General features: G+C 47.9%; 4 protein-coding genes across 8 annotated transcripts in view; 3 read left to right on the top strand and 1 right to left on the bottom strand.

Moving 5' to 3' along the window:
- The window catches only part of ABCC5 (ATP binding cassette subfamily C member 5), an 82,723-nt gene extending 62,763 nt beyond the window's left edge, over nucleotides 1–19,960 (top strand). For all 5 annotated transcript variants that reach the window (XM_081329405.1, XM_081329407.1, XM_081329404.1 and 2 more), the window contains 10 exons: nucleotides 924–1,077; nucleotides 1,417–1,545; nucleotides 2,583–2,769; nucleotides 3,740–3,829; nucleotides 6,329–6,518; nucleotides 8,317–8,476; nucleotides 11,297–11,375; nucleotides 12,499–12,612; nucleotides 14,338–14,502; nucleotides 18,309–19,960. In XM_081329405.1, the coding sequence (XP_081185531.1) occupies nucleotides 924–1,077; nucleotides 1,417–1,545; nucleotides 2,583–2,769; nucleotides 3,740–3,829; nucleotides 6,329–6,518; nucleotides 8,317–8,476; nucleotides 11,297–11,375; nucleotides 12,499–12,612; nucleotides 14,338–14,502; nucleotides 18,309–18,410 (1,370 nt within the window). In that variant the 3' untranslated portion in view covers nucleotides 18,411–19,960. The remainder of the gene's footprint in view (nucleotides 1–923; nucleotides 1,078–1,416; nucleotides 1,546–2,582; nucleotides 2,770–3,739; nucleotides 3,830–6,328; nucleotides 6,519–8,316; nucleotides 8,477–11,296; nucleotides 11,376–12,498; nucleotides 12,613–14,337; nucleotides 14,503–18,308) is intronic.
- Nucleotides 19,961–23,894: 3,934 nt separating this feature from the next.
- RNPEPL1 (arginyl aminopeptidase like 1) lies at nucleotides 23,895–70,573 on the top strand. Its single transcript, XM_081329440.1, has 11 exons — nucleotides 23,895–24,950; nucleotides 34,235–34,375; nucleotides 37,965–38,116; nucleotides 40,835–40,951; nucleotides 48,709–48,944; nucleotides 51,427–51,540; nucleotides 53,105–53,217; nucleotides 55,980–56,088; nucleotides 56,923–57,150; nucleotides 61,654–61,796; nucleotides 68,620–70,573. The coding sequence occupies exons 1-11, from the start codon at nucleotides 24,219–24,221 to the stop codon at nucleotides 68,887–68,889; spliced, it is 2,355 nt and encodes a 784-aa protein (XP_081185566.1). The 5' UTR covers nucleotides 23,895–24,218; the 3' UTR covers nucleotides 68,890–70,573.
- Nucleotides 70,574–74,273: 3,700 nt separating this feature from the next.
- On the top strand, nucleotides 74,274–113,232 carry CAPN10 (calpain 10). The gene is made up of 14 exons (XM_081329453.1): nucleotides 74,274–74,462; nucleotides 76,013–76,109; nucleotides 78,463–78,666; nucleotides 80,844–80,975; nucleotides 81,428–81,624; nucleotides 83,955–84,172; nucleotides 86,138–86,279; nucleotides 94,354–94,520; nucleotides 96,857–97,140; nucleotides 102,055–102,257; nucleotides 103,182–103,437; nucleotides 105,652–105,857; nucleotides 107,296–107,341; nucleotides 110,541–113,232. The coding sequence occupies exons 3-14, from the start codon at nucleotides 78,523–78,525 to the stop codon at nucleotides 110,568–110,570; spliced, it is 2,025 nt and encodes a 674-aa protein (XP_081185579.1). The 5' UTR covers nucleotides 74,274–74,462; nucleotides 76,013–76,109; nucleotides 78,463–78,522; the 3' UTR covers nucleotides 110,571–113,232.
- Nucleotides 113,233–117,842: 4,610 nt separating this feature from the next.
- LOC308669272 (cytochrome P450 2J2-like) lies at nucleotides 117,843–138,193 on the bottom strand. Its single transcript, XM_081329901.1, has 9 exons — nucleotides 137,957–138,193; nucleotides 135,140–135,302; nucleotides 132,644–132,793; nucleotides 130,245–130,405; nucleotides 129,453–129,632; nucleotides 127,039–127,180; nucleotides 125,468–125,655; nucleotides 120,177–120,318; nucleotides 117,843–118,639 (listed from the first exon to the last, which is right to left on the bottom strand). Exons 1-9 carry the CDS (start codon nucleotides 138,119–138,121, stop codon nucleotides 118,461–118,463), a joined length of 1,470 nt encoding a protein of 489 aa, XP_081186027.1. The 5' UTR covers nucleotides 138,122–138,193; the 3' UTR covers nucleotides 117,843–118,460.
- Nucleotides 138,194–141,289: the final 3,096 nt, after the last annotated feature.

Genomic DNA, 141,289 nt, shown 5'->3' with positions numbered 1-141,289 from the left:
CCTTAAGATAGCATGATGAATGAGGTAGACCTGTTTAGTCAACTCACTGTTGACTTTTCATTGAAGGAAGGCTAATGTTCAGTTGCCTATGGCGCTTAGTGAAACCCCTCGAAGGTGTTCACCATTTTGGGCAAGACTTCCTAAAATAATGAAATCCAGTAGCTATTGGCACTTTGGCAAGGGAATCTGGCTCTTGAACACTTCTGAATAGACAAATTGATGAGAGCAGAGTAGGAGGGCCCTGTGTGAATCTTACCTGAGCTGGCCTTACCTGAATCTCTCCTGGGCTGGGCAGGAGAGGCTATAACAAGGTGTTGTCCTCCCCCACCAGCCGTGTTGTGTATATGTATAGGATATTACGGTTATGTTTTTAATCCCACTTTTATATAAATAAATAAAGATGGGAAACATACCTAATGCTCCTTTTTCCCCACAATAACAACCCTGTGATGTGGATTGATCTGAGAGAGAGTGACTGGCCCAAACTAAAACCAGCTGGCTATCATGGCTAAGGCGGGACTAGAACTCACGGTCTCCTGGTGATTATTGGCCCAGAGTCAACCAGCCAGCTTTCATGGCTAAGACGGGACTAGAGCTCAAGGTCTCCTGGTGATTGGCCCAAAGTCAACCAGCCGGCTTTCATGACTAAGACGGGACTAGAACTCAATGTCTCCTGGTGATTGGCCCAAAGTCATCCAGCCGGCTTTCATGCCTAAGGGCGGGGGACTAGAACTCAAGCCATCCCGTTGATTGCCCTAAAGTCACCCAGTTGACTTTCATGCCTAGGGGAGGCCTAGAATTCAGACTCCCCTGGTTTCTAGGCCAGCTCCGTCACCATTACGCCTAACTTGGTTGTCGATATTGTTCACCTTGGTGGGAATTTAAGTCTATGCTAATCGGCTGTGTCTGTCCATCTCTTCCAGTTGATGTCCGCCTGCCTTTTCAAGCTGAAATGTTCATACAGAATGTCATCCTGGTGTTCTTCTGTGTGGGAGTGATCTCTGGTGTCTTTCCATGGTTCCTAATGGCGGTGGGTCCCCTCGTGGTTCTTTTCACCATTCTTCATGTTGTGTCTAGGTAAGAGCAGCAATTCTTATGGGTCATTTAAGACATTGTTAGCCTTGAGGGTCTTCCATAACTTGGTGCTATAACAACTTCATTGATTGCCAGCTGCTTTCAAACCCAATTCAGGCTAAAGCAGGTATCTTCAAACTTGGGCCTTTTATGAGTTGTGGACTCCAACTCCCAGAATTCCTCAGCCAGAGTGCCTGGCTGGGGAATTCTGAGAGTTGAAGTCCACAAGTCATAATAGGGCCAAGTTTGAAGACCCCTGCGCTAAAGCATCAAATGACTGGTTATTCTCATATTTTTGTTAGACCTTTACTTCCAGCTGGTTTGTGGTTTTTTTGTACGCAGAGTGTTCATTCGGGAGTTGAAACGACTGGACAACATTACGCAGTCTCCATTTCTTTCTCACATCACTTCAAGCATTCAAGGTCTCTCCACCATCCATGCCTACAATAAAGGAGAGGAATTCCTATACAAGTTAGTCTGTTTCTTTTCTGACATTCAGTCTTGGCTGCTACCAAACAGACAAGCCAGGATTTTTTAAAAAGTTGGGTTTATTGCACAAGCCAGAGTGGCTTAATTCACTCAGAATGCCAGTTCATCTAGAAATAGTAATAATATTTCAGACGAATTGGTTCGCAAGCTGCTGTCTTAATTTGCTAGCAGTCACGTGCATCGTGTTTTGTGAAACTTCTCCTCCAACTCAGGTTAAAAATGAAATACGGGTCGTCCTTGATTTACGACCACAATTGAGTCCAAAACTTCCTTTCCTAAGCGAGACGGTTCTTAAGTGAGTTTGGTCCCATTTTACAACCTTTCGTGCCACAATTGTTAAGTAAATCACTGCAGTTGTTAAGTTAGTGACGGTTGTTAAGTGACTCTGGCTTCCCCCATTGACTTTGTCAGAAAGTCGCAAAAGGGGAATCGTGACCCCGGGACACTGCAACCATCCTAAATACATGCTAATTGCCAAGCGTCTGAATTTTGATCACCTGATCTTGGGGAAGGCTGCAACAATCATTAAGTGTGAAAAATGGTCATAGGTCACTATTTTGGGTATCGTTGTAGCTTTAGGCAGTCACTAAACGAATGTGTCATGGTTCCGATAAATGAGATCAGAAGAAATAAAAATTCTGAGGCAATTGCTTTCCTTAAAGAACAATTTTTAATGGCTACATAATGTCAGCACAAACATAGGTGAAACCAAGACTGGAATTTCCCCCCCCCCAAAAAAAAAGATTACAAAATAAAAGTTAAACTCCCCACCCGCTAAATATGTAATAAATCACATTCTCCAATTAACACCTTTGGCGGGCTCTCTAACAGTAATTCTAGCCCGCCAAACACTTGAGCGATTTGACCTTGGATCCCACAAGAAAGTTATTGTTTTGTCGGAAACAGAAGAATGCGTTTTCCCTCCTCCCAAAGCTGTGGCAAGCCGATAAAAAGCAGTTTTGTAGGTTTGACAGAACGCTTGTACCTGCATTTTAATTGTAAATATTTTCTGCTTTTAGATATCAGCAACTGCTGGATGACAATCAGGCGCCCTTCTACTTGTTCAGCTGTGCGATGCGCTGGCTGGCTGTGAGACTGGATATTGTCAGCATTGCCCTCATTATAACCACTGGCTTAATGATCATCTTAATGCACGGCCAAATCCCGCCCGCGTACGCTGGGCTCGCCATCTCATATGCGGTTCAGGTGAATGCTTCCTTTGCATGTCAAAACAAAGTTGCCTTTTGGAACTCCACAGTGCAGCTGGGCCCAGTCACAAGTGCATTGTTGAATTGATTTTATATCACAGTAGGCCTTGACTTATGACTGTTTGCTGAGCAACCGGTCAAAGTTAGGATGGACTTACCTAGAGGGGTACTTATGGCCTGGATTCCACGTTCTGCACATCGGAGCCCACACACACACACCCAAACACACACCGGCATGCATAGGACTGCAATGGGCACTTGGCAAGCAGGCTGCATTTACAACCGTTTGCCGTATCTTGTGATTGCGTGAGCCACGTTTTACAGCAGTTTGGCTAAAGACTGGCATCTGCCTCCGGTTTTCAGAAAGAACACACCATAGCAAATTATGGGTTCCCTTAAGGACCGCCAGAAAGAAAAAATTGTAAAATCTGTACAACTCTCATGACTTACGACCATAATGGGCAGGCTTCATTACGGTCATAACGTGAGGACTAGCTAAAGAGACTTAACAAGTAGCAGCTGTCCGCTTGCTCCTATGTCCCATCAAAAATCCTACGACACTGAAAATATGTAGTGTTGGACACTGTGGAATATTTATGAACATCCCCTATTAAAATGGCTCGTTTGGAAGAAAAAGTGCCTGTGGATTAAAAAAATTAAAAACCTTGGAGCTGAGAAGTGCAGGGATGGGGTGTGGCTGAAGAGGCGGCAAGGTGAATGAAATTAACCATCGTTTTTGTTCTCCGCGGAGGCAGCTTAATGGAACTTGACCACTAACAAGGAACGGAAAGCCTTGAATGTTGTGACACTCCTTTCCTTCCTTTTGTGGCCTGGTTCATGATAAAGCCTAACCCTTAACCGCACTCATCCGTTGGGATTAAGCTGTTCCACAGAGAATCACCCTGAGGTTTTCACCGCTAATAAGTTAGTTACTGTATCCTAGTAATAGCGATTTGTTTCCTTCTCAGTTAACGGGACTGTTCCAGTTTACGGTCAGGTTGGCTTCGGAGACGGAGGCCCGCTTTACATCGGTGGAGAGAATTGACCACTACATCAAGGTATGTAAGATTCTGTCCACTGCCCAATATTTTCCCCGGTGCCCCGCATCCTCTAGAACAGGGAGCCTCAACCTTGGCAACTTTTAAGACTTGCGGACTTCAACTCCCAGAATTCCTCAGCCAGCTTTGCTGGCTGGGAGTTGAAGTCCACAAGTCTTAAAAGTTGCCAAGGTTGAGGACCCCTGCTCTAGAACGGTGCTCCAGCTGCTAAGCTCAACCTGATTTCTCCAGTATATTCTCAAACCATCCAATCACAGGCAGTCTCAAAGGCGCTTTTCCAAAAGGCAACTGGACTTGCTTAATTCTCCCCTTGGAAACATTTTGCTTCTCATCCAAGAAGCTTCTTCAGTTCTGACCTCTCCAGACAGTGAACAAATTGAAAGATAAAATCGAAAGGACAGCAGTCAGTACCGTCAGCAATGAGAATGGTGTAAAAATCCAAAACATTCCTGAAAGGCCTAAAAGAATCACTCGTCTGGAACCAGAAGAAACATAATCTTAAAACACAAGGCCAACATCTCACAGATGAGACAGTGACCCCCCACAAGACAGATGGAAGTTGATACCTCTTGTAAGAGAAAAATACTTTGGGCTGTTAGGTGTGAGGTTCACTCTGCTGAAAAAAGCTTGAAAAATTATCCATGGTTGGCTCCTGATACATGCTGTGGTTCCTCCAGCGAGGCAATAATTTGGCTGTTGCGCTATCGCAACTGCTCTCCACATCTCCCCTTAAGCATTTCATAAATAGCTGCCTAGCATGTAAATCATGCTTTCTAATAGAGTATTAACCTTGTGAACTCTCAAGCTTCCTCTTTCCGCTATGTATTCAAGACGGACAGTGAGAAAACCAAGATCATGGCATCTGGCCCTCTCAATTCCTGGCAAATAGATGGAGAAGAAATGGAGGTAGGGACAGATTTTATCTTCCTGGGCTGCAAGATCACTGCAGATGGGGACTGCAGCCAAGAAATTAAAAGACGCTTGCTCCTCGGAAGGAAAGCCATGGCAAATCTAGACAGCACACTAAAAAAGCAGAGACGTCAACCTGCCAAAAAAAGTGCATACAGTCAAGGCTATGGTCTTCCCAGTTGCAATGTATGGCTGTGAAAGTTGGACCATAAGAAAGGCTGAGCGCCAAAGAATTGAGGCCTTTGAACTATGGTGCTGGAGAAGACTCCTGCAAGTCCCTTGGACTGTGAGGCGATCAAACCGGTCAGTCCTAGAGGAGATCAACCCTGACTGCTCTTTAGAAGGCCAGATCCTGAAGTGGAAACTCAAATCCTTTGGCCACCTAATGAGAAGGAAGGACTCACTGGAGAAGAGCCTAATGCTGGGAAAGATTGAGGGCAAGAGAAGAAGGGGACGACAGAGAATGAGGTGGCTGGATGGAGTCACTGAAGCAGGAGGCGTGAGCTTAAATGGACTCCAGAAGATGGTAGAGGACAGGAAGGCCTGGAGGAACTTTGTCCATGGGGTCACGATGGGTCGGACATGACTTCGCAACTAACAACAACATGTACATAAGGGTGTTGGTATATATATATATGTTCTATATAGCATGTTTATGTGTGTTCCATATGTGTACACTTTTGAGAGCGGGCAACAGAGTTTTGTTTTTAATGTGTGCCAGTGTGCCCACAGTAAAAAAATGACAATAAAGGTAATTTATCTAATGTTGATTGTATAAGACTCCTAGCTTTAGTCTGTTAAGAAGGTAGTACCTGACTCAATAGTAGTAGGTGTGAGAGGAATCTCGGTGTCCTAGTGGACAATCACTTAAATAAGAGCCAGCCGTGTGCTGAAGCTGCCAAAAAAGCCAACACAGTGCTAGGCTGCATTAACAGAGGGATAGAATCAAGATCACATGAAATGTTAATACCACCTTACAAGGCCTTGGTAAGTGCACACTTGGAATATGGCATCCAGTTTTGGTCACCACGATGTAAAAAAGATGTTGAGACTTTAGAAACAGTACAGAGAAGAGCAACAAAGATGATCAGGGGACTGGAGGCTAAAACATGAACAACGGTTGCAGGCATTGGGTACATCTATTTTAATGAAAAGAAGGACTAGAGGTGACATGATTGCAGTCTTCCAATATCTGAGGGGCTGCCCCAGAGAAGACGGGGGTCAAGCTATTCTCCAAAGCACCAGAAGGCAGGACAAGAATCAACGGATGGAAACTAACCAAGGGGAGAAGCAACCTAGAACTAAGGAGGAATTTCCTGACAGGGAGGACAATTAACCAGTGGAACGGCTTGCCACCGGAAGTTGTGACTGCTCCACCACTGAAGATTTTTAAGAAGAGATTGGACAACCAAATGGTATAGGGTTTCCCACTGAGCAGGGGGTTGGACTTGGAGACCTCCAGGATCCCTTCCAACTCTGTTATTCTGTTAATCGTTCCTAGAATGCTGTCCGTAATTGACATCTTTTCTCTTCTCTCTCTCTCTCTCTCTCTCTCTCTCTCTCTCTGTCTCTCTCTCTCGTGATTCCCAGACTCTTTCCCTGGAAGCCCCAGCTCGCATCAAGAATAAGGCTCCCCTTCCAGACTGGCCCCACGAAGGAGAAATTCGCTTTGAAAATGCAGAAATGCGCTATCGTGAGAACCTGCCGCTTGTCCTCAAAAAAGTCTGCTTCACCATTAAACCCAAGGAGAAGATTGGAATTGTGGGGAGGACCGGCTCAGGTAAGGCTGGGGTGCTGCTCTAGCTGCTCCTGTTTAGATTTTTTGTTTTTCAAAGCTCGCTGGAGCCACCTTTTCTCTGAAGAGAAAAAAAAATCACACCTATATTTTCTGTGCCAAAATAGATTTTATGAAGATAAAAGGTAAAGGTAAAGGTTCCCCCGCACATGCATGCTAGTCGTTTCCAACTCTAGGGGCCGGTGCTCATCTCCGTTTCAAAGCCGAAGAGCCAGCGCTTGTCCGAGGACGTCTCCGTGGTCATGTGGCCGGCATGACTAGACGCCAAAGGCGCACGAAACGCTGTTCCCTTCCCACCGGAGTGGTCCCTATTTTTCTACTTGCATTTTTACGTGCTTTCGAACTGCTAGGTTGGCAGAAACTGGGACAAGTAACAGGCGCTCACTCTGTTACGCGGCACTTGGGATTCGACCCGCCAAACTGCCGACCTTCTGATCAACAAGCTCAGCGTCCTAACCCACTGAGCCACCGCATCCCTTTTATGACGATGGGGATGCCTAATTCACAGTAGCTAGGGTACATGTCCTTTCAGCCAATGCACAAGTGTTGCTTAAGATTTCTCATTGAAGTATCTCCTAAAAACATCAACGGTTTGATAGCCTTGATGTCACAGGGCATTATAATGCTGTGAGCAAATGGGCCTTCAGTGTGAACACAGGTAGTCCTGGACTTACGACTGACGTTACGACAGACTTCCCCAAGGGTACTTCCAACCTGGTTCCGAAATCAACAACGACAGACTCGGTGGACCACTGGGTCTTTTTTCTGCCCTCAGCTTTCTATCGTTCTGTTAACATTGCTGTCATGGTTCCGACAGATGAAACTCTTCAAAAGAACTTCGAGGCATTGTTTACCTTAAAGAATCTTTATTTTGAGCAGCATAATATCGGCACTTTATAATCGAAGCCAAAAACTTGAGTTCCCCTCCCCTGAGCACATAGTATTAAAGCACAATTCCCTCCTCCAATTAACAGTCATAAATCACGTTCCCCAATTAGCTTGAAGCACTCTCCAGCCTGCCAATTCCTTATCAGCTCTGGTTACAATAACCTTGTTTCTCACACTAGGTTTGGTATTGTTATGTCTAGCTGGATCCCATTCACATTCCCCCTCCCAGCATCATCTAACTCTTAAAAGCAAAAGGTAGAAGATGGCTACAATTCCTTCTCTTGTCAATGCAAAAACATCCGACGTTAGTTGACAATTGGGTCAGTCATGTGGGTGACCCGGTTTACGACCATCACAACTTTCAATCCTTATGGTTGCAAGTTGAGAGCTACCTGCACCTGCTTCTCTGTTCTGAGTGTGCACTTGGTGACTGTTTTAATAGAAGTGGCGTTGTAGGATAAGGAAGGAGGGTCTGGCCTTCTGTGGCCACATGGTGAGATTACTTCTTAAACTATGCCAGTATGTGTAGAATGGTGCAACACCGGAAGTTTTTAAGAAGAGACTGGAAAGCCATTTGTCTGAAGTGGTATAGGGTTTCCTGCCTGGGCAGAGGGTTGGACTAGATGACCTCCAAGGTCCCTTCCAACATCATCATTATTGTTGTTGTTGTTGTTGTCCCTTCCAACATCATCATTGTTGTTGTTGTTGTTGTTGTTGTTATTATTATTATTATTTCTTCTCCTTACTTCCAGACTGAATCTCTCTTTAACAAGCTTCCACCTTCTTTAAACAAAAAAAACAGCCCCTAAAGAGCTCCCGCGAGAGTACATAGGCCAGACTTGCACGTTCCTCAATATGGCAGCTAACTACGATTTCCCTTGTTTTCTTTCCCCAGGAAAATCCTCTTTAGGAATGGTTCTCTTTCGCCTGGTGGAGCTCTCAGGGGGCTGCATTAAAATTGACGGGGTGAAAATCAGTGACATTGGCTTGGCAGATCTTCGGAGCAAGCTTTCCATAATCCCCCAGGAGCCAGTCCTCTTCAGTGGCACTGTGAGGTTGGTATAACAGCAAAGCAAGTGAGAGAGAGAGAGAGAGAGACAGAGAGAGAGAGAGAGACAGACAGAGGGGGGGAGGGAGAGGAAGAGAGAGAGAGAGGGAGAGAAAGAGGGAGGGAGAGGGGGAGGGAAAAGGAGAGAAAAAGGGAGAGAGGGAGAGGGAAAAGGAAAGACAGGAAGGGAGAGGGAGAAGGAGAGAGGAAGGGAGAGGGCGGAGAGGGAGAAGAAGGGAAGAGAGGAAGGGAGGAGGAGAGAGAAAAAGGGAGAGGGAGAAGGAGAGAGGAAGGGAGAGAAAGGGAGAAGGAGAGAGGAAGGGAGAGGGGGGAGAGAGTAAGGGAGAGGGGGAAGGAGAAGGAGAGAGAAAAAGGGAGGGAGAAGGAGAGGAAGGGAGAGAGGGAAAAGGAGAGACAGGAAGGGAGAGGGGGAAAGAGGGAGAAGGAGAGAGGAAGGGAGAGGGGAGAGGGAGACGAAGGGAAGAGAGGAAGGGAGAAGGAGAGAAGGGAGAGGGAGAAGGAGAGAGAGAGGGAGAGGGAGAAGGAGAGAGAGGAAGGGGGAGAGAGAGAGGGAGAGAGAAGAAGGGAGAGGGAGAAGGAGAGAGAAAAAGGGAGAGGGAGAAGGAGAGAGGAAGGGAGAGGGGGGAGAGGGAGAAGAAGGGAAGAGAGGAAGGGAGAAGGAGAGAAAAGGAGAGGGAGAAGGAGAGGAAGGGAGAGAGGGAGAAAGAGAGAGGAAGGGAGAGGGGGAAAGGGAGAAGGAGAGAGGAAGGGAGAGGGGGGAGAGTAAGGGAGAGGGGGAGGGAGAAGGAGAGACAGGAAGGGAGAGGGGGAAAGGGAGAAGGAGAGAGGAAGGGAGAGGGAGAAGGGAAGAGAGGAAGGGAGGAGAGAAAAAGGGAGAGGGAGAAGGAGAGAGGAAGGGAGAGGGAGAGAGGGAGAAAGAGAGGAAGGGAGAGGGGGGAGAGAGAAAGGGAGAGGGGTAGGGAGAAGGAGAGAGAAAAAGGGAGAGAGGGAGGGAGAGGGGGGAGAGAGAAAGGGAGAGAGGGGGAGGGAAAAGGAAAGAAAAAGGGAGAGGGAGAAGGAGAAGGAGAGAGAAAGGGAGAGGGAGAAGGGAAGAGGGAGAAGGAGAGAAAAAGGGAGAGGGAGAAGGAGAGAGGAAGGTAGAGGGAGAGAGGGAGAAAGAGAGGAAGGGAGAGGGGGGAGAGAGAAAGGGAGAGAGGGGTAGGGAGAAGGAGAGAGAAAAAGGGAGAGGGAGAAGGAGAGAGGAAGGGAGAGGGAGAGAGGGAGAAAGAGAGGAAGGGAGAGGGGGGAGAGAGAAAGGGAGAGAGGGGTAGGGAGAAGGAGAGAGAAAAAGGGAGAGGGAGAAGGAGAGAGGAAGGGAGAGGGAGAGAGGGAGAAGGAGAGACAGAGGAAGGGAGAGGGGGAAAGAGGGAGAAGGGACTGCGTCTGGTTAGTCATAATGCAAACGAGCTTACTGGGAAATATAATTCTGAAACTGGCTTCACAGATTGTGTGCTAAGCCACAATTTTGCTAGACCAGAACGGACAAACTTTATTGCCTGGCCCTTACAGATAGTCCTCAACTTAGAAGGGTTCATTTTGTGACCGTTCAGAATTACAACGGCCCTGAAAAAGAAGTGACTTACCACCTTTTTTTCACACGACCCTTGCAGACTTCCCCAAGGTCACATGATCCAAATCCAGACACTTGGCAACCGGTTCACGTTCACGACGGTTGCGGTGTCCCGGGGTCACGTGATCCCCTTTTGCAACCTTTGCCAGATTCGCTTAACCAACCTGTGACTAATTTTAACAACCGCAACGTTTCACTTAAAACGACTGCGGCAAGAACGGCCGTAAGATGGGGCAAAACTCAACTAACAGAATGTCTCACTCAAACCACGTAAATTCAGAACAAATATGGGACTAAAAAGTTTCAAATAGCATATGAATAATTCTTAACAATTATAGAAGTGTTATTATAATTACTTTAGTTTTGTTATAAGGGAGATAAAGGGTGGAAGGTTTGTTAACGTTGTAATAGATATTTAGCATATGTTTGCATAAGATTGCTATATGTAATACCCTGTATTCTGCTTTGGGAAGTCCGGGGGGGGGAGGGAAGGGGGGAGGGTTGATGGGGAGGGGGGGGTTATTAAAATTTTGTAAAACTTTTCAATAAAAAAACCACGTAAATTTTGGGCTCAATTGTGGTCGTAACTCGAGGACTAGCTGGAGTTCTTGTTTACAAACTGGGGTGGCAGGGTTCATACAACAGGTATTTCTCAGCCTTTAAGGTGTGTGTGTGTGTGTACTTCAATTCCCAGAATTCCCTAGTCCGTGTGTGTGCTCAGTGTGTGCCATTCCAGTCGAAGTGCCTTAATAGTTCAGCTAACCATTCTGCTCCTTCTTCTCCTACTCCTACTTCCCTTTTGCTGACTCCTTACAACAGGGGTCTTCAAACTTGGCCACTTTAAAGACTTGTGGACTTCAACTCCCAGAATTCCTCAGCCAGCTTTGCTGAGAGTTGAAGTCCACAAGTCTTTAAAGTGGCCAAGTTTGAAGACCACTGCCTTACAAGACAGAATTGTCCTTGAAAGAGGGCTTAGTTTCCCGTGGATTATATCTATTTTTCAGTGCTTTTTTTGTAAAAGAAAAAGGTGCCGGAACTCACAGAATGTCATACAACCCACCTTGCCTACCCTATGAGGTTCTATCCAAAAAAAAAGGTACCGGAACTCCGTTCTGAGCGTTCTATGAGAAAAAAAAAGCCCTGTCTATTTTGATGGAAACGAGCAGTGATTTGCTGTTATACTTTTGTCTTCTTCAGATCCAACTTGGATCCTTTCACACAGTACAGCGAGGAGCAGATCTGGGAGGCTTTGGAAAGGACGCACATGAAAGACTGCGTAAGTATAAGAACCGAGAGTTAAATTCCTTTCTGTTCCGCTGCTCCGTTGTGGCTATCACTGCAACTTTTCCACAGAAAACTGCTGGGCTGTTCAGGTAGCCACTTAGCAACTACTTGAAGTTACAACGGAGCTAAAAAAAGAATGGCTCCAAGGTCCCTTTCCAACTTTTTATTGTTGTTGTTGTTGTTTGCTAAGTTTTGGAGACCTTGGTTTAGAGCAGGGGTGGGGAACAATGGCCCCTTCATGACTTGTGGACTTCAGCTCCCAGAATTCCTGAGCCAGCCCCACCTCCGGTTCAGAATCAAGCCTTTGAACCTTCTGGAAGATCATATAGTGGCCGTGACTAGGGGGGCTTTCGCCCAGGTTCGCCTGGTGCGCCAGTTGCGGCCCTATCTGGACCGGGATGCCCTGTGTACGGTCACTCATGCGCTCGTGACCTCTCGCCTGGACTACTGCAATGCTCTCTACATGGGGCTTCCCTTGAAGACCACTCGGAGGCTCCAACTGGTACAGAATGCGGCCGCGAGAGTTGTCTTGGGAGTTTCCCGGTACTCCCATGTTACACCTTTGCTCCGCGAGCTACATTGGTTACCAGTTGTCTTCCGGGTGAGGTTCAAGGTTTTGGTTATGATCTTCAAGTCCTTACATGGCATGGGTCCGGGTTACCTCGAGGACCACCTGCTGCCGGCGTCAACTCCCCTCCACCCTGTGCGTGCCCACAGAGAGGGCCTCCTCAGGGTGCCTCCGGTCAGGGAATGTCGACTGGTGGCCCCCAGGGGGAGGGCCTTCTCTGTGGGTGCTCCGGCATTATGGAACCAACTGCCGGTTGAGCTCCGGATGGCATCGGACCTTTGCTCCTTCCGCCGCGGGCTGAAGACCCACTTATTTGAACTAGCTGGTCTGGCCTGATGGGGAATATTAGGGTTTTTTTTAATGGGTTTTTTACTATTTTATTGTCATTGTATTTTAATTGGGCATTGGTTTAATTTCTTTTTAATTTTTGTACTGTTATTTATATATGCCCTGTTAACCGCCCTGAGTCCTTCGGGAGAAGGGCGGTATAGAAATTGAATAAACCTGAAACCTGAAACCTTCTTCCATTGCTTTGTTTCTCATTTAGATTTCTCAGCTGCCCATGAAACTTGAATCCGAAGTGATGGAAAATGGGGAAAATTTCTCCGTTGGGGAGAGGCAGTTGCTTTGCATCGCCAGAGCCTTGTTGCGCCGTTGCAAGGTGAGTTTGGTGTGTAGGAGGTTTCTGCTATTCGAGAAACCTATTCTGAAATCAAAAGCCGGAAAAATTTAATTTTCCGGAGTTTGTTTCGACTTTGTTCCGAGGACTCAGGTTGATTTCTTCTCCCGATCCGGGAGGAAAAACTGTTTAGCTTTTTGTGAAAGTTGCCTAGCAGAGCTTCAAAGCTTTGTGGGATGTGTGTCCGCATCAGGGGTGGGGAGAAATGTTCTTTAATATAGCTCACTTGCATATTTTTTTTCCTGGCTTTACTCTTTTTAAAATTTCTCTGGGTCCTTGAGGGGCAGAGAGCAATTCTGGAGAAAGAAGATTGCAGCAGAGAGTTGTCTTAAAATGTTTCCCGTTGTCCTGAGTTTTGTTTTCTTAATTTAAATCAGAAGGATTGTATGTATTCAGGGAAAGGGGTAAGGCGCTACAGGATTCATTCCTGGCCTACGATTAATGTTGGTTTGATACAACCATAAATACGGGGAGCCAGTCCAACAGGAGAATGGGAAGAATGTTCCGGGCACTTTTGTAAAAGAAACAAAAGACAGTGAACATTTGCACGAAGCTTTTGCAAAAAGCTCACACGTACATGTGGCACCGACTATTTGACACAGCAGTATAAGCAGCAAAATGTTTTGTGGCACTTTTAAAGCAAATGCATTTGTACAACAGTCCACAGTCCACCGTGCAAGTTTACATTACAGTGAATTTATTCTGCAGAGGCAGTCCTCGAATTACAACAGTACATTTAGTGACTGTTTCAAGTTACAACAGGATTGAAAAAAAGTGGCCCGTGACCAATTTTCGCACTTAACGACTGTTGCAGCACCCCCAGGGTCACATAATCAAAATTCAGAGGCTTGGGAACTGACTCATATTTATGACGGTCGCAGCGTCCCGGGGACACGTGGTCCCCTTTTGCGACCTTCTGACCAGCAAAGTCAATGGGGAAAAACAGATTCACTTCACACCCGTGTTACTAACTTAACAACTGCAGTGATTCACTTAAGGACTGTGGTAAGAAAGGTTGCAAAATGGGGCAAAATTCACTTTTAACAACTGTTTCACTTAGCAGCAGAAATTTTGGGCTCAGTTGGGATCGTAAGTCGAAGACTACCGCTATACAGTCGAGTTATGCTGGCAACGCCATGAACTAAGTCATCACACTTGAAGTCAAATGGAGAAATTAAGACATGCTCTTCTTTCTTGTTTGCAATTAATTGGAAATACACGGAGGGCTCCGCCACCTGGTCCAAATTCTCCAGCACAGCCCCAGTGACGGTTTGAGAAATTGGTTTAATTATTGCAGCCAGGTTTGAAACAAAGATTCCAGGTCTTATTATTATTCCAGGATGACCAAGGTTGAGGCAGGACAACTGAGCTTTCATTAAACCAGGGGTAGGCAACCTCGGCTCTTTTATGACTCATGGACTTCAACTCCCAGAATTCCTGAGACAGCTATGTTGTCTCAGGAATTCTGGGAGTTGAAGTCCATGAGTCATAAAAGAGCCGAGGTTGCCTACCCCTGCATTAGACAAATGAGAGGAGCTGTATTCTATGACACCGCCCCACACACACACACACCCTCAGCTCCTTTGCTTACTTTTAACATTGTAGGTGTTCCATTTTGTGTCATGCTATCTTTTAGTCATAATGGAAGCCCAGGGAAAGGGTTGATTGCTGCGTGTTTAATGAAGCTCATGCGGTGGTGTTCCACAGATCTTAATCCTGGATGAAGCGACGGCTGCTATGGACACCGAGACCGATATACTGATCCAAGAGACGATCAGAGAAGCCTTTGCAGATTGCACCAGGCTGACGATCGCTCATCGCCTGCATACAGTTCTGGGCTCTGACCGGATTATGGTACTGATGCAAGGACAGGTGAGCGAGCTGCCAACTTCTTTTGCTTCTAAAAATTACCATAGAGCCGGGAGCCACTCCAGGAATGGGTGGCAAAACGAGGCAGCCCTCATAAAATTCCAATCCAGAGTCAGCCAAGCAATGAAGCAGTCTTCCTTGTTTGTAATGTAAACAAGGTCTTAGCCAAGAGGTTCCTAAAATGATAACTTTCCTGAGAATTATTTGGTCGCCGTGATAAAAAAAAGACGTTGAGACTCTAGAAAGAGTGCAGAGAAGAGCAACAAAGATGATCAGGGGACTGGAGGCTAAAACATATAAGGAACAGTTGCTGAATTGGGTATGTCTAGTTTAATGAAGAGAAGGACGAAGGGTGATATGACAGCAGTCTTCCAATATCTCAGGGGCTGCCCCAAAGAAGAGGGAGTCAAGCTATTCTCCAAAGCGCCTGAAGGAAGGACAAGAAGCAACGGATGGAAACTAACCAAAGCGAAGCGACCTAGAACTAAGGAGGAATTTCCTGGGAGTGAGGACAATTAATCAGTGGAACAACTTGCCTCCAGAAGTTGTGGGTGCTCCAACAGTGGAAGTATTTAAAAAGAGACTTGACAGCCATTTGACTGAAGGCCTCCAAGGTCCCCTCCAACTCTGTTATAGTGTTATTCAGACAAATCGTATTGTCTTCCTGGGTACGTCCTCACACTTCTCATGGCAACGTTATGGAATTTCCAGGAGGAAATTCCCGAGGAGCTAGAGACAAGATGGACCTGATAGCTTTTTATGTGAGAGAAAGAGGATGAAGACGGCTCCTCCTGAACAGTTCCACAGTGCATGTCTTAGGTGGCTGGTAGTTTGGTTTAGTTTGTCAAGATTCTGTCTCTGTTAAAGTGAGGAATCATAAGGAAATATGCTTGGAAGAATCACTTATCTTTCTTGGCTTTTGAAGCCTGGAAAGGATTAGCCCTTGCTTTCTTTCCAAGATAACAGAATAATTTAATTTAATTTAATTTAATATTTGCATTTGTATACCGCCCTTTCCCTGAGGACTCAGGGCGGTTTACAGGGAATTAAAAATCAAAACATACAAAAGTTAAAACCAATTAAAAAGCATTAAATTCACCCTGTACATTAAAACCCCAGTTAAAATTTTCTCCTCAGCCTGGGCCCGAGAGCTCAAAGAGCCAGGTCTTCAGGCCCCGGCGGAATGATCGGAGGTCGGGAGCAGTCCTCAACTCTACCGGCAGCTGGTTCCAGAGGGCAGGCGCTCCCACTGAGAAGGCCCTATCCCTGGGTGTCACCCGCCGGCAATCTCTCACCGGCGGAACCCTGAGCAGACCCTCCCTGTGAGAGCGCACTGGGCGAAGGGCGTTTGATGCCGGCAGCAGGTGTTCCCTCAAATAACCCGGACCCAGGCCATGTAGGGCTTTATAGGTGATAACCAGCAGAGAATAAATAAGAGAATAAAGGAGTTGGAAGGGACCTTGGAGGTCTTCTAGTCCAACTCCCTGCTCAGGCAGGAAACCCCATACCAGTGGTCCCCAATCTTTGCAGCTTGGCAGCCTGGCAGGGGAGAGGAGAACTGGGCCTTGCAAGTGGTGTGTTGGCGCATGCACAGACGCAGAGCTCGACTTCTGCGTGTCAGAATCCATTTATATCACATTTCATAAATGTATAGGTAGAACAATGTGCTTATTCTGGGGATCCTGCCATCTCTCCGAAAAGGGGGGGGGGGAGAGGATAGACTTTAGGCATCTTCAAACAACAGGGAACATTTGAACTGGGGGAGGGAGGGGGAGTGACAGATCTGGATTGCATCTTCATTTACAACAAAAGGAAGCAATAACCATAAAACCAAGGAGAGTTCCCTTTCCCATGGAAGGGCCTGACATCTGACCAAATGGATGAGGGGAGGGGCTGAAATGGGAATTTATTTTTATTTATTTTATTTTTATTCCCATTTATATCCTGCCCTTCTCCGAAGACTCAGGGCGGCTTACAAGCTTAGCAGTAGCCTTCATTCTATGTATATGCCTGCTTGTTAGGGCTTTCACACACCCCCCAAGCGGCATTATTACAAAGTCAGCTTAATTGCCCCCAACAATCTGGGTCCTCGTTTTACCTACCTGGGAAGGATGGAAGGCTGAGTCAACCTTGAGCCTGGTGGGATGCGAACCTGCACTAATTGCAGGCAGCTGGTGTTACTTAAGGAGGCATCAGCCCACTGCTCCACCAAGGCTCTTTGTCTGAAATTGTAGAGTTTCCTGCCTGATCAGGGGGTCGGACTAGATCAGGGGTAGGCAACCTTGGCTGTTTTATGACTCGTGGACTTCCAACTTCCCAGAATTCCTGAGTGAAGTCCACGAGTCATCAAAGTTGCCAACTTTGTTAGATTCCGTCTTGTATTGCCACAATCGATTCCATCCTAGTAAACATTTTCCTTTCGGACTAAACTTGCATCCAAGAGTTCTTATTTCCTAAGATGTGGATTGAGGTGGGTCCTGACACTGCGAGTGACAGGCTAGCGCCTGAGTGCATTCGTGCACGGCCTGAGTTGGGGACCCCTGCCTTATACATTTCAGACAAAGGGCTGTCCAGTCTCTTCTTAAAAACTTCCAGCGTTGGAGCACTCAGAGCTTCTGGAGGCAGGTTGTTCCACTGATTAATTTTTCTCACTGTCAGGAAGTTTCTCCTTAGTTCTAGGTTGCTTCTCTCCTTGATGAGTGTCCATCCGTTGCTTCCTTGTCCTGCCTTCAGGGGCTTTGGAGAATAGCTTGACTCCCTCTTCTTTGGGGCAGCCCCTGAGATATTGGAAGATGCCTATTGCGTCACCCCTAAAGGAACTCTGATAACTTTATGTAAAACAAAGGAATAGGTTATCTTTGGGTCGGTCCCCTTTTCAACAGTGATGCTACAGGTCGTCCTTGACTTAACAACAGTGGCACCGGAAAATGCCAGTTTTCACACTTAACGACCGTCGCAGCCTCCCCAGGGTCACGTGATCAAAATTCAGACGCTTGGCAACTGACTCGTATTTATGACAGGTCGCAGTGTCCCGGGGCTCACGCCATCCCCTTTGGCGACCTTCCGACAAGCCAAGTCAGCGGGGGAAGCCAGATTCACAGCTGTGGCAAGGAAGGTCGCAAAATGGGGGCACAAGCTCACTTAACCAACGTCTCGCTGATCCACACAAATGTTTGGGCTCCGTCGCGGCCGTACGTCGAGGACTGCCTGCATTTATTTATTTATTTTATTACATTTATATACCGCCCTTTCCCGAGGGATTCAGGGCGGTTTACAGGGTAATTAAAAACCAAAAATGCAAAAGTTAAAAGCCAAATTTAAAAAAGATTAAATTTATCCCTGTATAAATAAAACCCCAATTAAAATAAATTAGTCCTCAGCTTGGGCCAGAGAGCTCGAAGAGCCAGGTCTTCAGGTCCCGGCGGAACGAACGGAGGTCGGGGGCAGTCCTTAGCTCCACTGGCAGCTGGTTCCAGAGGGCAGGCGCCCCCACAGAGAAGGCCCTACCCCTGGGTGTCACCCGCCGGCAATCTCTTACCGGCGGCACCCTGAGAAGACCCTCCCTGTGGGAGCGCACTGGACGAAGGGAGCTTGATGCCGGCAGCAGGTGTTCCCTCAGATATCCCGGACCCAAGCCATGTAGGGCTTTATAGGTCATCACCAGCACCTTGAATTTCACCCGGAGGGCAACCGGAAGCCAATGCAGCTCGCGGAGTAGAGGTGTTACGTGGGAGTATCGGGAGACCCCTGCATTTACCCCTGCAGTGCATTGTACGTCATGCGCTTTTCTCTCTTCCGTTTCGTTTCAGGTGATGGAATTTGACACTCCGTCGGCTCTTCTGTCCAACGAAAATTCCCGCTTCTATGCCATGTTTGCTGCTGTGGAAAACAAGGTTGCAGTCAAGGGCTAAAAATTTCAGGGCAAAAGTCACTTTAATACGGAGCGTAATCTCTTCTCTGCCTGTGGCAGGGATGTTCCTCCATTTTCATGTCTTTTCGAGCAGGTTGTCTTTTCACTTTTTAATATTTTATTATTATTTTTTTTTTTTAGGATCGTGGGTCAGGATCGAGGTTTTTTTGGTTTTTGTTTTAAATAGTACTGTAAGGAGGATTCTTCATGATTTTTATTATGGTATTTATTTCGTATTCTTCTTACTAATTTTTTTTTTTTTTGCTATTAAATGCACTCTACAAAGATGGCTCAGGGAGCCAAATTATTATAAATGTATCCAGAGGCCTATATTGAAGCTTTATACATGTAGCTATATCTATACAGAATTTCTGTACATAGCCTATATTTACAGTGGAAATGTAAGCTGTTTATTTTATATTAAAATGAGCGCTGTGGTTAATACCAGTGCATATTCTTTTCTATCCTTTTATTTTAAATTTTTCTTTTCTTCTTCTTTTTTTGTACCTTTTTAGTGGGGTTGGGAATCTGGCTTGGGCCAGGCTGCACTGGAGTCTCCCGGGTGCAGTGAAAGTTTTGTGTACCTCCCTCTCCCCTTTTGGCACGTGGGCCCTGACAAGGGCAATCAAGGTCCTTGACAATTGTCCGATACAAGCCATGGGTTTCGCATGGTACTGTGCCCTGGAGGGGTTTACTGTACCCCTCCCCCACTCCCCACGGTGATTTCGCCACCACAAAGCTCAGGTACCTTTGAACCCAGTGCATTCACCTGGGTGCACACAGTGACAAGTCGGTTGTTTGGCTGATGCTTCATCCAACGCAGTCAAGCCGCTTCCATTTTGCTGTGCAAAAACACCTCTCTGCATCGTACGCCAGGCGGGTCTCCAAACTTTAAAACTTGTGGACTTCCAACTCCCAGCATTGGGAATTGAACTCCATAAATTTTTTGCAGATTTCCCTCCTCCCCCCCCCCTTCCCCTGGTATATAGCATTATTCCCAAGCTGGAGCAAGCAAATCTTTTTTTTTTAGACTGGACCCTTCTACTTCCGACAGCGTTTCTCTGCACGAGTTGCAGACTTTTGAGATAATTGGCGTTTGTTTTGGAAAGTTCTCCAGATGCTTTTGATATTTTTAAAATGGTTATTCATTCACCTGACTCTGTATGTGGACAAAATTTTGCTCTTGCCTCCACGTTAATGGAATTATTTACATCCTCAACATCTTGCAGCTTTCAGCAAGCACCTGACCGGGTTTGGACACTGGTGTAGGGAATTTTATTTTCTAATTGTAAAGAGACCTACCTCAGGTTGCTGGTCCTGTGTTGTACGTTACCATGGTTACTGTACACCATCTGTATTGTATGGGACCAGTAGCCCAGTCGGGCATGGTCAGTCTCGTAATAGCTGTTTCGATCGGTCGGCACTGCATGTTTGTTGATTTGTTTGTTTTTGTCCAGGCGGACCTTTTATAGCCTTAGCATGTTTGCAAATTGTCTTTGTCGAGACGGACATCTGCAAAAGTGAATAAAAATTATTTTGGTTTTTTGTAAAGATGTGTGTGCGCTTTCATTATGGAGCAGTGTTGAGTTTTCTTCCATGAAGCAGCTGGGATGAGCTGTGTGCCGTTGCTTTTTAATCAGCCCTAATTTAGGAATCAGGACTGACTCCAGTCCAGCTTATATAGTAGCTTGTGTTTTGTTTTATTTAGCATGCTGTCTTGCAGTTTTCTAAAGGAAGTTTCATGTTTATTTGCTTTGCGTGAAAATTGAACCTGGCCTTCACGATACATTCAATAATCCACAGGGTTGGTTTTTTAAAAAAAATTATTCTTTGATTGTTTTTTTAAAAAGAGTGATTTTTTAAAAAAAGAACATTATAGTTCTTACATGTTTACATTATTAAAAAGAAAAAAAAACAGATTTAGTAAATCTGTGGTTAAATGACCCATGGTTTAACATGGATGTCTACCAACTCTTAGTTTTTTCCATTGTTCAAGTAGAATCTTGCTTACACATAAATTAAACCCATCCTTCTGTATCCTGCAGTTTGGGAAGTTATTCTTTCCTGCAATACCCATCTAGACATTTGAAGAACGTCATTGTATGCCCGTTTGATCCTCTCTCAGGTTGCCTCTCTCCCTCTCCCTCCTTCTTTCTTCCTTCTTCTTATTTTTTAACCTTTCTCCAAACCTGTGCTAGTTTTGTTCTAAAAATCAGGAGGAGCACCTTTGCTGACTAGCAGTCATGCAACTGTGAGAGGGACCTTGGAGTTCCGGTGGACGATCGCCTGACTATGAGCCAGTCCTGTGCAGCAGCAACCAAAGAAGCTAACACAATCCTGGGTTGCATAGACAGAGGCGTAGAATCAAGATCACGCGAAGTGTTAGCACCGCTTTACAAAGCCCTAGCAAGACCACACCTCGAACACTGCCGCCAATTCTGGACACCGTATCACAAAAAAGATGTTGAGAAGACTGGGAAAAATTCAGAGAACAGCAACTAAGATGATCCAAGACCTGGAGACCAAAACGTACGAAGAAGAGCTGCGGAACTTGGGTTTGACTAGTCTAAAGAAAAGAAGAAATAGGGGAGACATGATAGCAGTGTTCCAGCATCTGAGGGGCTGCCCCAAAGAAGAGGGAGTACCAGAGGGAAGGACGAGAAACAATGGTTGGAAACTGACTAAAGAGCGAAGCAATCTGGAATTGAGGAGAAACTTCCTGACAGTGAGGATAATCAACAAGTGGAACAGCTTGCCACCAGAAACCGTGGGTGCTCCATCACTGGAGGTTTTTAAGAAGAGACTGGACAATCATTTGACTGAGATGAAGTATGACCTCCTGCTTAAGCAGGGGGCTGGACTAGAAGACCTCCAAGGTCCCTTACAGCTTCTATTCTGTTCTGTTCTGTTCTAATTCCAAAACCCACAAAAGTTCATGCTTTTGAACCAAATTGGTTACAGGTGTAGTCCTCAGCTCCTGACCGTTAACTGAGCCCAAAATTTCTGTTGCTAAGCAAGACAGCGGTTAAATGAGTTTTGCCCCATCTTGTGAACTTTCTTGGTAGTTGGTAAAGTGAATCAATGCAAGGCTGTCAAGTCAATCTGGCTTTCCCCCATTCACTTTGCTTGTCAAAAGGACGCAAAAAAACGATCACATAACCACATGACCATCGTAAATGAATCAGACGCCAAGGGTCTGAATGCTGATCACGTGACCACAGGGATGCTGCAACAATTGTACGTGTGAAAAGCGATTGCGAGTCACTCTTCAGTGCCGTTGTCACTTTGAGTGCTCATGAAATAAATGGTTCTATATTGTGGACTGCATGTATTCTACCACAGGGGTCCCCAACCTTGGCAACTTTTAAGACTTGTTGACTTCAAAGATAACTGCAAGTCCTGACGAAGAATTAAAAGAATAGTAACATTTTAAAAAAATTACGTATGTTGAATTCAGTACTCAATGGATTATAGTTGCCGAGTTTGAAGACCCCTGGAGTATAGGAATCACATATAGGAATCACAGGATTTCTAACGAATTTATTTGCAAATTATGGTGGAAAATAAATATTTGGTCCATAACAAAAGTTCACCTCAATACTTTGTTATATACCCTTTGTTGGCAATGACAGAGGTCAAACATTTTCTGTAAGTCTTCACAAGGTTTGCACACACTGTTGCTGGTATTTTGGCCCATTCCTCCATGCAGATCTCCTCTAGAGCAGTGATGATCCTTCCGAGGTAGGTAAAATGAGGACCCAGATTGTTGGGGGCAATTAAGCTGACTTTGTAATAATGCCACTTGGGGGGGGGCGAAAGCCCTAATAAGCAGGCATATTCATAGAATGAAGGCTACTGCTAAGCTTGTAAGCCGCCCTGAGTCTTCGGAGAAGGGCGGGATATAAATGGAATTAAATAAAAAAAAATGTTTTGGGGCTGTCGCTGGGCAACATGGACTTTCAACTCCCTCCAAAGGTTATCTATGGGGTTGAGATCTGGAGATTGGCTAGGCCACTCCAGGACCTTGAAATGCTTCTTACGAAGCCACTCCTTCGTTGCCCTGGCAGTGTGTTTGGGATCATTGTCATGCTGAAAGACCCAGCCACGTTTCATCTTCAATGCCCTTGCTGATGGAAGGAGGTTTTCACTCAAAATCTCACAAAATGGCTCAGCTTGGAAACCTCTCCCTTTCCCCTCAGCATGGCTGGCTCAGGAATTCTGGGAGTTGAAGTCTGCGAGTCATAAAAGAGCCAAGGTTGCCTACCCCTGCACTAGCTAAATAAACATCTCATCCTCTGCCATCCCCTTCTCCTTTTGCCTTCAGGCTGCCCCAACATCAGGGTCTTTTCCAATATTTCAGCTTCAGCTTCCAGATCTGTCCTTCCAAGGAACAGTCAGATCACATGACCCTGGGACACTGCAACGGTCACAAACGTGAGTCAGTTGCCAAACGTCTGAATTTTGATGACCTGACCATGGGGATGCTGCAAGGGGTCGTATGCGGGGAAAAAGTCGTAAGTCCCTTTTTTTCAGTGCTGTTGTAAGTTCCAAGGTCAGTAAACGAACTATTGAAATTTGAGGACTAGCGACTTCAATGCTCGGGGAATTCTGAGAGTTGAAGCGCTCGCATTTTAAAACAGTTTGAGAAACACAGCTGTGGGAGCCACCCCTTCACGGTCCTTCTTAACAACACTGCAAGTTTTTTTAAGGAGTGACTGTACAATCATTTGCCTGAGACAGTACAGGCAAGTCCTCCACTTACGACCCCATCTGAGCCCCAAATTTATGTTGCCAAGTGAGAAATTCGTTAAGTGACTTTTGCCCCATTTTACGATTTTTCCTGCCACATTTTGTTAAATGAGTCACTGCCTTTGTCGCGTAACACGGTTGATAAGTGAATCTGGCTTCCCCATTGATTTTGTTTGTCAGAAGGTCGCAAAAGGGGATCTCGTGACCCTGCAACCATCATAAAAGCGAGTCACTTGTCAAGCATCCGCACGTAAATCACTGTCCGTGGGGATGCTGCAACGGTCATAAGTGTGGAAAAACGGCTATGTCACTTTCTTTCAGTGCCCTTGTAACTTCACATGGTCACTAAGCTAACTGTTGTAAGTTGAGAAATACCTGCACCGGGTCTCCTGCCTCAGCAATCTCGGCTCTTTTATGACTTGTGGACTTCAACTCCCAGAATTCCTCAGCCAGCATGCCTGGCTAAAGAATTCTGGGAGTTGAAGTCCAGGAGTCATAAAAGAGCCGCGGACTAGAAGATCTCCAAGGTCCTTTCCCGCTCCTTCTGGCAAAGCAGGAGATAGATCCCTGCTCAAAGAAACTCCCCTTCCCTCCCTGCTCACCTTCTGCGGACCACGCGATCCCTCTCCCCCCTCCCCCCCCTCGAGATCCCTTGGCCAGATCGAAGGAGGGGATCGCGCCTGCCGCCCGGCGTCATGCCCTCCCGAACGCCGGGCCTCCTTCCCCGCGTCTCTCCCGTCCCAAGGCTGAACTCCTCCGGCCACGGGGTCGATAAATCCCCAGGCCCGGCCCAGCCAGAGGTCCCCGTCCAACGGCCGGCCAGGCAGGGCGCGCGTCCAAAGGCCGCTCCGGCCGCCTCGCGCCGCTCTCGGGCGCCGCCCAGCGCTACCGCCGCCTCCGCCGCCGCCGCCAGCCGCACGCAGCGCGCCCCGCTCGGGGCAGGCCGGCTGGGCCTCGCCTCTTCCTGGCGCCGCCGAGCGGCTTCACCGGCGGCCTGGGTGAGTCGTCGGCCGCCGCCGGGCCTCCCTCGCCCGCCGCCCATGGATTTCACCTAGGCCCCATGGCGGCCCCCGAGACGCCCCCGGACGTGGCCTCGGCCTCCAGCGCCTCGCTCTTCCGCCTCCGCCACCTCCGCCTCGGGCTGGACCTGCGGCCCGAGGCCCGCGCCCTGGCCGGCTGCCTGGTGCTGGAGCTGTGCGCCCGGCCGGCGCCCGACGCCGGGCCCGAGCAGGAGGCGGCCGAAGGGGGCGACCGCCGGGCCCGCCGCCCCTCTCGCGTCCTGGTGTTGGACGCGCACCCGGCCCTGCGGGTGGCCTCGGTGGCTTTCCGGGCCTGCCCGGCCGGCGAGACGCCCTGCCGCTTCGTCTTCTCCAGCGCCGGGGGAGAGGGCGAGCCGGCCCGGGGCAACCCTCCGCCGGCCCGCCCGTCCTCGGCCCCCGCCGGCCACCCGCACCCGCACTGCCCGCTCAGCAGCTCCAGCGCGCTCTCGGCCCTCGGCGGGCAAGCGCCGCCGGAGGGGGACCGGCCGGGCCCCGGCGCCTCCCCGGACGCCTCGGCCGAGCTGCCCCCGGTTTGGGGCGAGCCTCCCTGGGCCTGCACCCCGCTGGAGAGCGCCGAGGCTGCCTCGCCACCGCCGCTGCCCGCCTTCCCCCGCGCCCCCTGCCCGCTCTTCTTCCGCCTGGATCCCTTCAGCGACTACGGCTCGGCGCTCAGCATCTCCCTGCCGGCCTCGCTGGAGCCGCAGCAGCCCTTCCAGGTCATCGTCCGCTACACGGCCGTAGATGCCCCCGCGGTAAGTGGGGGAGCCCCCCGGGGGTCTCTTTTCAGCCGCTTAAAGCAGGGGTCTTCAAACTTGGCCCTTTTATGACTTGTGGACTTCAACTCCCAGAATTCCTCAGCCAGCAAAGCTGGCTGAGGAATTCTGGGAGTTGAAGTCCACAAGTCATAAAAGGGCCAAGTTTGAAGACCCCTGGCTTAAAGGGAGGGCCGAGCGGGGCCGGTTCGGGGGGGGGGTGTCGCCAAGACCCTTTGAAAGCAGGGGGTCTTCAAACTCGGCCCTTTTATGACTCATGGACTTCAACTCCCAGAATTCTTCAGCCAGCATGCCTAGCTGAGGAATTCTGGGAGTTGAAGTCCATGAGTCATAAACGGGCCGAGTTTGAAGACCCCTAAGGGACGCGGTGGCTCAGTGGGTTAGGACGCTGAGCTTGTCGATCAGATGGTCGGCAGTTTGGCGGGTCGAATCCCGAGTGCCGCGTAACAGACTGAGCGCCTGTTACTCGTCCCAGCTTCTGCCAACCTAGCAGTTCGAAAGCACGTAAAAAATGCAAGTAGAAAAATAGGGGCCACTACGGTGGGAAGGTAACGGCGTTCCGTGCGCCTCTGGCGTCTAGTCATGCCGGCCACGTGACCACGGAGACGTCCTCGGACAAACGCTGGCTCTTCGGCTTTGAAACGGAGATGAGCACCGGCCCCTAGAGTTGGAAACGACTAGCACGCATGTGCGGGGGAACCTTTACCTTTACCTTTTTGAAGACCCCTGCTTTGAAGGGGTCTGCAAGGATGGAAGGGAACATGATAGCGTCTTCCAATATCTGAGGGGAGATCAGGGAGGTCATCCAGTCCAACCCAATGAGGACCCAGATTGTTGGGGGCAATTAAGCTGACTTTGTGATAATGCCGCTTGGGTGGTGGTGGTGAAAGCCCTAATAAGCAGGCATATACATAGAATGAAGGCTATTGCTAAGCACATTGGATTTGTGCTTTAAATTGTACAGTAAGCCGCCCTGAGTCTTCGGAGAAGGGCGGGATATAAATGGGATTTTTAAAAAAACAACAACCCTTGCTTAGGGTGGGCCCGACTTCTCTTTGAAAAAGGAAGGAACTCCTTGCTTCATGTGGCAGGCTGTTCCACAGGCTCCTTCTGTCGATTCCCTCTATTTCTTCTCCCGCGTTTCCTCTTCTCGCCTCCTTTCCCTCCTGTGGCCTTATAATGCCACGCTTGGAATAATTGCATCCAGTTTTTTTTTAAAATCCCATTTATATCCCGCCCTTCTCCAAAGACTCAAGGCGGCTTACAATTTAAAGCACAAATCAATGTGCTTAGCAATAGCCTTGCTTCTATGTATATGCCTGCTTATTAGGGCTTTCACGCCCCCCCCCCCCCAGCGGCATTATTACAAAGTCAGCTTATTGCCCCCAACAATCTGTTTTGGGTCACCACAGTAAAAATAATAATAAGAAAAAGATGTTGAGATTCTAGAAACAGTGCAACAAAGATGATTAATGCAGCTAGAGGCTAAAACGTGAAGGACCGTTACAAGAATTGGGAACGTCTAATCTAACGAAGAGAAGGATTAGGGGTGACATAATAGCAGGATTTGAGGGGCTGCCACAAAAAAAGGGGGGGGTTGTCAAGCTATTCTCGAAAGCACCTGAAGGCAGGACAAGAAGCAATGGATGGCAACTAATCAAGGAGAGAACTAACCTAGAACCAAGGATAAATTTCATGACAGTTAGAACAATTAATCAATGGAACATTTTTCCCTTAAGACACAGGTCGGCAACCTGCGGCTCCGGAGCCGCAAGCGGCTCTTTGAGCCGTCTCTTGCGGCTCCCAGCCGCCCGGTGCGCGCGCACCTCTCCGAACGACCGGAGTTGCGCGCGCACCTCCCCAAACCTTTGGGGAGGTGCGCGCGTACCTCCGCGCGAAGGGGCAGCAGTGCCGCTCTTTCAGGAAGCTGCCGCGGCCCGTCTCTGAAGCTGCCGAAAGCGGCAGCTTAGCAGACGGGCCGCGGCAGCTTCCTGAAAGAGCGGCGCCCCTGCCCATTCCGAGAGGTGCGCGCGCACCTCTCCGAACGACCGGAGTTGCGCGCGCACCTCCCCAAACCTTTGGGGAGGTGCGCGCGTACCTCCGCGCGAAGGGGCAGCGGTGCCGCTCTTTGAGGAAGCTGCCGCTTTCGGCAGCTTCCTCAAAGAGCGGCGCCGCTGCCCCTTCGCACGGAGGTACGCGCGCACCTCCCCAAAGGTTTGGGGAGGTGCGCGCGCAACTCCGGTCGTTCGGAGAGGTGCGCGCGCACCTCTCAGAATGGGCAGGGGCGCCGCTCTTTGAGGAAGCTGCCACGGCCCGTCTGCAAAGCTGCCGAAAGCGGCAGCTTTGCAGACGGGCCGTCGCCGTCGGGCAACCGGGAACCGGTTCCATCTCATTTTTTAAAAAATGGCAGCCGCGTGCGTCCGCGCATGCGCAAAAAACCTTTTTGCGCATGCGCGTGCATGGAAACACGCACGCGGCTCCCTCTTTTTTTAATTTGTGATGGAACCGGTTCCCAGTGGCTCTTTTTCTTTTTTAGGTTGCCGACCCCTGCCTTAAGAAGTTGTGGGTGCTCCATCACTGGCGGGCTTTAAGAAGAGATTAGAGAGCCATTTGTATGGAATGGTACAGGGTCTCCAGTTTGAGCAAGGGGTTGGACTAGAAGGCCTCCGGGGTCCCTTCCAACTCTGTTATTCTATTATAAATCTCTCCGTTTTCATATCTATTGCAGTAAACACGAATAGACGCAAGCCACGCCAACCAATGCTTTTAGGGGGTCCTCCATCATTTTTAAAAAGTTAAAACAGCTCCAATGACCAAAAGGTTTGCAGTTCTCACTCATCTTGCGCAACTACTTCTATGGAGGAATACTCGATCCTAGACCTTCCCTGCAAGCCCTCTTTGGTGTTCTCCAGAAAAGGATCCCCATGATTTAGGAGCACAAGCTCTACCCATTGCGAAAAGCCACCTAAGCCCCAAGGATAGAATCTGGGCCAGTCTACTGGTTAGCCAACATTAACAGATGTCCCTTTAAGAGGCTACCAGCTTGGTTAATGAGCAGCCTAAGGAAGATTCCTGCAGGAAATAATTACATGATTAATTAACTCCTTTTTTTAGGACCCTGTAATCCAGGCATGTCAAATTGCCGGCCCGTGGACTGGATGCAACATACTGAAACCGCGCCCACCCCATTGCAGGCAATGGGGAAAAAGTCGCTAGACGTCGCGCGACATCACGTGACGTCACACATTTGACGTGCCTGCTGTAATCCCTTAGTTTGGGGTAGAGTCGGGGCAACTGGATGGAGCTGAGCATTTATTGGCCAGACGCCCGTCCTGACACCTATGCAGAGTTCCCAGCAGATATTTTCTCTTTGCGCCCAGAGAGAAAAATATCTGCCTCTACCTGGGATTAATCTCTCAACCTTCCGAGTGTGTGTCAAGTGTCTTACATCACTAAGCCACATGCCACTCTAATTAAATGATTAAAAAGTTTTTAAAAAAATTAAATTAAAGTTAAACAAAACCCTCAAAGGGCAGATTCAATGGAACACTCTTTTTTCTGCCGTCAGTTTTCGGTGTTTCTCTGGTTTCTAAATAAAAATGATCTCTCTCTCTCTCTCTCACACACACACACATACACGAAAGGTCTGGGAACGCTAATACAAGCTGGGAGACCCCCCCCCAAAGTTGTGAACGAAAAATCTTTTCTTCCCTGCAAGTAAATCACACCGTCTTTAAAAATAGCGGGAGACAGAAAGATAAAAAGCAGGACAGTAAGATAGTAGTGAGGCCTAGCAAATTCTTTACAATAGTTAAAAATCTGGGGCAAATATTTTATTTTATTTATGTATTTGTTTGTTTAACTTGAAAGGGCTTTGGGGGCAGGTGGTTAGAAAGATGCAGAGAGGACTATGGGGATTGGGGATCAGGTTTTTAGGATTTATTTGGAATAATCAGCCAGTTGAGAGGTTACGTCCTTGATTAATCATTTTTGATGGCACATACACTTTCCCAAGCAGTGAAGCTTTTGATCTGCTACAAAAATACATTGTCTCCCTAAAATTGGTCTCTCTCTCTGTCTAAAGATCGGAAGGTAGCCAATATAATGTCTTAACGTGGGTTTCAATAGGAACAGTAAAATTACAGACTTAACGGTTACAGGTCTAAATTGGGTAGAAGCATTTATAAATATAACGAGAGAAATTCAGCCAAAGAAGGTTTAATATATATTCTGCAAATCCACAAGCCTCCCTGGGCTAATTAATCTCTCTCTCTCTCTCTCTCTCTCTCTCTCTCTCTCTCTCTTTTAACTTCTCAGAGGATGACAGCAAAATTTACTTGGATTTTCCAAAAAATGTTCTTTATGAATTCTCTCACCCGCAGCAAACTTGTTTACTAAGGGAGAAAAGGGCAAACTTCCTTTGTGTAAAGGTCAGAAAACAAGACAATAGGAGAAAAAATAATAATTTGGCCCACACCCAGGATGTCAAAACGAAATTGCAATTTAAATCGGGCAGAATGGAAGATTGGGCCTAGAGAGGAATAAGATATACGGTTGGACCTCGGTTTATGATCACAGTTGAGCCCAAAATTTCTGTAGCTAATAAATGAGACATTTATTAAATGAGTTTTGGCCCATTTTGGACCATATTTGTTACCTGAATCAGTGCAGTTAATTTAGTAACACAGTTGTTAGAAGGTCGCAAAAGGGGATCCCCTGACCCCGAGGCATGGCAACCGTCATAAATACGAGCCGGTTGCCAAATGTCTGAATTTTGATCACGTGACCCTGGAGAGGCTGCAATAGTCGTAAGGGTGAAAAACGGTCGTAAGCCTCTCTCTTCCAGTGCCATTATAACTTCGAATGGTCACTAATGAATAGTAAGTTGAGAAGTTCTCCCTGCATTTCAGCAGGGAGAAATGTATTTAGGGAAGAACAAAAAATTCTTCTCTACATTCTGCTATCCTTTTTTTCCCCCCAGAGAATTTCGTTATAGTTTAATTCTGATTTAGTCAGCAATGTCTGGACTGGCCTTCACCTCAATTTCCCATTTTTCCAGATGGTTTTATGGACAAACATATTTATGTTTCTTCAGAGAAATTCTTTTGGTGTTGGCTGAGCCTCTGATTCTTGGAACAACAGATGGAACAATTGACGAATGTTATTGGGAGAAAGCTTTTCCATTATTACATTTTTTCCATCCTTCAGGGAGTGAATACAGGTAGTACTGAGTCCAAAATTCCTGTTACTATGCCGGAGAGTTGTTAAGTGGGTTCTGCCCCATTTTGCAACCTTCCTTGCCATGGTCATTAAGTGAATCACTTCAGTTGTCCAGTTAGCTTCCACTGAGCCCTGACAGCCCCAAAGAAGCGCTGATCCTGGCGCTTCTGCTGAGCCCTGACAGCCCTGCATCTCCAGCCGTCTCTCACTCAGGCTTGTGTGGTGCTGCCACTGGTTCAGCTCATTCCCCTGCCCTGCTACCACTTTTCCTGAATGGTCGCGTACCACCTGCCAGGTGCCAATGTACCACAGGTGGTACCCGTACCACTGGTTTGAAAAGCCCTGCCCTAGTCCAACCCCCTGCTCAGGCAGGAAACTCTATACCATTTCAGACAAATGCCTGTCCATTCTCTTCTTAAAAACCTGCAGTGTTGGAGCATTCACAACTTCTAGTGGCAAGTTGTTCCACTGGTTAATTGTTCTCACTGTCAGCAAGTTTCTCCTTAGTTCCAGGTTGCTTCTCTTCTTGATTAGTTTCCATTCGTTGCTTCTTGTCTTGCCTTCAGGGGCTTCAGGTGTTGATATATAATACAACTGGGGGAAAAAGAATATCCGTTATTTCAGTGAAGTATAGGTGTTCCTGAAGATCAGGGCAGTATATAATTTGAATTAATAACACTAATAATAATTTAATAAATAAGCGTGCTCAAATTCAGATGCTTTTACACAGAGGAATGGCTGGCTGTGAGATGGTCATTTTCCATTTGAGATGAACTGTTATTTGTCTTTCACCGTTAAGTCCTTCTCTATTAGGTGATGGCATTTTATCCATCGTGCCTGAAGTAGTTTATGTAGATGCATTAAAAATAGAATTTCATGGAACAACTTGCCACCATTTTAAAATATGCCAGCCTTGGCCGGCTTTTCTATTCTCTCTGCCTAGGAGATCAAAAGGGCTGCCCCGGGATGGCATATTTTAAGGTGGCGCCATATTGTTACATGAAATTCTATTTTTAATGCATCTATATCAGTGTTTCTCTACCTTATCCGCTTTCAGATGGGTGGGCTTCAATTCCCAGAATTCCTCAGCCAGCCACTGCCCTATATTATCTACCTCAGGCAGGACTGACACTTTATCAATACATAGGATACGTTTGGAGGTTAGTTTTAGAGAGGGTCTTTAAAACGAAGCAAGGGGGTGAACTTGCATCCTATTGCTGTTTGATCTAGTTGATCTAATAAAGTCCCTTATCTGTTAAAGAAGAAAGCGCTTGTTAGGAAAAGCAAGAGTGACTTTAGCACAGGGCTCTTCAAACTTGGCCCTTTTATGACTTGTGGACTTCAACTCCCAGAGTTGAAGAAATTGAGAATTGAAGTCCACAAGTCATAAAAGGGCCAAGTTTGAAGAGCCCTGCTTTAGGAGGTAGTTACATTGTAAATGTAAAAAAATAAAATAAAAATCTTATACGAAAAATACCCTATACAGGTAGTCATCGATTTACAGTCATTCATTTAGTGACTCTTCGAAGCTACAACAGCACTGAAAAAAGTGAACTTAACGACCATTGCAGCATCCCCTTGGTCACGTGATCAAAATTCAGAGGCTTGGCAACTGGCACGCACTTACGACAGTTGCAATGTCTCGGGGTGCACGTGATCCCCCCTTTGCAACCTTCTGGCAAGCAAAGTCAACGGGGAAGCCAGATTCACTTAACAAGTGTGTTGCTAACTTAACATGTGCAGTGATAAGAAAGGTCATAAGATGGAGAAAAACTCACTTCATAACTATCTTGTTTAGCCACAGAAATGTTGGGCTCAATTGTGGTAATAATAACAATAACAACAACAACAATAATAATGTAAAGTTGGAAGGGACCTTGGAGGTCATCTAGTCCAACCCCTCGCTCAGGCAGGAAACCCTATACCATTTCAGACAAATGGCTGTCCAGTCTCTTCTTAAAAACTTCCAGTGTTGGATCACCCACGATTTCTGGTGGCAAGTTATTCCATTGGTTAATTATTCTAACAGTCAGGAAATTTCTCTTTAGTTCCAGGTTGCTTCCCTCCTTGATTAGCTTCTCTCCGTTGCTTCTTGTCCTGCCTTCTGGCGCTTTGGAGAATAGCTTGACTCCCTCTTCTTTGGGGCAGCCCCTGAGATATTGGAACGCTGCTATCATGTCAGCCCCCTGGTCCTTCTCTTCATTAAACTAGACAGACCCAATTCCAGCAACCGTTCCCTATCTGTTTTAGCCTCCAGTCCCCCAATCATCTTTGTTGCTCTTCTCTGTACCCTTTCTAGAGTCTCAGTATCTTTTTTACATCGTGGTGACCAAAACTGGATGCAGTATTCCAGGTGTGGCCTTACCAAAGCATTGTAAAGTGGTATTAGTACTTCACTTGATCTTGATTCTATCCCTCTGTTAATGCAGCCTAGCACTGTGTTGGCTTTTTTGGCAGCTGCAGCGCACTGCTGGCTCATATTGATGTGATTGTCTACTAGGACTCCGAGATCCCTCTCACAGTTGCTACTATTGGGCAAGGTACCACCTATACCAGGGGTGTCAAACTGCCGGATGCGTCATGGCGAAACTGCGCCCACCCCATTGCCGGCAATGGAAAAAAAAAAGTAGTGATACATCACGACACGTCACGTGACGTTGCCAGTTTGACACCCCTGACCTATACTGTGCATTTGGTTTTTCTTGCCTAAAAGTAGAGCTTTACTTTTTTCACTACTGAATTTCATTTTCATTTTTCCTAAGTCGAGGATTGCCTACACCAGAGATTTTTATACTGTGGGTTGTTGTGTTGTGCCCACTCTCCAAAATGACAGAGGAAGCCCTCTTAAAAAAAAAAGTCTTAAAGAAACACACGCTGTCGGCCTGTGGTTTTAACTCTTTTGACTTGTTTTCCTGGCTTCGCCTCTCCAGCCAAAAAGTGCATCAGAATAGAAAATTCATGGGTTTTTTTTTTTAGGTTACCAGTTCCTGGAAAGACACAGTGAGGGATGCTGACGTAAGAGAAGTATCGTGAACGCTGTACATTTGGGCTGTAAACTAGAGACCGTTTGATTTCCTTCTCTTGTTTTCTTCTATCCTGCCTCTCATTCGTCCTTCTGAACTTTGCATGCTACAGGTCGTCCGCGACGTAACGACCAACCCCAAATTTCTGTTGCTAAGTGAGACATTTGTTAAGGCAGACATGTCAAACCCAAGGCCCGGGAGCCAGATCCGGCCCGTGAAGTGGTTTCATGTGGCCCGCGAAGCCATCCTGGAAACAGTGAGGGAACGGCCCCCACTGCCTTGGCCCTGGCCCAGAGACCCTCCTCCTGCCAGAGACCCTTAGATCTGTCCCACTCCTGCCCAGGTCCCCATAGGCACCCTTGATGCCAATGATGTAGAGCTGGCCACGCCCACCCAGTAGGCCATACGCACTCTAGCCACGCCCACCCAGTAGGCCATGCCCACCCAGACCACACCCACCCACCCCCCTGAGGGCAACCGCCATGCTGATGCGGCCCTCAATGAAATTGAGTTTGACACCCCTGTGTTAAGGGAATGTTGCCCCATTTTACGACCTTTTTTGGGGGGGGCACGTTTGTTAAGTGACTGGCTGCAGTTGTTAAATTAGTCACGCGGTGGCTAAGCAAATCCAGCTTTCCCCCTTGACTTGGCTTGTCAAAAGGTCGCAAAAAGAGGATCGCGTGACTCCGGGACAGGGCAACCGTCACACGTGCGAGTCAACTGTCAAGCATCCAAGTGTAATTCGTGTGACTAAGGGGGAACCTGCAGTGCTCATAAGTGTGAGAAGTGGCCATAAGTCCCCTTTTTTTCGCTGCCGTTGAACGGTCACTAAACAAAGCATCTTGCTAACCGTGTCAGTACCGTCATTCACTTAATCCCTGTGGTAAGAAAGATGGTATAATGGGGCAAAAGTTAAATCTCTCGCTTAGCAACAGAAATTTTGGCTTTAATTGTGACCATAAGTCGAAGAGTATCTAAAATTTGTTGTTGTTTTTTTTCCTTATCTATTCCTTCTGTCAGATCTGGTGGCTGGATCCCGAGCTCACCTACGGCAACGCCAAGCCATTTGTTTTCACCCAAGGCCATTCGGTGTGCAACCGCTCCTTCTTCCCTTGTTTTGACACGCCGGCTGTGAAATGCACCTACTCTGCGGTTGTCAAGGTAAGGCACACTGTCATAGCCCCAGAACGTAAGAATTAGACTTGATCAGACCTGAACCTCATGCTCAGAGTGAACTGCCAGAATTCAGCCTGTGAATTCTGCTTGTGATCCAGAAGCCCTGATGGCCAGTGTCAGGGTTTGTTGGTTTTTTTGTTTTTTTTTCTCCACGAATATCCTTAATCCCCTTTCTGAATCATCTCCCTTGGTGGTGGTCGCTTCCTTCGGAGAAAAGCAAACTCCAGAGTGTCACATTGTTCATCAGAGCACCAGAGGGAAGGAGGAGAAACAATGGTTGGAAACTGACCAAGGAGAGAAGCAACCTGGATTTAAGGAGAAACTTCCTGACAGTGAGGACAATTAACCAGTGGAACAGCTTGCCACCCGATATCGTGGGAGCTCCATCACTGGAGATTTTTTAAGAAGAGACTAGACAGTCACCTGTCTGAGACGGTATAGGTTCTCCTGCTTGAGCAGGGGGCTGGACTAGAAGACCCCCGGGGTCCCTTCCAGATTCTATTCTATTCTATTCTATTCTATTCTATTCTATTCTATTCTATTCTATTCTATTCCATATTTTCTATTCTATTCCATATTTTCTATTCTATTCTATTCTATTCTATTCTATTCTATTCTATTCTATTCTATTCTATTCTATTCTATTCTATTCTATTCTATTCTATTCTATTCTATTCTATTCTATTCCATATATTCTATTCTATTCTATTCTATTCTATTCTATTCTATTCTATTCTATTCTATTCTATTCTATTCTATTCTATTCTATTCTATTCTATTCTATTCTATTCTATTCCATATTTTCTATTCTATTCTATTCTATTCTATTCTATTCTATTCTATTCTATTCTATTCTATTCTATTCTATTCTATTCTATTCTATTCTATTCTATTCTATTCTATTCTATTCTATTCTATTCTATTCTATTCTATTCTATTCCATATTTTCTATTCTATTCTATTCTATTCTATTCTATTCTATTCTATTCTATTCTATTCTATTCTATTCTATTCTATTCTATTCTATTCTATTCTATTCTATTCTATTCTATTCTACTCTACTCTACTCTACTCTACTCTACTCTACTCTACTCTACTCTACTCTACTCTATTCTATTCTATTCTATTCTATTCTATTCTATTCTATTCTATTGACAATCCTGGGTTCTAATAGCGCTAGCATTTCAGTTCTAGCATCAGTTCATAGTTTTTTGGTAAATAGCATTCATTGCTCTTAGTGGTTTTGAATTCATGAACATTGTCTAGAGGTGTTAATGAGTCTGTTGCAAGCTATGAGAAAAGGCGACCTGCAAAATGCTAATTAAATGGAGTAGGGGGAAGACATCTCCACGTCTTCTTAGCATAGGGCCTTCATCCTGATGTGTATGGTCACCACCCTGCCCTCAGAATCTCTCTCAAAATATCTTGGGTGGGGTGGGGTGTCTACTGGATTCGCAACTCCTGCTCAAGGAGTAGCTGAGTGTTGTAGCCAGAAGAACCTTCATACAGGTCAGTCTGATGCCCGAGTTACATCCTTTGTTACAGTGGGTCTCCCGCTTCAGACAGTTGATCATACACCCTGTCTGCGCTCCGATTCAGGTGAGGGAATAGATCAGGGGTCCTCAAACATGGCCACTTTAAGACTTAAAAGTTGCCAAGTTTGGAGACCCCCAGTTATCCAACATAACTGGGAAGGGGGTGGATGTGAAAGCAGCTTAAGTCAGTTGCTCCCTTCCATTAACTACACACAACACACGTGAAACCACACTAGCTGAGGTTGATTTAACCGTGCTTCGCGTGACAAGGCTTTTACGTGGGACTTGGCAAAACAGGCACTGAAAAACCAGCTGCTGAGTACACAGTGGGGGATACCAAAGGCCATGGGAGCATCCAGCAGATGTGTCAATGCTGCTAACATCGGATGTAAGCCACCTTTGCGAAAAGGAGGAGGTCAGTCCAGTTGGTTTGTTGGTAGGAAACATAGCACCTGAGATATTGCTCCACCACTCTGTTAGCGGTTTCCGCGGCTCCATTAGTAGACGGATGAAAAGCAGATGACAGACCTTGAGTTGCCCACCCTGTGGTAGCCACTCTGTGAATGGGCCAGCCTGCTCGTTCCAGTGAGCTGCCTCAGAATGTCACATGCGGCTGTTGGAAGTCTCTGATCCCAGGGAGGTGGTGGGTTATATTTTAGGATTGCGCATGGGGTTTGAGCATCATGAACGTTGCTCAACTGCACAACTGATGCAGAAGCCAGCTTTCTTCAGGACAGAAATTAGGTTGCTAGGACATGTGGTCCAATTCCTGCTTTTAGAGTAGAGATGATGGCTGTTCCTCACACTTCAGTTCAGGGGTGGGGAATCGTGGCCCTTTTATGACTTGTGGACTTCGACTTCGACATAGGTGGCTCGGGAATTCTGGGAGTTGAAGTCCACAAGTCGTAAAGGGGCCATAGTTCCCCACCTCTGTTTTAGTTGGTCCTTAGAAGATCGGGACTAGGGGTGATACGATAGTGGTGTCCCAACATTTGGGGGCCTGCCACAAAAGAAAGGGGGATCCACCTATTCTCCAGAGCACCTGAAGGCAGGACAAGAAGCAATGGATGGAAACTAGTCAAAGAAAGAACCAGCCTAGAACTATAAGGATAAATTTCCTGACAATTAATCAGTGGAACAACTGGTCTCCAGAAGTTGGGGGGGCTCCAACTCTGGAGGTTTTTAAGAAGAGATTGGACAGCCATTTGTATGGAATGGTATAGGGCAGGGGTCGGCAACCTCGGCTCTTTTATGACTCGTGGACTTCAACTCCCAGAATTCCTGAGCCAGCTATGCTGGCTCAGGAATTCTGGGAGTTGAAGTCCACGAGTCATAAAAGAGCCGAGGTTGCCGACCCCTGGTATAGGGTGTCCTTTCTGAGGAGTGGGGTGAACTAGAAGACCTCCAAAATCCTAGGTTGTATAAACAGAGGCATTAGAATGAAGATCACGCAAAGTATTAGTACCACTTTATAAAACCCTAGTAAGACCACACCTGGAACACTGCAGCCAATTTTGGTCACCACATTACAAAAAAGATGTTGAGACTGGGAAAAGTTCAGAGAAGAACAACTAAGATGATCAAAGACCTGGAGACTAAAACATATGAAGATCGGCTGCGGGACTCGGGTTTGGCTAGTCTAAAGAAAAGGAAGAAATAGGGGTGACATGATAGCAGCGTTCCAGTATTTGAGGGGCTGCCACAAAGAAGAAGAGGGGGTCAAACTATCCTCCAAAGCACCAGAAGGCAGGACAAGAAACAACGGATGGAAACTGATCAAGGAGAGAAGCAACCTAGAACTAAGGAGAAACTTCCTAACAGCAAGGACAATTAACCAGTGGAACAGCTTGCCATCAGGTGTTGTATGTGCTCCGTTACTGGAGGTTTTAAAGAAGGGACAGGACAACCATCTATCTAAAATTGTGCATGGTCTCCTGCTTGAACAGGGCGCTGGACTATGAGACCTCCAAGGACCCTTCCAGGTCTATTCTATTTCTGTCAGCTCTAATTATTCTGTTATTCTTATGTTTTTTTTACAGGCCCCTGCAGGCATGCAGGTGTTAATGAGCGCCACCCAAAGCACCTATGAGGAAGAAGAGGGCGTCTACCAGTTCTACATGGAGTACCCCATTCCTGCTTACCTGGTGGCTTTGGTGGCTGGGGATCTTGTCGCTGCAGACGTTGGTCCCAGGTAAGACACCATGGTCTGATTTAGCAGGGTTGATGGAACACAGGGGTATTGCTAGGCTGTTATCTTAACCACCGTACTTGCTGGCGATGCTAGGAATTGTATCTCAGCAACCTTGGTAAGAGCCTTGGTGGAGCAGTGGGCTAATGCCTCCTTAAGTAACACCAGCTGCCTGCAATTAGTGCAGGTTCGCATCCCACCAGGCTCAAGGTTGACTCAGCCTTCCATCCTTCCAAGGTAGGTAAAATGAGGACCCAGATTGTTGGGGGCAATAAGCTGACTTTGTAATAATGCCGCTTGGGGGGGGGGCAAAAGCCCTAATAAGCAGGCATATACATAGAATGAAGGCTATTGCTAAGCACATTGATTTGTGCTTTAAATTGTGAGCCGCCCTGAGTCTTCGGAGAAGGGCGGGATATAAATGGGATTTAAAAAAACAACACCTGTAGTCCTCGAGTTAGGAGTGCAGTGGAGGCCAGAATCGCCATTGCTAAGCAACGCAGTTGTAGAGTCTTAATGTTGTGACCGCATTGCTGACCTACCCCAGTCTAGTACAGAGAAGAGGAACAAAGATGATCAGGGATGTCTAGTTTAATGACGAGAAGGGACATGATAGCAGTGTTCCAGTATCTCAGGGGCTGCCCCAAAGAAGAGGGAGTCACCCTATTCTCCAAAGCGCCTGAAGGGCAGGACAAGAAGCAACGGATGGAAACTCATCAAGGAGAGAAGCAACCTAGAACTAAGGAGAAATTTCGTGACAGTGAGGACAATTAACCAGTGGAACAACCTGCCTCCAGAAGTTGTAAATGCTCCAACACTGGAAGTTTTTAAGAAGAGACTGGACAGCCATGTCTGAAATAGTATAAGGTTTCCTGCCTGAGCAGGGGGTTGGACTAGATGATCTCCAAGGTACCTTCCAACTATTATTATTATTAGTAGTAGTAGTAGTTGTCGTCGTCATCAAGGGACATTATGGAAAAGTGGAAGGAGTCCCAGTTGAAGAGTGTAGGGGGTGCCACAGAGGGGTAGGTGAGGCCCATGCAGACTGCACAGGAGTTGGGGTAGGAGGTTACTGCAGTGCATTGCAAGCTGAGGAGGACCTGGAAAAAAGGTGTGGAGCACAGGCCGTCCTCGATTTACAACAGTTGATTTAGTGCAGTGTTTTTCAACCTTTTTTGGGCAAAGGCACACTTGTTTCATGAAAAAAATCACGAGGCACTCCACCATTAGAAAATGTTAAAAAATTTAACTGTGCCTATATTGACTATATATAAAGTAATTCTCTTGAATAGGAATCAAATAAACACAAAGAAAGTATTTTATAATTACTTTTCAATTTTTCCCACGGCACACCAGGCAACATCTCGCGGCACACTAGTGTGCCGCGGAACAGTGGTTGAAAAACACTGATTTAGTGAGCGTTCCAAGTTACAGCGGCAGTGGGAAAAGTTGACTTAGGACCGTTTTGCACACTTAATGACCGTTGCAGCGGTTTCCCCCCCCCCCCATGGTCACGTGATCCAAATTCAGACGCTTGGCCACTGGTTCGTATTTATGACGGTCGCGGTGTCCCGGGGTCACGTGATTCCCCCTTTTGCGGCCTTCTGACAAGCCCAGTCAACAGGGAATCCCGATTCACCTCACAATTGCGTGACTTAACTGAACAAATGCAGTGATTCACTTAATAACTGTGGCAAGAAAACCTGTAAAAGGGGGCAAACTCACCAATGTTTCACTTAGCAGCCTAAATTTTGGGCTCTGTTGTGGTCGTAACTGGAGGACCACCTGAACATGCGAGCAAAGGAAGGAACGAGGGTATGGATCACGCAAGCCAAGCTAAGCTAGGCGTGGGACAGACTTGCCCAAGCAACTTGCAGCCTTCCCTGCTGGTATCCTTATGACTTTGCTTGTGTGAATCTGACTTATATTTATGGTTGCAGTTTCCCCGGGGGTCAGGTGATTACCTTTTGTGACCTTCTGACAAGCAAACTCAGTTGGGGGGGGGAGCTAGATTGGCTTAACAACCGTGTTACTAACTTTGTCATGGTTCCGACAGATGATCGAGCCATTGTTTACCTTAAAGAATCTTTATTCGAGTAGCATGGCATCCGCACGTACAGGGTGGAAGCCAAAATCTGAGTTCCCCTCCCCTGAGCGCATAGTATGAAAGCACAATTCCCTCCTCCAATTTACAGTCATAAATCACATTCTCCAATTAGTTTGAAATGCAGACCTTCCCTCCAGTTCTCCAACCCGCCATTCCTTATCATCTCTTATTTCAAACAACCCTGAAAAACACTCTACTACGAGGATGTTATCTCTAACTAATTCCCATACAAATTCTTCCTCCTCCCCCACAGCATCATCTAATGCTAACTCTAAAAGTAACCACACAAGTTAAAGGGGAAATTGGCCGTGTCTTCACTTACTGTCAAACCAAAAACATCCAATGTTAGCAGCGTTGACAGGCTTAACCACTGCAGCGATTCGCACGGAAAGATGGTAAAATGGGTGCAAAACTCACTTAACCGCTGTCTCGCTTAGCAACAGAGATTTGGGGCTCCATTGTGGTCGTAAATTGAGGGATTACCTTGTGTTGGAATCGGGAGCTTTCTTTAAAGTGTGCAGTTGGGTGTTAAGTTTGCACCTCCGCAGCAGGAATGCCAAATCCATGCTAGGCGCCTTGTGAATTCTGGTGTTTTTCTGCCTTCTTGGCCACAGGAGCAAAGTCTGGGCCGAGCCGTGCCTGTTGTCAACAGCCATCGGCAAACTCTCAGGTCGGGTGGAGCACTGGCTGAGCGCTGCAGAGAGCCTCTACGGTCCCTACATATGGGGCAGGTAAGCTCCTTATAGCATGCATAGGTCTCTGCCCGGGGGAAAAGGCACAAAATGAACGTTGTGGTGCCAATTCTGTCCCTCCCAACCTCGTCAACCCAGGCTTGAAAAGGCAGAGTGTGCGTCGTGATGAAAACACACAAAATGATACACCTTTCGTTTCCTTGGTATTTTCGTGGTTAGAAACAGAGGCTGGTGTTTTGATCTATGCGTGCAGAGTCAGAAGCATTCGCGCCTTCGTTTCGTCTGAGGTGTGCGTCGGTGATCGTGAGCCCTATTCACACACGCCTAGCAATATAGGCAATAACAGGGTTTTTCGCAGCAGTTCCTGGCATTGGATCGGCATACTGTTTCTACTACAAGGTTCCAAAGATGCAGAGAATGTGTAGGACGATGCCCAAGGATCTATTCTCGTCGAAAAGAGATTGTACGCAAAACTCTGATTCAGTCTTAATGTTTCTCAATCTTGGCGCCTTTCAGATTTGTGGACTGGCACTCCCAGCACCTTAGAAGTTGCTATGGTTGAGAAACACTGCGTCAGACGATCTGCTGTACCATCCCGTTCAAAAGCTGTGTCTGAACCTGGTTAGGCTTCAGTCAGAGGAGATGATGTAAATACTGAGTAAGCCATCATGAGGGAGCCCAACGCCAGACCAAATACAGTCGCGGAAACACATTTGGAAATCAGAAGCTAAGACACAGTCTCTCTTTGGGCTTTGTGTTCAAACAGTTACAGTCAGCTCAAGGTTTAAAAAAAATGTCTATTTCCTCTTAATGCGGTAATCTCAATAGAAGGAACAAGGAAGGGAAACATCTACCACTGGTGGCAAAATTCAGACAGGAAGGCAGCTCAGAGAGTGGTGAGGATGGCCGAAAAGATCATTGGCAGTTCCCTCCCTCCCATCCAGGACATAGCACAGAAGTGTTGCTTGAGCAGGATCTGCAAGATTGTCTGGGACACTACACATTTTCTTCACAACCTGTTTTCCTTCTGGGAGGAGGGGGCTCCGTGGTATCTGAAGCAGAACAGAACAGCTTTGTTCCATACAGTATTAACCTTCTGAACTCTCAAGCTTCCTCCTTCCGTTATGTATTCAAGATGGATAGTGAATAATATTTATATGTTACTTATTTGTAAGGGTGTAGGCCTACACATATGTTGTATATCCGTGGTGGCGAACCTATGGCCATAGGTGGCACGCAGAGCCCTCTCTATGGGCACCCGCGCCTTCGCCCCAGTCCCAGGCCTTCAGCTGGGTTTTATAAAACCTTTTTGCTTTAGGCCTCTGCCGCCGTGTGCAAAAAAAAAAAAGGTTCAATCAATCGATTTCAACTTCTCGCGGGGAAAAAAAAGTTCTCGCAAAGTTGGAATTGATTAATTGAACTTTTTAGTCCCACCCAGTCTGCTGTTTTCACTGTAGCCACGCCCACCCAATTGGCCACGCCCACCCAAAGGGCCATGCCCACCAGGCACCCGATGATACATAAGTGGGTTTTGGGTTTCAGTTTGGGCACTCTTTTCTATAAGGTTCGCCATCACTGTTGTATATAGTATGTTTTAAATGTGTGTTGTGTATGTGTACACTTTGAGAGGAAGCAACTAAATTTCATTTTTAATGTGTGCCATTGTGCCCACAGGAAAAAAAATGACAATAAAGGTTATCTATCTATCTATCATCTATCTATCTATCTATCTATCTATCTATCTATCTATCTATCTATCTATCTATCTATCTATCTATCTATCTATCTATCTATCTATCTATCTATCTATCTATATCATTATCTATCTATCTAATCTATCTAAAATTGAGGCAAAAAACAGATTCCTCCTTTCATCTTAAGTTACATAAAGGTAAAGGTTCCCCCGCACATGCGTGCTAGTCGTTTCCCCCTCTAGGGGCCGGTGCTCATCTTCGTTTCAAAGCCGAAGAGCCAGCGTTTGTCCGAGGACGTCTCCGTGGTCATGTGGCCGGCATGACTAGATGCCAAAGGCGCACGGAACGCTGTTACCTTCCCACCGTAGTGGTCCCTATTTTTCTACTTGCATTTTTACGTGCTTTCGAACTGCTAGGTTGGCAGAAGCTGGGACGAGTAACAGGCGCTCACTCTGCTATGCGGCACTCGGGATTCGACCCGCCAAACTGCCGACCTTCTGATCGACAAGCTCAGCGTCCTTACCCACTGAGCCACCGCGTCCCTTTAAGTTACTTGGTTAGGGTTAATAACAGGATGTGGAGGAGAGTCAGGAAACGTTGGATTATGAGAGATTCTTGACATACAGGAGTTGTTCTCCACTTACACTAACCCCCAACTCTGATCTTTTTAACCCTTCCTTTTTTCTTTTATTACAGTTAGTCCTCAACTTGCAACCATTCACTTAGTGGCCGCTTGAAGTTACAATGGCACTGGAAAAAAGTCACGGCTGTTTTTTTTCCACACTGACAACTGTTGCAGCGTCCCTGTGGTCAAAATTCAGCGATCAGAATTCAGACCCTTGGCAACTGGTTCCTATTTTATGAGGGTTGCCGCCGTGTCCCCCGGGGTCATGTGATCCCCACAAGCAAAGTCCACGGGGGAGCCAGATTCGCTTACTCAATTTTAACAACTGCACTGGTTCATTTAACAAGAGAGGCAAGAAAGGTAGTAAAATGGGACAAAATTCACTTAACAAATGTCTCAGCAACAGAAATTTTGGGCTCAGCTGTGGTTGTAAGAGGAGGGCTACCTGTAAATTATGGGGAATTTTATTGATGTATATCTACATTTTTACATCTGTCTTTCTGCCGGCCTGCCTATGTCTGTCTGTCTGTCTACCTACCTACCTATCTATCATCTCTCTCTCTCTCTCTCTCTGTATATATATACAGAGGTAATATATATATATATATATATACAGAGGTTATATATATATATATATATATATATATATATATATATATATATATATATATATATATATATATATATATATATATATATATATATATATATATATATATATATTACCTTGCTAGGCCCCAAACATGGGGCAAATCTTTATTTCCTGTTTTCAGCCTATCTTGAAGGCCATCGAACAGGCTGTAGTCACACCGGACAGTTCATATATTTGTGTAAATTACTAACAAAGAATTGAAGGAGACTGAGATGCATTTCTGACTCTTTAGTCTTCATCAGTCAGCCATACCCTTCTGAGATTTGAACCTGGGCTGATTGCATATTAGGCAGTGTTATTTACCTCTTGAGCCACAGGATCTCTCTCGCTCTGTTAGCTTTCTGCAAGGGGAGATATGTTTCAAATGTTAACTATTTAGATTACCTTGCTAGGCCCCAAACATGGGGCAAATCTTTATTTCCTGTTTTCAGCCTATCTTGAAGGCCATCGAACAGGCTGTAGTCACACCGGACAGTTCATATATTTGTGTAAATTACTAACAAAGAATTGAAGGAGACTGAGATGCATTTCTGACTCTTTAGTCTTCATCAGTCAGCCATACCCTTCTGAGATTCGAACCTGGGCTGACTGCATATTAGGCAGTGTTATTTACCTCTTGAGCCACAGGATCTCTCTCGCTCTGTTAGCTTTCTGCAAGGGGAGATATGTTTCAAATGTTAACTATTTAGATTACCTTGCTAGGCCCCAAACATGGGGCAAATCTTTATTTCCTGTTTTCAGCCTAACTTGAAGGCCATCGAACAGGCTGTAGTCACACCGGACAGTTCATATATTTGTGTAAATTACTAACAAAGAATTGAAGGAGACTGAGATGCATTTCTGACTCTTTAGTCTTCATCAGTCAGCAGTACATTATAATATAAATATTGGTGGTGCCAGCACCCCCCACCCCCCCACCAATATTTATAGAGAGACGGCAGCTCCGATCACGATTTGCTCGCACAAGCACGAAGCCGAAGACACCAGCCTGAAGATGACGAGTGGGACCTCGTCATATATGTATATATATAATATACTGCTCAAAAAAATATAGGGAACACAAGATAAGACATCCTACTATTAAATACAGTACATTGTGTTGTTTAAGTGTTCCCTTTATTTTTTTGAGCAGTATATATATATAAAATCTATTTGATATCTCTCTATTTGATCTCTATTTATCTATCCAGCTTTGATCTGTCTGTTTCTGATCTCTATCTCTTATCTATTGGATCTCTATCATCTATCTATCTATATCTATCTCTCTTTCTCTCTTTCTATATCTTATCTATCTGATCTCTATATCTGATCTCTATCTAGATCTCTAGAACTCTATCTGTATATCTCTATCTCTTTATCTATTTGATCGCTCTATCTCGTCTATTTGATCTCTAGCTTTGATCTGTATATCTGATCTCTATCTCTATTTGATTTCTCTATATCTATTTCTCTATCTCTATTTGATCTCTATCTCTGTATCTACCGTATATACTTGAGTATAAGCCGAATTTTTCAGCCCACTTTTTGGGCTGAAAAATTCCACTTCGGCTTATACTCCAGTCAACAAAAAAACTTACCGAGGACTTGTGCGCGGCCGAGGCTTTGGTGCTTCCGGGATCGCCCGCACCTCTCCCAAGCCACCGCCGTCCGAGACCTGCCGAAGTTTGGGGAGGTTTGGGGAGGTGCGCGCGCACCTCCCCAAACTCCGCGCCTTGCCTGCCTGCTTCTTTCCGCAGCGGAAAGAAGCAGGCAGGCAGGGCGCGGAGGAACGAAGCTTGCCAACGTTTGGGGAGGTTTGGGCGCCTCCCCAAACCTCGGCAGGTCTCCGTTCCTCCGCGCAGACCTGCCGACGTTTGGGGAGGTTTGGGCTCCTCCCCAAACCTCGGCAGGTCTCCGTTCCTCCTGCCGACCTTTGGGGAGGTTTGGGCGCCTCCCCAAACCTCCCCAAACCTCGGCAGGTCTCCGTTCCTCCTGCCGACCTTTGGGGAGGTTTGGGCGCCTCCCCAAACCTCCCCAAACCTCGGCAGGTCTCCGTTCCTCCTGCCGACCTTTGGGGAGGTTTGGGCGCCTCCCCAAACCTCCCCAAACCTCGGCAGGTCTCCGTTCCTCCTGCCGACCTTTGGGGAGGTTTGGGCGCCTCCCCAAACCTCCCCAAACCTCGGCAGGTCTCCGTTCCTGTTTGGGGAGGTTTGGGCGCCTCCCCAAACCTCCCCAAACCTCGGCAGGTCTCCGTTCCTCCGCGCAGACCTGCCGACCTTTGGGGAGGTTTGGGCGCCTCCCCAAACGTCCCCAAACCTCGGCAGGTCTCCGTTCCTGTTTGGGGAGGTTTGGGCGCCTCCCCAAACCTCGGCAGGTCTCCGTTCCTCCGCGCAGACCTGCCGACGTTTGGGGAGGTTTGGGCGCCTCCCCAAACCTCCCCAAACCTCGGCAGGTCTCCGTTCTTCCTGCCGACCTTTGGGGAGGTTTGGGCGCCTCCCCAAACCTCCCCAAACCTCGGCAGCTCTCCGTTCCTCCGCGCAGACCTGCCGACCTTTGGGGAGGTTTGGGCGCCTCCCCAAACGTCCCCAAACCTCGGCAGGTCTCCGTTCCTGTTTGGGGAGGTTTGGGCGCCTCCCCAAACCTCCCCAAACCTCGGCAGGTCTCCGTTCCTCCGCGCAGACCTGCCGACCTTTGGGGAGGTTTGGGCGCCTCCCCAAACGTCCCCAAACCTCGGCAGGTCTCCGTTCCTCCGCGCAGACCTGCCGACCTTTGGGGAGGTTTGGGCGCCTCCCCAAACGTCCCCAAACCTCGGCAGGTCTCCGTTCCTGTTTGGGGAGGTTTGGGCGCCTCCCCAAACCTCCCCAAACCTCGGCAGGTCTCCGTTCCTCCGCGCAGACCTGCCGACCTTTGGGGAGGTTTGGGCGCCTCCCCAAACGTCCCCAAACCTCGGCAGGTCTCCGTTCCTGTTTGGGGAGGTTTGGGCGCCTCCCCAAACCTCCCCAAACCTCGGCAGGTCTCCGTTCCTCCGCGCAGACCTGCCGACGTTTGGGGAGGTTTGGGCGCCTCCCCAAACCTCCCCAAACCTCGGCAGGTCTCCGTTCCTGTTTGGGGAGGTTTGGGCGCCTCCCCAAACCTCCCCAAACCTCGGCAGGTCTCCGTTCCTCCGCGCAGACCTGCCGACCTTTGGGGAGGTTTGGGCGCCTCCCCAAACCTCCCCAAACCTCGGCAGGTCTCCGTTCTTCCTGCCGACCTTTGGGGAGGTTTGGGCGCCTCCCCAAACCTCCCCAAACGTCGGCAGGTCTGCGCGGAGGAACGGAGACCTGCCGAGGTTTGGGGAGGTTTGGGGAGGCGCCCAAACCTCCCCAAACAGGAACGGAGACCTGCCGAGGTTTGGGGAGGTTTGGGGAGGCGCCCAAACCTCCCCAAAGGTCGGCAGGTCTGCGCGGAGGAACGGAGACCTGCCGAGGTTTGGGGAGGCGCCCAAACCTCCCCAAAGGTCGGCAGGAGGAACGGAGACCTGCCGAGGTTTGGGGAGGCGCCCAAACCTCCCCAAAGGTCGGCAGGAGGAACGGAGACCTGCCGAGGTTTGGGGAGGTTTGGGGAGGCGCCCAAACCTCCCCAAAGGTCGGCAGGAGGAACGGAGACCTGCCGAGGTTTGGGGAGGTTTGGGGAGGCGCCCAAACCTCCCCAAACAGGAACGGAGACCTGGGGAGGTTTGGGGAGGCGCCCAAACCTCCCCAAAGGTCGGCAGGTCTGCGCGGAGGAACGGAGACCTGCCGAGGTTTGGGGAGGTTTGGGGAGGCGCCCAAACCTCCCCAAACAGGAACGGAGACCTGCCGAGGTTTGGGGAGGTTTGGGGAGGCGCCCAAACCTCCCCAAACGTCGGCAGGTCTGCGCGGAGGAACGGAGACCTGCCGAGGTTTGGGGAGGTTTGGGGAGGCGCCCAAACCTCCCCAAACAGGAACGGAGACCTGCCGAGGTTTGGGGACGTTTGGGGAGGCGCCCAAACCTCCCCAAAGGTCGGCAGGTCTGCGCGGAGGAACGGAGACCTGCCGAGGTTTGGGGAGGTTTGGGGAGGCGCCCAAACCTCCCCAAACAGGAACGGAGACCTGCCGAGGTTTGGGGACGTTTGGGGAGGCGCCCAAACCTCCCCAAAGGTCGGCAGGTCTGCGCGGAGGAACGGAGACCTGCCGAGGTTTGGGGAGGTTTGGGGAGGCGCCCAAACCTCCCCAAACAGGAACGGAGACCTGCCGAGGTTTGGGGAGGTTTGGGGAGGCGCCCAAACCTCCCCAAAGGTCGGCAGGTCTGCGCGGAGGAACGGAGACCTGCCGAGGTTTGGGGAGGTTTGGGGAGGCGCCCAAACCTCCCCAAACAGGAACGGAGACCTGCCGAGGTTTGGGGAGGTTTGGGGAGGCGCCCAAACCTCCCCAAAGGTCGGCAGGAGGAACGGAGACCTGCCGACGAGCCTTGGCCACACAGGGTATTCCTGTGTATTCAGGCTTGCAAAATGGCGGATCGAGCCTCTGCTGGCGGCAGAGGCTTGCAGAACGGCGGATCGGCTTATACTCGAGTCAATAACTTTTTCCAGTTTTTGGGGGTGAAATTGGGGGTCTCGGCTTATACTCGAGTCGGCTTATACTCAAGTATATACGGTATCTAATTTCTGTTTATCTTTATCTGATCTCTATTTGATCTCTATCTCTGTCTGTCTCTATCTTATTTATATTTATTTGATCTCTATCTATTTGATCTCTGTCTGTCTGTCTGTCTATCTATCTATTTTGAGAATTATGACTTGATGATTCGGAAATTGATCTGGGTTCTCCCTCCCTCCCTTCACTTCCAGGTACGACATCGTTTTCCTCCCTCCCTCGTTCCCTATCGTCGCCATGGAGAACCCGTGCTTGACCTTCGTGATCTCGTCCATCTTGGAGAGCGATGAGTTTCTCATCATTGATATCATCCACGAAGTAGCCCACAGCTGGTTTGGCAACGCCGTCACCAACGCCACCTGGGAAGAGATGTGGCTGAGCGAGGGGCTGGCCACTTACGCTCAGCGCCGCATCACTACACAGACCTATGGTAAGTCCTGCCTGAAGCTGTGTATTGCGCCTCCAAATTGTGACGGTTGCCAAAGGCCAGCTTTGCCCAGCTTGGATCTTTCTAGTCTCAAACCTCTTTTTTTTTTACATCGCGGTGACCAAAACTGGATGCAGGATTCCAAGTGTGGCCTTACCAAGGCCTTGTAAAGTGGTGTTAACACTTCATGTGATCTTGATTCTATCCCTCTGTTAATGCAGTCTAGCACTGTGTTGGCTTTTTTGAGAGCTGCAGCACACGGCTGGCTCATATCTAAGTGATTGTCCACTAGGACTCCGAGATCCCTCTCACAGTTGCTACTGTTGAGTATTACTACTGTTGCTACTGCTGCTATTTTTATTTTGTTCTGTTTTAATTAAGTGGTACACTAGTGTTGGAACTAACGATATACAGTGGTGCTCAGTAGCAACAAGCAAGAATTCAATTCCATCTGAATTGCTTCACCTTCTTCACCTCTATCCAAACCCTCTGGCTATCCATCTTTCCATCCCATCCATCTTCAACCCCAACAAGTCCTTGGGCAGAGTAAATCATGGAAAAGAGCCAGTTTGCTTTAGTGGTTAAAGCTCCCAGGCTGGAACCAGGAGACTGTGAGTTCTAGTTCTGCTTGAGCCATAAAAGCTGACTCAGTGACTTTGGGCCAATCACTAGGAGACTGTGAGTTCTAGTCCTTCCTTAAGCGTGAAAGCCTCTTGATTGAGTTTGGGCCAATCACCAGGAGAGTGTGAGTTCTAGTCCCACCTTAGGCGTGAAAGCTGGGTGGGTGACTTTGGCCAATCACCAGGAGACGGTGAGTTTTAGTCCCGCCTTAGGCATGAAAGCCAACTGGGTGACTTTGACTTTGGGCCAATCACCAGGAGACGGTGAGTTCTAAGACCCCTGCTCTAATTAAGACCCCTGAGCTTAATTTGATCTATCAAGAACAACCTGTGAAGTTACATGCAGAAACTCTGGCAGAGGGTATGATGTAGTTCAGGGGTCTTCAAACTTGGCCCTTTTATGACTTGTGGACTTCCAACTCCCAGAGATTAATACGGATACTGACTTGAAACAAATTAAAGTTGAAACTTGTGTCGGCGAACGGATTCCTTTTAATTTACCTTTCAGTTCAACCCAATTTAACAAATGGATCTGATTAAACCTCATACTGTAGGTCTACCTTTACATCTGACCAATACGTATGTAATATATATTATTATTAATAATAAAACTTCCAAATCACAAGACACTGGCTTTATTCTTCCCCTCTGCAGTTTGAATATAAAGTATAAAAGACTAAAAAGAGATTTTTCTGGACATCCCAGCCTTTGAACTACCCAAGGAACCGAAATGGCAAACTTTCGCTGTCGGGCAGGCTTCCACGCCAGCCGCCTTTCTTTCCTCTTGCTTTGTCTCTTTTTAACCTCACCCCCCCACATACACACACCTTCTGTAAGGGAAGGCGAAAGGCTTACTCACCCTCTCGTGAAAGATGGCCTCCATGTTTATTTATTTTATTTATTTATTTATTACATTTTTATACCGCCCTTCTCCCGAAGGACTCAGGGTGGTGTACAGGGCAATAAATACAAAAACAGGATACAAAAGTTAAAAGTGAATTAAATAAGTGCCCAAGGTTAAAACAATAATTAAGATGTATTAAAACCCCAACCCTAACCAATCAGACCGGGTCAGACTGCTCAAATAGATACGTTTTTAGATCGCGCCGGAAGGAGCGAAGGTCGGGGGCCGTCCGGAGCTCAACTGGCAAGCGGTTCCATAGATCTGGCGCGCCCACAGAGAACGCTCTCCCCCTGGGGGCCACCAGTCGGCATTCTTTGACCGGTGGCACCCTGAGGAGGCCCTCTCTGTGGGAGCGCACTGGACGGAGGGAAGTTGACGCCGGCCGCAGGTGTTGCCGTAGGTAATCCGGACCCATGCCATGTAGGGCTTTGTAAGTCATTACTAACACCTTGAATCTCACCCGGAGGACAACCGGCAGCCAATGCAGCTCGCGGAGCAAAGGTGTAACATGGGAGTATCGGGAAACTCCCAGCACAACTCGCGCGGCTGCATTCTGCACCAGTTGGAGCCTCCGAGTGGACTTCAAGGGCAGTTTATGTGTCTCCCACCACCACCATCGGCTTCCACACCACATGGTCCGACCCAGCCAGTCAAGCCACGCTCTGGTTGTGGTGCTCCGGCGCCTCATGGCTCCCCCTAGAGGAGGCAGACAGTGCCGGAGGCGACCCCGCTTGCACCGTACCACCAGCGGGGCAGTTTCAAAAACAAATGAGGCTAGGAAGGGCAAGAATAGGAAAAGAACGCAAGTCTGGAAAATCAGTCGGGGGAAAAAAGGTGCCGGAACTCTGTTCCAGTGCGTTCTGTGTTGGAAGACAGAGTCATTTGAATTTCTGCATAATCTGGAAATATTATAGCTCTCAGATTAAAATCCATGCATTGGTGTGTGTGTGTGTGTGTACAGGTGCTGCTTTTACGTGCCTGGAGACAGCCTTCCGCCTTGATGCCCTTCACCGACAAATGAAGCTCCTTGGGGAGGACAATCCTGTCAGCAAACTTCAGGTGAAACTTGAACCAGGTAAGAAGGGGGCTGGGTCTCTCTCGTCATTTCTGAAATTAAGCCTTCTCTGGGTCGGTTCTTCAAGGAAATTACCCAAATGAAAGTTGCAGTTTGTCTCCAGCAGAAGGTGCAAAAAAGCAAGCCATGTCTCGGTTCACCACAGCTGGTGAGATGAACATGGAATTGGCTGGGTTCACAGAACCTACTAAAAAAGGGGTCCCCAACTTCCGGGCTGTGGCCCGGTACCGGTCCGCTTGGAGCTGGCCCACGCAAGCAGGGTGCACACCTGAATAGCACGGGTGGCGGGAGCTCGCACGCAAAGTTCAATTGGAGTGAGTGGCCCCTGCTACCAGCGCCGGTCCACCAAGATGGAAAGGCTGGGGACAGCTGCTCTAAAAGCAAGGGTCCTCAACCTTGGCAACTTTTAAGGCTTGTGGACTTCAACTCCCAGAATTCCTCAGCCAGCTTTGCTTTCAAAAATGATTCAGAGAGACTAGAAGAGAACCAGACAGTGTTAGATGATGGTAGCAAAAAATAAAAAAAATCAGAAGCCTGGTAGAACAGGGGTCTCCAACCTTGCTAACTTTTAAGACTAGTGGACTTCCAACTCCTAGAATTCCTCAGCCAGCTTGGCTGGCTGAGGAATTCTGGGAATTGAAGTCCACAAGTCTTAAAAGTTGCCACGGTTGAGGACCCCTGCTCTAAAGCAAAACCCAGATTCTGATTTTTGAAGCTGATTTGTCAGCTCTCTGATCCTCAGCTTTGCGTTTGTCGAATAACACACACAGCGATGGATCTAAAAAGTCCGTTCTGAAGAAAGTTATAATCCTTAAGAGGAAGAATATAATGCCCCCTCCCAACGTTCCAAGGTAGTCCTCCACTTACAGCCGTTGGTTTAGTGGCTGCCTAAAGTTAACAACCGCACTGAAAAAAGTGGCTTAAGACCTTTTTTTTCAGGCTTACAACCGTTGCAGCATCCCCATGGCGAGGTGATCAAAATTTGGACGCTTGGCAACTGACTCGTATTTATGACGGTTGCAGTGTCCTTGGGGGGGGGGGTCACGTGATTCCCCTTTTGCGAAATTATGACAAGCAAAATCAATAATGATGATGATAATAACAATAACGATAATAATAAAGTTGGAAGGGACCTTTGAGGTCATCTAGTCCAACCCTCTGCTCAGGCAGGAAACCCTGTACCATTTCAGAGTCCTTCGGGAGAAGGGCGGTATAGAAATTCAATAAATAAATAAATAAATGGCTGTTGCAGTCTCTCCTTAAAAAACTTCCAGTGTTGGAGCATTCACAACATCTGGAGGCAGGTAGTTCCGCTGGTTAATGGGGAAGCCAGACTCCCTTTATAACCGTGCTGCTAACTTACAACTGCAGTGATTCGCTTAACAACTGTGGCGAGAAAGGTCATAAGATGGGGCAGAACTCACTTCACAACGGTCTTCCTTAGCAATGGATATTTTCGGGGTCGACTGTGGTCATAAGTTGAGGGCCACCTGTATTGCTATTTTTCCCCCCTATAACTCCTCTCTAAAGTTCTTTCTCTCTTCCCTTTTCCCCACCCCCCCAGGTGTGAATCCCAGCAACCTGATGAATCTCTTCACCTACGAGAAAGGGTTCTGCTTTGTTCACTATCTGTCTCAGCTGTGCGGAGACCCAACACATTTCGATGCCTTTCTCCGAGTTAGTAACCTGGGTTGGGTACGGAGGGGTGTGGGTGTGTGTTATACAAACCTTCAACTTTGCCAGAAAATCTCAGTTGACTCCAGTCCTTTTCCAGCTGAATCCTTCGGAAAAATCTTGACTCCATCCAAAAACCCAAGGTTGGATGGAGATCCCAGACGCACGTTTGAAAGTTGGATCCTCACAGGTGGCTCTCGACTTACGGCCACAGTTGTAGGCCAAAATGCCTGCTGCTAAGCGAGACGGTTGCTCAGCCAATTCTCCCCCGTTTTACAATCTTTCTCGCCACGGTGCTTAAGGGAACCGCTGCAGCCGTTCAGTTAGTAAGGCGGTTGTTAAGTGAATCTGGCTTTCCCCCACTGGCTTTGCTTGTCAGATGGTCGCAAAAGGGAACTGCGTGACCGCCGGGATGCTGCAGCCGTCATAAATATGAAGCAGTTGTTGAGCGCTCGAATTTGGATCGCCTGACCGTGGGGGTGCTGCAGCGGTCGTAAGTGTGAAAAAATGGCCATAGGTCACTGTCTTCCGTGCCGTTGTAACTTTGAACAGTCACTGAATGAACGGTTGTAAGTCGAGGACTGCCTGTAGCTGGAACATACCAGCAAAGTGTTGTGGTGTGTATTACTCTGGCATAAGCCAGGTAAAACTTTTCTGAGGGTAACAAGCAAACGGAAGTCTAGTAACATGAGAACCCAGGAAGCAAAAATCAAGAATTCATTAACTCAGGGGCTCTTCCAACTTGTCCCTTTTATGACTTGTGGACTTCAGCTCCCAGAATTCCTCAGCCAGGCACGCCTGGCTGAGGAATTCTGGAAGTTGAAGTCCACAAGTCATAAAAGGACCCCATTTAAAGACCCCTGCATTAACTCATGCTTGGCTGATAGTTGAGTGATCAGGTGGCCTAGAGGTGAAGACTCCCACCTCCCACTCAGAAGGTTGAGAGTTCAATCCTCTGCAGCGACAGATGTTTATCAGGGGACAAAGAGAAAATATCTGCTGCAAACTCCACATAGGCATCAGGAAGGGCATCCGGCCAGTAAATGTTGAGCTACGTTCAGTTGCCCCATCCCGAAGCAAGGAATTACAGGGTGGTGAAAAGAAAAGAAAAAAAGCTTTGATGATGATGATGATGATAGAAAAAAAGCTTTGATGATGATGATGATATAATAATAGCAGCCTAATGCTGGGAAAGATGGAGGGCAAGAGAAGAAGGGGACAACAGAGAATAAGGTGGCTGGATGGAGTCACTGAAGCAGTAGGCCTGAGCTTAAATGGACTCCAGAAGATGGTAGAGGACAGGAAGGCCTGGAGGAACGTTGTCCACGGGGTCGCGATGGGTCGGACACGACTTCGCAACTAACAACAAAAATAGTCACCTCCATGTAAACCTTTGGGCAGCAATAGGAAAGTGTTTTGTCATTGTCTCCTTTTCCCCAGCTTAAATCTAGAGTTGGGATTTGAGACTTAGTGGTCTCCCATCCGAGAATAAATTAAGTTCAGCCCTTCTAAGCTTTTTTTTTTTAAAAGACCAAGACAGGTTGAGAAGGATGGTGGGTGCATGTGTTCCTGTAGATGTGTTTATAATCCTTTTAGTGTAGGTACAACTCCGATGACTACAGAGATACGGTTATGTAGCTTTTATAGCACAAACCGTTTTTTCGGTGGTTTTTCCTGAAAATGCCTCTCCTTTTCCAGCAGCGGTTCCTAGCTCTATTAGGCTGGAGAAAATATCCGAGGGTCTCTAATGCAGGGGTCCCCAATCCCCGGTCCGTGGACCGGTGCATGCCAGCAACTGGGCCGCACAAACAAGCAAAGACCCATCCAAGGGATGCAGGCAGCACACGAAACCATGGCCCCTCCAGTCTGTGGAAAAAAACTCTCCACAGAACCGGTCTCTGGTGTCACAAAAGGTTGGGGGCTGATGCTCTAATGCAGGGCTAGGCAACCTGGGCTCTTTTATGACTGGTGGACTTCAACTCCCAGAATTCCTGAGCCAGCCACGCTGAGGGAAAAGGGACAGGTTTCCAAGCTGAGCCATGCTGGCTCAGGAATTCTGGGAGTTGAAGTCCACCAGTCATAAAAGAGCCCAGGTTGCCTACCCATGGCCTATACACTAAAGCAGGGGTCTTCAAACTTGGCTCTTTTATGACTCGTGGACTTCAACTCCCAGAATTCCTAAGCCAGCCATGCTGAGGGAAAAGGGAGAGGTTTCCAAGCTGAGCCATGCTGCCTCAGGAATTCTGGGAGTTGAAGTCCATGAGACATAAAAGAGCCAAGGTTGCCCTATCCCTGCTCTATAGTGCACGTGACTATATCCTTACACATGCTTGCTTGGAACCTTATTGATTTCATTTCAGAATATAGTCACAGTCTCCTGAATTACTGTGCTATCATAAAGGACCGGAGCCCGCTGTAATTTAAACAGAAAGATTGTGATGGATGAACGGCCTCTGGAAATTTTCCATCTGTGGGGATTTATATGTGTCGAGAGCGTTAGAAATCCAGCAGGGCTGTTCTTGATTTATTTTAAACCTTGGATCATTTTTCCGCTCTTCCCTTAAGAGAAGCTCCGTCAATTGTGATATTTTACTTTGTTCCGTAGTGCGTTTGTCCTCATTTCTGTTGCTTTTCTGAGCATTTCCACTGGTGTGTGTGTGTGTGTGTGTGTGTGTGTGTGTGTGTCCCTGCAGTTTCTATGACCTCGCTCGACCTTGCTGTTTACATTAATTTTGTAACCTGTGTTTCTGCCGGCTCTCTTTCAGACTTATATCGAGAAGTACAAGTTCACAAGCGTCGTAGCCCAAGATCTGTTGGATTCTTTCTTGGCATTTTTTCCAGACCTGAAAGAACAATGCATCGATTGCAAAACAGGTGGGGAAGAGGACCTTGACAGAATGTAACACACACACACACTCTCTCTCTCTCTCTCTCTCTCTCACACACACACACACACACACACACAGAGGGGAGGGTAGTCCTCGGCTTTACAACCACAATTGAGCCCCGAAATCTCTTTTGTTAGGCGAGACCTTTGTTAAATGAGCTTTGCCCCACTTTACAACCTTTCTTGCCACACTGGCGAAGTCAATCCTTGGCAGTGGATAAGTTGGGAACCTGGTTGTTAAATGAACTTGGCGTCCCAAACTGAGTTTGCTCGCAAGGAGATCGCAAAAGGGGATCATGTGACCTTGGGATGCTGCGACCGTCGTAAATATGAACCCGTTGCCAAGCCCTTGCACTCTGATCACGTGACCCTGGGGAGGCCGCAAGGGTCGTGTCGTAAGTCACTTTTTTCCCCAATGCCCTTGTTCACTAAGTGAACTGTGGTAAGTCGAGGACTGTACACAGGCTTGACATATACCCAACTAGCCAAGCTGCAAAACCTAAGCCCACATCAGGCCTGTTTGACTGTGCTCTACAAATGTTAACTAGATCAGAGGTCCCCGACCTTTTGGGCACCAGGGACCGATTGAGTGGAGAGAGATTTTTCCGTGGGCCAGAGGGTGCGTGGTTTTGTGTGGCGACTGCATCCCGTGGATGGGACTTTGCGGCCCGGTACCGGTCCACAAACTGGGGGTTGGAGACCCCTGAACTAGATGATCTGTTGGAGAAAGCTTTCTGCATGAGCCCGATTGAGAGATCGCAGTCAGTCTGCACACCTCTGGCACGTTTCCAAGTTGATCCTTGTCGGCGAATCTGTTGCAGGGCTAGAGTTCGACCGCTGGCTCAATGCCACAGGGCCTCCTTTAGTCGAACCAGAGTTATCTCAGGGATCCAGCTTGACCCAGCCGGTGGAGACGCTGTTCCATCTCTGGACCACGGAGCCTCTGGACGCGGGAGCCGCTGCGAACAGCGTCGATATCGCCGAGTGGCAAACATTCCAAACGGTGCTTTTCCTGGATAGGCTACTGGATAGGTCGCCCTTGCCACACGGTGAGTTTAATTACCTCGTTGGGTAATGAAACATCTGCAGGAAAACAACCAAGCTCGGAGAGCCCCGAGGACCCCACCATTTCAACTCTGCGTTACATACAGTCTCTTTTTATGAGTCTGATGGGTGTGTTCCACTATGCTCACTGCTTTGTCCCCACTGCTTTGATTATTGGTTATTTCCGGCGGTCCAGTGAAGTCAGGTAGGGTGGGCACACTTGTGAGTCCTGTCGATTGAGCACTGTCATCTTGCAGGACCGAGACAGCGTTCCCTCTCTGAGCTGGTGCTTATCCTCCGGAATGAGATTTATTTATTTATTTATTTATTTAGTTATATTTATATACCGCCCTATTCCCTGAGGACTCAGGGCGGTTTACAGGGAATTAAAAATCCAAAATACAAAAATTAAGAACCAAATTAAAAAATATTAAATTAACCCTGTAGTCAGTTAAAAAGAACCCCAAATTAAAAATTCCTCCTCAGTCTGGGCCCGAGAGCTCAAAGAGCCAGGTCTTCAGGCCCCGGCGGAATGATCGAAGGTCGGGGGCAGTTCTCAGCTCCACCGGCAGCTGGTTCCAGAGGGCAGGCGCTCCCACCGAGAAGGCCCTATCCCTGGGTGTCACCCGCCGGCAGTCTCTTACCGGCGGGACCCTGAGCAGACCCTCCCTGTGGGAGCGCACTGGGCGAAGGGCATTTGATGCCGGCAGCAGGTGTTCCCTCAGATATCCCGGACCCAGGCCATGTAGGGCTTTATAGGTGATAACCAGCACCTTGAATTTCACCCGGAGGGCAACCGGAAGCCAATGCAGCTCACGGAGTAGAGGTGTTACATGGGAGTATCGGGAAACCCCCATTACAACTCGCGCGGCCGCATTCTGCACCAGTTGAAGCCTCCGAGTGGTCTTCAAGGGCAGCCCCATGTAGAGAGCGTTACAGTAGTCCAAACGGGAGGTCACAAGCGCATGAGTAACTGTGCGTAGGGCGTCTCGGTCCAGATAGGGACGCAACTGGCGCACCAGGCGAACCTGGGCAAAAGCCCCCCTGGTCACGGCTCCTATATGGTCTTCGAAATTGAGCCGTGAATCCAGGAGGACGCCCAAGTTGCGAGCCCTATCGACGGGGGGTAACACCTCACCCCCCATCATTAAGGATGGAATAACTTGGTTAACCCGAGATGCCGATATGCACAGCCACTCAGTCTAGGCGGGATTGAGACGAAGCCTGTTTCTCCCCATCCAGACCTGAACCGCCTCCAGGCACCGGGACATCACGGAGAGGGCATCACTGGGTTGGTTCGGGGTGGAAAGAAAAAGTTGGGTATCATCAGCGTACTGATGATACCCCACCCCAAAACCACGAATGATCTCGCCCAGCGGCTTCATATAGATGTTGAACAGGAGAGGCGAGAGAACCGACCCCTGAGGGACTCCACAAATGAGAGACCTCGGGGCGGATCTCTGCCCTCCTGTCAACACCGACTGCGAGCGGCCCTGGAGGTAGGAGGAGAACCACCGTAAAACGGTGCCTCCCACTCCCAGCCCCCTGAGACGCCGCAGTAGGATACCATGGTCGATGGTATCGAACGCCGCTGAGAGATCTAATAGGACCAGGACAGAGGAGCAACCCCTGTCCCTAGCCCTCCAGAGATCATTCACCAGCACGACCAATGCCGTCTCCGTGCTGTGTCCGGGCCTGAAGCCCGATTGGTACGGGTCCAGATAATCAGTTTCCTCCAGGAACAGAGGGAGCTGATGCGCCACCACACTCTCAACAACCTTCGCCAGAAAGCGAAGGTTGGAGACTGGACGGTAGTTGTTTAAAACAGCCGGGTCCAAAGCAGGCTTCTTGAGAAGGGGTCTCACCACCGCCTCCTTCAAGGCGGCAGGAAAGACACCCTCCTTCAAGGAAGCAGTTATTACTGCATGGAACCAGCCTCGTGTTCCTTCCCGAGCCGCATAAGCTAGCCAGGAGGGGCACGGATCCAACAAACAGGTGGTGGTGCTCAGTCTCCCCATGATCCTGTCCACATCATCAGGGGAAACAGGGTCGAACTCATTCCAGATAACGTGCTCAAGACCGCCTGATTCCTCCACATTAGACTCTGCCCAGTCAGAGTCCAAGTCGGTCCGGATCCGAGCGATTTTGTCCGCCAGATGATGACTAAACTCCTCGGCTCGTCCCTGCAAGGGATCCTCTCTCACCTCCTGATTAAGGAGGGAGCGAGTCACCCTAAACAGGGCGGCCGGGCGATTATCTGCGGACGCGATAAGGGCGGCAAAGTAGTTAGACTTCGCCGTCCTTATCGCCGCAAGATAAGACCTTATAAAGGTTCTTAACTGCAATCGGTCGGATTCGGACCGGCTGGATCTCCAACCGCTCTCTAGACCTCGTCTCCGCCGCTTCATCTCCCGGAGCTCCACAGAGAACCATGGGGCCCAACGGGATCTGCGTCGGGTCAGAGGTCGCATGGGTACAACGCAGTCGAGTGCCCTGGTGGCTGCCGTTTCCCAGGCCTCCACCAGGGCATCGACTGGGCTGTGGGTAAGGGTGATAGGTATAGGCCCAAGCGCCCTCTGGAACCGATCTGGGTCCATTAGGCGCCTGGGGCGGAACCACCTGGTCGGCTCCGCCGCCCAGCGGCGGGGGATGGCATGACGGAAAACTAGCCTCAGGAGGTAATGGTCTGACCATGACAGAGGGGTGATGGACGGAGAACCCCCTCCCAGATCATCCAACCACTGTCCAGACAGAAACACCAGGTCAAGAGTGTGACCCCCCTCATGAGTCGGGCCCTCAATAACCTGGGTCAGGCCCATGGCTGTCATGGAAGCCATGAACTCCCGAGCTAACTCCGACGACCCTCCCAGTGATGGCAGGTTGAAGTCACCCAGGACTACGAGCCTGGGGAACTCCACCGCCAACCCTGAGAGGGTGTCGAGCAGCTCGGGCAGGGCTGTTGCCACACAGCTGGGCGCCAGGTATGTAAGCAACAAGCCCAACTGAACCCGAGGACCACACCTCAAGAGGAGGGTCTCACTCCCGGCCATCTGGACAATGGTGGCCTCCCGGGGACACAATGTCTCCCGAATAACCACTGCCACCCCACCACCCCTGCCCTGAGCCCGTGGCTGGTGCAGCACCCGGAAACCCGGCGGGCATAACTCGGTGAGAGGCACCCCTCCCTCCGAGCCCAGCCAGGTTTCCGTGATGCACGCTAGATCCGCACATTCCTCCTCAATCCGATCACGGATGAGGGGAGCTTTATTAACTACGGATCTAGCGTTAAAATAGACCAGCCTGAGCTCAGGGGCCTGATCACCCTCATCCCCGGGTAAGAGGGTGCTAACCGGAGGGTCGGAGCGCGCCACCGCTCGAAGATAGCGGGGGCGCGATCCCAGATGTTGATATGACCCTCCTCGCAAACACCTGCTGCCATACCCTATCGCCGTGGGGATTCGATACCCCACCCCCACATTCCCAGCGCCAGCAGCCACCTCCCCCAACCCCGTCCCACCAGGACCTCTAACAGGACCAGACTGAGTGCCGGTTACAAGTTCCCTCCCCATCCCCCCCTCCCTCCCCCTCCCTAACCTCCTAAAATAACCGGCTAAAAATCTGATCAGGGGCCTCTTAGCGCGTCTTAACTCGAGGCCCCTATCCAAGCCCAACCACCTCTCGGAGTCCCAGAGCTTGGGCCCGTCATTAAGGGGAGTATGAAAACAGGCGACAGGTCGCGCCCATGAGGCAGGAACCGCCCTAAGGGCATACAAGTCCGCTTCGGAATAACGATGGATCATATAGCACTCAATCCATATTGTTTTAGAATAACGGAATAACAGACTTGGAAGGGACCTTGGAGGTCTTCTAGTCCAACCCCCTGCTCAAGCAGGAGACCCTATACCAGGGGGTAGGCAACCTTGGCTCTTTTATGACTTGTGGACTTCAACTCCCAGAATTCCTGAGCCAGCCACGCTGAGGGGAAAGGGGGAGGTTTCCAAGCTGAGCCATGCTGGCTCAGGAATTCTGGGAAGTCCATAAGTCATAAAAGAGCCAAGGTTGCCTACCTCTGCCCTATACCATTTCAGACAGGTGGCTAGCCAGTCTGGTTTTTTAAAAAAAAACTCCAGTGATGGAGCACCCACCACTTCTGGAGGCAAGTCGTTCCACTAACTAATTGTTCCCACTGTCAGGAAATTACTCCTTAGTTCTAGGTTGCTTCTCTCCTTGATTAGTTTCCATCCGTTTTTTTCTTTTTCCTGCCTTCAGGCGCTTCGGAGAATAGCTTGACCCCCCCCTCTTCTTTGGGGGAGCCCCTGAGATCTTGGAGCACTGCTATCCTGTCACCCCTCGTCCTTCTCTTCATTAAACTGGACATACCCAATTCCATTCGAAGGAAGGACTTTCCCGAAATTAGTAACATAAACACGCGTGCACCCTGCAGGATGGTTGAATTGGCCTCTAAATTGAATCAAAAGCGAATTAAGATACAATGTTCTCCTTCACAGAGGTGATGACAAAGTTGTCTGAATGCTACTCAACCCAGCTGGAAAACATGAATGCGGAGATTCGTATCCGCTGGCTGCAGATCATTGTCCGCAATGATTACTATCCTGACCTTCATAAAGTCCGTCGCTTCTTGGAAAATCAGGTACCAGTTGCTGGGCTGAAAAGCTTTGTGCTCCTCAGGGTGTGAGATTTTGGGCAGGAAACCAGTTGATATACAAAGACCTGGGAAGCTCTGATGCTTGGACCTGGGAATAGACGTTTGTCGGGGAATTCTGTAACCGGCGTCCAAGTGGAGGCAGAGGCACTGACAGGAACCAGTTTTATATAAATGTCTATGGAGATACTCAGTCACCCTGGTCATAGCTACTGCTATGAAGGCTTACTGCTAAGCTTGTAAGCCGCCCTGAGTCTTCGGAGAAGGGCGGGATATAAATGGAATTAAAAAAATAAAATAAAAAAATAGCTATCCGAAAGGTGCTTTTTCACAAGGCAACTGGACTTGCTTGTTTTTCTTTGAAGACTTTTCGCTTCTCATCCCAGAAGCTTCTTCAGCTTTGACTGGATGGCGGGGAATGGAAGGATTTATACTCCTTGCAGACAGCTGGTCATTTGCCTTCTTTTAGAGGGTCGTTGAGGCCACTTGGAGGCTTATCTGTGTCCTCGGGGTCACCTGAGTGGTGCAAATGTGTGTGGGGGGCCTTCTTGGAACTGCTGAAAGGACTCTGTTGTAGATTGGAGATAGATGATGTCGTATCCCTCCCCACTGCTGAGAGAGGGCTGTTCAATTTTGACATAGGTCTCCAGGTGGCTTCAACGACCCTCTGAAAGGATGCAAATGATCAGCCGTCTGCAAGGAATATAAAGAAGCAGGAAGCTTCTTCAGCTGTGACTGGGTGGTGGGGAATGGGAGGATTTATACTCCTTGCAGACAGCTGGTCGTTTGCCTTCTTTAAGAGGGTCGTTGAGGCCACCTGGAGGCTTATTTGTGTCCTCGGGGTCACCTGAGTGGTGCAAACGGGTGTGGAGCCTTCTTGGAACCGCTGAAAGGACTGTGTGTTGTAGACTGAACAACACATCTATCTCCAGTCTACAACACAGTCCTTTTTGCAGTTTTGGGAGTCTTTCTTTGCTATTGACCAAGTTGGGACAGCTGACAATAACCTTTCTGGCCACCGTTGTTAAGCGAATCACTACAGTTGTTAAGTGGGTTAACACGGGTAGTTAAGTGAATCTGGCTTAAAGAAAGTCGCAAAAAGGGATCACATGATCCTGGGACACTGCAGCCGTCATTAATGCGAGTCAGTGGCCAAGCATTTGAATTTTGATATCATAGGAACATGGAGATGCTCCAACAGTCAGTCATAAGTGCTGTTTCGGTGCCATTATAACTTGGAATAGTTACTAAATGAACTGTTGTAAATCAAGGTCTAACTTGTATGCTTCTCAGCTTTTCCTTGGGGAGTTGTCCACTAGGTGGCAGCAAAGAGGTTTCAGGGGCCTAGCAGACATTATTGGACCACAGCCCAGCTAGGAAAGCCAGCTTCACCTCCCTATGGATGATAAGGAAATTTGGTTGGGAGTTTTAGGGGGGGGGGATCAGCCTTTGACGACTTAATCCAAGGGTCTTTCTTCAAACTTGGCCCTTTTAAGACTTGTGGAGTTCAACTCCCAGAATTCCCCAGCCAGCCTCCAAACCCAGCAACTTTTAAGACTTGTGGACTTCAAACTCCCAGAATTCCCCAGCCAGCCTCCAAACCCAGCAACCTTTAAGACTTGTGGACTTCAACTCCCAGAATTCCTCAGTCAGCCTCCAAACCCGGCAACTTTAAAGACTGAGTCCTTCGGGAGAAGGGCGGTATTTATGTTGTTGTTAGTTGCGAAGTCGTGTCCGACCCATCGCGACCCTATGGACAACGTTCCTCCAGGCCTTCCTGTCCTCTACCATCTTCTGGAGTCCATTTAAGCTCATGCCTACTGCTTCAGTGACTCCATCCAGCCACCTCATTCTCTGTCGTCCCCTTCTTCTATTGCCCTCAATCTTTCCCAGCATTAGGCTCTTCTCCAGTGAGTCCTTCCTTCTCATTAGGTGGCCAAAGTATTTGAGTTTTAGCTTCAGGATCTGGCCTTCTAAAGAGCAGTTAGGGTTGATCTCCTCTAGGACTGACCGGTTTGATCGCCTTGCAGTCCAAGGGACTCGCAGGAGTCTTCTCCAGCACCAGAGTTCAAAGGCTTCAATTCTTTGGCGCTCAGCCTTTCTTATGGTCCAGCTTTCACTGCCATACATTGCAACTGGGAAGACCATAGCCTTGACTATACGCACTTTTGTTGACAGGGTGATGTCTCTGCTTTTTAGTGTGCTGTCTAGATTTGCCATGGCTTTCCTCCCCAGGAGCAAGCGTCTTTTAATTTCTTGGCTACAGTCCCCATCTGCAGTGATCTTGGAGCCCAGGAAAATAAAATCTGTCACTACCTCCATTTCTTCCCCATCTATTTGCCAGGAATTGAGAGGGCCAGATGCCATGATCTTGGTTTTCTTAATGTTTAGTTTCAACCCAAGTTTTGCACTCTCCTTCTTCACTCGCAACAAGAGGCTCTTTAGTTCCTCTTCACTTTCTGCCATTAGAGTGGTATCATCTGCATATCTTAGGTTGTTGATGTTTCTTCCGGCAATCTTAATTCCAACTTTTGATTCATCTAGCCCTGCCTTTCTCATGATGTGCTCTGCATATAAGTTAAATAGGCAGGGCGACAGTATACAGCCTTGCCGGACTCCTTTCCCAATTTTGAACCAATCAGTGGTTCCGTGTCCAGTTCTCACTGTTGCTTCTTGGCCTGCATATAGGTTTCTCAAGAGACAAATAAGATGGTCTGGTATGCCCATCTCTTTAAGGACTTGCCACAGTTTGTTATGATCCACACAATCAAAGGCTTTAGCATAGTCAATGAAGCAGAAGTAGATGTTTTTCTGGAACTCTCTAGCTTTCTCCATGATCTAGCGTATGTTAGCAATTTGATCTCTAGTTCCTCTGCCTCTTCGAAATCCTGCCTGTACTTCTGGTAGTTCTCGATCCACATACTGCTGGAGTCTAGCTTGTAGAATTTTAAGCATAACTTTACTAGCATGTGAAATGAGTGCTATGGTGCGATAGTTTGAACATTCTTTGGCACTGCCTTTCTTTGGAATTGGAATGTAAACTGATCTTTTCCAATCCTGTGGCCACTGTTGAGTTTTCCAAATTTGCTGGCAAATTGAGTGTAGCACTTTTACTGCATCGTCTTTTAAGATTTTGAATAGCTCAGCTGGAATACTGTCACCTCCACTAGCTTTGTTGTTGCTCAGCTTTTCTAAGGCCCACTTCACTTCACATTCTAGGATGTCTGGCTCGAGGTCAGTGACCATCTCATTGCGATTGTCAGGGACGTTAAGCTCATTCTTGTATAGTTCTTCTGTGTAATTTTGCCATCTCTTCTTAATCTCTTCTGCCTCTGTTAGGTCCCTGCCATTTTGGTCCTTTATCATGCCCATTTTTGCATGAAACGTTCCTTTCATCTCTCCAATTTTCTTGAAAAGATCTCTGATCCTCCCTATTCTATTGTTTTCTTCTATTTCTTTGCACTGTTCATTTAAGAAGGCATTCTTATCTCTTCTAGCTATTCTCTGGAATTCTGCATTTAATTGGGCATATCTTTCTTTTTCTCCCTTGCCTTTCGCTTCCCTCCTTTCCTCAGCTATTTGCAAAGCTTCCTCAGACAGCCATTTTGCTTTCTTGCATTTCTTTTTCTTTGGGATGGTTTTGGTTGCTACCTGTTGTACAATGTTGCGAACCTCTGTCCATAGTTCTTCAGGCACTCTGTCTATCAGATCTAATTCCTTAAATCTATTTGTCACCTCTACTGTATATTGAGCAGGGATATGATTTAATTCATACCTGACTGGCCTAGCGCTTTTCCCTACTTTCTTTAATTTAAGCCTAAACTTTGCAACAAGAAGCTCATGGTCTGAGCCACAGTCAGCTCCTGGTCTTGTTTTTACTGACTGTATAGAGCTTCTCCATCTTTGGCTGCAGAGCATATAGTCAATCTGATTTCTGTGTTGTCCGTCTGGTGATGTCCATGTGTAAAGCCGTCTCTTGGGTTGTTGGAAAAGAGTGTTTGCTATGACCATCGTATTCTCATGACAAAATTCTATCAGCCTGTGCCCTGCTTCATTTTGTACTCCAAGGCCAAACCTGCCTGTTATTCCAGTTATCTTTTGGCTTCCTACTTTAGCATTCCAATCCCCCATGACGATAAGGACATCATTTTTGGGTGTTAGTTCTATAAGGTGCTGTAGGGCTTCATAGAACCGGTCAATTTCATCCTCTTCAGCACCGGTGGTTGGGGCATAGACTTGGACTACTGTGATATTGAATGGTTTGCCTTGGATTCGAACTGAGATCATTCTGTCATTTTGAGGATTGTATCCCAGTATTGCTTTTCCTACTTTTTTATTGATTATGAAGGCTACTCCATTTCTTCTGAGGGATTCTTGCCCGCAGTAGTATACCTGATGGTCATCTGAATTAAATTCACCCATTCCTGTCCATTTTAGTTCGCTGATACCTGAGATGTCGATGTTTAGTCTTGTCATCTCTTGTTTGACCACGTCCAGCTTTCCTTGATTCATGGATCTTACATTCCAGGTTCCTATGGAGAAAAAATCTTTACAGCATTGGACTTTCCTTTCACCACCAGACACATCCACAGCTGAGCGTCCTTTCGGCTTTGGCCCAGTCGCTTCATTCTTTCTGGCGCTACTAGTACTAGCCCTCTGCTCTTCCCCAGTAGCATATTGGACGCCTTCCGACCTGAGGGGCTCATCTTTCAGCGTCATATCATTTTGCCTTTTGGTACTGTCCATAGGGTTTTCATGGCAAAGATACTGGAGTGGTTTGCCATTTCCTTCTCCAGTGGATCACGTTTTGTCAGAACTCTCTGCTATGACCTTTCCGTCTTGGGTGGCCCTGCACGGCATAGCTCATAGCTTCATTGAATTACGCAAGCCCCTTCGCCACGACAAGGCAGTAATCCATGAAGGGGCGGTATTTATATATATATATAAATATAATAAATGATAAATGATAATGACTTGTGGACATGATGGCTGAGGAATTCTGGGAGTTGAAGTCCACAAGTCTTAGAAGCGGCCAGGTTTGGGGACCTCTGCTCTGCCACATTGCTATGTTCTTCTCTGCTACTCACCAAAGAGGTCATCTTCGGCCAACGCGTACAGGATCCGGGAGGCGCCAATGAGGTTGCTCATGGCGGCTGAGAGTCGAAAGGTAGACCCTGATGATGACCAAGGGGGCCCAGATGTTGACGTCCTTCAAAAAGCTGTAGTCCCGCTGGAGAAGAAACCTAGAGAAAGAAGAACATTGGTAGAAGAACATTGCGTGATGAAGTCACGTAGGCAACACCTGACTATCATAATGTCCCTTAGTCTTGAAGTGATTACAGCTGGGGGTCTTGAAACGTGGCCCTTTTATGACTTGTGGACTTCAACTCCCAGAATTCCTCAGCCATCATGTCCACAAGCCTTTAAAGTTGCCGGGTTTGGAGGCTGACTGAGGAATTCTGGGAGTTGAAGTCCACAAGTCTTAAAAGTTGCTGGGTTTGGAGGCTGGCTGGGGAATTCTGGGAGTTTGAATTCTACAAGTCTTAAAAGTTGCTGGGTTTGGAGGCTGGCTGGGGAATTCTGGGAGTTGAACTCCACAAGTCTTAAAAGGGCCAAGTTTGAAGAAAGACCCTTGGATTAAGTCGTCAAAGGCTGATCCCCCCCCCCCCTAAAACTCCCAACCAAAGTTCCTTATCATCCATAGGGAGGTGAAGCTGGCTTTCCTAGCTGGGCTGTGGTCCAATAATGTCTGCTAGGCCCCTGAAACCACTTTGCTGCCACCTAGTGGACAACTCCCCAAGGAAAAGCTGAGAAGCATACAAGTTAGACCTTGATTTACAACAGTTCATTTAGTGACTATTCCAAGTTACAATGGCACCGAAACGGCACTTATGACTGACTGTTGGAGCATCTCCATGCTCCTATGATATCAACATTCAGATGCTTGGCCACTGACTCGCATTAATGACGGCTGCAGTGTCCCAGGATCATGTGATCCCTTTTTGCGACTTTCTTTAAGCCAGATTCACTTAACTACCCGTGTTAACCCACTTAACAACTGTAGTGATTCGCTTAACAACGGTGGCCAGAAAGGTTATTGTCAGCCATCCCAACTTGGTCAATAGCAAAGAAAGACTCCCAAAACTGCAAAAAGGACTGTGTTGTAGACTGGAGATAGATGTGTTGTTCAGTCTACAACACACAGTCCTTTCAGCGGTTCCAAGAAGGCTCCACACCCGTTTGCACCACTCAAGTGACCCCGAGGACACAAATAAGCCTCCAGTTGGCCTCAATGACCCTCTTAAAGAAGGCAAACGACCAGCTGTCTGCAAGGAGTATAAATCCTCCCATTCCCCACCACCCAGTCACAGCTGAAGAAGCTTCTGGGATGAGAAGCGAAACGTCTTCAAAGAAAAACAAGCAAGTCCAGTTGCCTTGTGAAAAAGCACCTTTCGGATAGCTATGACCAGGGTGACTGAGTATCTCCATAGACATTTATATAAAACTGGTTCCTGTCAGTGCCTCTGCCTCCACTATCATAATGTCCCTTAGTCTTGAAGTGATTACAGCTGGGGGTCTTGAAACGTGGCCCTTTTATGACTTGTGGACTTCAACTCCCAGAATTCCTCAGCCAGGCACGCGTGCCTGGCTGAGGAATTCTGGGAGTTGTAGTCCACAAGTCATAAAAGGGCTACGTTTCAAGACCCCTGACTTAATCTGTCACTGGTGGCAGATTTCTGATACTATGATGATATCAAATCCAATCCAAGTCTCTTGGGATGACCCCGGGCTCCTTCTGCTTGTATTACAGATGTCCCGCATGTACACAATCCCACTCTACGAGGACCTCTGCACTGGCACCCTCAAGTCCTTCGCCCTGGAGGTTTTTTTCCAGACCCAGAGCCAGCTCCACCCGAACCTGAGGAAAACCATCCATCAGATCCTGACCCAGGGCTTGAACCCGCCGCTTCTTGCCACGGACACGGCCGCCATGGTGTTGGACCCTCCACCCACCGAGCTTGAGGACCGGGGAGCCACACACAGTGCCGTTTCTCTCAGGGACGTCAACGTGTCTGCTTAGCTCTCCAGCTCATGCGGGATCTCGGAAACTGGAAGGGCCAGCCAGAATGGCGAGCTAGGACTGCCCTCTGGCCCTTGGTGCCACTGCTGTGGGGGGGGCGGTGGGGGGGGCTGGATTATTACTATTTTTTTAAAAAAATCCTCCCCACATGTACATCTACGTGCCTTCAGGTGCCTGACCTCCCCCCCCACTTAGGCACAGCGAGATTATCAGGTATATATCTTTTTTCTAACTCCAAGCAGCGACCGGGAGCAAGCGACCGTTTGGCCTCGTTGCATCATGAATGTGAACATCAAATTGATATTATTATTATTTTGTCGTCTCTGCCAACACAGCGCATTTCCAGCACTCAATGAGTTTTTTCCCCCCTTTGTTGCTCTCCCAAGCCTTGAAGGAGGCAGAACTTTCCCAGGCTGTCCACGCATGAAGGAAAGAAAAAAAAAGATCAGGATCATGGTAAAATGTCGAAGGGCGGGATTGGTCCCGTTGTGCGCTGCTGCGCTGGTGAGCCAGAATCCTCAAGAGTGGAACGTTTTCTTCCAAGCTGCGTCCAGATTTCAGGGAACTGGTGTAAATGGGTTACGGGTCAGGTATTAAAAAGAGGTTTGGGTGGGGTTGGCAGGTTGAGGGGTGAGTTTTTATAGAGATGGGGAGGGGGAGAAGCCAACCCTTGAGGGGCGGGGGCGGGTATGGTAGGAACATGGGTGTTAACACTGCTTTGCTTTCCTTGGAGACCAGCAAGCGCAGTGGTTACGGTGTAGTAGGCCCACTCTGCCCAACAGGGATGGGAAAAGGCCTGGCAAGATTGCGCCACTTGGTGTCTGTGGCCAATCACCAAATGCAGCACTGCGACGTCCTTTTCTTTCCACCAAGGTAAAATAGGAGTGGTTAATTTTTGCAAAAACAACAACACAAAAGCCTCTCCTGAGACTGCTGTAAACCTAACTGACTTGTCTTCACATCCCTGCACGTCCTTCACATCTTTGGATGGTGCCACTGGTGGTTTCCAGCCCCTTTGTCCGTTTTCCCCGCGCACATCGAGCTCACATGACCCTTTTCGCATGTTTTTTTTTTTACTAAAGCAACTCTGGCATCTCTTTCTGGGTGTACCTCCCCTTGTTCAAGAGTAATATTTATTCTCCGTCCCAGAAAAGATGTTCAGAAAACCCCCTTGATCCCACTCTTTGTGTCCAGCTCTGGCAGAGACGATGCCTGTCCCACTGCCTCCTGTTTGGGGAAAACTGGTTCCAGAACCACCAAGGTGCTTAAAATTCTCTGCCTCCACCTCCTTTGCTCCGTTTCCCCCCTGAAATATTACTTTTCCCCCCGGGGCGACTTTGGGCTTCAGACGAAAGGAGGAGAGAAGCAATAATGAAGTCAAGGCTCCCAAGTTGCTGGTGTTGGGTTGTGATCATTGGGCATAGCGGCTCTGGGGTTCCTCCGTTACTTGGCAACGGGCAGAAACACCTTCCACTTTTAAGGTGTTTGATTGGCAGCACTTTTGACACCACCTCCAGTCTGGCTGAGACCGCAACCACTACACACTCTTTGTTATCCTGCATTCCCCCCCCCCCATTTCCAGGAGAATGTATGCAACCAGGGTGGAAATTCCTTGGGAGATGTACCTGGATGCCTTACAATAACATCACTTATAAATGTTGAATTAAACTAAAGTTTGTGACTTGGGGAGGTTTCCTGGTTTTCTTCCCCCCCTCCCCCCCAGCCATTGACGGTATCACCAGGTACGACCACAATTGAGCCCAAACTTTCTTGCTGCTAAGCAAGGCAGAGGTTAAGCGACTTTTGCCCCGTTTTTTTACGACCTTTCTTGCCACCGTTGTTAAGTGAGTCGCTGCGGTCGTGTAGTTAGTAACCCGGTTGTTAAGTGGATCTGGCTCCCCCCCCCCTTGACTTTGCTTGTCAGAAGGTCGCAAAAGGGGAATCGCACGGCGGTCATAAGTTGCTGACGCTGAGCTGCTGCAACCGAGCGCATAGAAAGGGTGGGGCTTTGTGTGGCAGCCATCTTGGCTTTTGTGACCTCCCACGGGCAGACCTGAGACCATATTTGAAAAACGCCTCATTGCGTGACATCTGCTTTTTTTTTTTTTTTACAACCACTGTTTCAAAGCAAGTTTTTTACAAGATTTTTGTTTCACGTGACAATGCAATTCGTGGTGGCCATCAGTTGGGGTGCAAATTGGGTGTATCCCCCACCCTTGTGGCCCGGAAATTTGGATCACCTTCATGTGAAGGACCCCAACCACCGTTTGAGGTGAAGCTCTGCCTTCCTTCCTGTCACACTTTCGTTGTGAGCTACACAGGGACAATAAAGATATTCTGTTCTGTTCTATTGGCGCCAGTGTTGAGTGACACCAAGTGAGACGATAAATCGCTGAGGTGGAAAGGCAGTGCCTGTCCATGACACATTCCCTGTAAACGTGATTTTTGTGACAGTCTTAGGACCGTGGTGGCGAACCTATGGCATGCATGCCACAGGTGGCACGCAGAGCCCTCTCTGTGGCCACGCGCGCCCTCACCCCAGTCCTAGGCCTTCAGCTGAGTTTTATAAAGCCTTTTCGCTTTAAGCCTCCACCGCCATGTGCAAAAAAAAAAAGTTCAAGCAATCAATTTCAACTTCTCACAGGGAAAAAAAAGAGCTCGCAAAGTTGGAATTGATTGATTGAACTTTTTAGTCCCACCCAGTCTGCTGTTACCACCGCAGCCACACCCACCCGGCACACGGCAATACATAAGTGGATTTTGGGTTGCAGTTTGGGCACTCGGTCTCTAAAAGGTTTGCCATCCCTGCCTTAGGAGCTTGAAGCTCTGGAAAGTGGGATGCGCATGTAATGCGTGCACCTGAAAAGGTAAGGGGGAGCAGAAGGAAGCGCATCTATCCAGACTATGTGCCTGGTTGCATGCCTGCGTCTTCCCAAATACTACGGGGAGTCCTCAATTTACGAGCACAACTGAGGCCAAAATTTATCCTTGCTAAGTGAAAAATGCGTGAATTGATTTTTGCCCCGTCTTACGACTTTCCTTGCCGCATCTGTGAAGCTGGATCACTGCAGTTGTTAAATTAGCAACACCGTTGTTAAGTGAATCTGGGCTTTGACTTTGCTCATCAGGAGGTCGCCAAAGGGGAATCACGCGACCCCGGGACTCTGCAACCATCGTAAATACAAACCGGTTGTCAAGCATCCAAATGTAAATCGTGTGCGGCAGAGGTCGTAAGTGCGGGAAAACGGTCAAGTCACTTTTTCAAGTGCTGTAACTTTGGTCACTAAACAGACCATTGTAAGTTGACGACTACCTGTACTAACAGACCTTTTAGAAGATCCTCTGTTCTTCACAAAGCTCCCGTCAGAACAGTGTTTCTCATACTCGGCAACTTTTGAGATGTGTAGATTTCGCCTACTAAGCGTGGAGATTCTCAATTACCCAAGTGATGGTTGTCCCAAAGATGCTTCTTCAGGAGACAACTGGACTTTCATTTTTTTTTCTTTGAAGACGTTTCGCTTCTCATGCAAGAAGCTTCTTCAGCTCTGACTGGATGGCGGGGAATGGAAGAAAGAGCTGTCCTTGCAGACAGCTGGTCATTTGCATTCTCTTAAGAGTCGTTGAGACCACCTGGAGGTTTTACCTGCGTCCTCAGGGTCACCTGGGTATTGCAGGCAGGTGTGGAGTCTTCTTGGCACTGTTGAAAGGACTCTGTTGTAGACTGGAGATAGATGGTGTCGTATCCCTCCCAACATAGATGACTGCCAAGTGGCCTCAACGACTCTCTAAAGCAGGGGTGTCAAACTGCCGGCCCGTGGGCCGGACGTGTCACGACAAAACCACGCCCACCCGATTGCCGGCAATGGGGAAAAAGCTCTGATACATTGCGCGACTGTCACGAGTTTGACACCCCTGCTCTAAAGAGGATGCAAATGACCAGCTGTCTGCAAGGAGTATAAACCCTTCCATTCCCCACCATCCAGTCAGAGCTGAAGAAGCTTCTTGGATGAGAAGCGAAACGTCTTCCAAGAAAAAAACTAGAAGGTCCAGTTGCCTCCTGAAAAAAGCAGCTTTGGGACTTAGACCGCTAGAATTCCCAGCTAGCACAGAGTTGAAGTCCACACATCTTAAAAGTTGCCGAGTTTGAGAAAGGCTGCTTTAGAAGTATTATTGCAGAAATAATGAAACTTTGCCAGGAAACAACTTTTCGAGAAATCTACAGTACGGGTAGGCCCCGTGTTATGGCCACAATTGGGATCAGAATTTCCACGGCTAAGCAGGGCAGTTAATTGAACCCTTATCTACTTTTAAAAAAGCCTTTCGCCAAAGTTGTTAAGCAGATCAGTGCAATTATTAAGTGAATCTGGCTGGGAAGATTACAAATGGTGAGCAGTTGATCCAGGGACAATGCAAAACCATCATAAAGACAATACTGCTTGCCAGGCACCCAAATTTTGATCCTGTGACCTTGGGGATGCTGCAACAGTGGCAAAACCTGTCATGTGATTGTTCTTTTCCCCCAGTGTCGCCGTAACTGCTTCATTTCTGAAAGAATAGCCTGCAGTCCCAAGTGCAATTTCCTTTTGAGTGCACTGACCATATTTTCTTGATATATATTTCAACTCAGGATTTTGTGTGTGTGTGTGTGTGTGTGTCTATATCCATATCCATATCCAGATAGATAGATAGATAGATAGATAGATAGATAGATAGATAGATAGATAGATAGATAGAGCGAGCCTTGGTGGAGCAGTGGGCTAGTGCCTCCTTAAGTAACACCAGCTGCCTGCAATTAGTGCAGGTTCGAGTCCCACCAGGCTCAAGGTTGACTCAGCCTTCCATCCTTCCGAGGTAGGTAAAATGAGGACCTAGATTGTTAGGGGCAATTAAGCTGACTTTGTAATAATGCCGCTTGGGGGTGTGTGTGAAAGCCCTAATAAGCAGGCATATACATAGGATGAAGGCTACTGCTAAGCTTGTAAGCCACCCTGAGTCTTCGGAGAAGGGCGGGATATAAATGGAATTAAAATAAAATAAAATAAATATATAGATATATAGATATGGATATAGACACACACACACACACACACACAAAATCCTGAGTTGAAAACTGGCCAAATCTGGAAAAAAAAGGTTCATAAGGATGAAATAATATTGGCTTATCTTTTATCACTTGGCTTCAAGGAAAATTCAGGAGCCACTGGTGGCAATCGCCACGTGCGAGCTAGAAAAAGCAGGAGCGGTCGTTGAGACGGGTACCGCTTGCGCCTGCGCACTACGCCCGCATTAAGCCCCGGCAAAGCAAGCGGCAGGCGGGCTCCTAAGGGCTGCTGGGAGACGTAGTTCTTTCCCTTCGGCAAAGGCCGCTGGGGGGGCCTGGGCGGCTCCTTGCTCCCGCTGCATGCTGGGAACGGTAGTTTCCTAGTCCCCCAAGGTGGTGCCTTGGACAGATGCGCGTCCGGCGGCAGCGGCGGCGGCGGCATCCTAGGCTCGGCCGCGGGGCTGGTGCGGGTCGGGCCGTCTTTGGAGCCGGCTGGAGAGAAGGGACCACTCTGCCGCCATCTGGGGGAAAGGTGGGCGTGGAGATGCGGAAGGGGCCGCGAGCATTGTCTGCCCGTGAAGCTGGAGAGTAGGGAGAAGGGTTACGGGGAAGGGAGGGGTCGGGCAGGGCCGGGCAGATGCACCCAGGGGCTTCAGAAGCCGGGGAAGATGCGGGTCCCTAAGAGAGCCTCCTTGCCTAGGAGCTGTCTATCCCAATGGGATGGTGGGATCCAACCCTGCCGGGCTCATGCAGAGGCGGGATGCGGACCGGAGGGGCTTCGGCCGCGATCAGCAGCAGGGGCGCTTGTGGCCAAACAGCCGAAGGAAATAACAGAACAACAGAGTTGGAAGGGACCTTGGAGGTCCTCTAGTCCAACCCCCTGCTCAGGCAGGAAACCCTATACCATTTCAGACAAATGGCTGTCCAGTCTCTTCTTAAAAACTTCCACTGTTGGAGCATTCACAGCTTCTGGAAGCAGGTTGTTCCGCTGGTTAATTGTTCTAACTGTCAGAAAATAGGTTGCTTCTCTTCTTGGTTAGTTTCCATCCGTTGCTTCTTGTCCGGCCTTCGGGGGCTTTGGAGAATAGCTTGACTCCCTCTTCTTTGGGGCAGCCCCTGAGATACTGGAAGGCTGCTATCGTGTCCCCCCTCGCCCTTCTCTTCATTGGGTGTGTGTGTGAAAGCCCTAATAAGCAGGCATATACATAGAATGAAGGCTACTGCTAAGCTTGTAAGCCGCCCTGAGTCTTCAGAGAAGGGCGTATTCTGAGATTTCTCCACCCAGCCACGTGGTGGCAGCACAGGGCGGGATATAAATGGAATTAAAATAAAATAAATAAACAAAATTAAACTAGACATGCCCAATTCCAACAACCAAATCTGGCTTCTGATTCTGCAGTACAGGGCAGGTTTAATGCCAGACCCCGGGCGGGAACGAGCAGGGCACCTGTGGCCCTAACAGAATGGGTCTTGGTTCATAAATGGCCCAGGTGGCTGCAAGACAGCCTCAGATTTTGAGCTGAGTTGACCCAGTGGAACGGCTTGCCTTCAAGAGTTGTGGGTGCTCCAACACTGGAGGTTCTTAAGAAGAGATCGGACAACCCCTTGTCTGAAGTGGTACAGGGTCTCCTGCCTGAGCAGGGGGTTGGACTAGAACAGAGGCCCCCAACCTTTTGGGCACCAGGGACCGGTTCTGCTGAGAGAGGTTTTTCCACGGACCAGAGGGTGTGTGGTTTTGTGTGCTGCCTGCATCCCCACTGGCTTTGATTATTTGTGCAGACCGGTTGCTGGCATGCTGTGGCCCGGTACCGGTCCACGGACCGAGTGTTGGGGACCCCTGGACTAGAAGACCTCCAAGGTCCCTTCCAACTCTGCTATTGTGTTATTCAGTTGGCTGTTCTGTCCCCGAAGTTGTGAGTCACTGGTTGTGGCTGCGTTCCCACCATCATGGGTTTAGCTAGGTTGCTTAAAGATCTAGCAGCCACATTGGCAGAACATGCACAGTTTGATGATGATAACAAGCTCAGGTATTCCTCTCTACAACCAGACTTTGATTGGTTATGAATTGCGTTTTATCTGCAGCCTTTTCTATCTGCTCAATTTGTCGATTAATCAGGATGTAGTTGGGGCGTCCGGAGATTTTAGCAACTGCAGCTGATGAAAAGAGAGGAGCGACATGGTAAGCAAATTATCTGACCTGTATGTATTAGAGCAGGGGTCTTCAAACTTGGCCCTTTTATGACTTGTGGACTTCAACTCCCAGAATTCCTCAGCCAGCGTGCCTGGCTGAGGAATTCTGGGAGTTGAAGTCCACAAGTCATAAAAGGGCCAAGTTTGAAGACCCCTGTATTAGAGGATGCAATTAAATCAGTGTAATCTTTAGTGTAGAAGTAAAAAAGCACATGGTACAGCTTGGATTAAAACATAAAATAAATCTGCAGTTTTAAGAGCCTTGGTGGAGCAGTGGGCTAATGCCTCCTTAAGTAACACCAGCTGCCTGCAATTAGTGCATGTTCGAGTCCCACCAGGCTCAAGGTTGACTCAGCCTTCCATCCTTCCGAGGTAGGTAAAATGAGGACCCAGATTGTTGGGGGCAATTAAGCTGACTTTGTAATAATGCCACTTGGGGTTTGTGTGAAAGCCCTAATAAGCAGGCATATACATAGAATGAAGGCTACTGCTAAGCTTGTAAGCCGCCCTGAGTCTTCGGAGAAGGGCGGGATATAAATGGAATTAAAATAAATAAAATAAATAAATAAATGTCAAGATCATGGTTTACCACCCCTTTTAAATACAAGTAGTTCTTGATTTACAACCACAATTGAGCCCCAAATTTCCATTGCTAAGTGAGACAGTTGTGAAGTGGGTTTTGCCCCAAGTTACGACCTTTCTCGCCACTGTTGTTAAGTGAATGTGCGGTTGTTAAGTTAGTAACACGGTGGTTAAGTGAATCTGGCTCCCCCATTGACTTTCCTTGTCTGAAGGTCGCAAAAGGGGATCACGTGACCCCGGGACACACTGCGACTGTCGTAAGTATGAACCAGCTGCCACGCGACTGAATTTTGATCACGTGACCACAGGGATGCTGCAATGGCTGTAAATGTGAAAAAAGATTGTAAATTACTTTTTTCAGTGCCCTTGTTAAGTTTGGTCGCTAAATGGACTGTTGCAAGTTGAGAATTACCTTTTTTTAACAAACCAACCAGGTGTATTTTTTGACGCCACTTTGAAATGAGATGAGCCACAAATAAGTTTAATAAATAAGTTCACATGGAGTTTGTTTCTACTTTAGGTGGGAACAAGGGGCCTTGAACCTGGAAAGTCAGTTTAGTGCAGGGGTCTTCCAACTTGGCCCTTTTATGACTTGTGGACTTCCAGAATTCCTCAGCCAGCGTGTCTGGCTGAGGAATTCTGGGAGTTGAAGTCCACAAGTCATAAAAGGGCCAAGTTGGAAGACCCCTAGTTTAGTGCAATGTTTCTTAAACTTGGCCATTTTAAGATGGGAGGACTTCAATTCCCAGAAGCCCCCATTGTTGGCTGACACAGACTTGCTTAGTTTGAGAAACATTGATTTTTAGACAAGGCCCACGATCACCGATAGGCCTCTTTTCTGAAACACCTCTCGTCTTGTGGTGTGGAATTGTGCAGGTTAATTCTTTTGAATGATATTTTTCCTTAAATATCACTGCTGCTAAGTATGGATATTTCAAGGTTGGCCTTCTCTTTGAAATTGCATCTGTACGCTTTCCTCCTTTTTCCTCTGTCCTTTATGATTTTATCCTATGCTTTGTTCGGTTAGAAAAAGAAGAAGCACATTTTAAATATGTGGAGAAGAAGAAAAACGAAATATAACTGCAAGTTCTCATCAAGCCTTTTTTCCCCCTATTCCAGGGATAGTCAACCTTGGCTCTTTTATGATTGATGGACTTCAACTCCCAGAATTCCTCAGGCAGCATGGCTAAGCATGGAAACCTCTCCCTTTCCCCTCAGCATTGCTGGCTCAGGAATTCTGGGAGTTGAAGTCCATGAGTCGTAAAGCGGCCTAGGCCTAGGCCACGGTTAGGCAACCTTGGCTCTTTTATGACTCGTGGACTTCAACTCTCAGAATTCCTCAGGCAGCATGGCTAAGCATGGAAACCTCTCCCTTTCCCCTCAGCATGGCTGGCTCAGGAATTCTGGGAGTTGAAGTCCACGAGTCGTAAAGCGGCCTAGGCCTAGGCCAAGGTTAGGCAACCTTGGCTCTTTTATGACTCATGGACTTCAACTCCCAGAATTCCTCAGGCAGCATGGCTAAGCATGGAAACCTCTCCCTTTCCCCTCAGCATGGCTGGCTCAGGAATTCTGGGAGTTGAAGTCCACGAGTCATAAAAGAGCCAAGGTTGCCTACCCCTGCCCTATTCTATGTTGGCTTGTTCAAAAACTTTCTTCTTCTCCTTTTGCTGCTACCTTTGGCTTTTTCCAGCTGTGCCTCCTTTCTTCAAATGCCATTTTAAAGCAGTTTCTCTCTCCTGGCCTCCTAACATGTTTTGCAGATTTAAATCAGATCCCCATTGCCTCTGAAGGGGCTGCAGGTCCTTGCAGATTTGTAAAAGATGCTGGGAGTCGGGGTCTCGGCAGATCGGAAGGGAGACCTTTACAAGGACCTGGCGTTTCCAGCTAGCGACGAGTCTCTGTTTTTCAACTGTTCTACTCCCTTGGCTCAGTTCAAGGGAGAAATTTATTGGCTGAGACCCCAGGTTTGTTTTTAAACATCGTGGTGGGTAAAAGTAGCGCTTTCCTATCTAGACAGCCGTCCAAAAGCTGTTTTCCATATTTTAGAAAGCAGAAATAAAGATGCCTGCCTGCAAAGACAGCCATTTGTCTGAAATGGTATAGGGCGGGGGTAGGCAACCTCGGCTCTTTTATGACTCATGGACTTCAACTCCCAGAATTCCTGAGTCAGCTGACTTAGGAATTCTGGGAGTTGAAGTCCATGAGTCATAAAAGAGCCGAGGTTGCCTACCCCTGGTATAGGGTTTCCTGCCCGAGCAGGGGGTTGGACTAGATGACCTCCAAGGTCCCTTCCAACTTCATCATCATCATCACCATCACCATTACCATCATCATCACCATCATCATCACCATCATCATCATCATCATCATCATCATTATTATTATTATTATTATTATTATTATTATTATTATTATTATTATTATTATTATTATAGACCTTCCCATATATAGGTAGTCCTTGACCTAGGACTGGGGGTCCTAGGACCACAATGGAGCCCATGATTTCTGTTGCTAAGCGAGACCGTTCCTAAGTGAATTTTGCCCCGTTTTACGACCTTTCTTCCCACAGTTGTTAAGGGAATCGCTTGCTCCGTTAGTCACACGATTGTTAAGCGAATCTGCTTTCCCCGTTGACTTTGTTGGTAAGAAGGTTGCAAAAAGGGATGGTATGACCTCAGGACGTTGCAACCGTCATAAGTACGAGTCAGTTGCCAAACGTCTGAATTTGGATCGTGCGACCATGGGGAGGCTGCAGCGGTCGTCAGTGTGAAAAACGGTCCTGCGTCACTTTTTTCAGCGCCGTTGTGTCTTTGAAGCATCACTAAATGAACTGTTGTAAAGCAAGGATATCCTGCAAAGCAGAAAATCTTCAGGGGAATTCTAAGTGCGTTTGATCGAACGTGGCGATAACCTTACTATTTACCAGAATTCAATCTTCCTAGAATTTCCAGCTCAGGAAATTCCCCAACTCCACTGGACACATTTATAAACAACTTCCTCTCCAGCTGAAATGCTAGATCCATCTTGGTTCCCACTGTCATGCTTTTACTGGGCTAATTTCTTGTTAAATAGTTGTGACAGTTCAACTGCGTACACATCTTCACCTCTCGGTCAGTTGTTGTTTTTTTAAATGCACATTGGAGGACGAAAACACTCTGAGAACGCAGTCATGGGAAATGAGTGTAATTGTTTTTACATCTCTTTATTTATAAAACGTATGGATGGCCCCATTCTAAAGAGACACTGAGTGGTATATAAAAGCCATAGTGTAGAAGTCAGGGCAGTGTAATAATACAATAAAAACCCATCTTTCTTTGCACCAATAATAACTGTCCAGATTTAGAGTCACTGGGAGTCAGGCGGCATATAAATTTAGGAAGGAAGAAAGGGAGGAAGGAAGGAGAAGGACGGAGGGAGGGAGGGAGAGATGGAGGGAAGAAAGGAAGGGAGGGAGGAAGGAAGGAGAAGGACGGAGGGAGGAAGGGAGAGGAGGGAGAGATGGAAGGAAGGGAGGGAGGAGAGGGACGGAGGGAGGAAGGGAGGGGAGGGAGAGATGGAGGGAAGGAAGGAAGGAATGGGAGGGACGGTGGGAGGAGAGGGACGGAGGGAAGGAAGGAAAGAATGGGAGGGAGGGAGGGAGGGAGGGAGGGAGGGGAGGGGAGGGAGAAATGGAGGGAAGGAAGGAATGGGAGGGAAAGAGGAAGGAATGAAGGAAGGAGAGGGAGGCAGGGAGGGAGGGGAGGGAGAGATGGAGGGAAGGAAGGGGAGGGAGGAAGGAGAGGGAGGGAGGGAGGGAGGGAGGGGAGGGAGAGATGGAGGGAAGGAAGGAATGGGAGGGAAAGAGGAAAGGAAGGGAGGAAGGAAGGAAGAGGGACGGAGGGGAGGAGGGGAGGGAGAGATGGAGGGAAGGAAGGGGAGGGAGGCAGGGAGGGAGGGGAGGGAGAGATGGAGGGAAGGAAGGAATAGGGAGGAAGGAAGGAAGGAGAGGGAGGGAGGGACAGAGGGAGGGAGGGGAGGGAGAGATGGAGGGAAGGAAGGAAGGAATGGGAGGGAGAGCAGGCAAGAGGGAGGAAGGAAGGGAGGAAGAAGATTGCAAACATAGCACGTTTCCTTTCTAAATTCCCTTTTTCTTCCCCGTCAGGAAATCTGCTCTTCACCTCGATTATTTTCAGACAATCAACAGGAATGGCAGGTCAAGCAAGGCATGCTGGGAGATTGCTGGTTTCTCTGTGCCTGTGCCGCTTTGCAGAAAAATAAATACCTGCTAACCAAGGTAAAGACCCTCCTGCCACTTGGGGTGCAAGTCCCTCAGAATGCGAGATTTCTAAGCGAAGCCTCCATTCAACTTTATTTAGCTATAATGAAACCTGCATCCGCTGCCCCCAAGGCCTCGTCCAAGTTCACGAAGCCGCAGTTACGCAGCCAAAGGAAATGATTCAAATTAAGCCAAAAGTGTACACTCAGCGGAAGGAGGGGAACCTTAATTTCTGGGGAGGCAGGAGGAGATGGAGCGGGATGCGAACATTTTGGGGGGAAAGCATCGTTCTCCCTGGATCCCGCTCTGCGTGCGTTGTCAAAGAGCCTTTGCCCACCCTAAGGACTAGAACCTTGGGATATCCAGAAAGGATGGACGGGAGGGCTTAAGAAGCCCTCCAGCGTAGGAAACTGACGGCTGTTTCGACCAATAGCCTTCGTACCGACCAGCGATTTCTTCTCTTATCCCAGGTGATACCTCCAGGTCAGCCCAGGTGGAAGGATGAGAAATACCGAGGCTGTTTCACCTGTCGCATCTGGCAGTTTGGCCACTGGGTGGAGGTGACCATCGATGATCGGCTGCCTTGTCTTGGAGGCAAGCTCTGTTTCTCCCAGTGCCAGACGGAAGGTGTCTTTTGGCTCCCCCTGCTGGAGAAAGCTTACGCCAAGTACGTCATCTTCATTCCCAGCACAGGTAGTCCTCGCTTTACGACCGCGAGAAGAGCCCGAAATTTCCTTTTGCTAAGTGAGACAGCTGTTAAGCCTGCACGAGCAGGGGGTCGGACTAGAACAGGGCTTTTCAACCAGTCGTACGGGTACCACCTGTGGTACATTGGCACCTAGTAGGTGGTATGCGACCATCCTAGAAAAGTGGTAGCGGGGGAGGGGAATGAGCTGAACCGGTGGCAGCACCGCATAAGCCTGAGCGACAGACGACTGGAGCTGCAGGGCTGTCGGGGCTCAGCGGAAGCGCCAGGATCAGCGCCAGGATCCAGCTGGAGCTCAGCGCTGATCCTGGCACTTCCATTGAGCCCAGAAGAAGCGCCGATCAGCTGGAATGTTGCAGCATCTCCAGGGTCTTGTGATTTACAGTCAGATGCTTGGCAACTGATTCATATTTATGACGGTCACAGTGTCCCAGGGTCATGTGAAGTGACCAAAACCTGCTGCAACCACCCAGCAGACGGGCGGAGAATAAAAACCAAACACCCCCCACCCACCCCCACTGCCAATCCTCAACAGAAATGCTCACAACCATGAAAACCTTGGACAGGAGGAAGAGTGCTGCCGAGCGGGCAGGCAGGTGTCTTGCTCGGCTGTGGCTTGGGGAAGGGCCTTTTTTCAGTGCCATTGTGACTTCGAACAGTCACTAAGCGAACTGTTGTAAGTCGAGGACTACCTGTACTTCATCGCTTTTTTCCTTCTGTTTTTTTTTTTTGGTCATCAAGTTTTGGATACCTTGCTAGGCGACTGGTGGTACTCGGATGTTGCCATATCCTAAAAGTGGTACAATGGGTGAAAAGGTTGAAAAGCCCTGGACTAGAAGACCTCCTCGGATGGACGGATGGATTTTTTTCTCTGACTTTTCTCGCCACCGTTGTTCAGTGAATCGCTGCAGTGGTTAGGTTAGTAACACGGTCGTTTAAGTGAATCTCCCCCCCCCGCCCCCCTTTGACTTGGCTTGCCAGAAGCTGATCACCGTTGCCGTAACTGGCTTTAGGACCGTTGCAGCGTCCCGGGGGTGTGTCTCGTGCGATCACCGTTTGTGACCTTAGGACGAGCAAAGTCAACGGGGAAGCCAGGTTCACTTAACAACCGGGTTACTCGCTTAACGACTGCAGGGATTCACTTAACCGCTGTGCCAAGAAAGGTCGTAAAATGGGGCAAAGCTCACTTCACAAATGTCTCACGTTAGCAGCAGAAACCTTGGGCTCAATTGTGGTCGTAAGTCGAGGACTATCTGTACAGCCCGAGAAAGTAAGGAAAGTCCCTTTGGAGCTTCTTCATTCCTGCTCTGGGCTAAACTGAGAGCAGGACTGGTGCAGTGGTTAGAATGCAGCGTTGCAGGCTAATTCACTGCCCACTGCCAGGAGTTCGATCCTGACCGGCTCAAGGTTGACTCAGCCTTCCATCCTTCTGAGGTCGGTAAAATGAGGACCCAGATTGTTGTGGGGGGGGGGTGGGTATATGCAAGTAATGCAAGTAATGCTGACATTGTAAACTGCTCAGAGAGTGCTGTAAAGCACTGTGGAGCGGTATATAAGTCTTAGTGCTATTGGTATTGCCCTTCCTCCCTCCCTCCCTCCCTCCTTTCTTCCTCCTTCCCTCCCTTCATCCCTCCCTCCCCCTTCCCTGCCTCTTTCCTCCCTCTCCCTCCCTCCCTCCCTCTCTCCTCCCTCCCTCCCTCCCTCCCTCCCTCCCTCCCTCCCTCCCTCCCTTCCTTCCTTCCTTCCTTCCTTCCTTCCTTCCTTCCTTCCTTCCTTCCTTCCCTGTGGTTAGAATGCAGTATTGCAGGCTAACTTACTGCCCACTGCCAGCAGTTTGATCCTGACCTGCTCCAGGTTGACTCAGCCTTCCATCCTTCCGAGGTCGGTAAAATGAGGGCCCAGATTGTTGGCGGCAAGAGGTTGACTTTGCAAACTGCTTAGAGCAGGGGTCCCCAACCCCCGGTCCGTGGACCGGTACTGGGCCACGGCATGCCAGCAACCGGTCCACACAAACAAGCAAAGCCCCATCCGCGAGATGCAGGCAGCACACAAAACCACACACCCTCCAGTCTGTGGAAAAACCTCTCTCCACGGAACCGGTCCCTGGTGCCCAAAAGGTTGGGGACCTCTGGCTTAGAGAGTACCGTTAAAGCACCGTGAAATGGTGCTATTGCCGTGATTATTTTTCCCTTTGGCTGCATCTCTTCGTCCCCCGTCTCCCAAGGATGTCATCCCCACATACCACGACAACTGTGTAATCCTACAGGGTGTTCGGATCTTTCTGCTTTCAGGGTTCACGGATCTTACGAGCAGCTCTGGGCAGGCCAGGTTGCCGATGCTTTAGTCGACCTGACTGGAGGCCTTGCTGAACGCTGGTCACTCAAAGACCTGAGCCACAACCCAGAACGCGAACGAGCTGGCAAAGTCCTGGAGAAAAGTGTGTTCAGACGGTTGATGGAGCTGAAGGAGAAAAGCGTAATGAGCTGTTCCGTCTTCAGCTCACGGCAAGGTAGTGTTGTGATTCAGGGTCAGCCTGTGGGTTCGGCAGTTGGGTCGGACGATTCAGAGGAGGAGGGGGGGTGTTGAAGAGCTTGCTGTGGGGGTTGTAGAGCTTGCTGATGAGAGCCCTCAGCCAGGCCCCTCCCACCTGGTCACGACGCAGACCCAGCTGTGTGAGCCTGACAACGTAGATGAAGATGACCCACAGCTGGCTCTGTTCAAGGACGCCCGACGCAGGAGGCAGTCAATCAGGAGTAAACAGAGGAAGGCAATGGGGCACCTTGGAAGGAGGCAGAGAGAAGCCACGCCCTGAACTGTTTAAAAGGGGAATGCGTGGGAGGGCTGGTTTGCTGAAGGCAACCGCTTGAATAGCTCCTGTTTCATGGTTCGTGTCTTGTTTTGCTGTTTGCTTTTGTGTCCATAAATTTGGCAGGCTTAGTTCCAGCCTCTTGCCTTCTTGTAAAGGGGTTGTCCCTGCCTTATCTGCAGGGCCGGTAGTAGGCTGGTACAGAACAGGTAGAGGAAGAGCAGAATTTTACACAGCCGCTTCTGTCTCGTTGTTCTCCTGCGGAAAGTTTCATATCAAAATACATTTCGTTCTGTAAACTGTCTCTGACTTCCCTTAACCATTAACAGAATCCAGCCCTGACTGAGACTAGAAACAAAGCACAGGGGGTCCTCAATGTTCAACCATTCGTTTAGTGACCGTTCAAAATTACAGCCGCCCTGAAAAAAAGCAACTTACGATCGTTTTCACACTGATGACCTTTGCAGCCTCCCCGCGGTCACAGGATCAGAATTTGGACGCTTGACAACTGAACTCACATTTATGACAGTTGCAACGTCCCGGGGTCGTCTGATCCCCTTTTGTGACCTTCTGACAAGCAAGGTCAAATGGGGAAGCCAGATTCACTGAACAATTGTGTTACTAACTTAACAACGGCAGCGATTCACTTAACCGCTGTGGCAAGAAAGGTCGTAAAATGGGACAGAATTCACTTAGCAACCGTTTTGCTTAGCAACAGAAATTTTGGGCTCCACTGTGGTCGTCGGTTAAGGACTATCTGTAATAAGCTAAGTAAAAAGAGCAGATGGGGAAAATCTTTTACTCAGACGTCCTCAAAACCTCCAAATAGGTTAAAAGTAAAGGTAAAGGTTCCCCTGCTTTCTGACTCTAGGGGCCGGTGCTCATCTCCGTTTCAAAGCCGAGAGCCAGCGCTTGTCCGAGGACATCTCCGTGGTCATGTGGCTGGCATGACTAGACGCCAAAGGCGCACGGAACGCTGTTACCTTCCCACCGGAGTGGTCCCTATTTTTCTACTTGCATTTTTACGTGCTTTCGAACTGCTAGGTTGGCAGAAGCTGGGACAAGTAACAGGCGCTCACTCTGTTACGCAGCACTCAGGATTCGACCCGCCAAACTGCCGACCTTCTGATCGACAAGCTCAGCGTCCTAACCCACTGAGCCACCGCGCCCCATCCAAATAGGTTACCCAGACTTAATTGACACATCGAAAAAGAAGATCTGTAAACACAAATAAGGTTAATTGAAACTGTCTCCCAGGTTGAGCCACACAATCAAGACAGTGACAGAATGAACATCACAGACAGCACTCAAACTCCATGCCTCAGGAAGGACCAAGTTTCTGTAAAAATGTCTAATTTCTGGACCCCCTTTGTAGGGCTCATATTCTGTGCTCTTGAGATAAACCAACTGTTTTCCAGGCAGTGTGTTGGTGTCCTTCTTGTGACACCCCCTTTGCTCGGATCGGGACCCACAAAGCAGGGAAGACCAGGAAATGGCATGGGGAGGTCAGTGGATGGAGACCCATCATCCCTGAAGCCACTCCCCCTCTTTGAAGCCCCACCCACCACCCACCCTCACCTAGCTTCCCAGGAGCTGCTGTGCCTAATGAAAGCTCTCAGAAATGGGATGAAATGGTGATTACCACCTTATCCCTTTTCTGCCCTTCAGGAACCAGCCAGCTGGGGGAATTCCACGCCTTCATTGTGGTCGACATGCAGGATCTTTCCAAGGTGTCCAGGAAAGAGACCATCCTGCTGCGGATCCGGAATCCCTGGGGGAGGCGCTGTTGGAAAGGCCCGTGGAGGGAAGGGTAAGCAGACCAGTTGTTGACTCCATCATCAAATGTTGAGACTCTAGGAAAAAAAAGGCCAGAGAAGAGCAACAAAGATGATCAGGGGACGGGAGGCTAAAACATACAAAGAACGGTTGCTGGAATTGGGTATGTCTAGTTTAATGAAAAGGACGAGGGGGGGACATGATAGCTGGGTTCCAGTATCTCAGGGGCTGCCCCAAAGAAGAGGCAGTCAAGCTATTCTCCAAAGCGCCCGAAGGCAGGAGAAGAAGCAACGGATGGAAACCAGTCAAAGAGAGAAGCAACCTAGAACTAAGGAGAAACTTCCTGACAGATAGAACAATTAACCAGTGGAACAACCTGCCTCCAGAAACTGTGAATGCTCCAACACTGGAAGTTTTTAAGAGGAGACTGGACAGCCATTTGCCTGAAATGGTATAGGGTTTCCTGCCTGAATAGGAGGTTGGACTAGGTGACCTCTGTCCCTTCCAACTACTACTACTACTACTATTATTATTATTATATAAAACTTTTATTCATAATACATGAAACTCAATCAACTGAACACTCAGACTGACTGGCACTAATGGTTGACATGGGTTGCTGCCAACATCCTAGGTATCAACCAGGTATCCTTAAAATGTAAGATGTTCTGAGTTGGACTAGATGACCTCCAAGGTCCCTTCCAACTATTATTATTATTATTATTATTATTATTATTATTATTATTATTATTATTATTATTATTATTATTATTGTCATCATCATCATCTACAACAATGTTTCTGTCAAACCCGCCCTTAATTAAATCTCTTTAAGTAAAAACGATCCTTTGCACCATCCGTTGGGAAAGGAATAGCCTTATTAGAAGTCAAGTGTATTGCGATCAAGCATAGCCAAAACTGAGAATTGCACGCCAAAATCCCTAAGTTCAACTTTTCCCTCCCCTAGATGCCTCCCATCACTAACACACACACACACACACACACACTACTAATCATGTTCAACAAGACATTTTCAGAACGGTCACTTCAAGCATAGGTTGCTATGCAGCCGCCTTCTTCTCCCAGCCGGATGACCTTGAGGCAGCATCTGAGGGATATACGGCTGTTACTTTCATTTCCCCCCAAGCATCCTTCCCCAGAGTTCATTGCAGATTGTCATTGCCTGGTAGCGAAGCACAAGCAAGCATAAGGTGGCAGTTGACAATTTCTCAGTTTTGGCGAGTTTAAAGCATGTGGACTTCAAATCCCAGAATTCCCTATCCTGCATGTATGGAGTTTAGTACCCAGGATTTCCCAAACAGCATGTATGGAGTTCAGTGTGTTCGTTTTATCCATTTTGTTCTCAGTTTTAATGTTTTAACTTTCGGCTGCCCGATGTTTTTAACCTTTTATTTTATTTATTTACCGTATATACTTGAGTATAAGCCGAATTTTTCAGCCCACTTTTTGGGCTGAAAAATTCCACTTCGGCTTATACTCCAGTCAACAAAAAAACTTACCGAGGACTTGTGCGCGGCCGAGGCTTTGGTGCTTCCGGGATCGCCCGCACCTCTCCCAAGCCACCGCCGTCCGAGACCTGCCGAAGTTTGGGGAGGTTTGGGGAGGTGCGCGCGCACCTCCCCAAACTCCGCGCCTTGCCTGCCTGCTTCTTTCCGCAGCGGAAAGAAGCAGGCAGGCAGGGCGCGGAGGAACGGAGATTTGCCGACGTTTGGGGAGGTTTGGGCGCCTCCCCAAACCTCGGCAGGTCTCCGTTCCTCCGCGCAGACCTGCCGACGTTTGGGGAGGTTTGGGCGCCTCCCCAAACCTCGGCAGGTCTCCGTTCCTCCTGCCGACCTTTGGGGAGGTTTGGGCGCCTCCCCAAACCTCCCCAGGTCTCCGTTCCTCCTGCCGACCTTTGGGGAGGTTTGGGCGCCTCCCCAAACGTCCCCAAACCTCGGCAGGTCTCCGTTCCTCCTGCCGACCTTTGGGGAGGTTTGGGCGCCTCCCCAAACCTCCCCAAACCTCGGCAGGTCTCCGTTCCTCCTGCCGACCTTTGGGGAGGTTTGGGCGCCTCCCCAAACGTCCCCAAACCTCGGCAGGTCTCCGTTCCTCCTGCCGACCTTTGGGGAGGTTTGGGCGCCTCCCCAAACCTCCCCAAACCTCGGCAGGTCTCCGTTCCTCCGCGCAGACCTGCCGACCTTTGGGGAGGTTTGGGCGCCTCCCCAAACGTCCCCAAACCTCGGCAGGTCTCCGTTCCTGTTTGGGGAGGTTTGGGCGACTCCCCAAACCTCCCCAAACCTCGGAAGGTCTCCGTTCCTCCGCGCAGACCTGCCGACCTTTGGGGAGGTTTGGGCGCCTCCCCAAACGTCCCCAAACCTCGGCAGGTCTCCGTTCCTGTTTGGGGAGGTTTGGGCGCCTCCCCAAACCTCGGCAGGTCTCCGTTCCTCCGCGCAGACCTGCCGACCTTTGGGGAGGTTTGGGCGCCTCCCCAAACGTCCCCAAACCTCGGCAGGTCTCCGTTCCTCCGCGCAGACCTGCCGACCTTTGGGGAGGTTTGGGCGCCTCCCCAAACGTCCCCAAACCTCGGCAGGTCTCCGTTCCTGTTTGGGGAGGTTTGGGCGCCTCCCCAAACCTCCCCAAACCTCGGCAGGTCTCCGTTCCTCCGCGCAGACCTGCCGACCTTTGGGGAGGTTTGGGCGCCTCCCCAAACGTCCCCAAACCTCGGCAGGTCTCCGTTCCTGTTTGGGGAGGTTTGGGCGCCTCCCCAAACCTCCCCAAACCTCGGCAGGTCTCCGTTCCTCCGCGCAGACCTGCCGACGTTTGGGGAGGTTTGGGCGCCTCCCCAAACCTCCCCAAACCTCGGCAGGTCTCCGTTCCTGTTTGGGGAGGTTTGGGCGCCTCCCCAAACCTCCCCAAACCTCGGCAGGTCTCCGTTCCTCCGCGCAGACCTGCCGACCTTTGGGGAGGTTTGGGCGCCTCCCCAAACGTCCCCAAACCTCGGCAGGTCTCCGTTCCTGTTTGGGGAGGTTTGGGCGCCTCCCCAAACCTCGGCAGGTCTCCGTTCCTCCGCGCAGACCTGCCGACCTTTGGGGAGGTTTGGGCGCCTCCCCAAACGTCCCCAAACCTCGGCAGGTCTCCGTTCCTGTTTGGGGAGGTTTGGGCGCCTCCCCAAACGTCCCCAAACCTCGGCAGGTCTCCGTTCCTCCGCGCAGACCTGCCGACGTTTGGGGAGGTTTGGGCGCCTCCCCAAACGTCCCCAAACCTCGGCAGGTCTCCGTTCCTGTTTGGGGAGGTTTGGGCGCCTCCCCAAACGTCCCCAAACCTCGGCAGGTCTCCGTTCCTCCGCGCAGACCTGCCGACCTTTGGGGAGGTTTGGGCGCCTCCCCAAACGTCCCCAAACCTCGGCAGGTCTCCGTTCCTGTTTGGGGAGGTTTGGGCGCCTCCCCAAACCTCCCCAAACCTCGGCAGGTCTCCGTTCCTCCGCGCAGACCTGCCGACGTTTGGGGAGGTTTGGGCGCCTCCCCAAACCTCCCCAAACCTCGGCAGGTCTCCGTTCCTGTTTGGGGAGGTTTGGGCGCCTCCCCAAACCTCCCCAAACCTCGGCAGGTCTCCGTTCCTCCGCGCAGACCTGCCGACCTTTGGGGAGGTTTGGGCGCCTCCCCAAACGTCCCCAAACCTCGGCAGGTCTCCGTTCCTGTTTGGGGAGGTTTGGGCGCCTCCCCAAACCTCGGCAGGTCTCCGTTCCTCCGCGCAGACCTGCCGACCTTTGGGGAGGTTTGGGCGCCTCCCCAAACGTCCCCAAACCTCGGCAGGTCTCCGTTCCTGTTTGGGGAGGTTTGGGCGCCTCCCCAAACCTCCCCAAACCTCGGCAGGTCTCCGTTCCTCCGCGCAGACCTGCCGACGTTTGGGGAGGTTTGGGCGCCTCCCCAAACCTCCCCAAACCTCGGCAGGTCTCCGTTCCTGTTTGGGGAGGTTTGGGCGCCTCCCCAAACCTCCCCAAACCTCGGCAGGTCTCCGTTCCTCCGCGCAGACCTGCCGACCTTTGGGGAGGTTTGGGCGCCTCCCCAAACCTCCCCAAACGTCGGCAGGTCTGCGCGGAGGAACGGAGACCTGCCGAGGTTTGGGGACGTTTGGGGAGGCGCCCAAACCTCCCCAAACAGGAACGGAGACCTGCCGAGGTTTGGGGACGTTTGGGGAGGCGCCCAAACCTCCCCAAAGGTCGGCAGGTCTGCGCGGAGGAACGGAGACCTGCCGAGGTTTGGGGAGGTTTGGGGAGGCGCCCAAACCTCCCCAAACAGGAACGGAGACCTGCCGAGGTTTGGGGACGTTTGGGGAGGCGCCCAAACCTCCCCAAACGTCGGCAGGTCTGCGCGGAGGAACGGAGACCTGCCGAGGTTTGGGGACGTTTGGGGAGGCGCCCAAACCTCCCCAAACAGGAACGGAGACCTGCCGAGGTTTGGGGATGTTTGGGGAGGCGCCCAAACCTCCCCAAAGGTCGGCAGGTCTGCGCGGAGGAACGGAGACCTGCCGAGGTTTGGGGAGGCGCCCAAACCTCCCCAAACAGGAACGGAGACCTGCCGAGGTTTGGGGACGTTTGGGGAGGCGCCCAAACCTCCCCAAAGGTCGGCAGGTCTGCGCGGAGGAACGGAGACCTGCCGAGGTTTGGGGACGTTTGGGGAGGCGCCCAAACCTCCCCAAACAGGAACGGAGACCTGCCGAGGTTTGGGGACGTTTGGGGAGGCGCCCAAACCTCCCCAAAGGTCGGCAGGTCTGCGCGGAGGAACGGAGACCTGCCGAGGTTTGGGGAGGTTTGGGGAGGCGCCCAAACCTCCCCAAACAGGAACGGACACCTGCCGAGGTTTGGGGACGTTTGGGGAGGCGCCCAAACCTCCCCAAACGTCGGCAGGTCTGCGCGGAGGAACGGAGACCTGCCGAGGTTTGGGGACGTTTGGGGAGGCGCCCAAACCTCCCCAAACAGGAACGGAGACCTGCCGAGGTTTGGGGACGTTTGGGGAGGCGCCCAAACCTCCCCAAAGGTCGGCAGGTCTGCGCGGAGGAACGGAGACCTGCCGAGGTTTGGGGAGGCGCCCAAACCTCCCCAAACAGGAACGGAGACCTGCCGAGGTTTGGGGACGTTTGGGGAGGCGCCCAAACCTCCCCAAAGGTCGGCAGGTCTGCGCGGAGGAACGGAGACCTGCCGAGGTTTGGGGACGTTTGGGGAGGCGCCCAAACCTCCCCAAACAGGAACGGAGACCTGCCGAGGTTTGGGGACGTTTGGGGAGGCGCCCAAACCTCCCCAAAGGTCGGCAGGTCTGCGCGGAGGAACGGAGACCTGCCGAGGTTTGGGGAGGTTTGGGGAGGCGCCCAAACCTCCCCAAACAGGAACGGAGACCTGCCGAGGTTTGGGGACGTTTGGGGAGGCGCCCAAACCTCCCCAAACGTCGGCAGGTCTGCGCGGAGGAACGGAGACCTGCCGAGGTTTGGGGACGTTTGGGGAGGCGCCCAAACCTCCCCAAACAGGAACGGAGACCTGCCGAGGTTTGGGGACGTTTGGGGAGGCGCCCAAACCTCCCCAAAGGTCGGCAGGTCTGCGCGGAGGAACGGAGACCTGCCGAGGTTTGGGGAGGCGCCCAAACCTCCCCAAACAGGAACGGAGACCTGCCGAGGTTTGGGGACGTTTGGGGAGGCGCCCAAACCTCCCCAAAGGTCGGCAGGTCTGCGCGGAGGAACGGAGACCTGCCGAGGTTTGGGGACGTTTGGGGAGGCGCCCAAACCTCCCCAAACAGGAACGGAGACCTGCCGAGGTTTGGGGACGTTTGGGGAGGCGCCCAAACCTCCCCAAAGGTCGGCAGGTCTGCGCGGAGGAACGGAGACCTGCCGAGGTTTGGGGACGTTTGGGGAGGCGCCCAAACCTCCCCAAACAGGAACGGAGACCTGCCGAGGTTTGGGGACGTTTGGGGAGGCGCCCAAACCTCCCCAAACGTCGGCAGGTCTGCGCGGAGGAACGGAGACCTGCCGAGGTTTGGGGACGTTTGGGGAGGCGCCCAAACCTCCCCAAACAGGAACGGAGACCTGCCGAGGTTTGGGGACGTTTGGGGAGGCGCCCAAACCTCCCCAAAGGTCGGCAGGTCTGCGCGGAGGAACGGAGACCTGCCGAGGTTTGGGGAGGCGCCCAAACCTCCCCAAACAGGAACGGAGACCTGCCGAGGTTTGGGGACGTTTGGGGAGGCGCCCAAACCTCCCCAAAGGTCGGCAGGTCTGCGCGGAGGAACGGAGACCTGCCGAGGTTTGGGGAGGTTTGGGGAGGCGCCCAAACCTCCCCAAACAGGAACGGACACCTGCCGAGGTTTGGGGACGTTTGGGGAGGCGCCCAAACCTCCCCAAAGGTCGGCAGGTCTGCGCGGAGGAACGGAGACCTGCCGAGGTTTGGGGACGTTTGGGGAGGCGCCCAAACCTCCCCAAACAGGAACGGAGACCTGCCGAGGTTTGGGGACGTTTGGGGAGGCGCCCAAACCTCCCCAAAGGTCGGCAGGTCTGCGCGGAGGAACGGAGACCTGCCGAGGTTTGGGGAGGTTTGGGGAGGCGCCCAAACCTCCCCAAACAGGAACGGAGACCTGCCGAGGTTTGGGGAGGCGCCCAAACCTCCCCAAAGGTCGGCAGGTCTGCGCGGAGGAACGGAGACCTGCCGAGGTTTGGGGAGGTTTGGGGAGGCGCCCAAACCTCCCCAAACAGGAACGGAGACCTGCCGAGGTTTGGGGAGGTTTGGGGAGGCGCCCAAACCTCCCCAAACGTCGGCAGGTCTGCGCGGAGGAACGGAGACCTGCCGAGGTTTGGGGAGGTTTGGGGAGGCGCCCAAACCTCCCCAAACAGGAACGGAGACCTGCCGAGGTTTGGGGACGTTTGGGGAGGCGCCCAAACCTCCCCAAAGGTCGGCAGGTCTGCGCGGAGGAACGGAGACCTGCCGAGGTTTGGGGAGGCGCCCAAACCTCCCCAAAGGTCGGCAGGAGGAACGGAGACCTGCCGAGGTTTGGGGAGGTTTGGGGAGGCGCCCAAACCTCCCCAAAGGTCGGCAGGAGGAACGGAGACCTGCCGAGGTTTGGGGAGGCGCCCAAACCTCCCCAAAGGTCGGCAGGAGGAACGGAGACCTGCCGAGGTTTGGGGAGGCGCCCAAACCTCCCCAAAGGTCGGCAGGAGGAACGGAGACCTGGGGAGGTTTGGGGAGGCGCCCAAACCTCCCCAAAGGTCGGCAGGAGGAACGGAGACCTGCCGACGTTTGGGGAGGTTTGGGGAGGCGCCCAAACCTCCCCAAAGGTCGGCAGGAGGAACGGAGACCTGCCGACGAGCCGCGGCCACACAGGGTATTCCTGTGTATTCAGGCTTGCAAAATGGCGGATCGAGCCTCTGCTGGCGGCAGAGGCTTGCAGAACGGCGGATCGGCTTATACTCGAGTCAATAACTTTTTCCAGTTTTGGGGGGTGAAATTGGGGGTCTCGGCTTATACTCGAGTCGGCTTATACTCAAGTATATACGGTATTTATTTTATTACATTTATATACCGCCCTTTCCCGGAGGACTCAGGGCGGTTTACAGGGTAATTAAAAACCAAAAATACAAAAGTTAAAAACCAAGTTTAAAAAAGATGAAATTTATCCCTGTATAAATAAAACCCCAATTAAAATAAATTAATCCTCAGCCTGGGCCGGAAAGCTCGAAGAGCCAGGTCTTCAGGCCCCGGCGGAATGATCGGAGGTCGGGGGCAGTCCTCAGCTCCACCGGCAGCTGGTTCCAAAGGGCAGGCGCCCCCACTGAGAAGGCCCTATCCCTGGGTGTTACCCGCCGGCAATCTCTTACCGGTGGCACCCTGAGAAGACCCTCCCTGTGGGAGCGCACTGGACGAAGGGAACTTTTAACTATTTTACATGGTTTATTTATTTATTTACCTGTCAAATTTATTTGCCGCCCATCTCATAACGAATGATTCCATAAAGCTTCCAGGTGACTCTGGAATATTTATGGTATTTTACCATATTTATCGTATTGTAAGCTGCCAAAACCGGCTATTTTTTTTTGTAACCGTATTAATATTCACTGCGATTTTTGGTCTCCAGAGGTCCAGGGTGGAGTCAGCTTGATCCCGTGGTGGGCGCTGAACTTTTATCCCAGCTACAGGAAGGAGATTTTTGGGCTGAAGAAGAGGAATTTTTCACGGAATTTGATGAGGTCATCACTGGATACCCGGTCACGGAAGAAGGACAGCTTCAAAGCCTTTACACTGGTATGTGATGCTGAAAAAGAGCCAGTTTTTAAAGGAAAAAAACCCTTTTTGCAAAATACGACAGATAATCCTTGACTTACAACAGCTCATTTAGTGACTGTTCAAAGTTACAACAGCACTGAAAAAAGTGACACACACACACACACACACACACACACACACAGTTTTTATAGGGTTAGGAATAAGGTGGGGGTTAGGGTTGGGATTTGGATTAGAATTAGGGTTAGGGTTGGGGTTGGGATTTTTCCAAATAACATTTTCAATATTTAGGATTAGGATTAGGATTTATTACATTTATATGCTGCCCTTCTCCCTAAGGACTCAGGGCGGCTCACAACAATAAAAATTAAGAGACATAAAATACAAAAATTAAAAAAGAATTAAACAATGACTATAAGAAATACGGGACAATTTACACAATAAAAACCAAATTAAAAACCATGGTTAGTCCAGGCCCGCTTGTTGGAACAACCATGTCTTCAGGTCACGGCGGAAGGATCGAAGGTCAGGGGCCGTCCGCAGCAACGGAGGCAGTTTATTCCAGAGGGTCGGTGCGCCCATAGAGAAGGCTCTCCCCCTGGGGGTCGCCAGCCGGCATTGCCTGGCCGACGGAACCCTGAGGAGGCCGACTCTGTGGGAGCGAACTGGGCGATGGGAGGTTGACATTGGCAGCAGGTGGTCTTGCAAGTACCCGGGGCCTAAGCCATGTAGGGCTTTAAAGGTAATTACCAGCACCTTGAATCGCACCCGGAGGGCAACCGGAAGCCAATGCAGCTCGCGCAGGAGAGGTGTAACATGGGAGTATTGAGATACTCCCATGAGCACCTGCGCGGCCACATTTTGCACCAGCTGAAGCCTCCAGGTGCACTTCAAGGGCAGCCCCATGTAGAGAGCATTGCAGTAATCCAGGCGAGAAGTGACAAGGGTGTGGGTGACTGTGCATAGGGCATCTCGGTCCAAAAAGGGGCGCAACTGGCGCACCAGGCGAACCTGTGCAAAGGCCCCCCTGGTCACGGCGGTTAGAAGATCTTCCAGGTTAAGCCGTGAATCCAGGAGGACACCCAAGTTGCGGGCCCTTTCTGAGGGGGGCAAGAGGTCTCCCTCCATCAAAAGAGATGGAACATGTTGGACAATGCGAGATGCCAGTATCCACAGCCACTCAGTCTTGGAGGGGTTCAGCCTGAGCCTGTTCCTTCCCATCCAGACCCGCACCGCTTCCAGGCACCGGGACATCACATCAAGGGCATCACTGGGTTGGCTTGGTGTGGAGATAAACAACTGGCTATCATCCGCATATTGGAGATACCTCACCCCAAAGCCACGGATGATCTCACCCAGCGGCTTCATATAGATGTTAAACAGGAGGGGGGAGAGAACCGACCCCTGAGGTACCCCACAGGAAAGGGGCCTCGGGGTAGATCTCTGCCCCCCTTCCACTACAAACTGCGAACGGCCCGAAAGGTAGGAGGAGAACCACCGTAAAACGGTGCCTCCCACTCCCAACCTCTCGAGCCGTCGCAGCAGGATACCATGGTCGATGGTATCAAAAGCCGCTGAGAGGTCTAAAAGGACTAGGACAGAGGAGCAACCCCTGCGGAATGAACGGAGGTCGGGGGCAGTCCTCAGCTCCACGGGCAGCTGGTTCCAGAGGGCAGGCGCACCCACTGAGAAGGCCCTCCCCCTGGGTGTTACCCGCCGGCAATCTTTTACCGGCGGCACCCTGAGAAGGCCCTCCCTCTGCGAGTGCACTGGACGAAGGGAACTTGATGCCGGCAGCAGGTGTTCCCTCAGATATCCCGGACCCAAGCCATGTAGGGCTTTATAGGTCATCACCAGCACCTTGAATCTCACCCGGAGGGCAACCTAATTGGGGGCTTTTACTTTTTCAGGGACTGTTGTAATTTTTTTAATCGTTTTTAACTTTTGTATTTCTTGTTTTAATTACCCTGTAAACCGGCCTGAGTCCTTCGGGAAAGGGCGGTATACAAATCTAAATAAATAAATAAATAAATAAATAAATAAATAAATAAATAAATAAATAAATAAATAAGAACCGTCTGTCAAGCCTCTGAACGCTAATCGCGTGACCCTGGGGGAAGCTGCAACGGTTGCAAGAGTGAAAAACGGTCGTAAGTCACTTTTTTCAGCGCCGTTGTTTCCTGCTTGAGTAGTGGGTTGGACTGGAAGACCTCCAAGGTCCCTTCCGATTCTTTTGTTTGGTTATTCTGTTTCTGCTTACAAAATGAAGGTTCTCACCCGAATGAAAAGCCTCGTGGGTCTCCGACTGCTGCAGCAGCAGCGGAGCTGTGACGCGTATCCTTTTCCCCTCCCAACAGACAAAGTGCTGAGCCACACGCAGAAGCTGTACGGGTCCTGGGTGCGAGGGCAGTCGGCCGGGGGTTGCCGTAACAACAGCACCTTCCCCACGAACCCCAAATTCTGGCTGAGAGTCTGTGAGCAGAGCGAGGTCTGCATCGCCCTCCTGCAGAAGCCCCGGAAGCACAGCACAGATTGGGCTGGCAGGATTCGCGCTTGGCCTCGCCTCCCGGAAGCGGATCCCTCCTTGGTGGATAACGTCCGAGGGAAGAATTACCACGCCCTGGGCTTGCACATCTGGAAGGTAGGAGAGATGAGCTGGGCGTGCAGGCAGACGAGCCCTTTCGGGGGTTGCTTTTTTCCCCCCCGGGAAGTATGATTCTAGTCCTCAAGATGGCTAAGAGAAATGAATCTCTCTGTGGTGTGAAGCTCTTGGTTAGCCTTTCCGGGTTTCAGGAGCAAATTGGAAATAAGATTTGTTGTGGTGTTTCCTGGACCTTCTTTTCTGAGGCACTGCTGCCACCAAACCAGACAGTGATGCAGTTTGTTAAGAGGCTGTCAATCGTGGCCAGAACGGAGAAAAACGTGCTCTCCTCATCCGACGCAGGAAATTCAGACGCTGGTTTGCACGCTTCACTAATAAATTTTGCTTTTCTTATAAGTGGGGTAGGTGAACCGGAGGACTTGACTAATCAAATGAATTTTTGCAGCCCGGGAACAACTGAATGTAGTTATATGGTTTGAGTTAAGTTAATTCAAAGCTGCCTAGGATGCTCAAAGTAACCTCAGTCTTCCAGGCTGGGGGTGGGGTGGGGGTGGGGGGCAGAAGAATATAAAAAAAGTCAAGATGGCTTCCACAAAGAAGAGGGGTGTGTGTGTCAAGCTATTCTCCAAATCGCCTGAAAGCAGGGCAAGAAACAACGGATGGAAACTGACCAAGGAGAGAAGCAACCTGGAACTTCCTGACAGTGAGAACGATCAACCAGTTCAACTCCTTGCCTCTAGAAGCTGTGAATGCTCCAACACTGGAGGTTTTTAAGGAGACACCGGACAGCCACTTGTCTGAAATGGTATAGGGTTTCCCTCCTGAGCAGGGGGGTTGGACTAGATGACCTCCAAGGTCCCTTCCAGCTCTGTTATTCTGTTCCATGTACTCCTCAACTTCCGGCCACAACTGAGGCAAAAATTTCTGTCGTTAAAAGAGACATTTGTTAAATGAGTTTTGCCCCATTATATGAGCTTCCCTTGCCACAGTTTTTTAAGTGAATCACTGCGGCTGTTAAATTAGTAGCCTGGTTGTTACATGAATCTGGCTTACCCAGTGATTTTGCTGGTCAGAAAGTCGTAAAGAGTGATCGTAGGACCCCGGGACACAGCAACCGTCCTAAATATGAACCCGTTGCCAAGGGTCTGGATTTTGATCACATGCTCGGGGGGGGAACGCCGCAAAGGTTGTAACTGTGATAAAGATGGTCATAAATAGCTTTTTTCAGAGCTATTGTAACTTTGAAAGGTCACTAAACGAACTGTTGTAAGTCAAGGACTGTCTGTATTCTGTTATCTACTTCCTAGCTGCCCCCTATCTTGGGCAAATGATGGCTTTACTCCACCCAAAGATTTTGCCATGCGGGACGCCTTTTCTTCCACTAAAAGCGGTGCGGTTTGCCTCGCAAAATTGGGAGGCGCTGCAAGTTGGACGCGTTAAAATTAAAATGGTGCTGCACAACAAATCCCTTTCCCCCCCCCCTTCCTTAATAGATTTTTTTTAATAGGAAAATAAAATGCTTTCAAAAGGACGAGGGGAAGCACCCAAAGAAGGTGATGTCGCTTGGGTCTCCCATAAACCTCCTTGAAAGACTTTGGCTGGTGATTTGACTAGCCATCTCCACCAGCTCAGAATGAAGCCAGCTTTTTTTGGGGGGGAATTTTTCCATAAGGGAGGTTTTTCTGCATCACCCACTAACTTTTCTCTAAAGGTGACAGGCTGCCAAGTTAAAAGATTCCCCCAAATTTGCAATCCGTCACATCGTGCGTCTCACTGGAACAGCGTAAGAAAACTAAACCAACATGTAGGCGGCCCAGTTTGAAGTTACAACAGCACTAAAGTGCCCATTTGAAGTTACAACAGCACTAAAAAAAAAAGTGATTCGTGACCGTTTTTCACACGACCGTTGTAGCATCTTCACGGTCATGGGAACGAAATTCAGATGCTTGGCAACTGGTTCATATTTATGACGGTCGCAGCATCCCGGGGGTGTCCTGCGTGACCCACTTTTGTGACCTGACGAGCAAAGTCAACGGTTAAGATTCGCTTAACAACCAGGTTACTAACTTACCAACTGCAGTGATTCACTTCACAAGAAAGGTGGCAAGAAAGGTGATAAAACTGGGACAAAACTCACTTTAATAATAATAATAATAATAATAATAATAATAATAATAATAATAATAATAATAATAATAATAATAATAATAATAATAATAATAATAATACGTGTCAACCATTAGTGCCAGTCAGTTTGAATGTTCAGTTGACTGAGTTTCTTGTTTTATGAATAAAAGTTTTATAATAATAATAATCTTACATTTTAAGGAGATACCTGGTTGATACCTAGGATGCTGGCAGCAACCCGTGTCAACCATCAGCGCCAGTCAGTTTGAATGTTCAGTTGACTGAGGTTCATGTTTAATCAATAAAAGATAATATAATAATAGAAGGAAGAAGGAAGAAGGAAGAAGAAGAAGAAGAAGAAGAAGAAGAAGAAGAAGAAGAAGAAGAAGAAGAAGAAGAAGAAGAAGAAGAAGAAGAAGAAGAAGTAGTTGGAAGGGACCTTGGAGGTCATCTAGTCCAACCCCTTGCTCAGGCAGGAAATTCTATACCATTTCAGACAAATGGCTGTCCAGTCTCTTCTTAAAAACTTCCAGTGCTGGAACATTCACTGCTTCTGGAGGCAAGGAGTTCCACTGGTTAGTTGTTCTAACTGTCAGGAAATTCCTCCTTAATTCCAGGTTGCTTCTCTCCTTGGTTAGTTTCCATCCGTTGCTTCTTGTCCTGCTTTCAGGTGCTTTGGAGAAGAGCTTGACTCCCTCTTGTTTGTGGCAGCCCCTGAGATATTGGAACACTGCCATCATATCACCCCTCGCCCTTCTCTTCATTAGACTTGACATACCCAATTGCATCAATGTCTCACTTAGCAACAGAAATTGCGGTCTTGAGTCAAGGCCTACCTGCACATCTCTTCCCCCTCACCTTTACAGTTCAAGAAACTAAGGAGGTTTTTTTCCTGAGATGCTTCTCACACCTCTTTTCCTTCTGGGCTCAGCTGCCTCTTATCTGACCTCCGGGGACCTTGTTCTTGGAGGAAATATAGCTCCATCCAGTGCAGGACAGACTCCAGCACAGTTGGGAAAACTGCAGTGGCCTCCATCCATCCGCCGTCTCCAGAATCATCCAGGGTTTCTTCAGTTGATCACGGTCTCTTTCATTCTGAGCTCAAAAAGAATACCGTCCTATGGAGATTCTTAGTCATCCAGGCCATGGTTGTTCCAAAGGTGCTTTTTCAAGAGGCAGCCTTTCTCGAACTCGGCAACTTTTAAGATGTGTAGACTTCAACTCTGTGCTAGCTGGGAATTCTAGCGGTCGAAGTCCCAAAGGTGCTTTTTTTTCAGGAGGCAACTGGACTTTCTAGTTTTTTCTTGGAAGACGTTTCGCTTCTCATCCAAGAAGCTTCTTCAGCTCTGACTGGATGGTGGGGAAATGGAAGGATTTATACTCCTTGCAGAGAGCTGGTCATTTGCATTCTTTTAGAGGGTCATTGAGGCCACTTGGAGGCTTATTTGTGTCCTCGGGGTCACCTGAGTGGTGCAAATGTGTGTGGGGGGCCTTCTTGGAACTGCTGAAAGGACTCTTGTAGATTGGAGATACATGATGTCGTATCCCTCCCCACTGCTGAGAGAGGGCTGTTCAATTTTGACATAGGTCTCCAGGTGGCTTCAACGACCCTCTGAAAGAATGCAAATGACCAGCCGTCTGCAAGGAATATAAAGAAGCAAGGAAGCTTCTTCAGCTGTGACTGGGTGGTGGGGAATGGGAGGATTTATACTCCTTGCAGACAGCTGGTCGTTTGCCTTCTTTAAGAGGGTCGTTGAGGCCACCTGGAGGCTTATTTGTGTCCTCGGGGTCACCTGACTGGTGCAAACGGGTGTGGAGCCTTCTTGGAACCGCTGAAAGGACTGTGTGTTGTAGACTGGAGATAGATGGTGTCATTGCTCAGGGGATCTTTGGGTTTCCAAAGAATGCTTTGGTGACGAGCTAGATTGGAATTCAGCACCAAAGTAGCTTTTGCAAAGTTGAAGGAGCTACTTATATTCCCAATGTACTTTGAAAATCCCGTTTCTGGTTTCTCAATTTGTAAAGGGATGCGAGCTTTCCCACCGACGTACAGGTGGTCCTTGACTTAACGGCCACAGTTGAGCCCCAAATTTTCGTTGTTAAGCGAGACATTGGCCACGTGAGTTTTGCCCCATTTTAACCACCTTTCCCGCCACAGGTGTTAAAGCTGAATCGCTTTCAGTTGAGAAGTTGCTAACCCGGTTGTTAAGTGAATCTGGCTTCCCCCCATTGACTTGGCTTATTGGAAGGTCGCCAAAAAAGTGGGATCACATCACACAGACATACACACCCCGGATCGCCACCACGGTCATAAGTATGAACCGGTTGCCGAGCCTCTGAATTTTGATCACGTAAATCATGGGGATGCTGCCAAGGTGGTAACTCTGAAAAATGGTCACAAGTCCCGTTTTTCCGTGCCGTTGCGACTTTGAATGGCTACTAAATGAACTGTTGTAAGGCGAGGACCGCCTGTATTCAGCTTGTCAGGACATTGATTTAAAGTCTAACCAGCTTGTATAATGCGAGATGAATGATGCAATGTTAGGAATGACTCACCAGGAGTCTGTATCCCTTTAAGAGCTTGAGTATAAAAGGGAAGGCTTGCTGCAGTCTTTCTCGTCCATTTCCTGCTGTAATTGCTGTGTATTGGAGTTTGCTGTATCACCACGTCTGTGTATTTTGTTTCGAGGGTATATTTGTAGACAGTGTATGATAAACCACCATTTAATACAAACCACTGTCTACCGTATTTACTCCTGGGTTACCTCAGCGCAATAAGACTGGGCATGCTCTGACGCAGCTCTCTGCTGCTCTCTTGCCTTCCAGATTGAGAAGAAGCAGTTCAACCTTTCCAAGACACTCTCGGCTCCCCCAGTTGTGAGCACAGCCTGTCATTCCTTCAACCGAGAGGTACACCTCCGTTGTGACCTGTCTCCTGGATACTACCTGGTGGTTCCCAGCACTTTCCTGAATAACACTGAAGGAAACTTCTTGCTCCGGGTCTTCTCCAGTGGAAGAATTTCTCTCAGGTACCCCCAGGGGCGAGGGTGGTACTGGGAAAGAGGCGGGTTGTCCCTTGAATCGGGAGAAGCTACAGGCAAGTCCTCGACTTACGGGCACAATGGAGCCCGAAATTTTGTTGGCTCAGTGAGACATTAGTTAAGGGAGTTTTGTCCCATTTTGCGACCTTTCTCGCCACGGCAGTTAAGGGAATCCCTGCAGTTCTTACATCAGTGAAACGGTTCTTAAGTGAATCTGGCCTCCTCGTTGACTTTTTCCTGTCAGGAGTTCGACAGCAAACATCGTAAAGAGGAATCGGTTGCCAAGTATTTGAATTTTGATCATGTGATCGCGGGGCTGCTGCAATAGTTTGCAAGTGTGGGGGGAAAAAGGCCACACATCACTTTTTTCAGTGCCGTCCGTGGTCACTTTGAATGGTCACTAAATGAATGCTTGTAAATCAAGGACTGCCAACGCTGCAAACGTTGGATGTTTTTGCTTTGACAATATAAAGAGGCAGCCTTTTCCTTTAAATTGCTTTGCTCTTAGAATTAGATGAAGCTGGGGGGAGGAGGAAGAATGTTTCCCCTGGTTGTTTTTAATAAGATAAGAAATGGCACTTACAGAACAGTAGGGAAGCTTTGCCCTTCAAACTGATTGGAGAACGTGATTTATGACTGCTAATTGGAGGAGGGAATTGTGCCAGATATTAGGGGCTGAAGGGGGAGGAATTCAGATCTTGGCATCCACCATGCTGTGCCCACGCTTTGTTTTCACGATTAAAGACTTTTTAGGATAAGTAATGCCCGAAAGTTCTTTGAAGTGTTTCGTTAGTTGGAACCGTGACGGACTCACTGTACAGTAACTCTGAGAAGAAAAGCCACATGGTAGATAATTATTATTATTATTATTTTCTTCCTGCTCTCCTTTCTGCTTCCTCGGTCTCTTGCAAGTGAGATCAAGCTGTCTGTGCTGGATAACACCATCCATGAAGAATTCCCGGGAGGCGAGTGGGAGACGGCGCAGCTGGAGGGATCGTGGAAAAAAGGCCACAACGCTGGAGGCAGCCGGAACTTCTCCTCCTTCCATACCAATCCCTGCTTCCCTTTGTCGGTTCCTGCCGGGTTGGGACAAAGAAGCATCAAGATCTCTCTCCATCAGCACTGCCCCGATAACAAGTGCCGTCCAATTGGGTTTCATATCTTCCAGGTAATATTTAGGTTCACAGTTGCTAATTGAATTGCACCAGTGTCTTTCCCACAGGTGCTTTTTCAGGAGGCGCGTGGACTTTCTTGTTTTTCTTCTGAAGACCTTTTGCTTCTCATCCCAGAAGCTTCTTCAGTTCTGACTGGATAGTGGGGAAATGGGAGGATTTATGCTCCTTGCAGACCACTGGTCATTTGCCTTCTTTTAGAGGGTCGTTGAGGCCACTTGGAGATTTACCTGTGTCCTCAGGGTCACCTGAGTGGTGCAAATGGGTGTGGAGACTTCTTGGCTGCAGGATGTTGTCCCTTTGTCCCTTCACTGTTGAAGACAGGCACAGGCTGTTGGGGATGAATCCATGTTGTCCGCGTCTCAAACTGAAGCGTAAATGGTTCCTGTAGTCTGCAATGTTTTCTCGAAATCCGTTCATCTTCCTGCACCATTCGAAATTCCTCCCAAAGTGCATAGTTAAATGTCTATCCTGTGTCCAAGAAGGCTCCACACACATTTGCTCTACGCAGGTGATCCCGATGACACAGGTGAACCTCCAAACAGCCTCAGCCAAACTCAGAGAATGCAAATGACCAGTTGTCTGCAAGGAATATAAATCCGTCCATTCCCCACCATCCAAGTCAGAGCTGAAGAAGCTTCTTGGATGAGAAGCAAAACGTCTTCAAAGAAAAAAAAAACCAAGGATGTCCAGTTGCCTTTGGGACAACCAGGACCTGGATGATTGAGAATCTCTATGGAGATACAGTAGTGTCTCTCAACCTTGGTCACTTGAAGGTGTTCTGGACTTCAACTCCCAGAATTCCCCAGCCAGCATGGCTGTGTTCGTCATAAACTTGAGTCAGTGGCCAAGCAGCCAAATTCTGATCACATCACCGTGGAGATGGTGCAGTGGTCGCAAGTGTGAAAAATGGTCATAAGTCACTGAATTGTTTCAGTCGAGAACTACCTGAAATTCGCAAACCATCCCATAATCTAGACTTTTCTACTTTAGTTCCTCTTCTCCTTAGCATTCCCATCTTTGCTATGGGGAAGCACTGACTGCGCCGTTCACTGGTGTTGGTCTGTTTATTCAGACATGACAGCCAATCATTTTAATCTGCGGTTTTCAAATCAACTTCTAACCAAGGCTTTAATCCCTGAATGCTAGCTATCTGTGGCCAAGATCTGAGTTTGAGTTCTGAGTCAACCCATCCTTTGATGGAAGGTTTTTTTTATGTGTTTAATAAGTGTATGGCACCTACAGAGGTCACACAATCACTAACATATGAATTTAGTTTAAATAAAACATCAGCAAATACACACACACACACACACACGTAGTCCTCAACCTACGACCACCATTGAGCCCAACATTTCTGTTGCTAAGCGAGGTAATTGTTAAGTGAGTTTTGCCCCATGTTACAACCTTTCTTGTCACAGTTGTTAAATGAATCACTGCAGGTGTTAAATTAGTAACACGGTTGTTAAGTGAATCTGTTTCTCCCCGTTGAGTTTGCTTGTCAGAAGGTCGCAGAAGGGGATCAGGTTACCCCCCCTGGACAATGCAACAGTCATAAATATGAACCAGTTGCCAAGCGTTTGAATTTTGATCATGTGACCATGCGGATGCTGCAAAACCTAGGTCAGGGGTTAGGCAACCTTGGCTCTTTTATGACTTGTAGACTTCAACTCCCAGAATTCCTCAGCCAGCCAGGGCTCAGCTTGGAAACCTCTCCCTTTCCCCTCAAGCATGGCTGGCTCAGGAATTCTGGGAGTTGAAGTCCACCAGTCATAAAAGAGCCAAGGTTGCCTACCCCTGATCTAGATCAAGGGCCTTCCTACTTGGCAACTTTAAGACTCATGGACTTCAACTCCCAGAATTCCTGAGCCAGCATGGCTCAGCTTGGAAACCTTTCCCTTTCCCCTCAGCGTGGCTGGCTCAGGAATTCTGGGAGTTGAAGTCCACAAGTCATAAAAGAGCCAAGGTTGCCTACCTCTGGCTTAGGTGATAATATCTTAAGATAAAACCATAATAAAATCACCATGACATGGAGCCATCGAATTGCAATGGGAGAGATGTTATAGTTCTTTAATTATAAAATAATTTTATTTTTTATATTTATAATATAATTACACTTATTTTATGACATAATTATATAGTTAATAAAGGCCGTGGATATCCGAAACATAAAATGAGATTACACGGAAGACTTTCTTATTCCTTCTCAGGTTCCCAGTGACAACAACCGTGTGAAAATGCCTTCCACAGCTTTCCTGCAGTTGGAGCCGGTAGTTAGTTGCGTGCCTCATTGCTACTCTCAGGAAATAAGTCAGACCTGCCGGCTGCCTTCAGGAAATTATGCCATTGTCCCCTCAACATACTTGCCTGACACGGAGGGCAGTTTCACGGTGATTGTAGCACGGAAGATAGACAGGTGAGGAGAAAAAAAAATACTTCATAGCCACTCAGCCATCCAACTTTCTTCAATCATATGTGGCAGCAACTCTTCAGAATTTCATCCAGCCAACCTGGCTGAGAATTTAGGGGATTTTAATTCCAATTTGTTCTGGAGCACAGCAAGTTGTTTGAAAGCCATTCTAGACCAGAGTTTCTCAGCCTTGGGATCTTTAATATGCATGGACTTCAACTCCCAGAATTCCCCAGCCAACATGCAGGTAGACAAAAGATCACATGTGATTCCACCGCTGAACAGGAGATTGGACTTGAGGACCTCACTGGCCTTTTCAATCCTTAGCTGAGGTATTTGTCATAATCCCTCATTTCTATACTTAGTGGATGGATGGATAGATGGAAGGAAGGAAGAAAGGAAGGAAAGAAGGAAGGAAATTGTGAGTGGATGGATGGATGGGAGGAAGCAAGGAAAGATGGATGTAAGAAGGAAGGAGGGGAAGAGGGAAGGAAGGAAGAAGGGCGAGGGAAGGAAGGAGTGGATGGATGGAAGGATAGGAAGCAAGGAAAGAAAGATGGATGAAAGAAGGAAGGAAGGAAGGAGAGTGAGTAGGTGGGTGGGAGGGAGGGAGGAAGCAAGGAAAGAAAGATGGAAGAAGGAAGGGAGGGAGGGAGGGAGGGAAGGAAGAAAGGAAGGAAAGAAGGAAGGAAATTGTGAGTGGAGGGATGGATGGGAGGAAGCAAGGAAAGATGGATGGAAGAAGGAAGGAGGGGGAAGAGGGAAGGAAGGAAGAAGGGCGAGGGAAGGAAGGAGTGGATGGATGGAAGGATAGGAAGCAAGGAAAGAAAGATGGATGAAAGAAGGAAGGAAGGAAGGAGAGGGAAGAGGGAAGGAAGGAAGTAGATGGATGGGTGGGTGGGAGGGAGGAAGCAAGGAAAGAAAGATGGAAGAAGGAAGGGAGGGAAGGAAGGAAGGAAATTGTGTGAGTGGATGGATGGATGGATGGATGGGAGGAAGCAAGGAAAGAAAGATGGAAGAAGGAAGGAGAGGGAAGGGAAAGGAAGAGGAAGGAAGGAAGGAGAGGAGGAAAGGAGTGAGTGAATGGATGGATGGATGGATCAATGGGAGGACGCAAGGAAAGAAATGGAAGAAGGAAGGAACGAGAGGGAAGGAAGGAAGGAAGGAAGGAAGGAAGGAAGGAAGGTCTCAATGTTTGGAGACCATGGGCAATGACATCCTAAGAGATCATCTTTACTGCTCCTAAAAAAATCGCCACTTCCTACATTTGAACGTTGGAGCTGTTCTCCTGTGTTCTGCTCTGTGAAGATCCGATGTTGATTTTCTGCTGTTAGGAATGAAGAAAAAGCCTGAAGCTCCGAGGAATTCTCCAGGGAAGCCTATGATAGGCCCCGTTCTCTGTTTTTTTGGCTCTTCTAACAAGATTGTGTTTGCTTTTACACAGGAAGAGCATTTGGAGCGAGGAGACTTTGGGGCAAAGACTGCAAGAGGTGAGCCCTTCCTTTCTTTGGGATTTGGCAATGTTCCGCCCGGACGATTTTATCCTTCCAAAGAAAACAACACGGTTGACAGCATTAAGTAACCAAAAAGTCATTCACCAAGGAGAATTTTTTTTTTAAAACCAGCAATAATAGCGGGTGGGAAAAGGGAAACTACAGGCATGTCGAGAAGAGTGCAACTCCATTGCCACTGTGTTAAAAAAAACTTGGAAGAGAAGAATAATTATTTTTTTAAAAAAATAAATTTCAATTATTTAAAAGTGCTTCTTTCAAGGCTCCCCTCCCTCCCCCCCCAAAAAAAGGACATTTCCACTAGGCCAGGGGTAGGCAACCTCGGCTCTTTTATGACTCATGGACTTCAACTCCCAGAATTCCTAAGCCAGCATAGCTGGCTCAGGAATTCTGGGAGTTGAAGTTCATGAGTCATAAAAGAGCCGAGGTTGCCTACCCCTGCACTAGGCTAAACCTTTGGCACGTTGTGAGTCTGTTTGTTTCGGGAATTGTTGGCCCTTCTATAATTTAGGACTTTTCTCTTTTAGCCCAAACCTGGGGGAAAAAAAATATAGAAAGCAAAACACTTCAAATCTTCTTGCTCAAAAGTCCAGAGATACAAAACTTATACTGTACACTTTTTGCCAGTCTGAAATATATCGAGGTACAGGGAATCCTCGACTTACAACAGCTCATTTAGTGACGGTTCAAAGTTGTAACTGTACTAAAAAAATGTCTTACGATCATATTTCACACGGCTGTTGCAGCATCCTTGTTGTCACCTGATCCAAATTCGGACACTTGGCAATTGATTCATATTTATGACGGTGGCAGTGTCCCGGGGTCACATGATCCCCTTTTGCGACCTTCTGGCAAGCAAAGTCAATGGGGAAGCCAGATAATTTAATAAACCGAGTAAGCATGGGGATTTGAGATTGGCAACACCTGGGGATGTTTGCTGGCTCTCTCCATCTTTTTACCTTTATATATTTTTGTACCTCGTCAGACTCACTTTTACAGTGAGGTGGACAATATATAAATTTGATCAATCAGTTAATGTGCTGTCCCGATGCATATTTTGCAAACAATTCTTCTGTAAGTGCCTCGTGGTATAGGAATCCACTACTTTTCCTGCCTGGCCTACAGTAAGCCATTTTTTTAAAAAATTCTCCTTTCTGCTCCTCACTTCAGAACATTCCCCTGGCTTCTCTTTCGCTCTTCCAATTTCTTTTTTTTTTTCATTTAAAAAGCAATAAAATAGGCTTTTTAAATTTACGAGCATATGAGTTTATGAGCAAGATCACAAGGTTTCTTTTATTGGGCCTGCTAAAACTTCCAAAGAAATGCGGGGGAACGGGGGAGGGAACAGGAAGCGAAGCGGAAAGTATTCCTGATCATTTTGAATTCTTAGAATCACAGAGATAAAGATTAAAAGGACCTTGAGATCATCTAATCCAGTTCCTTGCTCTGGGCAAGAATCTACTACAGAAGTTTCATTTTGCTTTTTGACGTACTGTTTGGGGTCTGATTCACATCACACACACCCTCACTTAAAACTGTCTCAATTAGCAACAGGAGTTTTGGGTTCAAGTGCCGTCATAAGTCACGGATTACCTGTAAATAAACAAGTGTGCTATTCTGTTTCTTACTCACATAGTGGGTAAGACAGAGGTTGGATTCCCATTGCATCCTGAATCAGCTACTTTCTTGACTGTTTGATCTGACACCTGTTGGAAGCTAACTGGGTCGTTGCCTAAAACAATATTTCTCAACCTTTGCAGTTTTAAGACGTGGTGATTTCAGCTCCAGTAATTGCCCAGCTAGCATATCTCAACCACAGCTCTCAAAATTTCCCAACTGGCTGAGGAATTCTGAAGTTGAAATCCTTGCAGGTAATCCTCAGTTTATAACCCGCAGTTGGGATGGGAATTTTGGCCATAAGTCACGACAGTTGTAAGTTCAGGCCCCCACATGACCGGATCCAATTTTGACGATTGTGCTGATTCCCCAGCCAGCCACAGAAACCTTTAGAAGGAAGCAAAATTTGTTTCAGGTAAGTTGAAATAATTCCAAATGTATGTTGGATCTTGGAGTTTCTTGGGTTAGAGCAGAGGTAGGGAATGATGGCCCCTTTATGACCTGTGGACTTCAACTCCCAGAATTCCTGAGTCAACCATGGCTGGCTCAGGAATTCCAGGAGTTGAAGTCCACAGGTTGTAAAAGGGATGGGTGACTATGGCCCCTTTATGACCTATGGACTTCAACTGCCAGAATCCCTGACCTAGCCATGGCTGTCTCAGGAATTCTGGGAGTTGAAGTCTACAGATCATAAAAGGGCCATGGCTCCCCACCCTTGAATTAGAGGAACATCTATGATTCGTAGCCAATTTTTCTGTAAAAGTAAAGTGAGTGACATTCCAGCTCCAGTTTCTCTCATGCTGGTTGAGGAATTCAGGGAACTGAAGTCCACAAGTGTTAAAAGTCGCCAAGGTTGAGAAATACTGATTGAGATTCAGAGATTAAAATCTACACTGAATATCCTCCTGCATCCAATTGGATCCATCACTAAAACCCTCAATGAGTCTTTTCTCTAATTATCAAACACAGGTACTCCTCGACTTAACGACCGTTGATTTAGGGACCGTTTGAAGTTAAAACGTCACCGAAAAAAGTGGCTTATGTTATGACCATTTTTCACACTTGCCTTGCAGCCTCCCTGTGGTCATGTGGTTAACATTCGGGTGATCCACTTTACAACCGCAATGAATCGTTTAACGATTGTGGCACAACAGTCATAAAATGTGGCACCACTCGCGTAACGAATGCCTTGCTTAGCAGTGGAAATTTTGGCCTGGGGTGTCTAGTCATGCCGGCCACATGACCACGGAGACGTCCTCGGACAAGCGCTGGCTCTTCGGCTTTGAAACGGAGATGAGCACCGGCCCCTAGAGTCGGAAACGACTAGCACGCCTGTGCGGGGGAACCTTTACCTTTATATAGATGTAAGCTGAGGACTATCTGTATATTGTTAAGAATTCTTTTTGCTTCTCATTTTTCTTGGATAAGCTTCTGTGTCCAAATTCCTGTTCTGTAAAAAAAGCAACATCCTGAAGTCGATAACCTATTTTATTTTTCTTTGTGGCTTACCCAAGTTATTTGTTTTTAATCTCTTCCTTTCCCATCCTCTTGGTTTCTACAGGTGTCTTTCAAGGCTGTGATGAAAATGTAATTTGGAATCGGCGCTTTTGCTGCAGGCAGAAATAACGGAGACCTTTAAAAGGACGCCCAACTTGTTTTAGTTTAAATTGAAATCATTCCAAATGTATGTTGGACCTCAGAGCTTCTTGGGTTGAGAGGAACATCTGTGACTTTTAACCAACTTTTCTGTAGAAACGAAACTTGAGCAACCTCCCAGCTCAAGTTTCCCTCCCATTTTTTTTTTTAAAAATACGTATCTGAATTTCAAATAATGTTGAAATCTCCAAAATTTCTTCCTGGTTTTGCCTGCATCTCTATCCGTTTCTTTTTTTTTCCATTCCAGCTGCCTTTAAACATCAGTGAAAATTTATGTACATGTGATGGTGTTCAAATTGGTTTTGGGTCCGTGGCGATAATATTCCCTCTGTGTGGTGTACGTGCTTAATATTTCCATGGTGATCGGCACTTCTGCAGAACGAAAACGGAAGGCACGATGGTGGAAAAAGATGAGGTTGTAAGTTTCAGAAAGTTTAAGAAGCAAAAAGTTGGAATATGCTACAATTGGTGCTTTGGCTATCCAAAATATTTTGAATTTGAACTATTCCAATTTTTCCTCCCTGGCCTCATCTTGAGTTGAAAAATGAGATGTTTTGATTATTTACGAAGTGTTTTGGGCTCAAAAGTGAGGGTTTTTGAACGTGAACCAAAGACGCTTTGAGCTGGAAATATTTCCAAACTAAACGATCAAGACGACCTTTTGAAACGTGAGTCAGCCATTTTGTGTTCAAAGAGAGGCATTTTACGGTCAAGAGAGGTCAGAATTAATGGGTTTTGCACACCACCGGTGCTGAGTTCCTCTATTTTGTCGGGCTCGAGAGCAATAAAATTAAGGTATAAATTTGGTTTTACGTGTTTCTGCGGCTTATGAACATCCGTGTCTGCATGATGTGGTCAAAACAGGGTAAGTGAACTTGTGAATTCTGTAGTGTATATAAATGACATCATTTATCAAAAACGTCAGTTGGGTTATTTGTGCAAGGCATCATGGCTTGTGCTGGATTCTTGTCACATGATAGGTCTGCTCTAAACCAGGTTCTGGGCCTGTGTAAACCTGGCTTAGGCCAGCCCAGAGATTCTAGCTCTCCAGATACTTCTGAACTGGCGCGTTGTTTCTCCACTGTGGATTTTAGTTTGTCATTTATTTTGCGTTTTTCCTCTTGGGCATCCTCCACACGGTAATTTTAAAGAAATATTCCTTACTGTTAATGTTAAACTTTTACGAGATGATGTCAAACAGCACATAGAGCACCTTACATTCCCCACAGGAGCATAACCAACGTGGGAGACAACATGGCAAATTGGCAGAGAAGAGATTTATACCACTCAATCTCCCTGGTTCTCTGTCCCCTGCTCAGCTCTTAATTTCTTATTTATTTATTATGAAATTTATTTGCTGCCGATCTTGTGTCAAACGATAAACGTTCGGATGTTCCCCAAGGAGAAGATGGCACAAAAATTGAGTTGCACTGATTATTGTTGGAAAAAAAATATTAATGGCTTTCTTTAGGACAGTGTTTCTCAACCTTGGCAAATTGAAGATGGGTGGACTTCAACTCCCAGAATTCCCCAGCTAGCCTGTGGGATTCTGGGAGTTGAAGTCTACCTGTCTTCAAAGGGCCAAGGTCTTGTGTTGCCAAGGTTGAGAAACACTACTGTACGGCAGGGGTCTTCAAACCTGGCCCTTTTATGACTTGTGGACTTCAACTTCCAGAATTCCTCAGCCAGCGTGAGGGAACTATGGGCCCTTCATGACTGGCAGACTTCAACTCCCACAATTCCTCAGCCAGCGTGAGGGAACTATGGGCCCTTCATGACTGGCAGACTTCAACTCCCAGAATTCCTCAGCCAGCGTGAGGGAACTATGGGCCCTTCATGACTGGCAGACTTCAACTTCCAGAATTCCTCAGCCAGGGGGGAATTCTGGGAGTTGAAGTCCACAAGTCATAAAAGGGCCAAGTTTGAAGATTCTTGCTTTAGGGTGTGTTTCCTTGACATTTTTTCAGCCTCCATCTATCTCTTTCGTCTCTCCGTTTTCTTCCCCTTTTGTTTCTTTGCTCTTTTTTGTTATATAAACTTTATCTCTCCATTTCCTTAACTTTTCCTTTCTTTATTCCAACTTTTTCCTTATATTCGTTATTTAAAGAGAGCCTCATTTGCTGGTCAAAGAACATCTGGGGGGAAAAAAGTGGTCTGTTTCTCATCCTTGCCAAAAGACATGGTCCCATTTTTCCCTTTGTTATCTAAGTAATTGAGAGTTAAAATGCAGCCATTCAGGGAAATAATTTGTGGAAAAGATTATACTCAAATGCAGTGGGCAAAGATTTTTATGGCGCTTCTGTCAGAAGATGAGCAGGAGGGTTGGAAAAGTTTTATAAAAGCGATAGGGAGAAATGCGATTTCAGGCAAAACATAAATCCGGATTATTATTTTGCTATTCTGACTTTCCCTTCCAGTAGCTCACACAGTATTGGCTTCATTTGCCCGAGTATCCTTGGAGAGCTTCTTTCTTTCTTTCTTTTTTTAAATTAAGATTTGGAAAAACTGTGTTTTTGTTTCGTTTTGTTTCTAAATATGTGAGGTATTGTTGAAATGTCTTTTGAAATAAAAAAATAAAAATGTGGACTAGCAATATGAAAAAACAAGAGGGTGGGGTTTTTTTTGGAACTGTCTGATTTCTGATAATCTCATGTGTTAAGTGGGAACATTCACGTGGCAGATTGATAACATTTCGAGCAGAAAGTAGGCAGAATAGCAGAGTTGGAAGGGACCTTGGAGGTCATCTAGTCCAACCCCCTGCTCAGGCAGGAAACCCTATACCATTTCAGACAAATGGCTGTCCAGTCTCTTCTAAAAAACTTCCAGTATTGGAGCATCCACAACTTCTGGAGGCAGGTTGTCCCACTGATTAATTGTTCTAACTGTCAGAAAATTTCTCCTTAATTCTAGATTGCTTCTCTGCTTGATAAGTTTCCATCTGTTGCTTCTTGTCCTTCAGGTGCTTTGGAAAATAGGTTGACCAGCCCCCTTTCTTTGTTGCAGCCCCTCAAATGTTGGAGAACGTCTATCGTTTTCATTAAACTAGACATACCTAGACCTAGGCCAGGGTTTTTCAATCTTGGTTCTTTTATGACTTGTGGACTTCAATTCCCAGAATTCCTTAGCCAGCATGCCTGGCATTCTCTCCCTTTTGACTTATCCAATTAAGCTTTCTATCCTTAAATTGGTAAATTGCGACATTGTGATCAGGTTGTGGTAAAAAAAGTCAAAGATGGTGGCCACGATGATCCATTTGAAACTTTGTTGGGACCCACAGGGGGAAAAAAAAGGATCCAGCATCCCGACTTTTTTAACCACACCTGGGTTGCGGTGCCATCAAATCAAGTGAGTTCAGTGAATGAAAAGAAATGGAATAAAGCTGGAGACCCCTGCTCTAGAGAGTCCTTTATTGCTCTCAATAAATCTTCCATAAAGTGATCAATAAGGATCCACTCTACCCTTTCCGGAAGGCAGCTGGTCCCTCAAGCCAGAATTCCCCGACCTTTCCAGATTGGTGGCCTGGGGGTGGGGGTGTAAAGAGGGGATGGTTTTGTGGGAGGGGCAGATTGTGCACACGTGCATGGATGCACGACGTCATGCACCCATTGCATGACGGGCCACGAGCCCCGCAATGCTCGCACCAAGCGAGGCCTCGAGTGCCTGCGACAATTGCGCCAGCTGGGCTGTGCACTTGCCCATGCGCACACCAGCCAGCCACTCCCGTGGCCAGGTTGCAAATAGTCCACAGACCGGTAGTGGGCTGGGGCCCACAGGTTGGGGACCCCTGCCACAACAGCCCCTATAATAACAAAGTCCACAGGCTAGGAGCATGCTCACAGGGCAAGGTCCAGAGTCCCAGGTCCAGTCCTCCACCCGGCTAATGAATGAACGAACCTTTATTGTCAAGTTACAATCATGTATACATTGAAATTGGCTGAGCCTCCCTTCATGCCCTCCCCCCCCTGTCTCAACTCACAGTGACAACAAACCCTCCATCTTGTTACACCGCGTGAGCTAATTGCACAACACAACGGCCCCCCAAGTCAGTCACACATAAAATTATAAAATTATTTCCCATTCAAGAGACTAACAGCCCACGGGTAAAAGCTGTTCTTTAGCCTGTTGGTACGGCTGGCTATACTCCTGTATCTCCTACCGGATGGTAGGAGAGTAAAGAGATACCGACCAGGGTGTGAGTCGTCCCTGAGAATTTTCCTCCCTCTTCCAAGGCAGCGAGCCCTGGCGAGGTCATCCAGTGGTGTCAGGGGACAGCCCACGATGTCTCGTGCTGTGCTCACCACCCTCTGTAATACTTTCCTATCTGTGGCTGTCAGGCCAGATGTCAAGCAACATTCGAAATGTCCAGCCTGTTTGACATCATGGCTGTGTTTGAGGGCATTAAGACAAAGAGCTTCAGGCAAGTACAACTTTCCCCCCTTGTAAGCCAGATCAAAGGGACGCGGTGGCTCAGTGGGTTAGGACGCTGAGCTTGTCGATCAGAAGGTCGGCAGTTTGGCGGGTCGAATCCCGAGTGCCGCGTAGCAGAGTGAGCGCCTGCTACTCGTCCCAGCTTCTGCCAACCTAGCAGTTCGAAAGCACGTAAAAATGCAAGTAGAAAAATAGGGACCACTGCGGTGGGAAGGTAACAGCGTTCCGTGCGCCTTTGGCGTCTAGTCATGCCAGCCACATGACCACGGAAGACGTCCTCGGACAAGCGCTGGCTCTTCGGCTTTGAAACGGAGATGAGCACCGGCCCCTAGAGTCGGAAACGACTAGCATGCATGTGCGGGGGAACCTTTACCTTTACCTTTAAGCCAGACCATCCCTAACACCAGCATACCAAACCACAATACAGTGTGAGAGGACGCTCTCTACAGTAGACTGGTAAAAGAGGGTTATTAGCCGTTGTTCTACCCTGTTCTTCCACAAGACCCTGAGGAAATTGAGTCTCTGTCCACGAGGCAAACGGCAGCCCACAAGGCCAGGGCAAGGCACGAGACAAAAAAACAGGAGGCAGTCCTCACGGCTACGCAAGGCAAAAGGCGACAAGCACTCCTCAAGGCAAGGTAAAAAGGTACGAGACACAGCCGTGCAGTTGTTCCTGGAAAAGAGTAACTCCCCCCGGCTTCTCCAGTCACTCCGCTCCAGGTGCTCCTTGTGAGGAGTGGTGGGGGCGACCTCCTCCCGACTAGCTTTGCAGCCCTTCTCTGAGCTTGCCTCCGCTCTGCTCTCCGTGCCCTTGGATCAAGCGGGGGAGGCAGCTGTTCCTTATCAGAGGGGATCTGTTGCCTATCAGCCCAACTGTCTGTCAGCAGTCGATTCTCCCCTGCGTCTCTGAGGGCAGGGCAGCTCTCCATCCGGTCAACCAGCTTCCCCAATGCCTGAGGGGCCTGGGAGAGCATCGTCCTCAGCCCCCGGCGTCTCCAAACAGGCCAAGGGAGACCTGCCATCCAAGTCGGACAGTCCCGGTTCCAACTCCTCCTTCGAACCGGCCTCTGATGGGGCCATGCACCTTTCTGGCCACAGTTATTAAGTGAATCACTGCAGCTGTTAAGTTAGTAACGCAATTGTTAAGTGAATCTGGCTCCCCCCCACTTGACTACTTGTCAGAAGGTCACAAAAGGGGATCACATGATCCTAGGGGGATGCTGCGACCGTCATAAATACGAATCAGCTACCAAGTGTCCCGAATTTTGGTCACGTGACCACAGGGGAATGCCGTGCCGGCCTTGTGAAAAATGACAAGTCACTTTTTTCACTGGCTGTGATAACTTAGATCGGTCACTAAATGAATTGTTGTAAGTCGAGGACTGCTGTACGGTGAATGCCAAAACACCCAAACTTATCAGATTCTGGCTCAAGCAGCAAGATTTTAGAACACCTGGGAATGCTGGGAACTGAAAATTCCCATGTCTTGACCTCTGGGGAAGAAATGGCGAACGATGGCAGAATGAATAGCTGGCAAATAGACCAGCTCTTCCTTTTCCCGTCTAAATCGCTCTGCGGCACAAAGCATTAGGCGCTTTCCCGTGGATCGTATCAGACACTGCCACAAATTCAGATCAAAATGAAAAAAAAAGAGTATTTATTAAGGAATACAGTCAGGGAAGCAGGACCAGAAAGCAGATACACCAGAAATAAACCAATGAACGTTATTATTTATACAATGCAACACAGAATAATTGAGTTGGAAGGGACCTTGGAGGTCTTCTAGTCCAACTGCCTGCTTAAATAGGAGACCTTACACCATTTCAGACAAGTGACTCTCCAGTCTCTTCTTAAAAACCTCCAGGGATGGAGCGCCCACAACGTCTGGTGGCAGGCCGTTCCACTGGTTAATTGTTTTCACCGTCAGGAAATTCCTCCTTAGTTCCAGGTTGCTTCTCTCCTTGATTAGTTTCCATCCGTTGTTTCTTGTTTTGCATTCAGGGGCTTTGGAGAATAGGTTGAACCCCCCGCTTTTCTCTGAACCCCCCTCCCCATACTAACCTACACTATGCTAACCTATGCTTAGCAAGTAGAGATAAATGTAACAGTCACCTGTCCATTCCCACGGTATCTTCTTCCTTGTGTTTGCCCACCTGCCAGTTGATCCTACCTGTTCAATGTCAAATTCAACCTATGCACTTAAATGATCCGGAGGCTGTTAATAATAACATATTTGCAGCCCCGAAACCAATTGTAGAAAGGCTACAGAGAAGAGCAACAAAGATGATCAGGGAACTGGAGACTTAAACATATAAGGAACGGCTGCTGGAATTGGGTATGTCTAGTTTAATGAAGAGAAGGACCAGGGGAGACATGATAGCAGCGTTCCGATATCTCAGGGGCTGCCCCAAAGAAGAGGGAGTCAAGCTATTCTCCAAAGTACCTGAAAGCAGGACAAGAAGCAACGGATGGAAACTAACCAAGGAGAGAAGCAACCTAGAACTAAGGAGAAACTTCCTGACAGTTAGAACAATTAACCAGTGGAACAACCTGCCTCCAGAAGCGGTGAATGCTCCAACCCTAGAAGTTTTAAAGAAGAGACCAGACAGCCATTTGTCTGAAATAGTATAATATAGGGTTTCCTGCCTCAGTAGGGGGTTGGACTAGATGACCTCCAAGGTCCCTTCCAACCTTATTATTATTATTATTATTATTATTATTATTATTATTATTATTATTATTATTATTATTATTATTGTTGTTGTTGTTGTTGTTGTTGTTGTTGTTGTTGTTGTTGTTGTTATATACCATAGTCCTCAACTTATGACCACAATTGAGCCCAACATTTATGTTACTAAGCAAGATAATTTGTTTTGTCCCATTTTACGACCTTTCTTGACACAATTGTTAAGTGAATCACTACGGCTGTTAAGTTACTAACATGGCTATTAAGTGAATTTGGCTTCTCCATTGACTTTGCTTGTCAGAAGGCCGCAAAAGGGGATCACGTGACACACACACACGACACGACACAGTGACTGCCATGTGTGTGTGTGTGTGTGTGTGTGTGTGTGTATAGAATCCCATTGCCAAGCCTTTGAATTTTGATCACATGACCATGGGATGCTGCGACGGCTGTAACTGTGAAAAGCGGTCCTAAATCACGTTTTTTAGTGACGCTGCAACTTGAAACGCCACGAAATGAAGGGTGGTTGAAGTCAGGACTATCTGTATTGTGATAAGCTTGAATGGATAGACATTTGCTTCTGAGTAGCTTCGTTTTATGCATTTTGGAGACAAGTAGGTCCCGGAAGATTGAGGACGTCGAAGTGCTTCAGTGAGAAGTGAAACGGTACAAAAGCCTTTCTCTCTCGCTCCGTCAGCTCCATCCGGCCATTTAGCGTGGAAAAGCACAGAGGTTATACGGGAAGGGCTCGCGGGCGGCCCCCGTGATTTCCCCAAAGCTGACGTCCTTTACTCCGGGTGGGAGCTGGTACTTGAACGAACGGAGAAGGTTGGTGAAGAAAAGGAAGAGCTCGACTCGGGCCAGGGACTCCCCCACACAGGTACGGCGCCCTGCGAGGGAAGGAGGAAGCAAAAGCCATGGGTTCAAGGGAGGGTTTGAAAATCAAAGGAAGCAAATTTCAAATGAAATCCTGCTCTACCCGGATATTTGCCTTTTTTACATAGCTGCCAAGGAATAAAGGTAAAGGTAAAGGTTCCCCCGCACATGTGTGCTAGTCGTTTCCGACTCTAGGGGCCGGTGCTCATCTCCGTTTCAAAGCCGAAGAGCCAGCGCTTGTCCGAGGACATCTCCATGGTCATGTGGCCGGCATGACTAGACGCCAAAGGCGCACAGAACGCTGTTACCTTCCCACCGTAGTGGTCCCTATTTTTCCACTTGCATTTTTACGTGCTTTCGAACTGCTAGGTTGGCAGAAGCTGGGACGAGTAACAGGCGCTCACTCTGTTACGCGGCACTCGGGATTCGACCCGCCAAACTGCCGACCTTCTGATCGACAAGCTCAGCGTCCTAACCCACTGAGCCACCGCGTCCCTTAGCCAAGGAATAGTGAGTATGAATTATGGATGGCCACCTTAAATGAAGCATAGATGGGGAAAAAGAGCCAAACTTCTAGAGAAGAATTAGTAACTTACAATGGTGGCTGGATCTCTCCCCCCACATCTCTCTCTCATCTATCTATCTATCTATCTATCTATCTATCTATCTATCTATCTATCTATCTATCTATCTATCTATTATCTATCAATCTAAAATCACTCTATCTCTTTCTTTCTTTCTTTCTTTCTTTCTTTCTTTCTTTCTTTCTTTCTTTCTTTCTTTCTTTCTTTCTTTCTTTCTTTCTTTCTTTCTTTCTTTCTTTCTTTCTTTCTTTCTTTTGTAGTCCTTGACTTGCAACCATTCATAGAACTGTAAAAAGTGACTAAGGACCGTTTTTCATACGGCCGTTGCAGCAGCCCATGGTCGCAAGATCAAAATTGGCTGCTTGGCAACTGGCTCATAGTTATGAGGGTCGCACTGTCCCAGGATCATGCGATCATCTTTTGTGACTTTCTGGCCAGCAAAGTCAATGGGGAAGCTTAACAACTTAACAACTGTGTTACTAACTTAAAACTGTAGTGATTTACTTAACAACTCTGGCAAGAAAAGTCATAAAATGGGACAAAACTCACTTAACAACTGTCTGGCTTAACAACGAAATTTTTGGCTTCAATTGTTCTTTGTAAGTTGAGGACTATCTGTATTTATCATTCTTGGCAACTTTAAGAAGTGTGAACTTCAAGTGCCAGAATTCTCTAGCCAGCGTGCAGGCTGGGGAATTTTGGGAATTGAAGTCCATACTTCTTAAAGTTGCCAAGGTTGAGAAACATTGCTCTAAGGCAGGGCTCTTCAAACTTGGCCCTTTTATGACTTGTGGACTTCAACTCCCAGAATTCCTCAGCCAGGCACGCGTGCCTGGCTGAGGAATTCTGGGAGTTGAAGTCCACAAGTCATAAAAGGGCCAAGTTTGAAGAGCCCTGCTCTAGGGTTTTCTAAAAATTGGTTCAGGCTGGGTTCTGGAAAGAAGAATCATATTGACCCCTTTGTTACCTGTTGAGAATGGCAGGTAAGCTTCATTGTTCACAAAATTGCCTTCAGAATCAAGGAAATGCGCCGGATTGAATTTCCAAGGAGTTTCCCAGTACTCTGGGTCATACAACACAGAATGAGAATTGGGCAGCAAAAGGGTTCCCTGTAAATGAGGGGGAGAGGGGAAAAGGAAATCGTGATTTTCTTGTTTTCTAAATTATCTGTTCAACCATCTTGAGAAGTTGGCCAAAATTTCTGCATCTTTCCTCTTTCCCAACAGTGGTGGGAAGTACAAAGACCCAGCTGGATAAGTTGAAATTCAGAATACGGTATGCAAGCTAGAAAAGAATTTATCGATCTCAGTAACTTTAAGGGTGGGTGGACTTCCCTCGCCGGAATGTGAACAGGTAGTCCTCAACTTATGACTGTAATTGAGCTTGGCAATTACGTTAATAAGTTGTCATGGTTTTAAAGCCGTCGTCACTTAACTAGGCCTGTTTTTACGAACTTTTTTTTTTTTGCTGGGGCTGTTAAAAGCAAATGCCGTGTTCTTTAAGTGAATTGTTTGCTATGGGCCTTCCCCCCCCCCTGTAAACTGGAATTAAATGTCAGTTTTTGGCAAAAAAAGTCATAAATCATGGTCATGTGACCACAGAACGCTGCAAACAATTGTAAATGTAGGCCAGTTGAATTAGAATTGAATAGAGCTGGAAGGGACCTTGGAGGTCTTCTAGTCCAAACCCTTGCTCAAGCAGGGGAACCTATACCATCCCAGACAGGTGAATGTCCAGTCTCTTCTTGAAAATCTCCAGTGATGGAGTGCCCACGATTTCTGGGGGTAAGCTGTTCCACTGGTCAATTGTCCTCACTGTCAGGAAGTTTCTCCTTAATTCCAGGTTGCTTCTCTCCTTGATCAGTTTCCAACCATTGTTTCTCTTCCTTCCCTCTGGTGGTCTGGTGAACAACCTGCCCCCCTCTGCCTTGTGGCAGCCCCTCAGATACTGGAATACTGCTATCGTGTCTCCCCTATTTCTTCTTTTCTTTAGACTAGCCAAACCCAAATCCTGCAGCCTTTCTTCGTATGTTTTAGTCTCCAGGCCTTGGATCATCTTAGTTGCTCTTCTCTGAATTTTTTTCCAAACCCTCAACATCTTTTTTTGCGATATGGTGACCAAAGATGGCTTCAGTATTCCAGGTGTGGTCTTACTGAAGCTTGTAAGCCACCCTGAGTCTTCGGAGAAGGGCGGGATATAAATGGAATTAAAATAAATAAATAAATAATAAAGGTGTACTAATACTTCGTGTGATCTTGATTCTATGCCTTTGTTTGTGCAACCCAGGATTTTGGTTGCTTCTGCACAGTGTTGGCTCATGGTCAAGTCATCGTCCACTAGGACTCCAAGGTCCCACTTACACTTACTGTTTTTGAGCCAGGTCTTACCCAATCTGTATTCATGCCTTTGGTTTTTCCTGCCTAAGTTTAGGACTTTGCTTTTCTCCACGTTGAAACTCATTTTGTTGGATAGGGCCCATTGTTCAAGTTGGTCAAGATCTTTTTGGATCCCGAGTTTGCCTTCTGGGGTGTTGGCTACTCCTGACAGTTTGGTGTCATCTGAGAATTTGATGAGTTCACCATAGGGGGAGCAAAGCTGGAACTTTCACCCCAGGTCATAAGCAGCTTTTTAGGGGTGTCTTATAACTTAGAACGGTGGCTAATCAACTGATCGTAGAGGACAACCTATAGAGTTCGGCTCCCACAATTGTCCAGCAAAATAAGATTTTGCTCTTATTTTCATCAGTCTGTGGGTTTTTTTTTCTTTCAATTTACCCACTTTTATCCACCATTTCGCTAGTTGATTTCAACTTTCAAAGTTAACCTTTTGGTTTTCGGAACAACACAGACTTCACGGAACAGGATACAGGTCATCCTCAAGTTACGACAGTTCATTTAGTGAAGGTTCAAAGTTACGACACCCCTCCCCCCAAGTATTTATGACACAGTCCAGAAGTTACAAATGTTGCAGCGCCATGACAATCGTTCAGTCTTATGACTGTTCTGTCCCAGCCTACATACTGTTCTGTACCAGCCTGCTACCGGCCTTGCAGAAAAGGCAACCCCTTTACAGACGGCAAGAGGCTGGAATACGTCTGCCAAATTTATTACAAAAACAAACAAGACACCAAGATACCGGAGCTTTGAAACACTATCTGAGCGGTTGCTTTCAGCAAACCAGCCCTCCCCAAACATTCCCTTTATAAAGAGTTCAGGGCGTGGCCTCTCTCTGCCTCCTTCCGAGAAGCCCCACAGCCTTCCTCTGTTTACTCCTACTTGACTGCCTCCTGCGTCGGGCGTCCTTGAACAGGGCCAGCTGTGGGTCATCTTCATCCACACTGTCAGGCTCACACAGCTGGGTCTCCATGGTGACCAAGTGGGAGGGGCCTGCCTGAGGGCTATCATCAGCAAGCTCTCCAACACCCTCAGCAACCTCTCCAACACCCCCCTCCTCCTCCTCTGATTCGTCCGACCCAACTGCCGAACCCACAGGCTGACCCTGAATCACAACACATACATCCTTGTTACTTCACAAGGACAAACCCCTCTTTTAACAAGTAGGCTGGAAAACCATCCCCTTTTATTTGAGTTACAGACCTGATAATTGTCCCAAAAGCAAAATGGAGCATGAGTCAAACAGGAAATAGTTCACAGGCAAAGCAAACAAAGCATGAGCCCTTGAAACTGGAGTCCTTTGCAAACAGTTGCCTTCAGGAACCAGCACCGCCCATACCTTCCCTTTTTATTATGCAGCCCCAAAGCGTGGCTTCTCAATGCCTTCTCCTCCTCCCTTGGAGCCACCCCATTGCCTCCCTCTGTCCTACTCATGTGGCCTGTTTGCATTTACGAGCGTCTGTAATGTCCTCCAGCTGTGCGTCCTCCGAGTCCGACTCAGTTTCCCAGCACAGTTGGTTCTCAGCTTGAGCACGAGTGTAAGGGCCAGGCTCTTCATCAGTTTGTAAGTCCTGGGGCTCATCAGAGACTTCCTTTGACTCTGATGTCTCCCCAGGCCCCTTCTCCTCCTCTGATTTCCTGGACTCAGCTGCTGGGATCACAGGCTGGCACGGAATCACAATAATGACCAATTGTAGAGACAGTACGACATTTCCCCTGCCTATTCCCATCCACCCCCCACATAGAGAACTAACAGGCATGGGCCCTGCTATAACAGCCCACTGACTCCTTCCCACCCCAAACACTCGCTTACCTTTCAAGAACAGGCTGACCTCTCCTTCTCTCTCTGCTGGTGAGCTATCGCCTCTCCACCTCTCTGTTGTGGAGTTTGCGCAGTGGTGTGGTTTCTTTGGGTGGGTGGGTGGCACAGTTTTGTGATCCTTCAGGCTTCTCCACACCAAAAGTTTTTCAAAGGGACGGAAGGCTTCAAGCAGCACGAGATTGCTCCCCCGAAGCCTTCTGTCCCTTTGCAAAAGCTTTTGGCGCAGTGAAGAGAAGCCTTTGGCGGTCGCACGCTCCTTCCTACTCACCAAGGCTGCCCAGTGCTCCAAAAGCGGATTGGGTGTCCTGTGCCTCGGTGATTCAGCGAAGCTGAGCAGGGCACATTCATCCCGCCCTGCTTTTGGAGCCCTGGGAACAGACAAAGAAAGAGGGGCAGAGAGGGTGCAGAGGAGACGACTCAGCTGATCATCAAGATCTTCAAAAGCTAAGTGAGTCTCCACAAGCCCAGTGTCTGTGGAGACTTAGTGGGGGAGGATGGGGTGGTGGTGGAAGCATGACTGCCCCCGACCTCCGATCATTCCGCCGGGGCCTGAAGACCTGGCTCTTTGAGCTCTCGGGCCCAGGCTGAGGAGAAATTTTTAATTGGGGTTTTAAGTATACAGGGTCAATTTAATATTTTTTAATTTGGTTTTTTTTTTTAACTTTTGTATGGTGGATTTTTAATTTCCTGTAAACCGCCCTGAGTCCTCAGGGAATAGGGCGGTATATAAATGTAACTAAATAAATAAATAAATGAGATATCACAGTGGGTCGGGGGAGGCCTTGGGTGGTCAGAAGCACTTTTCCCCCACCCCCATGGTCTTCTCCACCCTGAGGTACCTCATGTGCACTTAACAATCTGAGCGCTCAGTTAGCGAATGCATTGGATAAAGGAGGGAGGGATAGTGTTCCTTTAACATGATCCAACTAACAAATCCTTGGGCTACAAATGTAATTGGCAAGCTCTATTACATTAGAAACTCGAGGATTACCTGTAACAGAGTTGGAAGGACCTTGGAGGTCTTCTAGTCCAACTCCCCTGCTCAGGCAGGAAAAAAATATACCCATTTCAGACAAATGGCTGTCCAGTCTCTTCTTAAAGGCCTCCAGTGTTGGAGCACCCACAACCTCTGGAAGGAAGCTGATCCCCTGATTATAAACGGTCACTACAAACCTACAAACAGCTGTAAATCAAGGATTACCTGCCTTTACGGAACACACTGATGCTGCTTACTTTTAACCTATTTCTCTGGCTTAGTGTTTTGCAAACCCAACCTCTGTGGCTTGTTTGGGATTCAGTGTATTGCAAAACTAAGAAAACAGTCCTTGCATCACTAAGTGGAATGTAAATGTAGCCCGTATTTTGCAAGGCCTGAGCTCTTAACTTATGCTAATAAGTGTCCCACTGTGTGCTCACTGAGGGTGAGCAGGGGAGAGGGAGGGATGGAGAGGGAGAGAGGAAGAAATGGAGGGAGGGAGAGAGGGTGGGAAGGAGGGAGAGAGGAAGGAACGAAGGGAGGAAGAGAGAGAGGGAGGGGGAGAGAGGGAGAGAGGGAGAGAGGGGAAAGGAGGGAGGGAGAGAGAGAGAGGGAGGGGGAGAGAGGGAGGGATGGACAGAGGGAGGGAGGAAGGAGGGAGAGAGGAAGGAATGGAGGGAGGGAGGAAGAGAGAGAGGGAGGGGGAGAGAGGGAGGGAGGGAGAGAGGGAGGGGGAGAGAGGGAGGGATGGACAGAGGGAGGGATGGAAGGAGGGAGAGAGGAAGGAACGAAGGGAGGAAGAGAGAGAGGGAGGGGGAGAGAGGGAGGGGGAGAGAGGGAGGGAGGGAGAGGAAGGGAGGGAGGGAGAGAGAGAGGGAGGGGGAGAGAGGGAGGGATGGACAGAGGGAGGGAGGGAAGGAGGGAGAGAGGAAGGAACGGAGGGAGGAAGAGAGAGAGAGGGAGGGGGAGAGGGAGGGAGGGAGAGAGAGAGAGGAAGGGAGGGAGAGAGAGAGAGAGGGAGGGGGAGAGAGGGAGGGATGGACAGAGGGAGGGAGGGAGACTTTTACCTTTTCAATTGGGAATCCCAAGATATCAAAGTCCTTCACGCATTTCCGTAAGGGTCCAGAGATCGTAACGTTGCTGTAGCGAACAATTTCATGCAGCACGGCGTTCGTGTAGGGTAATCTGTTCCGATCCTCGTACGTGATCATTTGAGAAGGTCCCAGAATGGCATCTATTTCATGGTGGATTTTTTCTATAGATCAATACATTACAAGGGTTATCTTAATCTTGCCTTTGCCATTTTCTCTCCTGATTCCTGCAAATGTGATTAATTTCTTTCATTTGGGACATGCTTAATTATTTTCATTGCTCCAATGAAGCAAAGTACAGTGGTATCTTGGTACTTGTTGTTAGTTCATTCTTGAAGCGCAACTAGTACTAAAAATGATGAGTACTTAGCAAATCACGTGACGTACCATGTGACCCTTTATTTCGACCAGAAGGAGTAGCAAGTCATGAAGTAGCCAATACTGACAAGTGCTAGGTTGATTACCAAGAAAAACAACAAGTACCAGGACAAAATTTTCTCTTGAAAGTACAGGGAGTCCTCAACTTGCAACAGTTCATTTAGTGACTGTTCAGTTCCAATGCCACTGGAAAAAAGTGACTTAGCACCATTTTTCACACTTATGACCATTGCAGCATCACATGATCAAAATTCAGATGCTTGGCATCTGGCTCATACTGTGTTTCCCCCAAATAAGACCAGGTCTTATTTTTTTTCCTCCAAAAAGGGCACCAGGTCTTATTTTCGGGGTAGGCCTTACCTCACCTCTGGCACCAACAGCCCCACCCAGCCGGTCCACTTCTTCTGGGACTGAGGTTCTGCAGCTGAATTTGGGCCTGCATTTTGCAGTCAAGTACCGAGCCAAACAGCCAAGTACTGAGCTATGGATTCAATCCATAGCTCAGTGCTCGGCTGCTGTCTTGCAGAACCGAGCTATGGATTGAATCCATAGCTCGATTCTTGGCTGCAATGGCCTTCTGGAAAGGCCTGTGACTGAGAAATGCAGGCCTGGCTGCAAAAAAGGCCTCAGAAGAAGAAGTGGGCTGGCAAGGAGAGGCCTGGCTGCAAGGGAAGTGGGTGCGGGGGGCATCTACACACCCCCACCCCTGTCCTAACTTGGTTTTTAGGTTTGAGCCTCACCCCAAAACTAGGGCTTATTGTTGATGTAGGCCTTACTTCCAGGGAAACATGGTATTATGAAATTTGCAGTATCCCTGGGGGTCAAATGGTTGTCCAGTCTCTTCTTAAAAACTTCCAGTGTTGGAGCAGCCACAACTTCTGGAGGGAAGTCCTTCCATTGGTTAATTGTTCTTACTGTCAACTGGCTCGTATTTATGACAGCTGCAGTGTCCCAGTGTCACGTGATCCCCTTTTGCGACATGATCACAGGGGAGGCTACAAAGGTTCTAACTCTGAAAAACGGTCATAAGTCACTTTTCCTCCCAGTGCCGTTGTAACTTTGAATGGCCACTAAATGAATGGTTGTAAGTTGAGGACTATCTGTGGATCATTTTTACCCAGTGAACAGACACCTGCATTTCCAAAGCCCTGGCAGCTGCCATCACCTACCTTGTACGTCAGGATATTTAAGTAAATAAAGTAGACCCCAGTATAAGGTGCTTGTACTGGTTTCTGTTCCTCCAATCAACAGGTCAACAATGGTTTGGACCATGTTTTCCTCCCTTGAAATGGAAGCTGAGTCGTCTTTGCTCTGGAGATGGAATATAGGAGAAAAGGACGTGAAGTGGGAGCTTTTTCATTAGATCCGCCTGTTGGAAGGTTAAAAGTTTAGTCCTCGACGTACGACCACATTTGAGCCCAAAATTGAGACAGTTAAGTGAATTTTGCCCTGTTTTACCACCTTTCTTGCCACCGCTGCTAAGCGAATCACTGCCGACATTAAGTTAGTAACACGGTTGTTAAGAGAATCTGGCTTCCCCATTGACTGGGCTTGTCAGAAGGGCGTAAAAGGGATTCACAAGACACCCCCGGGATGCCGCAACCGTTATAAAAATGAGTCCGTTGCCAAGCGTCTGAATTTTGATCACCTGAGCATGGGGATGCTGCAATGGTTGTAAGGGTGAAAAAAGCATAAAGCACTTTTTCATTGTAATTTCGAACAGTCACTAAATGAACTGCTGTAAGTTAAGGACTACTTGTAAACTAATTCTGCTTCATTGTAAGGTTACATTAACAGATTTTTGCAACTCTGAAAGTACCGGTACAGTTTTGCCACCGTCATCTTTATAGCCCTTCTAAGCCTCTTGATCCATTGACTGTGCAGCTGAGGTGTGATGACCCAGGGCACAGCACAGAAGCAAAGGAGTCAGCTGCCAATTCAAACCGCTCTTTAATTGCTCCAAATTTTCCACAAATGCTCCCACGTTTCTGGCAAGCCTCCAAACAAAGGAAGACACACACACCTTCAGCCGCCTCTGGCTGCAAGTAGTTTCACTTACAGCCTGATTAGAAGAGGAATTTACTCAAGGGCACAGAGATAGCAAGGTATGACACATACATCATAAACCTAACAAGTCTGTGTGAATACAATCTTGCCTGAGCAGTTTCAGAAGAGAAGCCAAAATACAGTCTGCGGTCTTTGAACATCCAAGCAACCTTGTCAGTCAGCCCAATGGTCAGAGTTTCCGGGTTTCCAAGCAGAAGTCCCAGAACAAGAGATCAGCAACAACACACAAAACTCCAAGGAATCAGTGTTTGTTTCTGACAAATGTCTCTCCCCACAGCGTCTCCTTAAATCTCAGTCTCCAGGTATGCCTTGTGGAGAGGGGCGGGACGCTCTCCTCCTGAGTAGTTGAGCCTGCCTGCATTGTTCCCTCCTTCTCTCCACTCTCCGTGCTCTAGGATCAGGTGAGGGTGGCCCTTGCTCATTGCCTGAACTCTGTGTTTCCTGTTCATCCTGTCCCAATCCTGAAGGGCCTTGGCCTGCCTTGGCCTGCTCTTCCCCACTTTCCTCTGAAGCCACAAACACCTCTCTCTTGACCTCCATAGGGTCCTGTTCCAGCTCATTTTCTCCGACGGAGGCACGACATGAGGGCTAGGCTCCCTCTTACCTGACAGTCCCCTAGGCCGTCTCCCAAGATCTATCCATTATACCATTGCACCCATTAACTTATGAAGTCAAGAAAGAGGCTAGTGTTACGTATGAGAGGCTGGTCCTACACTGACATCAGAACAGGGAGTCATCATTTGGATACTGGCTACTTACAAGGTGCCTGGAGAATGGAGGGGTGTGTGTGTGTGTGTGTGTGTGTGTGTGTGTGTGCCCGCGCGTGCGCAAAAGTCAAGATGGTAGCCATAGAAGAGAATCTTTGTAGCTCACGGTTCAACTGTGGAATCCCTGGTGCTCTCTGAGCTTGGTTGTTTTCTTGCAGACGTTTCATTATCCAGCTAGGTAACATAATCAGTGCTAGTAAGGAGTGAAGTTTGTAGAGAGGAGGAAGAGGAGGGGGAAGAGGAGGAAGAGGAGGAGGAGGACTAGAGTCCTTGGTGCTCTCTGAGCTTGGTTGTTTTCTTGCAGACGTTTCATTACCCAGCTAGGTAAAACATAATCAGTGCTAGTAAGGAGTGAAGTTTGTAGAGAGGAGGAAGAGGAGGGGGAAGAGGAAGAAGAGGAGGAAGAGGAGGAGGAAGAGGAAGATGAGGAGGAGTACAACTGTAGAGTCCTTGGTGCTCTCTGAACTTGGTTGTTTTCTTGCAGACGTTTCACTTCCCAGCTAGGAACACTGAAGTTACCTGGTTGGTAATCAAATAATCTGCAAGAAAACATCCAAGTTCAGAGAACACCAAGGACTCCACAGTAAAGATGGTGGCCACAACTCTATGATTACAAACACCATCTTGACTTCTTGACCTGTGTCCCTCACCACATGCCCTGGCTTTCCTGATCCTAGCCAAGTTGACTAGTCATGGAGAAGTGGGAAGGTTGAGCTGAGCAAAAAGCTATGCAAAAGCCTTCTCCTTGCCTTGGCTATTAAATCCAGATAGAAGTCAATCAGATCCTGTGGTTCGTTGCCTTCTTTCCATGTCTCCTTGTGACTCTGGATCTTGTCCTTGACGAAATTGTGCATGAATTCATTGTGTTCAAACAACTCCTGGTAAGGCTTCTGGAATTTCCGCATAATTGTGGGGAAAGAGTTGTAGGCCTGTAGCAAGGTGGCAAAATGGAGACAATGCAGAATGACATTAGGTGAGAATTGATCGCCAGGTTGTTGGGTGATCTCCACATCCTGCAATGCTTCTTCACGGGTGGGGGAATTTATTTCATTTGAACCGGGAGACTGCAACCGTGGCAACTTTACCCATTTGTGGACTTCAATTCCCAGAATTCCTTAGCCAGCCGTGCCAAGCTGGGAGTTGAAGTCCAGAAGTCCTAAAATTGTCAAGGTTGGAGGCCTGGCTGAGGAATTCTGGGAGTTGAAGTCCACACATCTTAAAGATGTTGAGGTTTACACTGAATTAGATGTTATTTAAAGTCATTTCGGACCCTTTCATTTTATGCTTCTATAGAAAGACTAAGTGAGGTAAACAGGTGATCAAATTCTATAGAGTGACCAGGAGAGCAGACCAAGTATTTGGACTTAAAAAAAACCCCACCATTTTTTATACAGACCACCAGGAAATGTGAGGAGCATGGACAGTGGTACAGAACCACCTGTAGTCCCAAGTCCAACAGCCCCAGGACCTGCAAGCCCTGAAGTGGGCCAACTCCAATTGAGAGACATCCACATAGTAATAAAGAGAAAAACAGCACTTACCCTGCCCCAGACGCTACCAGGAACATAGAGAACCATGTGGGTGGCTTTTAACAATTTGTTGAAATGGGCATCCTCTTCGGGAAAGCGTTGACCGAACACAAAATTGCATATGATGTTTGCGACGGCATGGACTATAGGAGTGTGGGGGTCAAAGGGTGATCCTGCGAAGGGAGAAAATAGAGTTGGGTTCACACAGGAGGCTTAATCAGAGAGAATAAAGGCCCAGAGGTGGAATCTGTACAGCAGTGGTCCCCAACATTTTTGGCAACAGGGAGCGGTTTTGTGGAAGACAATTTTTCCACGGACTGGGGGGTGGGTGCGGGGGAAATGTTTTTGTGCACTACTTAGATCTTGTGCATGCACCAATGAAGCTTCACTTACTTGCGTGGCCTGGTTCCTGACAGGCCAGGACCAGCTTGCAGCCCGGGGGTTGGGGAACCCTGCTATATAGCATCCTAGGCTAGATTCATGCATACCTCAACTCATGCATACAGATCCCCTCTCTCTCTCTCTCTCTCTCTCTCTCTCTCTCTCTCTCTCTCTCTCTCTCTCTCTCTCTCTCATCTATTTATCTCTGTCTACCTATCAACCATCCATCTATCCATTCATCCATCCACCCCTTATCTCATTCTCTCTCTTTATTATCTCTCTCTCTCTCTCTCTCTTATCTCTGTCTGTCTGTCTCTCTCATCTCATCTATTTATTTCTACCTTTCATCTATCCATCCATCCATCCACGTCTTATCTCATTCTCTCTTTCTCTCTATCATCTATCATCTCTCTCTGTCTCTTTTCTCTGTCTTTCTCATCTCTCTTATCTTTCTCTCTATTATGTATTATTTCTCTCTCTCTCTCTCTCTTATCTATCTATCTATCTGTCTGTCTATCTATGTCTATCATATCTATTATCTATCTATCTATCTTTCTATCTCTCTCTATTCTATCTATCTATCTCTATCTATCTATCTATCTATCTATCTATCTATCTATCTATCTATCTATCTAATCTATTTTTATCTATATATTTCTATCTATCTATATCTATATCTATATCTATATCTATATCTATATCTATATCTATATCTATATCTATATCTATATCTATATCTATATCTATATCTGGAGGAATGTTGTCCATAGGGTCGCGATGGGTCGGACACGACTTCGCAGCTAACAACAACATATCTATATCTATATCTATCCTATTATCTATCTAAATCTCTCTCTCTCTCTCTCTCTCTCTCCTATCTACTATCTATCTATCTATCTATCTATCTATCTATCTATCTATCTATCTATCTATCTATCTATCTATCTGGTGGTGAAAGGAAAGTCCGATGCTGTAAAGATTTTTTCTCCATAGGAACCTGGAATGTAAGATCCATGAATCAAGGAAAGCTGGACGTGGTCAAATAAGAGATGACAAGACTGAACATCGACATCTTAGGTATCAGCGAACTAAAATGGACAGGAATGGGTGAATTTTATTCAGATGAGCATCAGGTATACTACTGCGGGCAAGAATCCCTCAGAAGAAATGGAGTAGCCTTCATAGTCAATAAAAGAGTAGGAAAAGCAATACTGGGATACAATCCTCAAAATGACAGAATGATCTCAGTTCGAATCCAAGGCAAACCATTCAATATCGCAGTAGTCCAAGTCTATGTCCCAACCACCAGTGCTGAAGAGGATGAACTCAAATACTTTGGCCAACTAATGAGAAGGAAGGACTCACTGGAGAAGAGCCTAATGCTGGGAAAGGTTGAGGGCAAGAGAAGAAGGGGACGACGGAGAAGGAGGTGGCTGGATGGAGTCACTGAAGCAGTAGGCATGAGCTTAAATGGACTCCAGAAGATGGCAGAGGACAGGAAGGCCTGGAGGAACGTTGTCCATGGGGTCGCGATGGGTCGGACACGACTTCACAGCTAACAACAACATCTATCTATCTATCTATCTATCTATCTATCTATCTATCTATCTATCTATCTCTATACTATCTTCTATCTATCTATCTATCTATCTATCTATCTATCTATCATCTATCTATCATCATCTATCTATCTCTATCTCTCATCATCTCTCATCTATCTAATCTCTGTACATTTTGGGGGAAACAACACATATATTGCATTTTCTTCCTCTTGAATGGTTTTCTAATGCCCCAGTCTCTACTTGAGAGCCAGATGTATCCTGGCGGTCTCCTTTCCAAATATTAACTAAGCTCCAATAGGCTTAGATGCTGCAAGCTATGGCTACCTGCTGCCACTCAACTGGGCGTAAATTAGAATAACAAAGTTGAAAACAAGAGCAGTGGAGGAAAAAAAAAACCAACATCACACTGGACCCTTACAAAGTTGTTCATTGCTGATTTATTGTGCAGGGAGAAAAAAAAGAGGTCACCTTTCTTGCTCATAAACACCTTCAGAAGACTTTGCGCCTCCTCCTGGATCCGGTTCTCCAGGATGTTCTTTCCCATGCCCAGGTTTCGCAGCGTCATCATGACAAAGCGCTTCTGCTGTTTCCAGATGGGGCCGGTGGTCATAAAAACACCTGCAACCACAAAGTTGGGACACCTTATCTTTGAGCATGATGTCATGGTACAACATCTGGATTCCCAAAGGTGCTTTTTCAAGAGGCAACTGGATTTTCTTCTTCAGAACTGAAGAAGCTTCTTGGATGAGAAGCGAGACCTCTTCAAGGGAAAAGCAAGGAAGTCCAGTTGCCTCTTGAAAAAGCATCTTTGGGACAACCATGACCTGGATGATGGAGCATTCCATTGACAACAGCTGGGTTATTTTATCTCAGTTTGTTTCAACTGTGCTATCTATAATTGTTATAACCATGCTCCATTGCAGTGTTTCTCTACCTTGACAACTTTAAGATGAGCGGACTTCGATTCATCTTAAACACGATGACTGGGGAATTCTGGAAGTTGAAGTCCAGCCAATTAAAGTTTCCAAGGTGGAGAAACACTGATCTATTGAATAAATTGCTGTGTTTTTTTTAATTTAGCTTTTTGATCGTCTCTTTTAAATGGTATGTAGATGTTGTTTATCTCTATGTGTCTGTTGATGGCTGATTTGTCTGTGTGACTTCCAGGAATTCTCTAGCAATTTTGCTAGAGAATTCAGAGTTGAAGAAGCTTCTTGGATGAGAAATGAAATGCCTTCAAAGGAAAAAAAATCTACTTGCCTCCATTTGGATTGCCAATGATCAGTATAGGAGATCTTTTCTGAAAATCTATTCTTGGCATAAAGAGGGTGTTTTATCATTAGCTTCAGGCACCCAAAATGTTGTGAATATCTGCTAGGCTCAAGTGTGAATCTTCTTTGTGCTTCTAACGAAGCAGGAAATAAGAGAGTTTTTGATAATTCTCTACGTAGTCCACATCTGGCTTGCAGACCTGTGACATTTGATGTCTGTACAATACTACACAGAAACTTAATATCCTGGCTGTTTTTTGCTCTGTCTGAAATTTTAATCCACTTCCCTGCTTTAATCTTTAGGTATTCCTCATAATTTTCAAAACTCTCTTCAACCACAGAAATGTTTCAGGCAGGGCAGACAAGGGCTGGTAGCAAAGCAATCTGTAACCTGGGTCCCAGATGTGAATTAACCAAGGCTTACTGAATAAACCACAACTCTGTTTATGGACGCTAAGCGAGCCACCTAGAATTGTTTCATTGAAGTGGGGTAGAAATCTATTCAATACAGTGAAAGTTTGATTTTGTTTATCTTTTTGTGAGATGAATTTATCTCTCAAAGGGTAAGGACTGAAGCAATTAGTCACGTGCCTTTATGCTCTCAGACTCAAACAGTTATAATTGACTGATATGTGCAAATTTGCTTTATTGATTTTTTTATATCGCTCGCCTCAATTGGTGCAATTTGCATAAAGACGTCAAGCTACATACCAGCACAAATTGTGTACATTACAGCTTTAAAAACACTGTGCTTTTCTCTCATTAAGCTTGCTTTCTGAGGAGAAAAGAAATCATTTTTAAAAAATTAATTTCCCGTCTTAGCTTCTTGTGAGACTCCAACTCATTTGCCAACTGTTGTTGTTGTTGTTGTTATTATTATTATTATTATTATTATTATTATTATTATTATTATTATTATTATTATTATTATTATTATTATTATTATTAATTTTATTTGTATACCGCCCTTCTCCCGAAGGACTCAGGGCGGTGAACAGGGCAATACATGTTAAAAAGACAGAATACAAAAATTAAAAAAGATTAAACAAGTGCCCAGGAAGTAGGTTAATTCAATTATTGATGTGATGTTGTGGACCTAGCTCTGAGGTAGCTATTTATCCATTATAGATAGTCCTCGGCTTATGACCACAGTTGAAAGCCAAATTTCTGTTGCTAAGTGAGACGTTTGTTAAGTGAGTTTTGACCCATTTTATGACCTTTCTCGCCACAGTTGTTAAGGTGGTAACACGATGTTTAAGCGAATCTGTCTTCCCCCCATTGACTTTGCTCGTCATACGGTCGCAAAAGGGGATCACGTGACCCAGGGACACGGCGACCGTCATAAATATGAGCCAGTTGCCATCTGTCTGAATTTTGAGCATGTGACCTGGGGATGTTGCAATGGTTGTAAGTGTGGGAAATGGTTATAAGTCACTTCCCCCCCCCCAGTATTGTCACTTTGAATACAGTTGTAACACTGTTGTAAGTTGAGGACTTACTCTCAGCCAAACATTTCAACAAAGGGGTTGCTGTTTTTCTGGGATCAGTTAAAGGGGACCCTCGTGGGTGCCACCTTAGAGGAAAGACAGCCAAGCACCAACACACGATAAAAGTAATTGTGGTTAAAGGTAATGCAGACGTGACACCAAATCAACGTTAGTACAATTTCTATGGAAAAATGTTCAGAACTGACCTTTGTTGCCCATCAGATCCGTAAACAGAGGCAGCAGCGGCCTTCCAGAGGTCTCCTCTGAGTAGGTGACAAGTCCTTCTCTCACAGCCTTGTAGCCATTCAACACAACCAGCGGAGCTGTCCCCAGCCAAATGGTGTAGATGTTTCCATAGATGTTTGCCAACTGAAGGATGGAACGAAAAAGTAAAGGAGAAAAACGGTGTAATGGTTTGAGGGAGGGAGGTTTATTTATTTATTTCCAAAGCCCCTGAAGGCAGGACAAGAAACAACAGATGGAAACTAACCAAAGAGAGAAGCTACCTAGAACTAAGGAGGAATTTCCTGACTGTGAGAACAATTTACCAGTGGAATGACTTGCCTCTAAATCTCCAACACTGGAGTTTTTAAAGAAGAGATTGGATACTATTTGACTGAGATGTTATAGGGCTTCCTACCTGAGCAGGGGGTTGGACTAGAAGACCTCCAAGGTCCCTTCCAACTCCCATTGAATTAGAAGTGGTTGTTGTTGTTTTTCCAAATTTGCAAAGTGGACTTTAGTTGGACAAGAAGACCTCCAAGGTCCCTCCCAACTCTATTGTTCTGTCCTGTCCTGTCCTGTCCTCTTTCTCCCTTCCTTCCTTCCTTCCTTCCTTCCTTCCTTCCTTCCTTCCTCCTCTCCTTCCTTCCCTCTTCCCTCTCCTTTCTTCCTTCTTCCATCCCTCTTCTTTCTTTCCTTGCTTCCTCCCATCCATCCATCCATCCATCCACAATTTCCTTCCTTCCTTCCTTCCTTCCTTCCTTCCTTCCTTCCTTCCTTCCTTCCTTCCTTCCTTCCCTCTTCCCTCTCCTTTCTTCCTTCTTCCATCCCTCTTCTTTCTTTCCTTGCTTCCTCCCAACCATCCATCCATCCATCCATCCATCCATCCACAATTTCCTTCCTTCCTTCCTTCCTTCCTTCCTTCCTTCCTTCCCTCTTCCCTCTCCTTTCTTCCTTCTTCCATCCCTCTTCTTTCTTTCCTTGCTTCCTCCCATCCATCCATCCATCCATCCATCCATTCATCCACCCATCCATCCATTCACTCTCCTTTTTCCTTCTTTCCTTCTTTCCTTCTTTCCTTCCTTCCTTCCTTCCTTCCTTCCCTCCCTCTTCCCTCTCCTTTCTTCCTTCTTCCATCCCTCTTCTTTCTTTCCTTGCTTCCTCCCATCCATCCATCCATCCATCCATTCATCCACCCATCCATCCATTCACTCTCCTTTTTCCTTCCTTCCTTCCTTCCTTCCTTCCTTCCTTCCTTCCTTCCTTCCTTCCTTCCTTCCTTCCTTCCTTCCTTCCTTCCTTCCCTCTTCCCTCTCCTTCCTTCCTTCCTTCTTCCATCCCTCTTCTTTCTTTCCTTGCTTCCTCCCATCCATCCATCCATCCATCCATCCATCCACCCATCCATCCATTCACTCTCCTTTTCCTTCCTTCCTTCCTTCCTTCCTTCCTTCCTTCCTTCCTTCCTTCCTTCCTTCCTTCCTTCCTTCCTTCCTTCCCTCTTCCCTCTCCTTCCTTCTTCCATCCCTCTTCTTTCTTTCCTTGCTTCCATCCATCCATCCATCCACAATTTCCTTCCTTCCTTCCTTCCTTCCTTCCTTCCTTCCTTCCTTCCTTCCTTCCTTCCTTCCTTCCTTCCTTCCTTCCTTCCTTCCTTCCTTCCTTCCTCCCTCCCTCCCTCCCTCCCTCCCTCCCTCCCTCCCTCCCTTATTTGCTGGGAATTGAAGCTCCCATGTCACTGTTGGGAAATGTTGCATTTGACAGTTTGCCTTCTGGTTCTGCCTCCTTCCCTCCGTATTTCACAGGTCCATTTCGATCTCTGGAGATGGTGGCCTTAGACCCAGTTTTGCTAACTTGCTCAACTGCCTGGTTTTCACTGGCATAACATCATTCCCAGGGCTTCTCAGAACAACTTGCCAGAAAGACAGCACAGTACAGCGAATCCTTCCTTCTCATTAGGTGGCCAAAGGATTTGAGTTTCAACCTCAGGATCTGGCCTTCTAAAGAGCAGTCAGGGTTGATCTCCTCTAGGATCGACCGGTTTGATCACCTTGCAGTCCAAGGGACTCGCAGGAGTCTTCTCCGGCACCATAGTGCAAAGGCTTCGATTCTTTGGCGCTCAACCTTTTTTATGGTCCAATTTTCACAGTTATACATTGCAACTGGGAAGACCATAGCCTTGACTATGCGCACTTTTGTTGACAGGGTGATGTCTCTGCTTTTTAGTGTGCTGTCTAGATTTGCCATGGCTTTCCTCCCCAGGAGCAACCGTCTTTTAATTTCTTGGCTGCATTTAACCCCTGACCGAACCACCTGAACTTACCTGGGTAGACTGAACCCATCTCCGAGGCTTGCGGGAGATTGATTTTCTGCTTGTGTTTGTAGAGTCCACAATAAGGCCTGTATTGTTTACAGTCGAATATGCTTCCATCCATTTGAATTGGCAAACTATTTGGGAGGCATTCCTGTGTTTGCTTTGTTCCAAGGAACACTCCAAAGTCTGCAAACTTTGCTGTTTGCTCTAAAGAATCGAGGCTCGCCTCTTGTTTTTTAAAAAAACTGGCTTGATTTTTTTTTCCCAAAACAGAACGGGGAAAAGGTTAAAAAAAAAATTAACCCCACCGGAGGGTTACTGGATCGTGTTGCCATCCTCTTTTTAACGTATCACTGGGGATGTGCGTTGGTGTGTGAGAGGGACTCTCCTTGCTAACGGGACCTCTTTCTTTTTCTCCCTCTGCTCTCCTCTCCTGCAAGAATAAATAATTTTTTTGAGGGGGGGGGGGGCGAGAACCGCAAAAATTTACCTTCATCAACGTCTCTCTCTTCAAAGCAAAGTCCAGCAGCCATAAATTGCCAAGGATGGGAAGAGGAACCGGGCCAGGGGGAAGCCGACGGCGTGCCCATTGCAGCTGCAGAAATTGCAAAGCGAAGAAAAACAGGGCGAAAAGTAGAAACCCTTCAACCAGCATCGTTGACGCGACCCCGTCTCTGCAGATCTCCTGGTTTTAATTATTGGAAAGCACAACCGTCCCTTCGCGTCATGTCCATTCCCTCGCCATTCCCTCACTCCCTCTTCCCCCCCCCTCTCCCTTCTATTTATGGCTTAGAAATAAGCAATTTTTTTTCTCTCTCTTAATTTTGCCAAGCCACTCCTTCTCTGGTGGTGATTTCCACTGGTTTGGCTGTCTCCGACGAAAACTGATTGCAACAGGTCTGCAGGACAGAAGACCACCCCCCCTCCCCTTTTCCTTGTCGCCCAATGGTAAAATTTTGGATCCAGGCACAACGGGGGGGCGGGGGCGGGGGGAGGCTGTGTTAAGGACGCTGGGGGCATTGCCCTCAAAGGGCACGCTTGCATAAAAGGGACAATCCGGAGCATGGTGCAAAACGTTCCCTTGCAATTTAATCGGTAATCAGTGGTTACAGGCAGGCCCTCGGCTTACGACCACCGCTGTTGTTGCTAAGCAAGTCATATGTTCAGTGAGTTTAGCCCCGCTTGGCGACCTTTCATGCCACGGTTGTTAGGTGAATCATCGCAGTTGTTAAGTTAGTCACAAGGTTGTTAAATGAATCCGGCTTTCCCGTGGACTTGGCTTGTCGGAAGGTCACAAAAGGGGGATAAGGTGACCCCTGGTGCACTGCAACCGTCGTAAATAAGGGTCAGTTGCCAAGCGTCTGAATTTGGGTCATTTGACTGTGGAGATGCTCCAAGGGTCGTAACTGTGAAGAAGGGTCCTAAGTCCCTTTTTCAGTGCCGTTGTAACTTTGAACAGTCACTAAGTGAACTGTTGTAAGTCGAGGACTACCTGTACTAATACCGTTTGATTGGTTATTGCTATACTCATCTGCATTTTCATGTTAGTTGTCAACCAAGGTTTCTTGCAAAGGCTGCACTGCTTTGCTTGGAGGCATAGAAAGATGCCTCCAAAATCAGGGGCAATTTAAATAGGTAGTCCTCAATTTATGACCTTTTGTTTAGCAACGGCTCAAAGTTACACCGGAGCTGAAAGAAAATCTGGTCCTCACACTTATAATTGATCCTTGCAAGTATAACTGTTGCAGCCTCTCTTTATTCGTGTGATCAAATTCCAGATGCTCGGCAACTGGCCTGTACTGACGACGGTTGGAGCATCCCGGGGTCATGTGATCAAATTCTTAACCACCCTGGTGACTCTCTTAATGACCACAGGGAAAAAAAAATCTCATAAAATTTGGCACAACTCTCTTAATGGCTGCCTTGCTTAGCGAAGGAAGCTCCAAGTCCCATTTTCAATTGTAAGGGGAGGACTAAGATGAATCCAGGTAGCCCTTGACTTACGACCACAATTGAGCCCAACATTTATGTTGCTAAGCGAGGCATTTCTTAAGCGAGTTTTGCCTCACATTGCAACTTTTCCTGCCATAGTTCTTAAGTGAATCACTGCAATAATAATAATAATAATAATAATAATAATAATAATAATAATAATAATAATAATAATAATAATGATGATGATGATGATGATGATGATGATGGAAGGGACCTTGAAGGTCATCTAGTCCAACCCCCTGCTCAGGCAGGAAACCCTATACCATTTCAGACAAATGGCTCTCCAGTCTCTTCTTAAAGACTTCCAGTGTTGGAGCATTTTGGAGGCAGGTTGTTCCACTGGTTAATTGTTCTAACTGTCAGGAAGTAACAAGGTTGTTAAACGAACGTGGTTTCCCCACTGACTTGTTTGTCAGAAGGGGATCACGTGACACAAGGACACGGCGACCGTCATAAGTATGAACTAGTTGCCAAGCATCTAAATAGGTTAGGGAACAGGTTAGGAAAGATTTATCTGAAGAATCAGGCAAGAATTCTGCCCTGGTTTTAAAAGAACCACAAGCAAAATTGTGATATGGCCCTGAATGCAACACGGTTAAAAAGCATGCAGGTAATCTGCTGGAAAGGACTATAATATTCAGATAATTAATAGAGTGCTTTGCATTTGAAGGAAAAAAAATGCATATCCAAATGTGCAAATATTTCAGAAAGCGGCATGTCCAATAATGCCTGTCACAGATTATTGTGTATAAAATGCAACATACTAAAGGAAGTCAGATAGAAAAATAAAATCACATAACTGATGAAGTGACGCCTGCATCTATATAGTGTTATCGAAAAAGATTGTTATCTTCTGGGTTTTGGTTTTGTGTTGTTTTTTTAAAAAAATCCCCAGTTTAGCCTCCAGTTCTGGGATCTCCTCGTGGTCTCTTATCCAAGATTGGCCCAAGACTGGTCATTTAGGCCGATGAATATTGGGGAAAGTTTCATTTTTAATCAACGGCATTTTAAAGTCTTTTTAAAAAAATGATCCAGAAGGGAAATTGTCAAAGAATTTTCCCCAACTGAAAAACTGAAATTTAACTTTTGGTCTTACAGCGTGGTAGATGTTGGCCAGAATCAATCAATCAATCATTGGCAGGCCTGGGAAATGCTTTGTCAGTCATTCCTCTCAAATCGACGCTTCTGGGTTGTTTTTTTCGCAGAGCATGTAAGGTGCGTTCAGAAAGCCCCCCCCCCCAGCATTTATTTTGAAAAAAAAATGCATACAATTTCTATTCTGTTTTATTCTGGGTTTTTCTATCGCCAATTTCCTTTCTTCATGCACTGTCTGGTTACAGGCAGTCCTCAGCTTACGGTGACAACTGAGCCCAAAATTTCTGTTGCTAAGTGAGACCTTTGTTAAGTGGCTTTTGCCCCAGTGGACGAGTTTTCTTGCCACTGTCGTTAAGCGAATCACCTCAGCTGTTAAATTCGTAACACAGTTGTTAAGTGAATCTGTTCTTCCCCGTGGACTTTGCTCGTCAGAAGGTCGCAAAAGGGGATCACGTGACCCTGGGGGATGCTGCAGGGGTGGTAAGTGTGAAACACGGTCATAAGTCCCTTTTTTTCAACGCCGCTGAAGCTTCAAATAGTCACTAAATGAACTGTTGTAAATTGAGAACGACCCTGTAATTGCTTATTTTTTTTAAAAAAATGTGGCTCCCGTAATCTTTTCTTTCTCTTCTCTGCTTGTCTGACTGATATCTTATGAGTCAAAGATGTGCTAATCAAATCCAGTCTGGGATTGTAAGCCGGGATCTGTCTACAGTACTCAGACTTAAGTCTC

This window comes from Vipera berus (assembly GCF_964194415.1).
Source record: "Vipera berus genome assembly, chromosome: 5".
NCBI lineage: Eukaryota > Metazoa > Chordata > Lepidosauria > Squamata > Viperidae > Vipera > Vipera berus.
Note: the sequence above shows the minus strand (reverse complement) of the source record. Positions and strands in the feature narration are given on the sequence as shown.

Coding starts and splice junctions, on each gene's coding strand:
- LOC308669272 (XM_081329901.1), bottom strand. CDS start 138,121: ATGCTGGTTGAAGGGTTTCTACTTTTCGCCCTGTTTTTCTTCGCTTTG. Junction 127,181..129,452: donor ATCTGGATTTAATAGCCAAG/GCAAGGAGAAGG, acceptor TTCCATCTCCAG/AGCAAAGACGACTCAGCTTC. Junction 125,656..127,038: donor TAAATATCCTGACGTACAAG/GTAGGTGATGGC, acceptor ATTGATCTATAG/AAAAAATCCACCATGAAATA.
- CAPN10 (XM_081329453.1), top strand. CDS start 78,523: ATGCTGGGAGTCGGGGTCTCGGCAGATCGGAAGGGAGACCTTTACAAG. Junction 94,521..96,856: donor GCTTCAAAGCCTTTACACTG/GTATGTGATGCT, acceptor CCCTCCCAACAG/ACAAAGTGCTGAGCCACACG. Junction 105,858..107,295: donor GTAGCACGGAAGATAGACAG/GTGAGGAGAAAA, acceptor GCTTTTACACAG/GAAGAGCATTTGGAGCGAGG.
- RNPEPL1 (XM_081329440.1), top strand. CDS start 24,219: ATGGCGGCCCCCGAGACGCCCCCGGACGTGGCCTCGGCCTCCAGCGCC. Junction 40,952..48,708: donor GGTCCCTACATATGGGGCAG/GTAAGCTCCTTA, acceptor CTTCACTTCCAG/GTACGACATCGTTTTCCTCC. Junction 53,218..55,979: donor ATTTCGATGCCTTTCTCCGA/GTTAGTAACCTG, acceptor GCTCTCTTTCAG/ACTTATATCGAGAAGTACAA.